Source organism: Ammospiza nelsoni, chromosome 12 (genome assembly GCF_027579445.1).
Source record: "Ammospiza nelsoni isolate bAmmNel1 chromosome 12, bAmmNel1.pri, whole genome shotgun sequence".
Classification (NCBI taxonomy): domain Eukaryota; kingdom Metazoa; phylum Chordata; class Aves; order Passeriformes; family Passerellidae; genus Ammospiza; species Ammospiza nelsoni.
Window position 1 is genome coordinate 7,548,811 of NC_080644.1, and position 138,507 is coordinate 7,687,317.

The 138,507-nt window shown below is 54.6% G+C and overlaps 5 protein-coding genes across 9 annotated transcripts in view; 3 read left to right on the top strand and 2 right to left on the bottom strand.

The window, feature by feature from the left end:
* The window catches only part of ASXL1 (ASXL transcriptional regulator 1), a 17,842-nt gene extending 11,685 nt beyond the window's left edge, over nt 1-6,157 (top strand). For both annotated transcript variants that reach the window (XM_059480879.1, XM_059480880.1), the window contains exons 11-12: nt 43-658; nt 1,381-6,157. In XM_059480879.1, the coding sequence (XP_059336862.1) occupies nt 43-658; nt 1,381-4,248 (3,484 nt within the window). In that variant the 3' untranslated portion in view covers nt 4,249-6,157. The remainder of the gene's footprint in view (nt 1-42; nt 659-1,380) is intronic.
* Nucleotides 6,158-11,798: 5,641 nt separating this feature from the next.
* Nucleotides 11,799-71,040, bottom strand: NOL4L (nucleolar protein 4 like). The gene is made up of 11 exons (XM_059480714.1): nt 70,732-71,040; nt 53,186-53,341; nt 49,523-49,634; nt 44,989-45,098; nt 28,721-28,862; nt 17,188-17,459; nt 16,611-16,796; nt 16,328-16,519; nt 16,118-16,240; nt 15,656-15,857; nt 11,799-12,870 (listed from the first exon to the last, which is right to left on the bottom strand). Exons 1-11 carry the CDS (start codon nt 71,038-71,040, stop codon nt 12,671-12,673), a joined length of 2,004 nt encoding a protein of 667 aa, XP_059336697.1. The 3' UTR covers nt 11,799-12,670.
* A 20,938-nt stretch (nt 71,041-91,978) lies between these two features.
* On the bottom strand, nt 91,979-97,543 carry COMMD7 (COMM domain containing 7). 2 transcript variants are annotated; one of them, XM_059480809.1, is made up of 9 exons: nt 97,431-97,543; nt 96,155-96,208; nt 95,967-96,069; nt 94,375-94,431; nt 94,257-94,294; nt 93,609-93,699; nt 93,436-93,485; nt 92,900-92,948; nt 91,979-92,395 (listed from the first exon to the last, which is right to left on the bottom strand). In XM_059480809.1, exons 1-9 carry the CDS (start codon nt 97,512-97,514, stop codon nt 92,319-92,321), a joined length of 603 nt encoding a protein of 200 aa, XP_059336792.1. In that variant the 5' UTR covers nt 97,515-97,543; the 3' UTR covers nt 91,979-92,318. The 2 variants fall into 2 exon arrangements, with proteins under 2 accessions (XP_059336792.1, XP_059336793.1); XM_059480810.1 differs by lacking the exon at nt 92,900-92,948.
* Nucleotides 97,544-105,514: 7,971 nt separating this feature from the next.
* Nucleotides 105,515-121,229, top strand: DNMT3B (DNA methyltransferase 3 beta). Its single transcript, XM_059480840.1, has 19 exons — nt 105,515-105,619; nt 109,138-109,264; nt 109,905-110,008; nt 111,051-111,134; nt 111,593-111,781; nt 112,866-113,024; nt 113,803-113,910; nt 114,542-114,688; nt 115,045-115,171; nt 115,561-115,605; nt 116,090-116,169; nt 116,406-116,518; nt 116,889-117,072; nt 117,313-117,397; nt 117,942-118,087; nt 118,234-118,324; nt 118,901-119,049; nt 119,680-119,765; nt 120,870-121,229. Exons 1-19 carry the CDS (start codon nt 105,515-105,517, stop codon nt 121,009-121,011), a joined length of 2,271 nt encoding a protein of 756 aa, XP_059336823.1. The 3' UTR covers nt 121,012-121,229.
* A 3,050-nt stretch (nt 121,230-124,279) lies between these two features.
* Nucleotides 124,280-132,664, top strand: MAPRE1 (microtubule associated protein RP/EB family member 1). 3 transcript variants are annotated; one of them, XM_059480509.1, is made up of 7 exons: nt 124,280-124,368; nt 124,995-125,118; nt 127,707-127,852; nt 129,117-129,321; nt 129,685-129,794; nt 130,477-130,629; nt 131,008-132,664. In XM_059480509.1, the coding sequence occupies exons 2-7, from the start codon at nt 124,998-125,000 to the stop codon at nt 131,062-131,064; spliced, it is 792 nt and encodes a 263-aa protein (XP_059336492.1). In that variant the 5' UTR covers nt 124,280-124,368; nt 124,995-124,997; the 3' UTR covers nt 131,065-132,664. The 3 variants fall into 3 exon arrangements, with proteins under 3 accessions (XP_059336492.1, XP_059336493.1, XP_059336494.1); XM_059480510.1 differs by lacking the exon at nt 124,280-124,368 and adding an exon at nt 124,490-124,511; XM_059480511.1 differs by lacking the exon at nt 124,280-124,368 and having other exon boundaries at nt 129,117-129,306.
* Nucleotides 132,665-138,507: the final 5,843 nt, after the last annotated feature.

Sequence of the window (138,507 nt, forward strand, 5' to 3'; positions counted from 1 at the left end):
GTGAGCTTTAGCTTTGAGCTGGCTTTTGTATTTGCATTATAGGTTGGGCCTGACCCAGGAAGAATCCCAGGCGCAGAATTCAGTGCAGGAGGACGCTGAGAACAGGACAGAGCTGTCTGTTAAAGGAGAAGCGAGGCTGCCGCGCGGGCCGGCCACGCGCCAGAGGGACGGGCGCTTCCGGAAACGCTCCCGGGCCGACCTGCGCTGCCGGGCCAGGAGGAGCCTGTACAGACTGAGGGAGCCTGAGCACACGGAGACTCCCAAAGAGCCTGCTCCCGTGGGGCCAGATCCCTCACTTCATAAAGAGCCAAAGCCTGAGACAGACCTGAAGAAAGATGATCTGACCAGCTCCTCAGCTGCAGGATTGAAGGCAGAGTGTACTGAACTGCACCTCTCTCCAGAGACTTCCAAATCAAACAGCAAATCTGAAGATCCATCATTGGCAGCTACCAGCAGAATTCCCAGTTTGCCCCAGGAGAACTCTGCTCAGGAGTCCAAGGAGCAGAAGAGGAAAAGCTTTGATGAGGCTGCCTCTGCGTCCTTCCCCGAAAAGAAGCCCCGGCTTGAAGATCGTCAGTCCTTTCGTAACACAATTGAAAGTGTTCACCCAGAAAAGCCACAGCCTACTAAAGAGGAGCCCAAAGTCCCACCCATCCGGGTAAGAGCGAGCTTTAGAGCTGCTGTATCTCAGGGCTGCCGTGCTCAGTAGTATCAAAACATTATTAAAATGTCAAGTGTTGCCATCTTAAGGGAAGGAGTCGAAGGGTTTCATTGGTAGAGCTGGTGAAGTGCCTCTGACTGCCAGGGTTTGCTGTCGTATTTAGACAGGCAAAGAATGGAAAATCATCCCAAGGTCTTTGCACAAGAGCGCAGGGTAACCTTGACTTACTCCCTTCATTTGCATTTCTGTGGCTACAGAAACACTGCCTGAAATGAGCTGACTGACTGCAAAAGACCTTGAAATTGTGTTCTTTATCCTGTCTAGTTTCTGAGTTCTTTTCCTTTGCATTTGGACAGAATCTCAGTGTTCCTCCTGACTTTTTCCATGTTGACCAGGATACCCATTTTGGTAGGTTCAGGGCAGTCATCCTGGTGTAGAGAAGACCAGTTTGATCTCTGAAGACGTGAATATAAATAACTTATTTCATATTTGCCTGCAGCCTCTGGTAAAACAATATTAGTGTGAGCTGAGCTTTACAGATCAAAGAGCAGAGGTTGTGGGATCGTGCTGCTTCTCTGCCCAAATTAATTTCAAGTTGAGATTTTTGTTGAATTTTTGTGCTAAGAATTGTGATGAGCAGTTGCCATCACAGTGAAATGAAACACATTTCACTGGAGACGGGCAGTGTTAGAACTTACCACATTTTCCTTTTCTTTCAGATTCAACTTTCACGTATTAAACCACCCTGGGTGGTTAAAGGTCAGCCCACTTACCAGATCTGCCCCCGGATCATCCCCAGCACGGAGCCCTCCGGCCGGGGCCGCCCCGGGGCCCGCACCCTCGCAGACATTAAGGCCCGTGCTCTGCAAGCCCGAGCCCAGCGCGAGGCCGCCACCGCCGCCATCGGAGGAGGGGGTGGCCCTGGTGGGGGGAGAGGCTCCGAGGAAGGAGGCGGTGGAGGAGAATCCAGCGGCCGTTCCCAGCACAGGAGATCCAAGAGAGCTCATGGAAAACGTGCGTCAGATCTACAGCGAGCACAACTACAGCTGTCTGTTCATCTGAGCGAAGGGAAGGCTGACTCCAAAAGGGCTGCTCAGGAAGCCAGCGTGAATTCCTGCCTCTCTGCCACACAAGATCACTCTTCCTCAAAAAGCGAAAGGAGCAGCGTTCCAGGCTGTGCCACAGGGTCAGGGGACACTCAGCCTGGTGATGGGTCACCCAGGACACCGTTCTGTGGTTCTCTGACTGTATCATCCTTGGACAGTGCAACTCCTGAGAGGCAGGAGGAGAGTCCTGAGCAGTTCCTCCATGGCCCAAGGACCGAGCTCCCATCTTGTGCTGCATCACAGGAGAGCACAAAGCTGGGATGTGTGGTTCCTGTGGTGACCAGTGGGTCGTGTTCTGGGGGGCAGGGAGCTGGGGTCAGTGCCACGGGACACAGGGCTGTGGTGGAACTTGGAGATGTTGGTGCTCCCACCGTACAGCTGGATTGTCCTTCTGATGTAAAGCAAAATTCCTCCAGTTGTCCTTTTCCACCAGAATTGTCATCGGGTGTCTCAGAACGCCATGATCCAGAGAAGGTGTCTGGTTTTAGATATAACAACTGCCACACATTTCTGGAAAAAGGTGTTGCTGATAATACCTCCAAAACAGTGACTGTTGGAGTGAAGAAAGCGATCCCTGCAGTGTGTGACACTGCAGAGCTGCAGGCAGGGAAAGGCAGTGATGGCAAACTGAGTAATGAGGAACAAAAGGCAGAGGCTCTGCTGCAGCCCTCTGTGCATGGTGACATTATTTCTCAGAATAGGATAGATACCTCTGAAAAACTCCTGCAGCCAAGGGAGAGGTGCCCCAGAACCGAACCAGAAAATACACATCAGCCCCTGGAAGAGACTCAGGAGTTGAAGAGAAGTGGAGATGAAGAAATACAGAGTACACACAGTGAAACAACAGACACTGCTTCTGACTGGGAAGGGGACATGGCTGATGAGAATGTGGAGGTGGAGATGTGTTTCAGAAGTGTCAGCTGTAGGGAGGTGGCTGGGAAAGGCTCTTCCTGTCACAGCAGCAGTGAGAAACGCAATGGGATTAGGTCAAAATTGTCTGTGGAGACAGAGAGTCCAGCCTGTTCTGGGGACTTGGTGGCACCCCCACCTCAGAGATGGGGACCCCAGAAAACCGAGCGTCCGGCCAGCTCTGCTCGGCCTGTGTCCTCCATCGAGACCAACAACCCTTTGGTGATGCAGCTGCTGAAGGGGAAGCTTCCACTGGAAGAAGTTCTGCCAGTGTCTCACGTCAACATCAAGCTGGAAATTGCACAACCAGTGCTGCAGAAGCAGTCAGAAAGCCTCTCCCTGCAGCTGGACAGAGGCAATGGTCACTATTTTGGCAAAGACTCTTCTCCAGGTGTAGGAATAAAGATGAGTGCCCAAAGCAGGAGCGATGATGTTCGCTCAGTGAGATCTTCCAAAGATCCCCAGGAAAAAACCTGTGGATCAGGAGCAGCATTACCTGGTGTAGAGGATCAGGCTGTCCCAGAAAAACATTCCAAAGTTGGTGTGACTTTAAGCTGCCAAGACCAACTGGCAAATGTGGCAAGTACCTCTCTGAAGTCTGAAGATGGGGACCCTCGGGAAAGAACATTTTCTTCCTGTAGCTTTGAGGAGCAGAAGGAGTTGCCCAAGGTCCACCGGATGCCACAGCACAATCCGTTACCAAGTGTCACAGCAGGTAAAAGCCCAGAGAAGCTGAATGCCTCTACAGGGCCTCAGTTTTTGTCTCCAGGTGTAACTTCTCTTGGACCAAATCAGACAGGAGGTGCATTGGTCAATAAAAATTACAGTGGGGTTCAAGGCAAAAAGCTCTTTGGTTCTGGTTTTCCTTCCAGCCCCAGCGTGAGGCTGCATCACTCCAGGGCTTTGGAACACAGTTCAGCCATGGAAACCTTGTCCCCTGGCAAACAGATTGCCTTGGACAAGGGCTGTGCACTGGGAGAAGGAATCCCAGCTGCCAGGGAGGAGTGGACTTCAAAGCAGCACAGCAGCACCGCGGGAGGGATCAGAAGTGAGAAGGTGCTGGTGTGTGGCAGCCCAGCCAAGAGCAATGCAGAGAACCAGGGGGATGTGGCCCAGCAGCCCACGGAACTGGCTGAGCACACACAGAAAGAGCCACTTGTCATGGACTGGCCCTTCTTTAAGTTTTCAAGGGATCCAGGAAAAGGACAGTGTCACCCTTTGGAGCCTTCATCCATCCCCTCTCAGCTCAATATCAAGCAGGCTTTTTATGGGAAGCTTTCAAAGCTGCAGCTTAATTCCACCAGCTTTAATTATTCATCCAACACTCCGGCTTTCCCCCGAGGCCTTGCTGGGAGTGTGGTGCAGCTCACCCACAAAGCGAACTTTGCTGCGAGCCGGAACACGGCCCTGGCTGTGCAGATGTTTGCTGACAGCAGCAGTGTTGATGAGATCTCGTTCCAGTGCTCGTGCAGCCTCAAAGCCATGATCATGTGCAAAGGCTGCGGCGCCTTCTGCCACGACGACTGTATAGGACCCTCTAAGCTCTGTGTATTGTGCCTTGTGGTGAGATAATAAATTATGGCCGTGGGACAGGTTGTATATTCAGTGTGTGTATTTTGATAACGACTGATCCTAACGCCTGTACACAAAGTACACAAAGTACTCTCTGTTCATAGTAGAAACGCTGTTACACTTTGTTTTGGTGAGGAACGTTGAGCTGCCTTCCCACGGAGGTCCACGGTGCAGAGCTCATTCCTGCTGATGGGGACACCCTGCTCTGGGTGGGCTGTGCCCCATGGGAGCGATCCTGCTGCTTCCTGCTGTCATGGAAATTCCAGCTGTGCTCTGAGGCTGACGCCGGGGGGGAGAGGCCGATCGCTGTGGCAATCCCTGGACCTTGTGTGGAGGAAATCCTTACATCCAAAGGAACTGGAAGATGGTGTTTGCTATTTCAGGGCTGCACAAGGTGAGGCCCTACAGTCTTCCACTCTCCCCTTCTGCCATCTCCATTCCCGGTTTGTGTGGGAAGTGCTGCTGTGCAGTGAGTGTAAGCAGAAGAGCTGCCCTGCAGGGATGGTCCTGTGCAGTCTTTGGATGCTCCAGCAGGATGTGGTGCCCAGGGATGTGCTCTGCAGGTGGTTGTGGAGCCGTGTACAGCCCACCATGTGCCACATGGAACCCACGTGGAGGATGCAAGAAGAGGAAAAAAAATTTTGGGGCGAGTGCCAAGCAAATGCCTTCTGCTGGTCTGCAGGAAGCTGCGTGGCCAGGGAACTGTTCCTGGCTGAACTGGCCCAGCGGCTGTGCCTGCCTCCTTTGGCCAACTTCCACAATCTGCTGTGGAACACTGGAGGTTCTCTGGAGCTCAGTGATAGGGTCAGTGAGCTCTGCACTGCAGCTTTGTGGTGAGGACCTGAAACCCCACAGCAGCTGAGCACCTGCGAGCATCGAGCTGTGCATCTGTGTGACCATCACCTAACAATTAAAGCAGTGTTCTTTCCTCTTTTTTTATTTTCCTTTTTTTTATATATTTTCATTATTGGATGTATAAAGTGAGTTATTTGGCTCCTGTAAGTATCCTCTCTGCATCTGTTTGATCATATATTTATATGTTGTACACAGTACTGGCCAACTCTGTAAATGGATGTAATGTACATAGAGCATAAAGGGGTCTTTTTTTTTTTTTCCTTGGATTTCCAGGCTCTACAGCAGTATTGCATTAAAGTGGTATTAGTTATTGTCAGAGCCACCGTATTGTCAGTATTCCGTCTTGCCTGACATGAGGCTCACCACGCTGGGGTCTTGGTTCCCACAGCCTCCCCTGCAGCCTGGGTGGACTGTGCTGTGCAGGCTCAAGGATGACCAGGTGGGATTTGCTGAGCCGAGCTCAACTCCCCCATTGCTCATTTATGCTCTTGCCAGTTGTTGCTGCACCTGAGCTCCCAGGGCATGGCTGTACCTGCGCTGCAAGGAGGTGAATGAACATCCACGTGCATCCAGAGAGGGAGAGCAAAACTGCAATTCTCCTCCTCTCTGGAGCAATTCCTAATCAACAGTTAATTGCTTCAGCGAGGGGGAGAAGCCGCTGGCTTATTCAAGCGGGCAGTAGCAAGAATTTTAGGGAGTTTATTTTCAGTTTTTTCTTCTCGTCCCTTTTCCAGCTCCATCCTACCTCCCTTCACCATGCACTTTCTTTCAGCCGTGCAAGTTCCTCTTTCAGCCACAATCGCGAGGGGTGGAACAAGTTCAGTCCCTGAGATGGTTTTATCCTCAATGCATCCACCAGCCTCATGCCACGAGAAGGAGAGCCCGGTGCCCTGGCCTGGGCAGGGCTGCAGTGCCCTGGGGGCGAGCAGAGGTGTGGAACCTGCTTACCAAAGATGGGGAGCGGAGCAGGGGGCTGGCTCTGCCTCCTGGGGGCCACTGCAGTGTTCAGCTCGGACTGGTCTGGGGGGCAGAGCCCTCGGGGGGGCCTGCTCGTGTCTGTCCCTTGTGCTATTGGAAAAATAAACACTGTAAAATCTGCTTGTGTGGTTTCAGTCCTTTTCCTGAAATCCTCCTCCATTCTAAGGCAATGTGGCTTTTCCTTTCCCCTCTTTTAAGTGCAGCTGTTCCAGAGCTCTGCTCAAGTCACGGAGGGGAGGGGCTGTGTTGCTGCTTGGCTTTGTTAAATCTGGTTTTATGCACTTAGAGAGCACTGAAGATGGTGCAGCTCCTGCAGAGATGCTGTGTAGCTCTTGGGGAATGGACACCCTGGAGGCTCTGAGAGCCACGGGGGGCTGTGGGACACTGCAGGGCCCCCCACAGTCACAGGGGCTCCCTGCCCTGCTGGGGTGATGCCTGTGGGCAGCAGCACTGAGGCTTTTCCCCGTGTCAGGGCAGGTCCTGCTGATACTGCAGTCACTGTTGGATAAATGGATCTAAAAATGTTTCTCAAGAGCATAAATGTGATACCAATTACAGTTTATTGAAACTACTTGGAAACTCACTTTATGGCCAAGTCCTTTCTCTTTTTGGGGCAGTAAGGAAATAACGTGAATTATGATGTTTGGGTTCTGCAGGGTAAGCAGGGATCTCTTGCCTGGGGCTGTGGGAGTGCTGAGATCCTGTGGTGACACAATCCCTAACTCCCTGGCATTCCACAGCCATTGCAGAACTGCAGCCATGGCCTCACACACGAGCTGGGGCTGGAGCAGCAGATGGTCCAGCACCAGCATTTGGGGTGAAAAAAGACTTCTGTGGTTTTTGGTCATTCATTGATGTTCTGACTCTGGCAGGCTGTCTGCACACAGAATACCTGGATAATTTAAATAAGCTAAATACAGAGAATGCAGAAAATGAGTAGAGTTGTTACTTAGCCAAGCTTGGCTAAGCCAACTTAGCCAAGTTTGAAACTCAGTATTTAGTCCTTCCCTGTTTTACTGGGAAGGGGGGTGATGGCAGCAGGATTAGCTACCTCTGGAATAGGGGAGCATGGGGGTTTCAAGAGCAAAACCCATTAACGTCAGAATTTCACAGAGCAATACACTTTTTTCCTTTTTTCTCTCTCTGTGATATTTGTGTGCCAAGTAACAGATTTTCCTCTCTTGGCCCGGCTGCTGTTTGGCTCTGGCTCTGCCGTGCTTGGTGGGGACATCCTGGATCAGTCTGGCCAGGGGGCTGTGGAACCCTCAGCAGGTGATGCCAACTGGTTTGCAGCTGGTGTGGCCTGGCACTGTTTATCCCTGTGCCCAGCCCTCTCCCCTGCTCCCTTGGAAAGCTGGAAGCAAAGCTCAGCCAGAGACTCAGTCACAGACCCGATGGTGTGAGGGACACAGGGCCACTGGTGCTGTGCTGCCAGACATTAATGAATTCTGTGGGTGCTCCGTTTGGGATGTGCTGTCCCAGGTGATCCTTTACAAGCACAAACACTCAGGTGGGTCCTCCTGGCCTCGCTTCATAGCAAATCCCAGGAAGGGGCAGCCCACCCCTCTGCCCAGCCAGCATCCCCACACCCCTGGGCAGCTGCATTTCCATGGAAGCTGCAAACCCCTTGGACCCTCTGGGTGTCCTGATGATCAAACCGGGAGATGGTATCTATACAGCGCTTGAAGAGGAACATTTATGGATGCAAAGGTTTATTATACTTAGTGAATAAAGCTGATAACGAAAAATCAGTATTTTCCATGAGGGAGAACTTTGCACAAACTTCAATGAAAACTTTTTTTTTTTCTTTTTCCTTTTTTTTTCTCACAAAAACCAGACACTTCACAAAATTAATTTTGTCAAAATATAAGTTAAGCATAAAACTGGTGCCTTGCCCCCTTTGCGAGTGCTGCCACTGCTCTCTCTGGTACCCACGCTGTCTGTTACGGAATGGAAAGCACAGCTTATGTCAACAGGAATGAGAGATGGTTTGGTTTGGTTTTTTTCTCTTCCTTTAAACACCTAAATTTAGATCCCGCTCTGGTGACTGATGGCACCAACCTCTCTCACAGGGCCTGGGGCGAGGGGCAGCGCTGGGGCCAGCAGCACCCAGGACAGTGGAGGAGAAAGCCCTTTTTGTTATACAGTGTTTATTAAGTAGATTCAGTCTTATATATGATATACAGATTCAAAAGAAAAAAAAAAAAAGGATTCCACATACTTATGAAATCAGTGCATTTAGCAAGTAATACCATGGAGATAACAGCTCGATTAACAGCTCATTGGTCTTTGTTAAGTGAGGGGACAGGGAGTTGGCCTGTGCTAATCATTCCACAAACAGAACAGAATTAAGTTGCATCACATATATAATAGACACACATTCTAAGAATTAAAATATTAAGCCACATTTACTGGAAAAATCCACAGTATATAACACAAATAACTCTTATCAAGCTCGTTGAGGAGGAAGTGCTCATCTGCTTAAGAGCCACATGAAGTTGCATAGGTGCCTATCTGCAAAAATATCATTTCCAAAGGAATCAATTGATTAAGCAATAAAGTGTCACCTTAGAAGCTGGATTAAGTGCCATACACTTTCTGTCTGAGCCCTCGGGGAAGCAGCAGCTTCCCAAAGAGCCTCTTCTGCCTCGCTGGGAGCCTCCCGTGGGACCGCGCTCCCACCTCCACCCCAAGCCAGCAGTGGCTTGGGTGAGCTCACCCCTTCCCTAAAGTATTCCCAATTCTGCTCAGGAGTGTTTCCCCCTGCTCCCCCACATCAGCTGGACCCTACGGGCAGCACTGTCTGCTGAGGAGGAGGATGAGGAGGCAGCAGCACTGCCCAGATCTGGTGCTTCAGAGCCCCGGATCAGCTCCCAATTGGAATTGCAGCCAATCCATAAAACTACTGGGGGGAAATAAAATACAGCAGCTTGTGCAAAACCCAAAATTGCTTAAAGGGCATGGGGGTTGGGTGGGGTGTCCCTGGGGTGGGCGCATGGCGTGGGTGGGTGAGGCTGTGGCTGGGTTAAGCAGATGAACTGGGTGAGGGGCAGCTTCCTCTTCAACAGCAGGTCTGGCAGAACACACGGGGTCGGGAGTTCTGTACATGTAAACAGTACACTTTCACTGAGTCCAAAATTAGGAGCAAAAATACAAAGGTTCACATTGGTCTTAGGTAGATACAGGCGAAGAACTGAGCTGTGCAGCTCCGAAACAACCGAACAAAAGTTTCTAAAGCACCACTAAATTATATAAAAATCAGACCATGGACGGATTGTAGTTGGTGTCTGGTGAAATACTATGCTACCTTGTAAAAAGTTTTACAAAAAATTACAAATCAAAAGTATATTAACCCTCTGAGTTCAAAGCAGCATTTTTTTTTTTTTTCATGAACTGGTACTAAATCCGACGGCCGCTTCGGCAGAGAAGTGGCCCTTGGGATCGGGGAGGTACAAGTTACATCTGCTCACAACCCCGGGAACGCTCTCCCATGGAGAAACAGCGTCATGGGAACCGCACATCCAGGGCAGGGTGGGTGTGTTGAAATAAAATTAAAAAAAAAAAAAAAAAAATCTATTTTTTTCGACCAGTGATCAGCTTTTCTTAACCAAACCCAAGACCATTCAGACCATTTGCTAACCCAGCATTCTCCTTCCACCTCTCAGATATCTGGAAAGCCGGTGTATTCTGCTCCTGCTTGTTCCTTCTTGATGAGAACCTGGACTAGCAATTCCTGACCCCGTCCTGCCCAGTGAGAGCGCAGGAATGTGGCTGTGAACAGTCCTGGAGCACAGGGAGAGCCATGGTGGAGCACGGAGCAGCTGCAGAGCATGGAGATGTCTGTGGAGCTCATGCCAAAGGAACCAGAATGCTGTGGCTCACCAAAAAAAAATTAAAAAAAAAAAAAGAAGAGAAAAAAAAAAGAAGGGGAAAGAAAAATAAAAAGATCCCTGACAGAAATTCTGAGTCAATCCCGTTTGTTTTAAAACTTGTCCCAGATGTGGCTGTCACCAGGGCTTTGGGAATCTGAGTCTGTACCATTCAGCTGCAGGTATGAATCAGGTGCTGGGACAGGGTGGTGTTGGGCACCCTCCTCACGACGCGGCCTCGGTGTCCTCTACAGCAGTTTGACCACGAGTGAGAGCTCCTGAACTTCCACATGTGCCGAGACAGGTTCAGAGGTGATCAGGAATGACTTGGATAAATAAAACTTAACCCAACTGTGGCTGTTGGTGGTCTGTCCATGTGCCCCCGGGTTACCTCTGTTTCAGTACAAACTGATGGCAAACTTATGGCTAAAGGTTCCTCTGCCTCTGCTGAGGAGGGAGGCACCGGCGTGGCTGGGGGACCACGGAGAGGGAGAATCCCGGGACAGCGATTGTCTCTGCCTCTCCTGCCTGAACGGTAAGACTTTCACAAATGGCTGCAGTTACAGATTTTGTCAAAGGTTTGTTACTTCATGGTATTCACACAAAAATAAATATTTACATAAATTCCAAGTATGGGAGGATGCAGTGGACAAACCAAGCAGGCTTCTGAAGTGCTGGGGAAAGTGTTGAGTCTGAGCCCTGGCTGGGGGCTGGCATGCCCGGGGCACCCTCTCCACGCTCGGCAGGAGGAGATGGGGGTGGCCACGATGCTCCAGGTTCCAGCATCGGGTCAGGTCTAAGAGCCACCATCACCTCGTCTCTGCACTGATCCCTCAGCTGCACCCCGCGGCGAGGGGCTGGGTCCCTTTTCTCCAAATGCTACGGAAAGTTTAAGGTTTGGGGAAAACAGTCAATGCAATGTTGATCCCTTCTGCTGTGGGACCAGGCACACCTGGCCTCAGGAGCCAGCAGCTTTTTCTGTTCTGAGACTAAGAGCAGGGTAAAGTTTTGTTTTTCTTCCAGTGTGTGGATCATCATAGGGTACAGAGGGTACAGGGGAACTGCCCAGGCCCACTCCTGGCCGGACCAGCGGCTGCTCAAGCCTGTGCCACCAGCATTGAGCCCTGGAGCTGCAGCCCCCGGCCACTGGCTCCAAGTGGCCAAAAACTAAGATAAAAACTGACTCCAAACCAAGAAAGTTCCTACCTACAAAACAGCTTTACACTTATCAGATTTCTATCTCATGGTGTGGACTTCAGCCAGGTTGGGGGGGCTGCGGGGGACAGGGAGCAGCGGGACCCTCGCTGGTCTCTGCACAGCTCCAGAGCACGTTGCAAGGCTGGGCTGGGCTCAGCACCCCTGGCCGGAGCGAGGTCCCTGGGTTAGCAGCACTGGCAGTAGGTATTGCACTGAGCAAAACGAAGTGCATCGTCGTGGGGGGGTGGAAACAGGGCAGAATGGTCATTGGACTACGGTTCTTCCACACTTTGGGAACCGTGGGCTTGTTCCAGGACTGTGAGCAGGGAGGGGGAAGGATCCTGGGCCCCGGAGAGGACTTTGTCAGTTCTGCTGCTCAATGCTGCCCAGAAGCGGGCGGTCACCACTCCAGCTGAGCTCTGGGCTGAGCCCTGGGGCTGCCCAGCCTCACACCCGCGGCACCGGGCGGTTCGGCCCCCGCGCTCCCCGGGGCTGGCTGCAGACGGAGCGGAGCACGGCCGGGCGCAGCAGGACCCAGCCGGAGGTTCCAGCCTCCTCGGCACGATCCCCATGTCTGCAGCACCCACTGACCCCCAGCACCGGCGCTGCCAGTCCTGGAAGAAGCCCACAATGGAGTGTGAGGTAGAGTACGGATGGTGACCGCAAGACAGTGTTTCTCAGGTATCTCCTTCCTTTCTTCCTTCCTTCTCTTATCTGCAGTGAGTTTAATGAGTGTGAGATGTCCTTCCAGCCGGAGGTCTGCTGAGCTTGCCGAGTCTCTGCGGGAGGTTCAGACCCCACTGCTGCTACGGGACCTCTTAGAACAAAGGCCTAAGCAGGACGCTTGCGCTGCTGTTCAGCTCCCACCTACGCTCACTGGAGGCTGAGCAGCCTCGATGTCAAGGGCTGGATGGCAAACTTGCTCCCTGTGGGACAAGGGTTCACCAGAGAAACAGGCAGAGCTGCCTGGAAATTAGTAGTGTAGTGATATGGAATGTGTTATTTCACAGGAATAAATTCCTTCTGATCAGACAGACAAAAAACTGGCAATCTGTACAAACTCAAAAGAATCCATTTTCAGAAAAATAAATTACTAAGGGGAGAGGAGGGTCCATTTCTCAATAAATATGTGATTCAGCTCACCTAAGACTTGGAAATTATCCAGGGATGGGAATCTAACATTTGGGTCCACAAAGGTTATTCTAAATACATCTGCAGCCCCAAACCTCCCCAGGCTCCCTTCTGCCCTTCAAAGTCCCACATCCTTCCAAGCTGCAGGGTTGGCTTCTGGTCGGCCGGAGGCACGGCTGTTGGTACGGTTCCAAAACGTGTCCTTGTGCCTGAAGTCCCAGGTGCTTGGAGTGTAAAAGAAAACAGGTCTTTAGGATCCCACCTTCTAAAACTACGTGTGCCCACCACGTGGCGGGAGGACGATGCTGGTCCTGAGCAGGACACCGCCGGGAGCCTCTCTCTAGCAGGTACAAATTGTCTCGTCGACCGAGGAGCGATGAGGACACGGGGAGTCAGTTCTGCTGTAAAATGAGGTTTTCCAGTTCGTCTGCAGAGCGGAGCAGGAACGCCGCCGACTCCCGGTAGCCGGCGATGAGCTGCCGCACGGCGCTGATCTCCGTGGGGCTGAGCTGCGCCGCCTGCATGCCCCGGCTGGTGCTGTTGGACGGGGCTGTGCTGGAGGCCCCACCTTTCATGCTGAGATCCGTCGGACCTGCCAAGGAAAAGGGAGAGGGAGGCTCAGGCACAGCAACACTCCCCATGCTCATCCTGCTGTGATTCCAGACCTCTGCAGCACTTGGAAGGTTCCCACAGTGCCTGGATAACGTGAGGAGCTCCTGATCCCTCTCAGACACCAGAGCAGCCACTCACTGCCTCTGCAACAGGAACACAGGTCCAGAGGAGCCCACAGAGATAATAAAAAGGTTGGAGCATCTCTGCTAGAGGGACAGGCTGAGGGAATTAGGGTTGTTCTGCCTCTACAGAGACCTCAGAGCTCCTTTCAGTACCTAAAGGGGCTCCAAGAGAGCTGGGGAGAGACTTTGGACCAGGGCATGGAATGACAGAACAAGGGGCAATGGTTTCACCCTCACAGAGGGAAGGCTTAGATGGGATACTGGGAAGAAATTATTCTCTGTGAGATTGGTGAGTTTCTGGCACAGGTTGCCCAGAGAAGCTGTGGCTGCCCCATCCCTGGAAATGTTCAAGGCCAGGTTGGACAGGGCTTGGAGCAATCTGCTCTAGTGGAAAGTGTCCCTGCCTGTGGCAGGGGGTTGGAGTGAAGTCAACTTCAAGGCTTCTTCCAAACCAAACAATTCTGCAATTCTATAAAGAGGCCTCAGAGCCAATATGACAAAAATCCCGTCCTGCAGCCTGGCTCACAGCTCTGTGAAGAGAGGGTCTGCTGGGAGGTAAGCCAGCTCATGTTGGCACCTGCACCATCAAAATCACCTTCCAGGTTCTGGTTTTCCCTCTGCATATGGGCAGTAATATCCCACATGGGTTGTGCTTCCCTGGTTTATCTTGATGAGTGACCCAGAAAGAAAGGCAGGAGAAAAAGTGGACTTAGCTTCATGTTGGACTAAGAGAAGCAAAACAAAGAGCAAGAAACACACAACCAATTGGAAATGAGGAAAGAAGTGCCAAGAGATGTACTAGAGATGTGATAGTAGTCAGAAAGAGGAGGCTGCTGAGGCTGCAGCCTGGAGGGAAGGAGACACTGAACTGATCCCTGGGCTGAAGTGCTGCAGGCTGATGGAGCAGTTGGTGATGCTGGAGAAAGACTTTGGGATGGCTGAGCCCCTGCTGGGTGGCCTGACAGCCATGGGACACCAGGGACACGGAGCAAGGACTGGGTGTTGCTGCTGTTTGCAAACCAGGATGGGAGAATTCAGCTGCCCTGAGTGCAGCTGGGTGGCACTGGTGATGGTGGCAGGGAGGGAAGCTCATTGCCCCAGGCAGAATGGAAAGCATTCAAGGAAAGCAATGCTGGAGCTGCGGGAGGAGCAGCACCAGCAGAAGTGTTCCATGCCAAGAGAGCCAGAGCTTCAAAGTGGGGGAGGAGGAGGAGAAGGAGGAGGAGGAGAAGGAGGAGGCTCTCATGCGAAAGCAATTTCACTGGGCAGAAAAGGCAGCAGTAAACTGAGCCTGAGCTTGTTTCCCAGCTCACCAAGGGGGAAGGAGCTGGGAGCAGGGATGCGGGCTTGAGCAAGAATTGCCTGAGGTGGGGGATGGAGGGTGAAGACACTTCTGGGCAGCAAAGCCCTGCGGGGCCTCTGCTCAGAGGGAGGAGAAGATGCAGCTCCTTGCAGAGCGCTCTTCCCTCTCAAGGACTGGGCAAGAGCTTGGGAAAAAGACAACTGCAAATCAGAGGTTTAAAAATCCTCTAGAAAGAAAGAAGGCGAGGTGCTGCTGGGTGCTGCACCCAGGGGCTGTGTGCTCCTCCTGGGGCTGCTCAGGGACCGTCCTGCACGTTCACTGTCTCACATGGAGGAGCCCAAGGAGGGTGCCTGGCAGTGGGGACCGGGTGGCTGTGCTGCTCTGGGGAGGAACCATTGCTGTGAGGATTAGGTCTCAGCAGCTGGAGGCCGGGACAGGATCTTTATTCAGGGTTAAGAAGCATTAGGAAGGGATGATAAGAGTTAATCCCAGACAGGCATCTCTCAGGCCTCCGGAAATCACATCCTTCCAAATCCTGGCTCCCGTCGGGGTGGGCTGGGGCTGGAGACCAGAGTGCACCAGGACAGGCAGTGGCAACCCAGGGATTGCAGGAGGACTGGGCAAGGACTGGCAAGGGATCCAGCCCCTCCTGCCAGCACTGCTGCAGGACAGAGCCAGAGGGAGCACTTGGCCTCATCCCACACCTCCTGCTCCAGGTGTGGGCGAGTCACCAGGTACCTCAGAGCCTTCCTGTGTACCCTGCTCCAGGATACTCTGCTCTGTTCACCTGTTCCTAATCTCAAGCTCTGCCTACTCTCCCCTTCCACCTTACTGCCCTGCAGCATCAGCCCTGTTTTCTCAGCTGCCACCAGGCAGTCCCAGCCCCTCAGAGCCCTCCTGAGCTGTGGCTGTGCCCCCCACCCTGTCCCCATCCCCGAGAGCAGAACTGCTCATACCAGCAGGAGATCAGGGCAGCGATATGCGCCCGCCCCTGTTAATAATTAACAGAGAATCTGGTATGAATTCTCCTTTTTTTTTTTTTTAAGTGACACTCCTTCCCTCCACCAGTGCAACCCAAACCGTCCTTCCAAGTGCAGTTCAACAATTAACCACCTGCTGATGATGTGAGCAGAGCCACCAGACAGAAGGGACAAGAGGAGATTTTGGAGCAGCTCTGTGCAGCGGTGGGAGAGGTGCTGCCAGGACTGGGAGCTCTGTGGGAGCAGCTCCTGCTTCTCCTCCAGTAACCAGCTCAACCCCACAGTGGGGATGCCAGGAGCCCCCGGTGCACTGGGGTGATTCCAGGGTGGGCTCCCCGTGCCCCTGGCACAGCCACTCACCATTACTGTGGTTGCCCGTCTGGAGGGATGCGGGGGGCTGCAGGCTGCCCCCCAGGGACCCGTAGCCACGGTAGCTGTAGTTCAGGCTTCCATTGATGTAGACTGGGTCTTGGGAGTAAGATGAAGCTGGCAGTGAGTAGGAGGAGTGGGTGATGGCTGTGGAGTCTCTGGAGTGCTGCTTGTCTAGGGCGATCGGTTCGTCCTGCACAGGGGAAACACAGACCTGCTCCAGCGAGGAGCCTGGCTGTCCTCTGTGGCCAGCAGGATGGACAGTGCAGGGATGCCTGGTGTCCTGCAGCTGCAGTGTGCCCAATCCAAACCAGCATTCCCATCCCCACTGGCCTCAGGACACACCACAGGGCTCTGCTCTGCAGCCCCTCAGACTTTCAGAAAGACTTCTGACCCCACCATGGGACACTGCCAGCTCTGTTTCCCGCCCACCCCCAGCTGCCAGCACTGTACCTGCGAGGTCTGGTAGATCTCCAGCCGCATCCTCTTGGCTGCTTTCCGCGTTTCGCTCTCACAGGCGGCGGCCAGGATGTTCTCTGCCATGGCTGAGGTCAGGTGGGGCGGCGTGGGCCTGGTCTGCAGGGACACAAGCAGAGGGGCTGCTCAGGGATGTGCTGCTCTGGGCACTGGGACTGAGGGCAGGGCACTGGGGTGGCCACTCACCATCTCCATCCCGTTCTTCTTCATGCGGCGGCAGGACTTGAGGTAGGTGCGGATGCGCTTGCGCGCCCGCTCCTGGAACTCGGGGAACTGCCGGCTGCAGGACTCGATGATGGCCTGGATCTTTTCCTTGGGCTGCTTGGAGATGGGAACCATCCTGTCCAGGTTCTCATCCACAAAAAGGCGCACGAACATCTGCAAATAGAGAAGAGACGAATGGTGGGAATGGTAGGAACCCTGAGACGGAAGGCAGGTGGGCTCACCCTCCCTGTGGAGCTCTCCTTACATTGAAGGCCTTTAGCCTCTCTGGGTCCATCCCCTCTGAGTCATTGATCTTATCATTGTCTTCATGGTCATCATGGTCATCGTCATCTTCATCAGCTGTGGGGGCCCTGCCGACAGTCAGGTCCTCGGGGCAGCCGCTCACCTCTGTCTTGATGGAGTCATAGCTGCCAGAGCTGTACGGCGGGGACTGAGAGGAGACAGGGGTTACCACCAGCAGCTCTCACCCCATGCACCTGCCCTTTCTCCTTGTCTCACTATGTCTGACCCCTCCCCTGCAACCCAGGGAGATGAACCCATGGCCAGGTGTGTCACCTCTGCCTGCTTTGGGTAGGGGGGAGCATGGTGGCCTCAGCCAGCCTGTGATAACTTGGTGGCCCCATGACAGCTCTGGCTGGTGGGGCCATGGCTCTGCCTGATCCTGTGGCAAACATTGCCTGATCCAGCATGAATGGGCTCTTTGTCACATGGTGGCTGTGACACAGCTGGTCGGGGTGAGGTGAGCCCACTGCAGTGCCCAGCCCTGGGGCAGATGGGCTGTGGGGCTGTCCCTGGCTCTCCCAGAGCATCCCAGGCCGTACCTCTGCTGTGGTCTTCACCCCGTACTTGACCCTGCTGCGCAACCCGTCGGCACTGCAGCTGTCAGACTGGTAGGAGGGGGTGATGTGGGCAGGGGTGAGCTTGTCACAGAGGTTGATGGGCTGGTCCTCAGCAGAGGCAGTGAAGTCCATGGGGGCTGCGGTGCCATTGCCGTTCATTTCGGGGAAGGCGCTGTCGCCCTGCGTGCTGCTGGAGGTGGAGGGGTTCAGGGTGGAGGAGCCATTCCCGCTGCAGCTCTCTGACGAGGAGTCATCTGCAAGGAACAATGTGTGTCACCCCCTTGGCACCCTACGTCCTGGGCTCACTTGGTGGCTGAGTTGCCACTGGGAGTTAGGCTGGCACTGCTGCACTTTGGGCCCTGGGATGCAGCAGGTGCTGGTGTCCATTCCTGCAAGGTCATTGTCATTCCCTCATCTCTCAAAGCACACCAGGTATTGCCGTGCCCCATGCCCGAGCCACCCATCCCTCTGCAGGTGACAGTCCCAACGCCTCCGCCCTCGTCCATGGTGCCTAGGCTTGAATAAGAACTTTGGAATTTGGTCCTTTTCAGTTTCTGTTTGCATTGCAGGGAGGAGAAAGGGGCACTGCCTCTCCCTGCCAGGTCCCCTGCCATCCTCCTGGCCCAGTTTGGGGCTGGGTGCAATGGGAAGTGACAAGTTCCAGCACTGGTGGTTAAGGAACATGCAGCTCTGCAGAGTGCTGGGCCATGGGGATGACACACAAGGACAGGCTCACTTGGGTGGGAAAACCCTGAATCCATGCTGCCTGGAAGCAGCATTAGGAGCTCTGCTCACAGCTGGCACCACCCAGCAAGGCTCCTCCTTGGCATGCTGCTGCAGGGAGGGGACAGGGGCTGCATGATGTCCTTCCTGTCTCACTCAAAGCCTAAGTGACCTACACCCTACACTCCTGTTCCCAGTTTCCACATGCCCTAAAGCCATCCCCACAGCACATGCAAGGCCTTTTCCCCACCACACAAACAGGTCAGGGCCCTGGCAATGGCAGTGCCACACACACCCAGTGCACAGATCTTGCCTGCATTCATTCACACCCCAGGCCCTGACACCATGCCCCTGCCTGTGCCTGCTCCCACCGTGGCGTCTCCCCAAGAACAGCCCAGCAGTGGCAGAGAGCCCAGCACTGCCTGCACCCACCCTGCCTGCACCTGGCCAGGGAGCCCAGCCCTGGGGCCAGGCACGACATTTCAAACTGCTCAGCCTGTTCCCTTCCCTCCCCCTCGCCGCACTAAATCCTTTATTTCATTAGGTGCCTCTGCGAGAGGGAAAGGGCGAAGCACGTGGGAGCCGCTTCCTGCGCCAGCGTGCGCCGGGCGGTGAACAAAGAAGCTGTCGGCAGCGAGGAGCAGATGGCCGTCCCCAGTCCCCACGCCCGGCCCGGCCACCCTGGGACAATGGGCCAGGGCTCTGGGGCGGCCGCAGCCCCGGCCGATGGCTGCTGGCACATGGGCACCAGGTCCAAAGGTGTGCGGGAGCAGGGCGGCGGGATGGTGCCCAGCTGCTGCCATCCACCCTCCTCCTCCTCCTCCCCCGGCCAGCACCTGCGGGAAACTTTCCTGCCAGGCTGGGCGAGTGCTGAGGTGACCCTGCGGTGGCCCGGGACTTTGTATCCCTTAAAATAAACACACTTGAGGACACTGGGGCATCCCAGCCGACTGTGGGGCCAGCCAGGGCTGCCGCCGCGTGTCCCCAGTCACCCCGGCAGCGCTCCCTGCCCGGCCTCGCGCCTGTGCCAAGGCGGCTCCTGGCCCCATGAGCCCCTAAATTAAAAGGGGCCTACTGGAGCTCCCCGCTCAGCAGAGCTCCCTCCCCCTCCTTTCCCTTGTGCTGATCCACTTATTCGTCTGAGCGATGACCAGAGCTGACCTAATCCAGGGGTGGTGTTTGTGTGCTGAGTGCTCCGGGCTGGTGGCAGGCGTCACCCGCCCCACCACGGGGCTGGGTCCTGGCAAAAGCCCTGGGTGCCAGCTCTCTGTGCCAGGGAGTGCGGGGCTCCAGAGGGGCTCAGCAGGAAGCACTTATCCAGGCCCACCCTCCAAGCCTGCTCTCCAAAACCAGCTTGATTCTCCTGTCAAAGTGTATGCAATGGTGGGGCTGCATCCCAGACCACGTCCACAGGTTGCTGCAGCATCTGGAGGGGCAGGATGTTGGGGGCACTGCCACCTCTGCCCCCCACACCCCTCTTGGCCCAGGGCACTGGTCTGGTGCTGAGCCCCCCAAGGTTTTGGTGTCCCTTGGCACGGGTGCAGGAGCAGTGCTGGCTTGGCTGTGGCCCCAGCAGGAGCGGGCAGGTGGCTGGGGGCACAGAGGCCTCCCTGCCCAGGATGGCGGCTGTCCCTCCCCCAGCACTGCTCTCTGCGCCAGGGGAGATGGGGCTCCCAGAGGGAGGCTCCAGTCTCATCCAGCGATGCCTCTCGGAAGGATTAAGGAGAATTATTCCCAAGCACGGAGGCACGAGCTGTAGGCCAGGCCCCGCCATCGGCCCGGGCACAGCCACAGCAACAGCGCTGGGCCAATCGGCGCCATGGCCAGGATGATGGTGGGGACCTCCTCCCTCAGCTCCCCTGGCATGGCTGCCTGCACCAACAGGACTGGGGGCCCACCATGGCACAAAATCCCTGCCAGGCAAGGGCACCAAGAGAGGCGTTTGCCTCTCTGGTCACCTGGGAGAACAATGTGCAGGTGCCCTGAGCATCCCCAAACCTGTCCTGGGCATCCCCAACCTCCTGTGGGCACCCCTGCAGGGATGAAAGCATCCTCAGCATGCTATGAGCAACTCCAGACATCCCCAGTCTGCCTTAACTACTCCCCACTCCCCCTGGGCATCCCACTCTGCCCTTGCCCATCCACCTCCAGCCTCCTCACAGCCCCCAAGTCTGGCCCCCCATTCCTGCAGGCAGGGACAGTCCTGCAGTGGCTGCTGACACCAGACAGGATCCTGGGGGTGACACCTGGACCGCCCTGATTCCTACACGTCTCAGGTTTTCTTTTGTGTCACACAAAACACACACAGCAGCAGCTGCATGTCAGGTTTCCACCCGATGCTGCTGCATTTACGAACCCTGGGTTTGCTACAGGCAAAAGACATTGCAAACAAAGAGGAAGACGTCTCTAGGAACCTGCCAGGTGGGATAAGGAAATGAAATGGGAATCTTGTATCAGTAGCCAGCACCTACTAAAAGAACAATTTAGTTTATATGAGGATGGATGTATGTAAATAAAGAGGTTTTTTAACCCACGAGCTACAGATATTTTCTTATTTCTGTATTTTTACATGTTATGCTCTAACAGAAGTTCCATACACAAAGTGGTGGGTTAATCTCACTATTGTGAGCAGAGAAATGGCCACAAATTCAAACTGGTGATTGCTTGGGTCCAAGTGAGAATGGCCTCAACCAGCTTAAAAATGCAGATGAGCTCAGGAGGGAACTGCAGTCTCCTTGTTGGGGTGGATGGGCCAGGGATGGGGATGAGGATGGGGATGGGGATGAAGCTGCTCCCTGGGCAGCTTCACTGTGTTATCTCCAGCCCACAGCCATTCCTGAGAGGAGCTGGGGAGCAAGACCTGTGGGAGAGGGAGCAGGAGCATTCCCACCCTGGGTGCTGGGACCATTTAGGCTCCTGCCTTGCTTTGGCAGCTGTGTCAGGACTCTGAGCAGTGGTGGGGCTGTGTTGACCACACTCCATTTCAGCAAAACCCACCAAGCTCCTGAGCTTGAAGAGGTTTTCCTCATCTCCCAGCAGTGCCCAAAGCACATGTCAGGAGCCGCGCTCCAGCAGCAGCAGGCGAGCAAGGCCAGGCTGTGCAGCCATGAATATATTCATTATCAACCAGCACGAGCCTGGTGAGCTCCCTGCTCACGGCTGGAGCTTGGCTGCACGAGGAGCCCCTCTAATGAGGATAATTGGGAGCCCCCCTGCTCCACCCCCGTGCCCTAATTGAAGCAGATGGAACTGCAAAAACAATGTCACTTCTAACCGGTTTGATCTTTCGGTTGGAAAACGGGACTATTTCGTTCTCCTGCTTAATCCCCTCGAGCTGGGGCTCCTTGGGCTGCACGGAGGTGGAGCAGCCCCTGGCACTGTGCAGGAGAGGTGAGGCTGGAGAGCCCAACAGAGGCAGCTGGCCCTGAGGTCCATGGAGTGCTGCCCTCTTTGGCCCCTCTGCAGAGAGCACGACAAGACACGTGGTGAGGCTGGTGAGGTGGCTGTGGGGGAGCAGCCTGGTGCCTCTGCTGCAGCCCCGGCATCTCCCCGGCATCAGCCCAGGAGAGCAAGAAGCAAAATGGCTTCTTGGGCCGCGGTGCTGGGGGAGGAGGGGATCAGTCACTTATTAAATGAATTAATCAGGGCTCAGCGTTTTCATTTTGAAGAGGCTGCTGGATTATCCTTGATTTCTGTGGCGCTGGATTTGAGGAGATCAGGAGGGGAAGGGGCGATTTCCAACACCTGCTCCCCGGGAGATTTTATGGCGGGGAAGTGGTTGGGTTTAACGTCTCTGCCGGCGCAGGCCACCGCACCACTCTCCAGAGCAGAGTTAAAGATGAATGGGGCAAATTGTTCCTCCTCCTGTCACATCTCCAGAGCGGAGACAAAACCTCTTTTGACTCAGGAAACAATGAGCTTATGTAAGAGCCAGCGGCCCACGGAAACCTCGCCGCAGCCCCGCACCATGCACTGGGCCGGGGTCCACCCGGCTCTGCCCACATCCCGCTGCCATGGGACCCCTGGCCGGCCTTGGAGCGGCCCTCCCTTGGCTGCTGCCCACCTGCCTGGGCGGTTGTGGGTGTCACAGCCATGCCAGGTCCCACCAGTGACCCTTGTGGAAAGCCACCACACCTCATGGGCCGTCATGGATCCACCAGCCATTGCCCTGCCTGCTATGGTTCCACGGGTGATGGCAGTGGTTCTGCCACACCTGAGTCTTCCTGTGGCTCGTGGGTGGGTCTGTCCCATTTCCAGCCTGCCGTGGCACCGGAAAAGGATGGAGCTGCACACCCAGCCTGGGAGTGGCCGTCAGGAGGGCACAGAGCATCCCACTGCCGCCCGCCTGGAACAACAGCCAGGAAGATGAAAAGTGCCATAAATTATTCACTCACAAAAGAGACAAGAAGGGAGAAGAAGGGGAGGAGGAAAGCCTGTGAGGAAGGGATACTTAATACAAATTAGAGACCGAGTGGGAATGGGGGCCCTGTGGGGGGGCCAGTGCTGGGTGTTAGAGCCACACTCATTAGGGACAAGGGAGCACCACTGCAGGGATCCTGCACCCAGGACTGGGTGGTGAGTGGCAGGAGAGGCCCTGGCCCCGCACTGCTCACACAGTCAGAGCACGAAGCCCATTTTCTCCAGGTCCTGCCCAGTGTTTGCCTCCAAGATGCATAAGAAAGAAAAAAAGCAACGTGGCTGCGGGCCGCAGTGCACTGGGGCTGGCCAGGTTCCAGTTAAGACGCTCTATTTCCTGTCTTCCTTTGCTAAGGCAAACCTCGTTATGTACCAGACAAAGTGTCCACCCTCCACGCTCCCTCCCTGGGTCCCTGCCTCGACCAGAGCCCTTGACGAGCCAGACATCTGGCAGGGCTGGACACAATGCCTGTCTGCAGGGAGAGCTGGGCCGGACAAGGCAGCGCTGTGCAGCCGCCTCCCTGTCCCCTGCCATGAAAGGTGCCCCCCGGTGCCGTCTCCCCCCGGCTCCACTGCCCGGCCCGAGGGAGCAGCTCCCTCCGGCACCGGGACCTCACCGCGCCAGCCCCGTGCTGGACGTTTTCCCAAGCACCAAAGCTCATCAGCTCCCGCCGCACAGAGCAGCCTTGTCACAAACGCTCTCTGTCCCTCGGTTTTCCCTTCTCCTCCCAAACACTGCTCCTTCCCTCCCACTGCTGCTCCTCCAGCCACCTTGCAGCTCAAGGAATGCTTGAGCAAGGAGCTGGCCCTTGCTCACACTGAGGAAGGAGGTGGCACAGACCAAGCCTCTCCTTGTGGCACCGCTGCTGGCAGCCACCCGGATCCTGCTGCAGGGAGGGGACATGCCGTGGCCCCATGCTGCCTGGGCACTGCCTCTCCCCACGCCAAACAAACGAGTTTGGTGGGTTTGGGCTGGATTCGTGCCAAGCTGGTGCCTCCAACACAGACCTACCACTAGAAGAGAGACCCTGCTGTGCTCCCCCAATCATTTAGGGACTGTCCTTTAGCACTGTGGGGCTCACTCTGCTGTTTCCACTCACCCCTCTGGTTGGGGGTACTCAGTTTGGGAAGGAAGGGAGGAGCACAGGTGGTGCTGGCTGTCCATAGCCTGGTGATCCTCTCTGCTCCAGATTAAGGAACAGACCCCCAAAACCCTGCTCCATGCACCAGCAGGACTGACTGGGCAGTGCCTGCAGCAGCCATGAGAGAGCTGGAGCTGAGCTCAGTGTGCCAGGCTGGGAAAGCCACCACAGCCTCACAGCATCCCTGCTGCACTTCCCAGCCTGGCAGCAGGCAAGGACAACTTTCAAAGGACACCAAAAGGAGGGTGTTTATCACAGGCCAGGGCCTTAGCTCAGGGGGAGCTGATGCAGCCCTGGAAGAGGTGACGGGAATGGAGTCACCAGCCCAGACCGCTCAGGCGAGGCAGGTACACCTTTGTTGACTCCTGCTGTGGAGCCAGCACGGCATGGGGACACCCTGGAGAAAGAGGAAATGTATCCCTAATGAAAATGAGATAAGGCTGTGTCCAGCTGTAGTAAGGCCCAGCTGCTGGTGCTAGTCTTGTTCAGAGCTAAGGCTTTAGAGGGCCAAAATTCAACACTGGCACAAGAAGCCCTGGAAAGAGTAAGGATTTTGCAACTTGGGCTAAGCAAGTGTCTTGGGGCCCACAGGCCATCTCCTGCACTAGCCAGCCATCAGACACCTGCCCATGGTCTGCTGGGCTCCCCTGTGGCTTACAAAGGGTGTTTGTATTCACCTGGAGCAGGGCTAGGCTGGCTGGGAGCTGTGTGACACCCAGTGCTGCAGCAGTGACCCTGTGAGGGCACAGTGAGGTGGGCACCACTGCCCCACAGTTGGGTGCCAGCTGTCAGAAGTGCAGCTGTGGAGTTGGACATCACTTGGGGATGGAGCCTGGCTTTTGATCAACACTTGGCAACAGGCTGCTCCTCCTCAGAAAGCTCTACTAGATTGGTGGTTCTGGTGATGTGCAGCACATCGTGGGCATCTCATCAAGTGCCAGCAGTGTCACCCAGAGCTGTGGGACATGTGCCATACCAGCAGAGAGACTGCTGTGCTGGCACGTCTCTGCCATCCCTGACATCCCAGGGCAAGGTGTCCTGGGGAATGACAAGCCTTGCCAGCCCCTGGGACAGAATCTGGAAATAATGCTTGCCCACATGTCCTTGAGGTCCCTCCTTGCAGCACTCCTGAGGAATGTCCCCAACACTCAGAAGCCTCCCCAGCCAGCTGCCTCAAGGGATGCCCCCAAGAAGCGTGTGCCTTCACAGTTAAGTAGGTTAAGAAAGTCCTTTCTCCAAGGTCTGGATTAGCCACTGCTGCTCCGGGCAGAACAGACTCAGCGGGGATGCTGCCAGTCAAGCGAGGACGGCACGTGGGGATCTCAGCACAAGGGGATCAGTCCAACATGGTGCCATGAAGCAACCCCATGTCCCCTACACAGACTAAGCACACCATACACCCAGGAGGTTTCTCTGCTCTTCAAAAGAGGCTGGGGAGCAGCAAGCCCTGCCTGTGGGCTGAGCGCTGCTCCTGGGCAGTGGAGCAGGATGTACAGGGACAAGGCAAGGTGGATCCTGTCAGTGGGCAAGACAGAGGCTCTTCTATATGAATTCAAGCACTTTGCCATGTCACACACTGAGGTTTGGGGTCTGACTCCTGCTTTACTTTCAAGGACATTTCACTTTGGCAGAGTCCCAGGAGGCGTGGGGTAGAATATCCAGCACCCCCGTGGTGGGATACCCCACTCAACCCCTAACACCAGACTGAAATGAGAGGTTTCTAGTGCAGCGCTCACCTGTGGAAGCAGAGACGCTCTGAAGATGGACAGAGTCCAGCTCAAACTGCCACGGCAACACAGCACCAGGGCCTGGGACCTGCTGGGAACTCAGCATGGGATGGGGAGACTCAGCATGCTCATCTGGGATGGGCATGGGATGCCTTCAGGACTGGAGATGGGCTCAGACAGCAGGATGGAGCAGCATTCAGGTCCCTTTGCTCCCAGCGTGCGCTGGCCCCCGCAGATGTGTCCCTGCAGGATGTCCAGCACAATAGCTCCGCTCCAGCAGCAGAGTTTGTGTGGATGTTGCTGTTGCTTTGGGCAGCCCTCGGCTTCCTGCGGGCACGTACACTGTGAGCAACATCCGACTGGGAAGGGATGTAGCTGGAGCTTCATGTTTTCCGTGCTGGGGCCCGCAGGATGAGTAACAAAGGAAAATGGAAGGAGCGAGTGTGTGCTCAGTGTCCCTGCTCAGGTCCTAAATCCCACCGTGTGCCCACTGACCCAGCAGGGACCCCAGCTCCCCTGACAGTGCCTGCTCTGTCCATGACCCTCCCAAGCCTTTAGGTGTATTTTGCTCTCCCTGCAGTTCCAGGGCTGACACCAGCTGTAGCATGGCTGTACTTGGCCAAGGGCTCTGGGCACTCAGGACAAAGAAAGTGTTGGCTTTTATCCCAGCTGCTTTTTAGGCCTCTGATGATTTAGCAGGTACCTGTTTATCAAAGCATGGGATGACAATTCCCTGCTCTCCCACCTCTCTGGATTTCAAACAGCTCTACTCTATGCCACAGAAGAGCACTTGCCACTCCCAGGCCTTGAAAAGACCTGGAGCTGGTGCTTTGGTCCTTTAAACAGGACTTTTTTAACAAGCGTGTCAGACGATACTGCTCTCCTACTAGGCAACTCTTCATTAAAACTTTATACTTTAGCAAGCCTTTCACTGCAGACACACTCCAAGCATCACACCCGTCAAACAGCAGCAGGCAGGACCAATTTAGTAACTCAGAAGGTTTTCCTGAAGGCGGAGAGTATCCAGTCCTGAACAAGCTCCCAGCTGAAGGACGTGGTGTGCAACCAGATCCCTCTGCAGCTCCAGGATGGCCAGAGCTGAGCCCAGCTTGGCTGCAGGGGATGTGTGGGGATCACTTTAGCACTGACTGGAGCTCTGCAGGACTCCTCAGGGCACAGGGGACAACCGAGCACAAGATATGTGGGCAAACTTCCAGCTTGGGAGAACTTGGGCTGCCCCAGTGCAGGCACTCTGTGCTGGCAGCCTAGCCAGCTGGGCTCCAAGGAGGCTCCACAGCTTATGTGGGCTGGTTACTCACACTTTTTGCACAGCCTTAGCAAGCTCGTGTGAACCCGGAAAACACATTTGTTTCCAAAAAAAAAAGAGCTCTCATAGGTTGAGAGAAGAGGAAACTGAAGAGTGGTCAAGACTTTGATTGTGCACGTTCCCTTCCCCACAGCAGCAATCTGCTTTTCCTCTCACAACATGCTCCTCTGCTCCATGCTCCTCTCCTTTCACCACCCACTGACCTCCTGGGTCACTCCATTGTCCTCCTTCCCTCCCCACTCTTGGGTGTGCTCCATTCCTGGGTGGGAGCACTGGTTTGGCAGAGGGACTGACATGAGGCAGCATCAGTCTGAATTTAGAGCTCTGATTCAGATCATGGACATTCCCATAGGCACAAAACCTCAGTCCACAAAATGCTTCTGAAGTGTGACAGCCTGGTGAAAATTGCAGTTCCTGGGGTTTTTTTGTATGGGTCTCATTTGTCACCCTGGGTTTGGCTTGCTTATTTTTTTGACACCATCACTTCTGATCCACCAAAGTCTACCCAGTTCAGTTGATGCTGACACCAGGGACACTTGCATTCCTATGGGACTATTTCCGCATTATTTCTCATCACTGAACCTTACAAAAGAAATTAAAGGAGCCAAGAAGAGCCCCAAAGAGGACACCTGCTTCTGAAGGAAAACCACAGGGCATGAAAAATTGGAAGCAATTCCTAAGAGGGCGCAGAGAGAGAGAGGATTTCGATTTAGTGAGAACATCTTGATTTGCCTAAATACGTGAGTCCCTTATTAAATTACTGTCCTGTTGAATAATAGTGTTCAGCAAAGGGATCAAAACTGTGTCATTCTAGATTGTAAATGAGACTTGGGAATTCAGTGGTGAGGGCTAAGTCACAAGCCTGAAATGTCCCAGAGGGAGAATGGCAAAGTTCAGGGGGTACAGAGAGACCTGGTCAGGCCTCAGGGATCAGAGGCTGGGCTTGCTGGGGTGGAGGCTGCAGCCTAGTCCTGAAGAGCCAAAAGCTTCTATGGGAGCAACTGTGTCACCAGCAAAACACTCTTCCTCCTGTCAAGACACAGGCCCCTGGGGCCCTGGGCAAGCAGAAGTGCCCATCCCAGCACTGGATGCAGTGCTGGGCAGTCAGGTTTCACATCCTCACCAAGGCTGCCTGGCTCTGGGGCTGGGGCTGGCTAGGGAAAACCAGCAGTTTCCCAAAACTGCAGATTTGCAATGGAAACTGAAGTGCCACAACCCACTGGACTGAAGAGAGCACTGGCCTTGCTGTGCCTAGGACTGAAGAGAGCAGTGTCCCTGTTGTCCCTTCTGTGTCTGCCATCCCTGCCACTGGCCACACCACCAGCTAAAAGCCACCCCAGGGAGACCTGCCAGCACAAAAGCCTTTTCTTCTTTTAGGAGTGGTTTTCCAGTCCCCTTTCTTAAAGCAGGACCAACCCAGCTCAGTTGTTCCTCAGATTCCTCTGCTCCTCCCAGCAGCAGCCAGGCTGCGACAATGAGGGATTCAACCTCCTGGGCAAAAGCCAGTAACAGTCCAACCACCAAATCCTCCCAAGCATCACAGTGATGAACTCTGACCTGAACTCGTACTTCTACCACTTATTTACTTGCTCTTGTATTTTAAGCGTGCATGTTTCACAGACGCAACACACTACCTCTCTTCACAAAACCCACGCGTGCTGTTTTCAGCCCTTCCAGCCACCCGCCCCGAGGGAGGAGACACCCACGTTCAGTTCACCCCGCTCAGCATCGCTGTGGCTGCTGCAGATTATTCACAATTTCTTGCCTGGGGGATGCAAGACCTGTCAAAGGTGCAGTTTTCCAAACACTGAAACCTGTGACTGTGCTGCAAAGCCTTGGCATCCTCCCTGTGTTCAGAACTAACAGCGCTCTCCTCATCACCTGGGAAGAGGATGTGGGGAACAAAGTCCTCCCCTTAGAAGGGGATTTAGTGACCTTTTCCTGGAGGAGCTGGGAGACAGCTCCAGGCAGAAGGACCATCAGCTACGAGCTGGACAGGGCCCTGGCTGAGCAGGAACCCAGAGGCTAAATTGGAAGGACTGGAAGCCAGCTCTGAGCTGATATGAAATCCATCCCACAGGTGGGGACACCTGATCAGAAAGGACTGGTTAATGTTTAATCAGTCACAAAAACATCCTGTGGCAGAGGCCGGAGCTCTTCCCGCCCGCCGGGGGACTCACCGTCCTCGTGGCCGTGCAGGTTCTGCGGGCTGCGCATGCTCTCGTCCTGGCTGGGGCTCAGGCTGGAGTTCAGGTGCTGGTCAGCTGAGATCCATGTGGAGTCGTTCATATCAAAGTCCTCGCTGCTCACCGACGTCTCATCCTGGAGGCAAGCAGGAAAGGGTTAACTCATGGAGCTATTTCCTTTCCTCCTTTCTCTGGCTTTAACATCTCCTCACTACACTCCTTCCCAAAAACAATTGGGTGGGCAGCTCCCCGCCCTGAGGAGCCCTGCTGGCCCCTTGGGCTTCCCAAGGCCGCAGCAGGCAGCCCTGCCCTGTGCAGGGCGAGGTGGTGGCTACCCCAGCGGGGACCAGGGCTCTGCTTCCTGCCTGAAGACTTGCCTGAGCAATGGCACTGTCTCTAATTGAGGACAATTAGAAAGAGCTCACATCCTGTAGGAGCGGATGGCTGAGCCCTGGAGTTTACCCTTTAATCTCCATCCACCCCAGTGTGCTCCTGGCGAGGCGGCGGCGTGGGGGGAGCTGAGGACAGGCAAGAAATGGCTCCATAAAACAACCTGGACTTTTCTGAGATCAAATCATCTGCTACACGAGGAATCACCAGAGCACTGGCAGCAGCAGGAGCAGCCTCTGGGGCATATCTGCACACAGGTATGGATCCCCTAAGATCTGCACTGCCTGATGTTGCAGAGGAGGCTCCTCCAGACTTCTCCAGAGAGATATTGCCTCTACCCTGATCAAAAATGACAGCACACACCTTGGGAACGGGCTAGGGGAGTGAGGTCCCCAGTGAGACAAGGACACCCCAGCTCAGGCCAGGGACCCCAGCCAGCTGCCTGTTCCCTGACAATGGCATAGATGACATTCCTCTCTCCCACTTCTGCAGCTCAAAGGACATTTTCTCTCTCCCTCTCTCCCTTCTCACTAACCTTTACAGTACTTCGAGACACAGCCCTTGGATCGCTTCCAGTGCCGGAAAGGTCAGCCACAGGATTTCAAAACCATCATCATAAAGGCAGCACTGAGATCCTGAATGAGAGGAGGGGCGGTGGGACCTCCCCAGGCTGAACTCTCCCAATGCAAAACTTGGGAGGAAGCAGATACGTGCTCCTGTATGGACACGGTCCTGCTGGTGATCCCTTTATCTGCCTTCCTCTCCCTGCTCCCCTCCCAAAGCCAGGGGCACACACAGCCCTGGGGTGCAGGGGAACACCAAAAATGTTTCCAGAACCACTTTCAACTCTGCTTTCCTTTGATTGAAACATTTCAAAGGCTTGTAAACCTCTCTGCTCTTGTTTTTTTTACCCTCCCCCTGGTCCTGAGATAAAATACAATCCCCGCTCCCTTTCCGTGTAAGCAGTAATTGGCAGCACCCCTCCAACCTACGCCTGCTCCTCATAAAAACGGCCCTGTCTGGCTGCCGCTGGCTGATAGTTTTTATTGTGAACAAACAAATGTCTTTAAAGACAGGTTTGTGCTTTTCCTCCCAGCTCCTTGTCCCTGCAGACACATCTGCTGGCTCAGGGCTCGTGCTGGCCCCAGCCCGCTCCCTCCGTGTGCCTCCCGGGGAGTTTCCTGGAATTTACGGCTTGTGAAACCCTGCACGCACCAAGGGACGGACTGATGGACACACGGACAGGGCTCAGCAGTCCCCCACAGGGACACCCTGACCCCAGACCCACCAGGTGTCCCTGAACAGCCCCCCTGTGCCCAGGTGGAGCTGAGCAGGAGAGCAGAAGGGAGGGACAGCCACATAGTCCCTGGCTGAGCACAGCTCCACTGCCACACCAGCCACAAAGCAATCCTGCCTCTCCAGAAACTCCATCTTGTACGTACAGGAACAGAACTGCAAAGGTCCCCCTGTTGCAAACTATAAATAGTGTCTTTATTGTAAGCATTTGCAGGGAAGCAGCCACCCTAATATCTGGCCTTCTTCACAAGGCTTACTCAAGATTACTGTCAGGCTTAAGAGACAAATGCAAATGCCAAGGTCCTTGCTGCCCACAGTCCCTCACCTGTCCGGTGAGGAGGAGGAGGAGCCCAGGGAGTGACCCACGATGTTTTAGGTTGTTCAGGCTCAGGTGCAGAGGACATTGAGCCTCAGCACCCAAACCACAACCCAGGAGGCATCACCTTCTCCATGCACTCACACATGAAGGAGAAGCAGTGACACAAAGGATGCCTCACATGCACATGCAATAGAAAGTGCTTTATAAATGTGTACAATTCTCTTGAGGTGCAATAACATTTGCCTATTATTAGAAATGCTTGGGCTATCAAACCAGAAACTGATAAGCTATAAATGACTCAAGTTAAATAAGGCTGTCACACGTCCACCAGTCCAGGATTCAGCCACCAGCAGAAAGTCACCCCCTGCTTTCCAGCCAGAGCTTTCTGCTTTCCAGCACTAATATCCTTGGCCAAAATGCCAAGAGGATGAACTTCCCAGCATCTCAGAGCTCCCACTGCACAGCCCACCCCAACAGAATGCAAAGCCAAACATGCAGGTGGCAGCAGGAGAACCCTTCCTGGCAATGGGAACTGTGGAGAGAGCATCCACAGCCTGCTGAGTCTGGGCAACCACCCTGCTCTGCCCACACCACAGTGCTCCAGGAACTCCTCACACCTTTGTGCCTCTTTAGTAAAGAAAGAGAAAAGCCCCAGCCTCAAGAGTGGCTCTGGCCGTCCCCATCACTCCCGCTCTGGCATCCTGCACTTGCCCTTGGTTGCATTCCTCACTGCTTGTAGGGACACCAGAGGCCACCAGCAAACTCCTGCCTCAGCACACCCCTCAGAGACCAAAGGCTGAACACCGTGACCTCCAAGTGCTGCCCATGAACTGCTGGCACTGCCTCCTCATACCAGGGACAATCCCAGGGACAGGAGGCCCCAGCAGCACCGTCTGCCCAGCCACAGCCAGGAGCAGGGACAGCAGCACAGCACAGCACAAATCCAGCCTCAAAGCACAGGACACCAGGGCCAGATCAAAATTTCTGGCTGGGTGGGAGCTCTGAATCTCCCTGGATGCCAGTAACCTGGCTGAAGGCTGAGCCTTGCAGGGGGCTCCCCATCCAGCCAAACAAGGAAGCGTTTCTCAACAGCAGCAACAGCCACGACTCGGAGCAATACGGTAAATGTAATCTACCCTTCCACCCTCTTTTGGCTTGCAAGTCAGGCAGCTCATTCTTTTTCCTCTCTGGGTTCTCAGGAGAATTCCCTCTGCTAATTTCTTCTTTCCTGTAAACAAACTTCAAATGAAACTTTCATTAGAAAACAGAATGCAATCCATTACTAGTGCCTGTCTCAGGACCTGCTGCCTTTTCCCCAGTTCCACACCACTCGTGGCAGAGATGGAAGTGCCAGTGGCGCCCCAAGCACCCAGCCCAGAGCCAAACCCTGAACCCCAGCACTGCTGCTGCCGCCCTCCTCCTTCCTGCCTTTCCCAGCTCTCCGGAGAGATCTCCTCACCCCGCAGTAAAGTCCCATCGCTTTGTTTCCAATGTTCAAGGGACTGAGCGATCAAGGGTCAGGCAGCAGAGCTCCTCTCTGCAAGGGGAAGTCAGATCCTGCTGCTGCACTCACAGGGCACACCCAAACATTGGAGCAGGGCTCCCGGCACCACTCAGGGTTTGGAAAACAAAATCCTTGCTTCTCTCCTTATCTACAGTCCAACATTCACAGCTGCTCTACAGACATTCACAGCCAATATTTTCTACCCAGCAGAAGCAGACACTCACATGCGCAGGGCTCACACTCCACATTTCTGTCCCACTTTCCATTCACGATCTTCAAGCACTGTGCCCGCAAGTGTCCGCTGAGCTTCCCAACTTTGCTGCGAGTTAGAAAACTCCTCCTCGTATTTTAAAACTGGAAATCCCGGGTACCGACAGCCACCCCAGCTGGTCCAAGAACACAACGAGTCGCTGGCAAATCCAGAAACCCAATCAAGCCCCCCCGGACTGCAAGGCTGTAATTGCTAGACAGTGTTTCTCCACCAAAGCTCTTCCTCTTGGAGAGCAACCTCCCACAGCACGGGCTGGAGCAGGGCAGGGGGGGAAGCTACTCTTATAACCTCGTAAATATATGCAAGACTATCGGTAACCTGCTTATTTTACAGCCAGGCTCAGTTTCTCGGGGACTGCCTTCCAATCTCTCTCCAGTCATTTACATGCTGTGCCTCACGTTTAATATGCCAAGCTCCGAGTCTCAGGACGGTTTATTTTCTCTCTTTAAGTCCTTTTATTTTAAAGCATGTCCTTTCACGCCACAGCCTACTATCCCGATGGGATTTCCTTCCGCGGAGCAGGAACCGAGGCTGTGTGCCGTGCAACCTCCCCAGCACACAGCCGCGCTCAGCTTCCCACCACAACCAGCCGTGTTTTTAGAATCAACAAAAGGCAACGCGTGACTGCCAGCCCCCGGAGCTGCTCCACGGCCACGCCGGGGCCGTGCACGACCTGCCCGGCACGGGCACCCCCGGACCTGCCAAACCTGGCCAGGACAGAGCTCCCCGTGCCCTGACCCCCGGCAGCGGCGCGCACGGACGAGCTCTCAGCTCTCAGGAAGGCAGCCTCATCTCCGTCTCAGCCACTGTTTAAACCCAGCCCTCTGAGCATGCCAAGAAGGTATTGAACCAGATTTGACCCTAACTTAACCAGTTCCGCGCAGAGAAAGGCTTACTAATGGAAGATAAAACACTCCGGGTCAAAGATTGGTACTGCAGCCGCAAACACTGTGGTGGACATCGCCTCAAAGAGCCGAGCAGCCCCGCAGCACACGGGTGTACGCGGGCTGTGGCGGCGGTGAGCTGTGACTGCGCTGCCTACTCGTGTGTACAATTCCCACACCAAAGAGAACATCCCCGGCGCTCTTTGTCAGGTCACTTACGTCCTTATTTACCGCGATTGCCGCCGATTTCTACGGGACCCGGCAAAACCCGAGTAATTTCCTAGTTCCCGAAAATGGGCAAAACAGTTGATTTTAACGGCAAACGGCAAATGGAAGAGGAAGGGAAGCTCATCCCCTTCGCCCCCTCCCCCTTCTCTAAGAGCTCCTCTGGGAACCCCCCGAGCATTCCCACAGCCCCGAGGCGCGGGGAGCTGCCGGGGCGGGGGGCGGCCCCGCAGCCCCCTTCCCGGAGCCGCTGCCCCGTTCCTGCTGTTCAGCGGGGAGGTGCTGAACGCGGGGCAGGGGGCACCGGGCTGCACGACTCCCACCGCCACCACCCCGGAGCCCCGCACCTGCCTCCCCCGCACCTGAACTTGCTTACAGGCGTTTGCTTTTCCATGCGAGGTGGGGACGGTGACTGATACCGCGCGGTGTGAAAGGGCACTTTGCTCTTCCCCCAGCACCGGGAAGCGAGTGTCGGGGAGGGGGGGGGACGGACCCGGTTTTGGAGGCGGTGGCCAAGAGGAGCAGCGCTGTGGGCTGAGCGGCCGGGGGTCCCCCTGTCCCCACCCTCCCCGACGGCCACGGGACCCCGGTGGGACGCGGTTCCCACGCATGTGTCCCCGCGGCAGCGAGGTGCGAGGCGCCGGGCGAGAGTGCCCGTCCTACCCCCTCCCGCAGGTAAATAGATACACCCGCGATGGAGCCCTGCCCGCGCGTGTGCGGGGCTCAGCGTGCAGCGAGGATTGACACGTAAGTAGGGCTTTACCTCCAGGGAGGCGGCTATTTCCAGCACAATCCCCTCTCGGGGTCGGGGCTGCTGGTGATGGCGGCGCGGGGCCGGTGCCCGGGGGATGGCCGGGGCCGGTGCCCGGGGATGGCCGGGGACGGAGCGCTCCCGCCGCCGCCTCCTCCCACTTTCTTCGGCGCTTTTGTGCTCTTCCGGGCGCGGGGGAGCCGCGCCGGGCGCGGGGAAGGACGCGCCGCCCTCCCCCCCCCGCCGCCGGGCAGCCGGGCGGGCGACCCGCAACTTCCCGGGGCCGCGGGGCGGCCGCTCCCCCCGGAGTTGGGGCCGGGCCCCGCGGCCACCGCCCCCCCCCCCGCCCCGCCCCGCCCCGCCCGCCGGTGGCCCCCCCCTCCTCCCCGGCCCCGCAGCGCCGCGGCCGCGTGGAGCCCCCGCGCATCTCCCCCCGCCCGCCGCCCCGGGGCCGGGAGCGGAGCCCCCCGCGGGCGGGCGCCTACCTGGAGCGGAGCCCGGGGCCTGCCGGCCTGCGCCAGCCCGGCGGCGCGGCGGGGAGCGCGGGGCGGAGGGACGGAGGGACGGAGGGAGGGGGCCCGGGCTGGCGGCGCTCCGGAGAGGCTGACAGCCAGCTGCTGCCCGGGGAGAGGGGCCGGCGCTGCGGAGCGCGTCACTCCCGGCTCCCGGGGGGGGGCCGGGGAGGCGGAGGGGGGCGAGCGGGGCCCGGCCGCGGGCGGAGGGGGCGGGGGCGGCGGGGGAAGGGGAGCGGGGCCGCGGGGGGCGGGCGCACCGGGCCGGGCGCGGCGGGGGGCGCGGAGCCGCGCCTGGAAGAGCACATTGTGGAGGGCCGGGAGGGCCCTTCCCCGGGAGGAGACAATGTCCAGGGCCGGGCGCCTGCTGGAGAGCGCGAGAACGCGCGGCCGGGGCACGGCACGGATCGGTTCGGATCGGCCGCAAGGGCCGCTACCCGCCCGGGCATCCTCCGCTCCGCACGGCCCGGGGGGCTGCAGCCGATCCGGGGACCCTCCGCTCGGCACAGCACCGGGGGCTGCCGCCCGTCACGGCCCGGCCCGGGGACCCTGTGCCCGCCCGGCTCGGTGCGGCCCCGGGAGCTCCGTTCCTGGGTCCGGCCGTGCGCGGGTGTGAGTGCGGGGCCCCTGCAGCCAGCCCCGGGCGCGGTGGGTCCCGCAGCCCCTTCCCCGCGCGGTGGGTGCCGCGGTGCCGAATCCTTTTGTTCCCGAGGATTCTCCCTCGCTCCGCGGGAGCAGAAGGACCCCGCGCTGCCGGCAGCACCATCAGCCACCGCCGCAGCCTCCGAAGGCTGGAGCAGGGCTGTTGGGAAGCCAGCGGCTTGCCCAGCACAGCTCTGGGCAGGGCACCGGCTGCCAGATCCTCGGCAGGATGGGGATGCTGCGCCCCAGCTCTGGCAGGGCAGGGCTGGGGGTCCCGGTATCCCCCAGGCTGGGAAGCCGCTCCCAGGCTGGGCTTCGAGGGCAGTGGGTCAATGAGCTCTGTCTTAGTTTGAGATCACCATAATGGGATGGTGATCCCCACCACAGTGATGGGCAACAGCTCTGCAGCATCCCCCTCCCCAGCCCACCTCATGTTTCACTGTTTAATGGCTACAAAGGAAATGGTTTATGAAATAAACCAAGTGTAGCAGTTCAGTGTCGAGCCTGCAATAGGCTGGTACTAGAAATGGTGCCAGAGCCAGGATGGGAACTGCCAGGTTTGGGTTAGTGGGGATGTCTAATTGTGATGTTATCTGTTCCAGCGTTAACCACCTCACTGCCAGGGAAGAGGCAAGGGAAGAGGGTGGCTTAGGAGGATCTGAGGCCAGAGGTGAAAATGGGCATCACTCACTACTACATTTCCATCTCCTCCAGGCTGGTCAGGAGCCAGAGGCTGAAATGCAAGCACGGGAGCCCTGGGGGCCTTCTGCAGGAGGCGGATGGCTGGGAGGCCAGCAGGCTGTGAGCCCCCAGCCACAGGGACTTCTCAACACTCCCTTCCAGCTCCATGGCTGCTGCTCCTCCCTGAAGCTAAAATAAAATCCTGACCATTTAAGGTGAACAGGAGCCTTGCCGAGGACCTCAGCGGAGCGGGCTTTAACCCCTTCCCGTTGCTGGGCTTTGTTTACTCCTTGCACTTCCTTTGGCTTCAAGCTAGACCAGCTTAAAGCCATTTGAGAGAGCACATCCCCTGGGACCAGAGTGCCTGTCCCTCCATTTGGTGAGCTTGCAGAGGACACAAACTGGCCAGGATGCGAGTTTGAAGCGCAGTCACTATTCCGTGCTGCCTCACCATGTGGACACTCTTATTTTATACTAAGTGCCTTTGTGTGGGTTAGCTTAATCCACTTTGGAAATGGATTAACCTAAATTTCACATCGGCAAACTTAGTGTGGAGCAGCCGGGTCCACACAGGGAGTGAGGGAGGAAGAGCCATTCAGCAGGAGCTGCTGGGCAGGAGCTGTTCCCTGTGCAGGAGAGGGGTCCTGACCCCAAGGGGGGTCACCGCTGTTACAAGTGGGGTCATGAGCCCGACAGAAATGCAATTGTTTGTGCCAGCACACGGGGTCACGAGGCTGGCAGAAGTGGGGCTCACCAGCGGAAGAGGGGCTGCCTGCAGAAACAGCCAGGGAGGCTCTGGGAAACAGCCCTCCAAGCGCCTTTCCAGCGGGTACTTTTCGGATTCAAATTGTCTGGGGGGAAATAACTGGCAATTAGATATAGAATTGGTAATAATAATTTATCGACTTGTCAGGAACAGGGGTAAGTGCCTTACGAGATTACACATTAAAAAAAACGCACACCGTAACAAACCAGTGCTGCTGTTACTATATCATATATATAATATACATCAAATATATTATTTATAAGTCACTTCCTTCCCTCTCTCTTTACAATGTGTTCATTACCTCTGGTACCTGCCAGCCCCCTCACATGGACACAGATCTGCCCATGCAGAGAGCCTGGGGCTCCCTGGGTCCTGCTGGATTCCCCCATGGCCAGAGCCATGTCCCAGCTGTGACAGCACCACACCACAGAGCCTGCCCGAGCACCAGGCAGTGATGCTTCCAAGGGCATCGCTAACAATGACCTGACCTCATCTGTTTTCATTTCCTAAGGCAAGGCTCCACAAGAATGCCAGGACTGCTGTCAAACCCAGGAATACACGACATTTAAGGCGCTGCAGGAGCTTAATTGAATGGTTGTGGTGCTATGGATTGTGGGCACAGGGATCTAGTGGTGGGAGCAGGGACTGCAGGCTCTGGCCATCACGCCAGAGGAGTCACTGACTCATGGACGACCTTGTGCGAGTCACTTGATGTTCTTGTGCCTCTGAAAAGTAGGTTAAATAACAAACGGGACCTCCTGCACTGGGTCCTCCGTGACCATCAAATCCTGCTGAGGAATAAGCAGTGAAATGAGATTCTCTCGGGGGCAAGGCCAGGAGGGAAACGGGCAGGAGGGACTGAGGGAGGGCATGGCATGAAGGGCAGACACAGCTTTTATCCACACTGTGCCTTATCTGCCATCCAGAGCAGAGTCAGGGTAAAAATGGAGGGTAAAAATTTGGGACACTTCATTATACAGCAGGTTCCTTGTGGGCTAAGCGCTGTATTCCCATTTCATCCTGATCACTCCTTCCTTAGAAGCAGCAGTGGTTAACATCTGGCATGGGCATGAATAAAAGGGGTTTTCTCCTCCCAGGAGCCAAGACCAAGAGAAGGAAAGGAAATACAGCTCCGTACTTCACAGGGCACACCAGTCACTGCCAAATACAGGAGCAGGAAAGGAGTTGTTTCTGTGGATAGAATTTTCTTATTCTGGAGTACAGGGAATGGGTGTTTGATGGGACAGGTCCCTGACAGTCAAATATCCCCTAACATTCCTTTCCACTGTCCAAATCCACAGCTCTAGCAGCAATGCCTGCACTGCTCCATACAGTGAGGACAGCCCTCACAGCTTATCTCTTGCTTCCCCAAATCAGAATCGAGTAACCACACACAGAACCCCCACTAAACCCATTTTTGGCCATTCTCAAGCATTCCACAAAATTCAGAATCCATCCTTGTGAGTAAAACTGACTCCTCAGCTCCTTCTGAGCACACACAACTCCTGGTGTGGGTCTGAGGGGTGTGTGCAAGCAGACAGGGTGCAAACCTGCCCGTGCAGGTTGAACAGCAGCAGAAACAAAAGCAAGCACACAATTCAAGGTTAAAAAGCTGAACCACACAGCTTCATGTTCCATAATAACGGAAATCATTAATAACAGTTTGCACTCTCAAAGTAGTTGCCATCCAAGCTCTTGAAGAGCTTTATTAGTGAGCAAGACCTCAGAAGTCTCTCTAAGGTATTATCCCCTTTTTAAAGGGAGAAGGCAATTAAGAAACGGCCATTTGTGTGACTTGATCAAAGTCAGCGTACAGCACGTGAGCACCTGAGCTTTGAGATGATGCAGAGCAGCCCACCATGCACAGCTTTCCACAGGAACAGGACAGATCCAACTGGATCCATGAGACTACTCCATGGATGTTGCAATTGTGTTTTCCTCACTCTGAGGCTGACATCTTTACTTTTCCCCCTGGAAATATTTCCCAGCCCCACTTTACAGGTCCTGAACCAAAACCTTGTTGCCAGTTCTACTGGGAACAGCTGCCTTTGATGCCGGTTAACACACAAGGGAATGGGCAGCAGCTCTCCTTACCGAACAGGGAATGTACTGGGAAGAAATGAGGAATTAAAGAGAGGTAGAGTGGCTTCTGGCCCTGCTTATTCTGTGTTCCCAGACACAAGTTCCTGCAGCTTGGCTGTAGCAGGCTTCTACAGGTAACAGGTAACAGGCACCAGGAAAGGTGTGTTTGGTGGAGAGTGATCAGTCCCAATTTCCCATGGCTGGATCTGCATGACAACCACAGCCCCACCAAAAGCCAGAGAAACTTCTAAACATCCCCCAGCCACTTCTCCAGGACCTTAGCTGAGCTGCACAACACCACAGGGAAGTGAAGAGACAGTGGGGAAGGGACTGGTCCATGAGAACGGACTGGAGCTGTCACACGGAGCAAGAAAATACACCCGAGTACCTCAGGAGGGTGAATTGTCCCCAGCACCACTAGAAACAGGCAATGCCACCTCCTTTATTATAGAAAACACCGTTATTAGCCCCAAAACAACCAAGAGTCAGAGCCTTGGCATCACTCCTCACTGGAAGACAAGAGCTGCGGTGGCAGGACCGACCCCAGCCAGCCCACGTCGGTCTCACACTGTTTGCTCACAGCACACGTCACTCTGAACAAACACAGAGCTCACCTGGAGCACTGGGAAAAGTACTGACACCTCCACACAGTGGGAAATAAAAGCTGCCGAGTTTTTACTAGCTGGGAATGCCAGAGTTAATTCCCAGTAAAAAAAAAACCGGGTTGCCCTTCACTGAAAGCCGCCCATTCACACCAGGGTGAAACCAGGCTAAATGCATCGGTCATCTGATCTACTGCATCTCATGAGCCTTCAGGCCAAGGATGAAAGTTTTGCTAAAGCATTTTTGCCAGTAAAGAACACTGGTGTGACAGCTGGACCTGGCTTTGCCCGGACTAACTCTGTGGTTAAGAGCAGATCCGAAGTTTCCCAGGCAAAGGCGGCTCCCGGCGGCAGAAGCTCTGTCCCCACTAGAGGGCTGCGCAGCCGAGCAGCGAGGAAATCTGTTCTTAACTCGGTGTCTCTCTGTGCCTGCGGCCAGTGCTCCCTTCTGTGCCTAAGGGTGTGTTTAAGGAACTTCTCTAGTGCTCAAAAATGACTTATAAATTAGCAGCAGGAAACAAATATCCCAAACCATGACAAAACTTCTTGAATGAGAACTATCTAGAGCTCAAGTCAAGTTGATCTAGAGGTATTTATTCCCCCAGAGATGTTTAACACCCTCTCTAATGGATTGGGAAGTACCTTATCATCCTCATGTGATGCAAACGCATCATCCCACTTCCTGTCAAGTACTGCCTGCTTCTGCCTTCCTCACCTCTGTGAACACACACAGCTTTTCTTCAGGATGCCTTCATGAAACACTCAGCTAAATCCAGGTCCCAGGGCTTGTCCAGCAGCTGCCATCTCTACCAAATTTGCTCCTGGTCTCTGGACTATGTGGAATGAGATGTCTGCAATTCTCACTACTGAACTTCCAGGCTGAAAATAAAAACGCAGTGTGCCTTCCTGTATGTGCCTCCCCTCCCTGCCTTCTGCACCCCCAGGACTGGCTGGAGATGGCTCCAAAGCAGAAGGAAGGGAGTGAGCTGCCAAGGGAAGATGCATCTTTGCTGCTCTCAGAGCCTCTGAGACACTGAAGTGAGCAAGCACAGTAATGGGCAGGGAAAAAGGAGGAGGAATTCACATTGCCAACCAGCCTCTGGTCATGAGGCTCTGTGAGCTCTCAAATCCTGCAGAGGCTTGATCCTCACCAGCACCAGACAAGACCAATTCCATGCACATGGGTGGGATTTAAGCCCCTGCACCCCCTTCCAGGATTATCCAGTTGTCTGAGCTAAAACATTGCTTGAAATGGTGCTGTGAAAACCACCTCACATCCATGCACTGTCACACACTCCAGGCTTACAGGGAAATTACTGGATGGATGGGATGTGTGATGGTGCAGGACAAGGCTCTGTCCCTCTCAAACACTTATAAGTCAGTGCAGCAAAGCCATAGCAACAAGGAAAACACTCTTCTTATTTCCCATCCAAGAGCAGCTCCTGCCATTCACTGATTGCGTGACCTTCTGCCAGCAGCCACTGAAGCAATCTTTGAAAACGTTTCTGTATCATTTAAACCTGGTTACTTGGCCCTGGACTGTTCCTGCCAAGGTAGCAGCAACAACTCTGGAGCAGAGAGAGAGAGCCTGGCATTTCAGAGCTGAGATTTGTCCTCTTAAAATCTTTCTATTCCTTCTGTCACCAGTGGAAACCCTGCCCAACAGCAGCATAAAAAATAAATCCAAGGCTGAGGTTGAGTAACACAGAAAAGATTGTCTGAAAAATGACTGCAGTAGAATAACCAATCATTTAAAAATGCTAATATTTAGCATTTGAAAATGAGGTGGAAGGATCTTTACAGATAAATATCAAATATCTTCTATTCATTCCTTTTTGCTGCTAGATTGGAACGGTCAGGAGTTCAGAGATGCTTTAATGCCTTGGTAGATACCATGAAATGGGGTTAGTTCAGCACCCTGGAAAGGGTAAGAGGCCTGGTTTTTCACACATGTGAGAACTGGTAAAAAAATGGGGACAAAGGAAGGTTCCCACCCCAGAAGAACCTGAATGTCCTACTGAACCCAGTATAAGCAACAAGGGTCTCTGCTGTTTTCCACTATCCCAGAACAGATATTCTGACTCCAAAAAGTATATACAAATATATTCTGTGGGAATTCTTCCTTTTGTGAGCAACCACATAAAGAGCTTCTCTTCTGACAGTTTCTTGTCCCTAAGCAGGGATAAAATGCTTTCCTTAAGGTTCTGGCTGTGTTTCTTTCTGGAGACACTGATGCCCTAATAGTGACGTGCTTAGCAGCACTAATAGATTACACTTACACGCACTATTTTTTTTTTTCCCCTGAATAATGAAGTTAAAAGGCCACTTTGGCATAATTTCACTCATTGTTACCCTAAGTGAAGTGAGTTTCTCCTGGTGTTGCTGCATACAAATAATTGCTTTTGGCCAAAGCCAAGGGAAACACGAGTCCATTGCTTAATTTGTTTCTATTAACACCATCAAATGTTAGTGAGAGGGAGGCAGCAAAGTGGCAGCACTCAGCCAGAGCAGCCTGGATGTGCTGGTAGATAAAACCCTTGCAGGGGATATCTGCATAGGGCAAATTTTAAAAGCAGGTTGTATTTTCTGCCTGTTTTGCATTTGCATAAAAGTCAGAATTATTTCTACTGTCTTTAGAGGGCTCTTTTCAGTTGGCAAACACCTGGAACTCCAAAAGCTGCAACACCTGAACTGTGCAACCCTAACCCTAACCCTGTGTCACACAGCCTCTGTTCCATGGACCATGCTCCACACAGACTGCCAGGTTCCTCCAGGAAAAAAAGGATGGCACTGTTTTCTTTCCAGTGCAATGTATGAATAAATAGAATAAAATTGGCAGGGGAATTCTTGTGGAGGGAACTGACCCCTGTTATTTGCATTATTACACATATTATCTTCAGCTAGTCTCAGCATTAGCAGCTCCAGGTCCAGCCACAGCTGTCTCAGGAGTGTGGCACTTGATTTCATTCAAGTCACACCAGGGGAAGTTTAGGTTGAATCAGGAAAAATTTCTTCACCAAAGGGGTTGTCCAGCCCTGGAACAGGCTGCCCACCATCCCTGGAGGGATTTAAGCCATGTCAATGTGGAACTTGGGGACATGGTTTAATGGTGGGCTTGGCAGTGCTGGCGGAATGGTTGGATTCAATGATCCTGAAGATCTTTTCAACCTAAATAATTGCATTGATTCCCCAGGGGAAGCCAGGGAATGTCCCATGTCAGAAGGGACTGCACTCAAATGCTGCTGGATTTTCCCCAACCATCTGAATCCTCTCCAGACTTTTGTCATGATGGAAAATTTCAACACTTCAGAAGTCTGAGCAATAGGAATGATCCTTTTTTACTTAGCTCTCAGGAATCAGTTTCAGTAACACAGTGAACAGCAATTTTTACTTCTTCCAAACAGGTTTTTCCCTCGGCTGCTACAGCTTGAAAAGCTTCGAAAGCTGCGCTGCAGTGTAACGACAGGAGCACAGGAGAAGGAAAACTTTAGAGGCAGGGAATAACATCAAACCATTTGATTTATGATCTAAACCAACAACTGCTGGTTGCCTCAGCTGGTCCCTTTTTGTTCCTGCATGACACACGCTTCTATTCCAATCTCTGCAAGCTTCAGGAGTATTCATGTTAGCAGCACATTATATCGATCCAGTGACAGTTCCAGTGCAAACTGCTGCACCAAAATTCAGGGTATGAACTCTAAATTACCAACCAAAGTTTTCAAAACAAGCATCCTTAAGCAGGCAGCTCAAAAACTCAAGATCCACTACTGAAGCCTCCCAGCTTCTGAGTGGTTTGCTATCCTGGGAGCAAGATCAAACTGCAAGGTCAGTTTGCTGCCTGTATAAACTGGGTACAGGAGTTTAATGAAGCTTTGTAGCACACTTCCCTTAAGCACTGTCAGAGCCAAGAGGAACTGGTTGAAAATGCATAAATGGCTACAAGTCAAACCATTCAGTCCTCTGTATGTAGTAAACTTAACTTGAAGCAACCATCCTAAATGCTGGAAAGCACAGCCAGCATTCATGGCCCTGAGTCCCTGGCCTTGGTGAAGAACAGGACTGCAGGATCTGCCACACCAAGACCCAGCAAACAGTGCACAGCCCAAAGGTGATTGGAACATGCTGGCCTATTTATCCAGAAGTGATCCCAAAGTAGCAATCAGATGGCACAAAGAGGCACATCCACCCACTCCATGTGCACAGCCCAGTTCAGCCCAGTCCAGTTCAGCCCAGCCCAGCTGCCCCCCAAATTGTCCACAGCTCTACTGCCTGACCCATCATAAGCACAAAACCTGGCACATCAGCCTTTCACCTTTCACAACCTAAAACAAATCCTGAAACTCACTCAAGTGTCAAACAAGTGCGAAGGAAAAGCTCCAAGACACAGAAGTGCTTCCCACCAGATGCCATTTTGTCCTCCAGCAAGAAGGTTTCACAACAGAAGTGATAGAGCAGCTCGGTATCCCTGCAGCAAACCCACACTTGGCACTTCACACCCTGGCAGTGATGCTCTAACCCACATCCCTTTAGGAAGCTGCTGGATGAAAGCCCCCATCGGGTGCTCAGGCTCCCAGCAATGTTTTCCACCACAGCACCATGCAAATGCTGTCACATCTTGCCACTGGCAGCAATGTGTGAAATCAGGTTCAGGTTTCAGAGTGCTGGAAAGAAAATCCAGCACTGGCTTCCAGTGCAGATTGTGGGGAGCAAGTAAAACATACTTTTCTTTTTATAGACTGTTTCCATGGTGCACAGAGGTTCCCATAGCTAATTCTGCAGCTGCAGAACTTCAGAAAATTGCACAGCCTGGGTATAATCCTGTGGCAGGGTGCCCCATACATCCCCAAAGCAAAATCCAGTGGCTTAACACTGTCACCAAACAAGAGAACCGTGTCCCAGTTTGATGTGGGAGCAGAGCGGCTGCAGCTGAAGCCCTCAAGTTGCTGAGCAGTTTAGGAGAGCCCCAGAGCAACCAAAGCCAGGTCTGGGCTTCAGACCCCATCTGCTAAAGCTCCCAGACATCAGTGGGAGATAAACAAATTACTACTTGCCATATTTATTTTTAAAACAATTTCTTAGAAGAACCGTATGTCTAAAGAACAAGCAGACTGTTACAAGCAATAACTTAATCAACCCCATCTCTGCCTCTCTCCACTGGCACAACTCTGAAGCAGTTCAGCTTCCAGGAGATGCAGGATACACTGCCTCCCAACGTGCTGCGCTTAGTCAGAGCCTCACAAGCTCAGACAAACCAGGCATTCCCAAAAACATCCTCCTGGAATCCAAGTGCCCCTCCCCATTCCCCATTCAGCCCCTCGGCACGGGCAGATCGCTCACCTGCTCCTGGGAATTCATCACCCGCAGCTTCATCTGCTTCAGGTAGGTGGAGGTGAGGGGCATGTTGTAGTCAATGATCCCAGAAACCAAGGAGGAAGGTGGCTCGCTCTCTGAAGAACAGAGGAAAAGCTTTATTTAGATGAGGGACCTGCAGGTATGTTCTTGTAACTCAGGGGTATTCAGGAGAACTTCAAATCCCAGGCAAGAGCCACCCGCTGAGAGAAGGTTCCTCTAAGAACGTGACCCCACCAAGAACATAATTACAGAACAGATGTTGTCTTGGGAAAAAAAAATAAATAAGATTAAAAAGCATTGCTGTCACCTGTGAAAAAAACTACACATAGTGTGTAATTTTTCAGTGTCTCTCAAACCTGAGGAAGAAATTGAGTCTTGCTGAAGCCTCAGAAGTGCTTCCAAGCACATGGGATTTATGCAGGGGGTGATGAACAAGGATCTATTTGCAGCTTGCTTCAGCATTGCAAAATCTTGCCAATTTTGCTGGGATTCCCTCAGGTAGGAGTTAACATTAAGGCAATGTATTAAGTATCTCTATCTGGTGATGAAGATTATTTTTAACATCCTCATTAAAGCACAAACTTAATTTTAGAGATCTTTAATTTAAATTGTTCCTGTTGATTCCTCTGGCTGCATCACATTGAGCTCTAGAGATGGCTCCAGGTTTGGATGCTCCTGCAAATCACTCTGTCTGCCCAGGCTGAGTCCCCAAAGCAAATTCTCAGTGATTTCTCTGAATTCTCAAAGATCTTTCTGCTCTGCCACCACCACTACAGATCCTGCAGGACACAGAACATGTAGGCTGCTGGAATGATCTGTTCCAACTCTGAATTTTCAGGCTCACACAGTGGGTTTGTCCAGGAGGAAAGCTGCCATTGTCCACAGGGATGGCTGATGGCTACAAGCAAGATCTCTTTGCCCTCAGCTCAGGCAGATGCAAGTCTGGAGAATTAATCCAGCCTTCCAGCACATGCTGAAGGGATGTGTGGTACCCCCTGGACAGGGAGCTTAAGCAGCAAGAAGGATTCTCAGGAGCTGAAGGTGAACTTATGCTGGGAGGTTTCCATTCCTGCTTCTGAATCTCCCTGGCTGGCTTGCATTTTCTGGGGTCACTGGTTTCACAGGCATGTATGACAGAGCCCTTTGAAAAAAAGCCATCACAAAATGTTTTACAGCACCTCAGAAAAGCCATCAACCCAATCCTAATGGGCCTGCTTCTCAGAAATGCTGAGTGTAAAAAATTCCTGTTGGAACTCAGCAGAGCTGAAGATGCTCCACACCTCTGGAAACACCACATCTATCATGCCTGATTAGGAAATTACCTGACCCCAAAACTGCCTGTAATTGACTTAAACATCACAAAGGTCTTTGCAAATCTTCTCTGTCAAGACATTGACTGGGTCCCTGGAAATACAATACTTTTTTCTCAGGTTCATCTGGTCCATTCCTGGGCAGATGGAGCATTCCTGCCTGTGGGTGAAGGGAAGGGTGGCCAGTGCCACTCAAGCCATCAAGTTGCCCAAATATGAAGGTCCAAAGCTTTTAGGAACCTTGTAAACTGATTCCTCCATCTTTTCTCATGGCTGCATATCAGCAGCCTCTGTCACAGTTTGACCTACAGATTAGGAGCACTTACATGTCTCTATAACACCCAAAAGAAACCTTTATTGTGCTGTGATGAAAAGATGCTAAAATCCCAGTGCAAGGGGAGCTTTTTACAGGAACTAAACCTGCCACCTTCCCCAGCTGGCTGAGTTCCTAAGTTTGGGAAAGCATTTGCTCAGAGTATCACAGATAGAGCTGCTCTCTGCTGAGGCACAGGGACGGTGAGGTGAGTGTTTGGGATCTCTGAGGATGACAAGTTGCTCTCTGCTGAGGCACAGGCACGGTGAGGTGAGTGTTTGGGATCTTTGAGGATGATAAGTTGCTCTCCTGCCATTCCCCACTCCACTGCTCAGTGCTGCAGAGATGAATGAAGCTGAACAGGAGCAGCTCAGCAACTTCAGATGGGGAGGAAGGGGGAGGTAAGTGATCTTTCAGTGCTTAGATTCTGCCTGAAACCATTCTGATGTAAATTTGGAAAAATCCCATTAGAGGCCACAAATTTAATGTGAATTTGTGCAACTGCACCACAGAAGGGCTTGAGCCCAAGAAATCAAACCCTTTTTTTTTTTTTCTTTTTCCCAAGTTATCTGGGAAAGAAAGAAAACCTTTGTTTTAAAAGGCCTGGGGGGCTCCACGGGAACAATCTTCACATCCTATGTCACAAGAGGAAGCTCCTGGAATCCTTTAGCTCATTTTGCAGTTATCTCTATCACATGCCCCACATGTTGGACACACAGATGGAACAAGGAGAAATGGTTTTGATCCTAGCTCCACATTTTTATCACTCCACCAGAATTACTCCTAATTTAATAACACTGTAAAGAGATCCCAGTGAAGTCCAGTGACGTTCAAACTTTCCCACAAGCAAGACAATTTGCTTTTTATGAATGATGTGGGTGCCCTGCAGGGTTTGATGGCAGATATGTTTAATTAGGGATTTTTGTGATCACAAATTAAATGTGTTCAGATTTCTTTCACAGACAAGAGAAATAGAAAGAGATGGGAATTACTCAAATTTTGTCATCTTACTGAGTTAAACTTTACCTGTATGTTCCTCTATGTGTGTATGCACGTGCATACATCTTAGTAATTCTTCTATGACCCCACTGAGTTTTTTTAGATGATTTGCTCCTGATAAATTCCTGAATACGTGTTAGTGAAATCAGACACCCTTCCCCAGTAAAAGTAACCTTATCTAATCTACTCAATGCATTTTCACATGTACTTAGTCACTATTTAGGTGCTATTCAGACAGAGAAGCACTTCTGTCCTTTCATTCATGGTGAGTAAGACTTTTTACCTGTGGGATCCTTTGTACTCCTGATTGATTTATTTTTAAGAGAACTGCTAAGGGCCGAAGCTTTATGAAAATAACCACTAACTGACATTCATTTATAAATTTGTTCAGGACAGATGGATGTCAGCCTTGATCATGGTTCCCACAGCTAGGACCACACTGGGGGGGATATCCAGAACACACTGTGGGGGATATCCAGAACCAGGGGTTCCCTGAGCTGCCTCTGAACTGGGATGGGTGTGTGCTGCTGGGAGAAGCACAGGAGATGCAGGATGCGGGGTGGGTGGAAGCCCCTGAAGGAAAACCAGGTTGGACAGGGTTTTGAGCAACCTGATCTAATGGAAAGTGTCCCTGCGGTGGGCAAGGGGGTGGAATGAGATGGACTTTAAGGTTCCTTCCAAACCCAACCAGTCTGTGACTCTGTGAAGGAACCTCACCCATGAGGAATGCAGTGCAATCTGTGTGAAGGTCAGGTTTGCTCCCAGCAAGGCCAAAATTTTCTGGATGTAATTGAAAAGAGGGATCAGGCCCTTAGCTGGCAGAGTGGGAAGTACTGTGGTAATGGAGCTTCAACTAACAGAATTCACATGGAGCTATTTGGGAGAGGTTTTGAGAGTTTTTTAAAAATATAATGAGTACAAAGCATTTCAGTCACTACCTTTGGATAGATGGCACATAATCCACTTACACAAAACCTCTGGGAAGTCCATAGCTCTGCTCCTAGCAGTAAACAGTTGGCAATCAATAGTTAATACAAGAAATTCTCAATTGTTGGCCCTTTTGTTCCTTAAATTCTGCTTCCCTTCCTGATAAGAGCTGCCAAATGAGCCACTTTGCCTTGCCGCTTTTGAAAGTGACCAACTCCCTGCAGTTTGCTTAGGTTTTTTTTGAGTAGCAATTTTAATGGCTGAAATCAACATCACTTTGAACTTGCTTTGCTCTTGATCATGAAAACAAGTTTGTAACTCAGAAAACAACCACACAAACATTTAACCAGCTACTCTGCAAGAGACCCTGGTCCCATCTCCTTCCCACTCCTGCTCTCTCTTGCACCTAAGAAGCTGCAGATTGGATCTGTCCACAAAAGAACCATAACGAGTCAACCACCTCAGTGGCCACACTAATTGTGTGTGTACAGGGGCACAATGTAACTGTGATTTCCAAAACACTTGCCATTATCTAACCCAGGATCCCGTGCTTATCTATTAATTAAGTGTAAATTGCTTCTTTATCAGAAGCTTCAGCTATTCAGACATATTCTGTGTCTTTCAATACAAAATTATCGGTTCCAGGGAAAAACTTTAGGTTATTTTTATAATCATTGAGGTTTCCACCCTCACATGATCATGGGTTGATTGCAGCCATATCTGTGGTATGTTTTGGGCAGCGCTGGGGAAGCTCAGAAAGAAAGCCAGGCTGCTTCTGCTCCCTAAGCTGAAAGAAGCAGGTTTAAGCAATTCCTTCAGCTTGGCTATAAGATGTAACATATCCCAGGTTAGGAAAAGCCTTAGGTTACGATGTATCTCACGGACAGGACAGTGTCTGGCAGCTGTTGGTGGCACTGTGCTGGTGCAAAATGCAGAGTCAGCTCTGCTGGCAGAAGCCACTCGCCCTTACCTTTGGGCTCCAGGCCGTTGGAGTTGAAATGCATCCTCTTCTGGCACTCAGTGCAACTCATGAGGAACCTGGTCACAGCCTCTCTCGGGAGGAAAGCATAGGTCTCTGCAATCTGGGGAAACAACAGACAGCTGTAGGTTCTTGGGAGATGGACAATGGGGTGGAGAGCACGGGGACCGTAGCTACACGTTGTCCCCTCCAGCCCTAAATCCCTCCCTTCAGGACAGCTGTTGGTGGGGAACACTTTGGGAGGGTAACTGATGTGCCACTGAGGCACCAAAGCACAAATGAACAGACCTTTGGTATCCCTGCATACCCAAACCTTCACAGAAACTCCTTCCCCTTCCCCCTTGGAGTCTGGGAAGAGCAAAGCTATGAACATGTAAGAATCAAATGTGAAAGTAAGGCCTCATCAGCTCTGTTTGCATTGTTAATTACCATCACACCAGTAACCTGAAGAATCCATTAATCTTTTGTAAGGGCAGGTCACTTTTTCCCACAATGACAATCAATTACTGTTAATAATACTTTGCACTTCTGTGACATATTTTATCTAGGGAATTGAAAACATTTTTCCAAACAGTAATGAATTAAGTCTCCTGAACCTTTGTGGGGTATGTATTTTACAGATGAGGAAAAGCAAAGGATAAATATTTAAAACTTGAATGCTTGAAGTTAAACACTAGATCCAGACCTAAGCACCCACAGAAGGTGTCTGGCAATCCCTGTTATTGCAATTAATTCCTGCCAACAGTAATTTTATGATATTTCTAAGGATCAAGACTAGGTTATTTGGAGAAGGAACAAGTCAATTTTAATGTAGATTTCTTTAAGGCCATAAAAGACCATCAAATCTTGGAGTCTGACCTGTGCAGCACAAGTCACTTCACCCAGGTTCTCCTGCAGCCCAGTGGCCTGTGGTTTGCCTAGAACATCATCCAGGAAGACATCTGGTCTTAATTGGAAGGCATTAAAAGGTGGAGAGCCCACCTCTCACTTTGGGCTGGCTCCTATGGTTAATCACCCATCCTGTTTGGTCTAAGTGACTTGTCCCAGCACGGCAGTTCCCAAACCAGGGGCCGTGACCCCCACAGGGGTCACAGCACTTACAAGTGGGGTCATAAAGCAGACAGAAATTCAATTGTTTGTGCCAGTCCTCGGGGCTGGGAGCCCTGCAGAAGTGGGGCTCAGGACGGGAAGTGGGGCTGCAATCAGACACCTCGTGGGTGACGGGGCTGAGCTGGGAGGACGGCCCAGGATGTCCTGATCCCCCTCGTGAGGTCACACCGTCCTCCTGCCTGACATAGTTAACAATTCCTAAACTCTAAAAGTCCACATTAAATACAAAAATACCTAAATTCCGCGCATTTTTGCGCCCTGAGGGGGTGCTGTTCTAGCAGCAGAGCAGCGGGGCAGGGGCTGTGCTGGATCCTGGCTCAGGCAGCGCCGTGCCCGGCTCTGGCTCTGCCGTGGGAGCCGCATCCCTCTCCACTGCGCGGCAGCAGAGCCCGGGCTTTCACACGCACTGAATGCCAGATGGGTGGAAAGTTCAGGCGGGGACCTTGTCCCAGCGCTCAAATGGAGGCTGCAGTGCCGGGTCCTCATGGGATTCTCCTCCTATTTAGCTGCAGCCCCAGCGAGCTCTGTTGTGGCCAGGCGGATGCCAGCTCAGCCTTTGCCTCTGTGTGATATTTATCGATGCACAAGCACAAGGGATTCCCGCAGAAACGCTGAAATGAGGGGCCTGGAAATTGCTGGTGGCAGCCATGGTGGGGTGTCACAGGCAGGGAACTGTCCCCGCCTGCTGCCTGCCGGGCTCAGCCATGTCCCTGCCTCTTTTGCTCCAGCAAGCCCACAGTCTCTGCTGCAAATGTTCAGCTAATTTTAGTGATACAGTTGTTATTTCTCAGCTGATTTGATGCTCTGCAGAGCAGACAGCTTCCTTGATGAGTTATCTCCCTTCCAAACTCCCTTTCTGATTGCCTCCCTCCGGAGGTCATGGACAAGGGCAAACTCTCCAGTGTCTCTAATCAGAAGTGGTGGGGAAAGGGAGCAGGGAGAAGGAGGCAGGGGACCCTGGAGCCTCCCAGCTGGCCACCCAGCAGCGTCCCTTTGTGCACCGTGCCAGGCGTGGCGTGTGCTCTGCACCATTTCACCTTCCAGCTCGGGCTACAAAGGCGCTCCGGGGAGCAAGGGCAGCAGCGAGGGCAGGAGCCAGGCTGGGCAGCCCAGCCAGCAGATCCTGCCAGGTCAGGAGGGGATACACGCTGCTAATGTGATGATCTCAGCTCAAGAGGGAGATGAGGGGTGGAGCGTGAAGCTCTCTCTGACTGCTGTGAGCAGGCCTGGGAAAACAGACGGATCCAGCCTGCTCCCCTGGGGCTGTGCAGGGCACAGATTAGTCCTCCAGAGAGATGAATTGAAGGAATTAGGGAAGGGTCGGAGTCGTCTGCTGGGGAAATGAGCAGAAAGTTTTTGAATTGTGGTCATGCTGGAGGGGCTGCCCCCCCTGGACCATAGAAAGGTCATCACTTGCCCCCAAGCCAGGGAGGGTCAGTGCGTGCCCCAGCCCCCAGCTCTGCTGCAGGGGCAGGACTGAAGTGCTCAGGGCAGGGAGAGATGCTGTGAGCTCTGTGTGCAGAGCCGTGCTCCCCAGGGACTCCATCACATGTGGGAGGCTGCAGGGCACTGAGCTGCCTCACCAGCACTGCCAGCATCACAGTGTGGATGGAGCAGGGACACAGGCAGGCAGGACAGGCTCCAACCCTGTGCTGACTCTGGCAGCACAGAGCTGTACAGAACCTCAGGCATCATCACTGAGGCGAGGGCAGCCTGCAAAGACCTCTCTGAGACATTGTATACACCAGAGAGATGAGCTGCCAACAAACCACTCCTGTCTCTAAGCGACCTGGTCCTTAGGGCTGTGGGATTCAAGGGAGTAGCTTGGTCTTGGACAGTAAATTCAGCTCTTCTTGTAAAAGGAGAGCCCAAACGTTTGCATCGAAGGGCTGTGCAGAGTCAGGAGAAACAGCAAGCTCCCTGGAAAAGCACACTTCAAGCTAAATTATTCCTGACCTAACTAGAGTGGTGTTTCAGGGTGGATAGAGCTGGTTCTTGGCATCCATAGAACCAAGGAACCAAGACAAGACTTAGCTTGGTGCCTGACTCCATTTTGTAACTGAGGAAACCCAGGAGGGGCAGGAGAGGAGGGAAAGGCCACGGCCATGCCCCAGTCCCCCTGTCTGGCTGCTCCTGACCTTCAAGGCCCACAGGAGACATTTCCCTCTGGCTGAGGGAGACAGGGAGGCAGATGACCCAGAGCAATCACAGGACTGGACAAACATTCTCTCATCCATCACTAATACCGAGGATTTCTCCTCCTTCTCCCTTCAGACACGCACAGTGCCTTTGTATGATTGCCCTGCTCTCTCCTCTCCCAGCAGCCGCGCTGTGCTGCCGCTGCAGCCCGGATTCCCCGAGCACAGCTGCTCTGCCTTTAAACCCCTCCTTCCTCACGCCTCCCCGCACAGCCACGCTGGGCTCTGCCTCTCCTCTGCCGGCCGCCAGCGGCTCTGCTCCTACCTGCCCTGCCATCCCCGTTCCCCAGGGACTCTCCCTCCGCTCCGGTGCCCGCCCTGCCCGGGGCACGGGGGGGACTCTCACCGCTCGGTAGGTTTTCTTCTGCCCGGCATGTTTGGGTGCTTTGCCCGGCTCCGACGAGCTTTCCACATGCATCGAGTAGATGATGTCAAAGAAATCTTCCACCACAGCCACGCGTTTCAGAGAGATGCCCTCGGGCTCCGACAGTCCATCTGCCCCCTACAACAGTGCAGGCAAGTTGAGTTAGTGTCAGCGATGGGTGACAGGGGTGACGAGATCGGCCCGGGGCTAATGTGGTTGGAGGGGGCAGAGTGGCTGTGCTCCCGCCTCGGGCTGCCTTGGGCACGGGGGATGTGGGGGATAAATTAAACATCGCTTCAGGGAGGATCCTGCTGTAGACAGGGCAGTGGCGGCTGCTGCTGTTGCGCTGCTAAAGCTGGCAATGAAATTGGGCCAGGAGTAAAAAACAAGGGAAGAGTCCAGAGTGGAGTCACAACTGATCAAGAGATTCAATTTCCGTAATGTGGGATGGTTTTGCTAGGCGGGGAACAGGCGGGGGAAGCTCTTTGGACCTGCACATGGTGCTAAACCACCCTGGGAAGCCCTGAGATGTGAGGTGCTCTTGCTGGCTGCAGTCCCCGTGGACATGGATCAGCCAGCAGGACAAGGTTTCACTGTGATGCCAGGATACAGCCCCTAAAGGAAGGAGCCAGCATCCCCTCCTTCCCTGCACTGACCTTTCCAAGGCTCCCTCCCTCTCACAGACGCAGAGCAGCTGAGCGCTGGCAGCAGCAGCACAGCTCTTTGTGTGTTCGGATGTGCTGGAGAGCAGGAGGCAGTAATTCTGCCACACGACAGTGGTGACAGACTGATGGGAGTGGGAAGTGTGGGGAGCAGTGCTCCTCCGAGCTGACTGGCACCAACGGTGTCAGCTCACACTGGCAGGGCTTGCCGTGGGAAGGGGAGGCAGCCTCTGGGACCCGGCAGCTGCCATCGGCACTTGGCACAAAGCACCAGGGCAGGAAGGGCTCCTGGAAGGTGGTCAGTGGCTACTGAAATGGCAGGGGGGTCTGAGAAAGGGCCAGCCTTTGGGAGGTCACTTAGCTTGCTCCTGGAAAAAATGCTATTTTTGCATAGACAAAAAAAAAATTGAAAATATTATATCTATCTATGTATGTATATATATGTATGTATATGTATATATATATCACATCCCTTTAAGGGCTGCTTTCCAAAAGGAATGCATGGATGTTGTCCAGTGGGTACCCACCAGGCAGCTAAGCAGCAACCTGCACATCTAAATTACCTGCAAACTACCTTTTTCACGTGCATTCACACATCCCTGAGGGCAGGCAGGAGCTGGCAGGGAGCTGTGGGCAGGGTCTGGCAGGGGTCTGCATGCAAAGGGAACAGCCAGTCTCCTAACCTGAATTTGTGCTGTCCTTGCTCGGGCTCTGTGTATCTTACACAGCCTATAGATTGAATAAATGCTGTTCTTTAAGCCACCAGTGAAGGGCCTCTCAAAGATCAATCACTGAGTGGGCCCACCTTCTGCTGGAGCTACCCAACATCTCAGAGGAGCAGTCATTTAATGTACAGCGCTGCCTATTAGAGTTGGCTCCTCACCCCAATTTCGGAACAGAGACTGCCTGTCCTGGGCACGGGCTGCAGTGGGACGGAGGCTGAGCTCACCCGGGACACGGGCACGAGGATTTTCCAACACAAACCACCTCTCCCCTCCCCGGGGAGCCCCGAGCCGGGGCTGAAGGTGGCTGTAACAAAGAGAATATTGAGAGCGAACACAAGGGGCAGGGTGGCAGGGCTGCGTGGTGGGGGTCGGGAAACTTCGCCCCAGGGAGTGTCTTTGAGGAATATAGATCTAATTTCTTCTGTCACCGTTCAGAGAGTTTCAGTTTAATCGAGGGCATGGGTATTCCCCTGCCAAGGAGGAGCGGGCATTAGGAGGCTTCCTACTGACCAATAATCCTCAGAGCAGGGTTGAAATGAGGATAATTACAGAAACAGGACAAAGGAAAATGCAGCAGGGGAAAAGCACAGTCAGATCTAACAAGCAGAGCCCTCAAAATTAAGGCTGTAACCAACCCTGTATGCAAATCATTGTTTCCAACCAGCTAATATCCTCCTCCCTGCACGGCCAGCAGGTCCCTGTTTCCTCCCCGGTTTCAGGAGGAATGCAGTGAAGGTAACCTCAGGGTCTGGGCATTGCCACAGACTCCCTGCACACCCAGCAGCGCTCTCCTCTCCACCCCAGCTGGAGCCGGAGCTGCCTCCTCAGCATCCCACTCCCTGCAGGGATCCTCCATCCCCTCCTCAGCCTTGTGACTGCTCTCCCCGTGATGATTATTTAGCTTTGGGAAGCAGGTGAGATGCAAGCAGTATCAAAGCCACTAGGTATAAGAAGCCGTATCAAGTCAGTGCCTCCAGGATTAGGGAGGTTTATATCTGGCAATATATCCAAATGTTGACCTAGGATTTAAGAGGACACGTGTGCTGTAAAGTACCTCTCCGAGGGGCCCACGCCCCTCGGGTTCCTCCTTCCACACCCAGCATTGCTCACCAGTATTCAAGGCATGAGTCAGAGCCCATAATATCTCAGAAAGGCTTAAAACCCCTCAGGTTTAAATAGCAATAAAAATTCAGGGAAGCAGAATGGGAAGAAGGGATGATTTTACCCTGTCCTGGTGTTGGGGCTTTATTAGAAGTCACCTGCCCCCACAAGGAGTAAAAGATTTCAGGAGCAAAGCTCAGCCGTGACAGAGGTGCTTGGAAGCGGGTGGCATTTCAGGCACTGAGGAGTCCCTCTACCACCTTCCAGCCATCCTCCTTTTCCCTATATTTGCCCAGCACGGCTCTGTCTCTCCCCCTTCCCAGTCTCTCCTTCTCTGTGTACTGTGCCCCACTGTTCTCACCCCCCTTTCCTCTCATCCTCCCCACCTTCCCAGAGCTGTGAGCACTCTCAGCTCCTCTCCTCCATCAGATCTTTCTCTTCCCCAGTGTCCTTTGTCTATTTCCACATCTCTGAGCACCGGTACCCCGGGGACCCTCTGCCCTAGGACCGCTCCCCTGGGCCTCGCTGCCCCTGCAGCTCCTGTGTCCCTGCTCCATCCCGCCGAGCCCGGCCCCTCCAGCACCGGCGGATCAGCGCCGGGAGCCGCCTCTGCGGCCCGAGGTCGCCTCCGTGCCCGGCCCCGGGCGGCGACAGCCATTTCAGGCAGCAGCGCTGTCCCGGCTGCGCCGCGGGCCGGGCAGCGCTCCCAGGGCCCGACCATGGCGCTGCCAGCGCCCAGCCCGGCACCTTTGTTCTCGGCAGCCGCCCCGGGCACGCTCGGCCCCCGCCCGGCCCGGGACGGGGGCGGTGCGGCGGGAGGGGACGGGCAGCGCCCGGGCAGCCCCGAGCGGCGGCGCGGGGTGACATCTGCCGCGGCGGGAGGGAGGGAGGGAGGGAGGCAGGGCCCGGCGAGCCCCCCCGCCCGGGCCGGGCTGGGGCCCGCCGGCAGGTAGCGGGTAACCACGGCAACCGGCGGTAATCCGCTCCCCCGGGCCCGCCGCGCCGCCCCGCGCCCGCTGCCCCCGCGCCCCGCCCGGCGCGGACCGGCCCGTGGCAGGCACCGGCGGCGGCGGGGCCACTGCGGCCGGGCCCGCACCTCGCTGAGCCCGGGACGGGCGGGCAGGGACAGGGGCAGCGGCAGGGACAAGGGAGGATTCCTGCCATCCCCGGCACCGCCATCCCGCCGGAGCTCCGCTCACTTCTCGAGCCCCACTGCAGCCCTGCCCCGCTCCCACAGCCCCGCCACACCCCCGCAGGGACCTGCCCCGGCTCCCGCAGCCCTGTCAGGCTCCCACACAGACCTGCCCTGGCTCCCGCAGCCCTGTCAGGCTCCCACATGGAGCTGCCACGGCTCCCTCAAGGACCTGTCATGGCTCCCAAAGCCCTCCCATGCTCCCACATGGATCTGCCTTGTTCCCACATGGATCTGCTGTGGCTCCCACACAGCCCTGCCATGGCTCTCACAGTCCTGCCATGCTCCCACAGCTCTGCCATCGCTCCTACACAGCCCTGCCATGGCTCCCACAGCTCTGCCATGGCTCCCACATCCCTGCCACGCTCCCACACAGCCCTGCCATCGTTCCTACACAGCCCGGTCCTGCCTTGGATCCTGGCAGCAGCACCCCCACATCTCCATGGCCAGCCTCCTCCACCCACCCAGCTCCCTGTGCTCCCAGCAACCTGCTGTGTCTCCAGCAGCCCCTGTGGCCATTCCTCAGCAGCCCAGCCTGGGTGTGAAAACTGCCATAATGGGAGATTTTCACAGCCAAACTGCAGCACTGACGAGCTAGCCCTGTTTTCTGTGGGGCAGCAGATCCTCAGCCAGCAGCTGCCACCTGATCCAGTCCGTGCTGCCTGCAGTGACCTCCACCCCAGGCCCCAGCGACCTGCCACCACCCCAGCGAAACCAGACCCAACCCAGGCAGCTCCAGGGAGGCCAAGGGATGACAGCAGCCTTCATGCACAGGACTTCTCAACCCTGCAAGCCCTTCCCCAACTTGGACTTGGGTTTGGGAGAATCTGGGAGCATTTAACCAGAGGTCTCCAAAGCCTGCATGCTCCCAGCTCCTCTTCAGGCTGACTCTGATAGACACTGCCAGAAGAACTGGAAACTGCCCGTTCTGGGCTCAGCAGCATGCAGGGGCTTGGCTGTGCCCTTGCACTGGCTGGCAGGGCAATATCTGCCTTCCCCAGTGGGACTGGCAGTTCTCCTGGGTCCAGGAAGCTTCACAGCTCTGCAGGGAAGCATCCCTTCTCCAAGGGGGTTATGCTGCAGGGCCATCAGGCTGGGACTGCTGGGGCAGGAGTGGGATGGGAGGGAGTGCCGACTGCTTCCCCATCTGCTGTGCTCAACGGCAGATAAAACACTGCCCTGGCCCTCGCACCAAGGCCGATACCAGCCCAATTCAGCTTCCTGTGAGTCAAAAGCAGCTTCCTGCCAGCAGAGCCCTGCCTGATAATGGCTGTGTTCTGCACTCTGCCCGGGAGCAGACCCTCTGCCCTCGCCTCTCCTTGCACTTCCCACATGAAAGCGTTCCCTTCTGTATCTCCCAACCACAGCATCTCCCCGCCCCAGCACGTTAAACTAATTTCCTGCTGCTGCCTGGAAGGGCCACTGTCACCCTCATCCCTGGGACAGCCCAGCTGGATGTTTGGGGCCAGCCATATCGAGCTGTCCCTCAAGGTCACCTCCCTTGTACACAGACAGGCCACGGCTGGAGCTCTGCCTGTGCTCCAGCTGCTCTGCCTGTGGGACACAGCCACTGTCCCCAGCCAGGTCAGGGTCAGAGCTCTCCTGTCCCCTGCTGGAGTCACCCCACGGCATGACCGTGGGTTCCCCAGCTGACACCAGCAGCAGTGCCATTCCTGTGGCACTCACCCATCCCTCACCCTTTCTTCCAGCCCGGGGTGGCTCCTGCTGCTGCACAAAGGAGGATCCCTTTTTTGAGATGAGCAAAGGTGGGGTTTGGGTTTTATCTGAGCACTCTGCTGCTTTTTCCTCTTTGAAGCATCTTTCTAGTTTTTTACAAGTTGTATTTTGTTCTAAGGGAATTTTTGGTCTTCTGACAAAAATGCTCAGCTGCACCATGGAGTGGACGTGCACAGGACAAAGCAATTGGGACCTATTGGGATCAGAAACCGTGACATACAGGATGGGATGTAATCCTGCCATGATGCCAGAGACTTTTATCAATCTCTCCAGAGATCATAGAAACATGGAATGGTTTGGATTAGAAGGGACCTTAAACCCATCCAATCCCTCTGCCATGGTCAGGGACACCTTCCACTGGACCCATCCAACCTGGCCTTGAAGACTTCCAGGGATGGGGCAGCCACAGCTTCTCTGGGCAGCCTCACAACCCTGACAGGGAAGAATTTCCTCTGAACACCAGGATTTCTCAAGTCCATCTCCCTGGGCAGCCCATGGCCCCCCAGTGACCACCTGTGCTGGCACTGTGGACACCACCAGCCCACAGCCCACGGCCCACAGCCCACCTCTGCAACTGCTCCTCCTGCACAGGCTTCAGCACCAAAACAGACGGTTTATTTCAATATGGACTCTTACAACTTTTGATCAAGAAACTGTTCTTGGTACTTCTCATCTCTGGGAAGTCAGCCCTTGATTGGCTTCTATATTTAGACTTCTCCAGGGCTTTAGGAAGTTCACTCCTCATGGTATTTAGGTGTAGGATGAAAGCAGCTTTTGCGGGGGATATGTTAAACCACAGCAGGCTCCCTCTGCTAATGCTGTGAGGAGAAAGAGGAGCTAGATTCCTCGAACTTCCCTCTTCCCCTTGCCCCTCATGCCAGGGGCACAGAGCATGCCTTAGAAATAGGCACCAGGAAGACACTGGGCTGAAAACAGTATCAGCTGTACTGCTCATAATAAAAGAACCCACAAGAAGATGATGGGAAATGCTCTGACTGACAGATTTTGCTCTTTTTTTTCTCCTGGAAATATTTTGCTAGGGAATTTTTCTGATCATCTCTGGTTTAAAAATGGGAGAAAAGCAGTTGCTAAAATGCTGATGGTGCTTCCCTGTGCTGAGCATTTTGTGTTGTGCCTTGTTGCACCAAGCAAACACGAAGCCCCATCCTGCACTTAGAGCTCCAGCTCCACTCACTGCAGTGAAAACAGCCCCAGCCCTCCTGAGCAGCTGAGCATCCCTCTGGCCCAAGAGAGCTCACTTCTCCTGGGGAAACTGAGGCACAGCAAAAAATAATTTTCCCGATACTCTCTGCTGACTCAGGCCAAGACTGGGGGCATTCACATTGTTTCTCTAGCCAGAACTGTACACAATACTTTTTTTTTTTTTCTCACAAAGTAAATACTTCCTCATGAGGGGAGCCGGGTGCTTTATTTTTAGCTGGCAAACACAGCTGAGGTGTGTGTCTTTCACGGGGCACAGGAGCAGAGCTAGCTGCTCTTTCAGCAGCTGAGCCATGGGGATGGGTCCAGGCCTTTGCTCTGACCTCAGCTTATTCCTCTCCTGGCTCCCAGGCCTGGGAATAAAAACAGAGCAGCCTGGGAGGGGCGAGCCTGGAAATGGCAGCCCTGCCTCCAGCTGTGGAGAGGGCCCAGGTGCAGGGTGCCAAGGGGAGGTTGGTGTGCTCAGGGTCTGGTGGGCGGCTGGGGATGGGGCTGCCATCCATCCCAGGGCTGCCTGAAGGACAGAGGAGAAGCCCAGCAGGAAGAGATTCTTGCTCAGATGCCTGCTTAGAGACTCCTTGGATGCCTGCTCTGCCCGGGAGGCAGAGGACATTTTGCACGGCGCAAGAGAGAGCAGAGCTGCCTCTGCCAGCACCAGGCTGTGTGCCGGCAGGGAGGCTGCAGGAGCAGCTGCATCTGGCAGGCAGTGCAGGCACAGGGCTCCCCAAGAAATGTGACCCTGGCAGTAAGCACAGGGGCTCCCCAATAAATGTGACCCTGGCAGTAAGCACAGGGCTCCCCAATAAATGTGACCCTGGCAGTAAGCACAGGGGCTCCCCAATAAATGTGACCCTGGCAGTAAGCACAGGGCTCCCCAATAAATGTGACCCTGCACCTGCTGGACACGAGCAAGGGGGAGCTGGCTCTTTCAGGGATAAGACAATACTGAGTGCTGTGGGGCAGCCCAAGCACTGCTTCACTTGGGTTTGGTGAGAAAGGTTCCCGCAGCCTCATGAGTGGAGCACCTGACTGACCTTCCTGGGAAAGTGCTCCCTGGGGCTGTGGATTTCCCACTCCCTGTCAGCTGGTGAGCATCACCCTCCTCTCTGATGTGTGAGGGACCTGGGTGGGAGAAGTGGCACACTGTGGGTGCCAACAGGGAGGAGATCACGAGCACTATTATCTGGGGATTATTATAATATTGCAGTGTTTCTTAATATTTTGAAATAGGCAGGATTTGCACAGAGGAACTGTGGATGCTCTGTCCCTGAAGTGCTCAAGGTCAGGTTGGACGGGGCTTGGAGCAACCTGGGCTAGTGGAAGGTGTCCCTGCCCATGGCAGGAGGTTGAAATGAGATGATCTTTAGGGTCCATTTCCACCCAAACCCTTCTAGGATTCTATGATTCTAAAATGTGAGATTGGTGGCTTTTTTAAAAATATATTTGCAAAGGTGAGCAGTGATTTCTTATTGTTATTTGGATCTTGGTTTTGGTGATTTGGGGGATAATGCTATTGGAATGGAAAAAAAGGGGGAGGGGAAATGGTGAACTGCATTAACAATCAGAAGATTTTTTATAATCCATAGCATCCTGAAAAAAATTATAAAATTAGGAATATAAGGAATATTGACAATATGAAGCTGTAACACAAACTCAGAACATGTCTAGAGGTGGCTCTTCCTTGAAGTAACTTATCACTGTGAGCAATCTCCCCAGCACCAAGGACTAATCTAATAAAAATCACAAGCAAAGCAAAATCCTTTGAGTCAGAGGGGGGCCAAGGCACTGTAACAAGTGACAAGATGACCTGTCACAGCAAGGTGACCCCTCTGTGCCTAGGAATAGACCCAGCAGTGTCAGAGCAGCCAGGTGACATCATCACACCTACAGTGAGAACGTGGTGATGTCAAAATGAAACTGAGGAGGAGGAGATACGGAGCAGCAGCAGTTCAGCTAGTCAGTGGTAAGAAAAATTATGTAAAATCAGTTACAAATGATGCTACCAGTGAATCAAGGTCAGGCAGGGCTGAGAGGCTGAGCCCTGGATGTGTGGCATCCCGGTGCCAGCTCCCTGTGCCCTGGCAGCTCCCAGTATGTGGGCCACAGTCAGAGACTCCCACAGGAACAATGTGATGTGCCTCCAGGGAAATGCTGACAGCTCAGCGGATGTTGGAGGGGGGGTAAAAGGCCTGCAAGCCCTGCCCTTCCAAACCAGCCTCCTCTCCAGGTCAGGGCACAGCAGGGATTGAGCTGCACCACACCACAGTGGCTTCAGCACAGCCTGGCCCCGACGCCAGAGCCTGGAAACACCGGCTGCCACAGCCAAGCACCACGACTGCTCCCCCTGAGCCCAGGCTGGGTTCATGAAATGGGGACATGGTGGAACCATAAGGGTCATGCTGGATTCCATCATGCCCTTTCCCAACATGGGAACCCAGGAAAACAGATGTCCACTGCCCTTAGTGAGAGCAGGCACTTGGATTTATCCTGGGCTCACAGTCAGGGCAGGGGCCACAGGGGACAGACACAGATGGAACTCTGTTCTCCCCTTGCATTTAGGTAAACCCTCTCTGTATTCTGATTCATGTCCATCATAACCACTCCAGGTGAACTCCAACCCTTCCAAAAGCCAAACTCAAGACTTGTAGATAAGCCCAGGAATGATTCCCCACTAACTATCCTGGGATGACCAAGTGGAATTTTTTTTTGAGTTCCTAACTGAGACTACATGTGGGGGATGCAGAAGTCAAGCCTGGTCTTAAACCCTCTGTCGTGGTAATCCATCCACAGAGATCCCTCTCCCAGGTGTGACACTTCATCCCATCACATCTGGTCTCAGTGCCACAGCTCTGCAGGCTGGACACATGAGGAATACAGAGTGGCCTCACATCTGGCTCTCCTTGGTCTTTTGTGAGTCTGTGTCTCCAAACAGGGATGCTTTGGGGAGGAAAAGAAAGGAGGGGCAAAGCAAGCAGGGCAGGGAAGGCAGACAATTAATACAACCTGCCCTCTATGTGAGGAATAAATTGGCAGCTGACAGGTTATAATCTGTGCAAGCAGGATCTTCACAGGAGAGGTGAAGGCTCCATTGGGGGCCAATTGGATGGCTAATTAGGAGGACAAAGCAGAGGATTCGTGAAAATGTTTATGAAACAGTGCTTGGCAAGGGAGCCCCTGAGAAACGCACAGCAGAGAGGAGCTGCTTTGGGCTGGGAGAGGAAACACGAGGGTGAAACAGCAGAACGAGCACTGAGAGGGAAAACAGCCATGCAAATGTCTGCGAGAGGACGGGGATTCCCAGGTGCCCTGCGGAGGAGTTCAGGGGAGGGCCCGAGGACGCCTCATTTTTCTAGAAGCACACGGGCTGTGTCCCCCGTGCGGCTCCTCCCGGTGCCGTCCCCACCCCGGTGCGGTGCGGAGCGGGCTCGGGGTGCCGCAGCCAATCGGCGCCGCTAGCCGGGGAGAGAAGGGCACGGGGAAAGCAATTAAACCCGAGCTTTGATTGGGCTCACAGACGCCTGCTTGTGCTGCAAATGCCTGAGCTTCTTTAAGCGCCTCGGCGGTGGCTGGAGCCGGCCTGATCCCCCATCCCCTCCTCGGCGCGTCGCTGCTGCGGCAGCGGGAGCGTGACTGATGCTCTCTGTCCCACACACGGCTCCGAGAGCTCAGAGGTAGGAACCAGTTGCTAAGAGACAGGACTGTACTTTCCAGCCCACATCCAGACCTTTGTCACCAGCTCAAGGGCTTTCTGCCGGATCCAAACGCCGGGCGCAGGTGAGCGGGAGACGCCAGGCCTCCTCCCGGCCTCCTCCCAGCCCCGGGAGCCACACCACCAGCGTTCCAACTGAGGATGGAAACGACAAACCCAAAAGCATCCCCAAGGGAGCGGCTTCCCTGGGCTGGCTGCTTGTCCCAGTGCTGTGGGACTGCAAACTGGAACACCCTGCGGCACCTGGAGCCAGTGTGGGTGGGACCTGCAGCACCGACACCCAGGAGGTTTTGGATGTCACCACACTGGATGAGTGAATGACTCGGTATTTGCTTTGAGATCCCTCCTTCAAATGCAAGTCACGAGAGGAGTCCCAAACTTTAGTCTCATTTTTCTGGGGGGGGGGTTCCTGGTGAATTTGGATTCTTAGCCCCAAGACTCCGATAAGAGCAACCCACTACCAACTGGAAAGACTGAGTGACCCCATCTTTTCCAGAGCACTCCCTCCCACCTGGTGAGGAGCAAATCCATCAGAGCCTTTGCCTGTCTGTTGGAAGGGAAATACATCCTCTGGGGCTGCCAAGCCAAAGAAGAGCAAGGACAGAGAGAAACCACTCACACAGCATTGTCTTCCTGGCTGTCACTCCGTGAAGGGCCCTGCACTGTGCCAGGAAGACACAACCAGGCTCCACTCCCCTTCCAGAGGCTGCTGCCTTAACCTCAGACATGGACACTGTTACCCAAACCTCTGCTCTGCTCTCTGCTCTCACACACAGCACTGACTCTCTGCAGTTATTTCTCCTCAAATAAATTGCTATTCTTTGGCACCAGCCATAAAAGTGGAAGTCAGTAGCTTTCCAGCAAAGGCAATGATTTTGGCCAACAGGTACCTGCCCTTGCTACAATCAGCTAATTAAACCAGACACTGAAGCTCTGGGGTGGTTTTGGCCCATTCTCAATGTGATTCTTTAGAGGTGGGCACAGTTGATATGAGATCAGGGAAAGATAATTAATGATTTGCACTAAAGAAAGAGACATTAATATGCATCCCTCTGTCATGGCAATGCCAGAGCATCCATGCTGGCCAGGCAGGGTGGATGGACACTCCACCAATGCTCCTCCACACCCCTGGGCTTTCCCTGCCATTTGCTTGTCCACAGTGTAAGTTCACAGACTGCTCATATCAAGCCTAACATAATGATAAAACTAAAACTGAACAAGCTGTATCAGAAGGACATTATTGCTGAGAATGGTCCTGAGAAAGTTCCCACTGAAAGGACTGTGGCTGCCTCCTTGGGCTCTGCTGCAGACTTTAGTCACTGGCTGAATTCCCCCTTCTGCCTGTGGTCAGAGCAAGCCCCTCTGAGCAAGGCCCACGAGGGGAGCTGAGAACAGCCATGTACTGTCCTCACACCAGTCCTCTCTGCTCCTCACTAACAAGGCCCTGAGTGCTCAGACCCTCTTCCTGTGCAAAGGTGGGACATAACCTGGAGTGTGGGAACAACAGCCCCTTGTCAGATCTGGGGTTCTTTCCATTTCAGCCTCATTGACCAAGGCCTGGCAGAGCTGTGCTTTGGTTGTTTGCTTTTGCACCTTCTTCAGAGTGACACCCTTTGAGAATTACAAATATGAAAACAATTGTAGGTGAAAGAGATTACTTTCAGATAAATGTTATCTGAAAAACACTTCTCTCGGATCAGCAATGCCATGCCTGTTTCTGGAATCATGGAGGATGTGCAGTGTAAATGGCAGATTGTTTTTTGGGTTTTTTTTTTTTTTTTCAGAAACTGTTTGGTCAGACATGTATTGGGAACTGGAACCTTTGCTGGTGGAGCTCCAGGTCTCACAAGTGCTGGTGACCACAGACAGCACCCAAGGATGAGGGTGGCTGGGATGGTGGGATCTCTGGGACTGGGACACTGTACTAATGACTACTGTGGGACTGTGTTTAATCAGGCTTGTAGGCTTGGCAGGAATAAAGCAAGGACTGAAGGAGATGCTGGTTTCCCCCCTATCATTAGAAGTGGCTTCAGCAGGCTGTCCTGAAAGGATGGGAGTGAGCAGGGAGTGGGCTTTGCTGTCAGATCTGCTCCCAGCAGTGAGGAACTTCATTTTGCCGGTCTGTGTAACTGCAGATCATCAGAGCTCTTTAAATTCACCCTGCAAAGGCTTTAGCTACTGCCTGGTGAGGCTAAGCCAGCTCTTGGGCCCAAGGGATTGGGTGTCACTGCCCTCTCTGACTCTTACCACGAGCAGCTTCAGACGTGAAATCTGTGACTGATGCTGTGCAAATTTGGAGCCGAATCTGGAGGGGATGCTAATGTGGGAGATTTTCTTTAGATGGGGCTGAATGGGACCATGCACCCAGGCCAGAATTGTTCCAGTCTTCTAAGGGCACATTTAAACGTCAACCTGCCATCGGTTCCACTCCTTGGAAAAGCTGGTCCTGCCCCGTGTGCTCAGGGTGGGATCTCTCCACAGGTGAGAGCTCTGCATGCTCTAAGTAAGGCTGGTGCAATGGGAGTAATAGACAATTTCTCAGATAATACCCTCAGGCCCATCTGCCTTGTCTAAGGCTCTTCTGAATGGTCTTGATTTATTTTTTTTATCACTTGAAGTCCCCAGAAAGTCTGAGTGGTTATTCACGCCGTGAAAACCTTCTGTTGACTGATGTTCTTAGAGGTTATAGATGTGCAGCTTTTTGGGGCACTGAATATGGGCATTGAAGGGTACTTGTATCAGGAAAAATGTAGCCTCTATTAGCTGTTGGAGCAGCATCTTTCTGACATGCCTGGCTCCTCAGCTCCGGCATTCTGCCACTGTGCTGTGCTGTCCCACGGCCTGGCACCGCAGCTTCCACAGCACAACGCTCCCTGTCTCTGGAGCTAAAATGAATTTAAGGGTAGGCTGTGCTGTGAGATTTATCTGCTGTCCCGTGGGATAGTTTTCCTGCTGTCCACTAAAGCCTCCATCCATTTTTGCATTTTGGACTCATCAATTGTATTTCCAGTGCTCCCCCCACCCCAGCATCGCTCCTCGGGTGAGTTTCACCAGGCACGACCGTGAAATAATTTTGAACATCTGGCTCCAGGGGAGCTGGCACAGGTGAGCTGTACCTGTACAACAGCAGCAACCCAGTGGAGCAATGCCCTCCTCCTGTCAGCGATGCCTACAGAGCCCCAGAGCCTCATGTCAGCGCTGCGGGGGACGGGGAGAGAGCAGCAGAGCAGAATGAAACGTGGGCAGTGCTGCAGAGCCCGCCTGGTCCCCACGGCCCCGCACAGCCCCCGAAGGGCCGGGCTGGCTCCAGGCTTGCCCTGCTCCTCCCGCAGCCCCCCAGCCTGCAGCACGGCCTGCCAGCGCCGCCGGAGTTGTGACAGGCTCCCAGCACACACGGCCAAGTGCAGCATCGATCTAGAGAGCAGCAAACGCCCGCCCCAGCCCAAGTCTGAGGAGAAGCCTCCCCTGCACACCCGCTGCTCCGGCCACAGCCATCTGCTCCGCCGGTTGTCACCGAGGGCTGGCCATTTCCCTGCACCCTGGCTCCATCTCGCTCCACGTTTGTCTGGGAAAGACTGTCTAAATGATGCTAAATGCTTAGGACAAGAGGGAGATGAGATTATAATGAACTGCATCTTAGCACCTTGTCATGGACAAATTCTCCCACAGTTCTTAGCAAAGATGGGGAGAAGGATGAGTGCTGCCCATCCAGTGCCAGGATCCGATCCAGCCCATGGATAATGAAGGGGTTCACACCTTAGAGTGTGTCAGCCATAGGAAAAAAGGGCAGATCTGAGCACTTTGGGCTGTATCCATTGTCTGTGCTGCAGCAGCACACAAAGATACCCTCCTCTTCAGTACAGCCTAAATGTATTTTTTTCCAATACCCTGACCTAAAGGATGCAGAGTCCAGCCCACGTGTGAATAGGGCTGTCAGGCAACAATGTCCTACACCGCCAAACTGCCTGTGTTTATCTGCGTAGGGCTTTTTAAATTGTATGTGTTAAACGTCCAGCATCTTTGGGACGTTCATCTGGGAAAAAGAAATGTGAACAGTCTCTGTGCCAGACATCCGTCCGCACTGCTGTTCCTATTCCCAGTGCATTCTTTGAGAAGACCACCATCTGCTCTGACCACCACCTAAGGCAGATGCCCCCTTCTCAGTGCACAGTCCCTGCTCTCAAGCCACCCAAATCTGATTAGGCCTGTTCTGATGAGAGGCCTGGAGGAGGGCAAGGGAAAGTTACTCAGGAGAGAAAATAATAACCACATGTTAATTAATTTTTCACTACGGATGCGCAGAAAATACACAAACCGGCTCAGGGTGCACAAGCCAAAAGGAACAGCTCAGCTGGCTAGCTGGGGGGGGGGGGGGGGGGGGCGGGTTGTGATTATTTTTGGGGTTTGGGATTGTCATTATTATTATTTTCCAGAGGAGGAGTGGCCCCAGCCCTGTCAGGGAAAGGAAATCTTATCCCCACTGCTGCCCTCTACACGCTCTTTTCCACCTCTTTTCCAGCTTTCCCTCCTGGTCCCTTGGATTTCCTGTGGTGTCCTGCAGTGAGAGCAGAGCGAGGTGCACCCCCTGGCACCCCCTCAGTGCACCCGGGGTGGGGCTCTGCCTGTCCCTGCAGCTGGGGACATCCCCAGAACGGTGCTGGCCCGGCAGATGTGCCTGGGGAAGGGCGAGCGGACAGGACGAGCAGGATCAGATTGCTGAGGAGCACAGCCAGGGGAGAGCAACAAAAACACCGCTCCAGAAGTATTTGGGAAAAGCAGCTGAACAGACATTAAACCAGAATCCAGGCGTAGCTGTCCTCATATCAGCGTCATGAATTATTTGACTGTGTGCCTGAGAGCAAGGAAATACACCCCAAACCCAGCCCAAACCACCAAGGATGCGGAGAGCACTGAATTAAAAGGAGCTGAAGAAAATCCCTGACAAGTTATCTCTAAATTTGAGAGCCACTTCAGGCAAAACCAAACTCTCAACTGCACTCATCTGAAACGGTCCATGGGATTCCTGGTCGAGGGGGGCCAGGGAGGCTGGGACCAAAGAAGCAGGAGGCAACAACTTCCACAGACCCCACTCTGGAAGGTTTTGGGGACTGTGGTGATTGGTCTCCCTTTGCAGTGGCTCTGCAAAGCACTCCAAGTCCAAATATCTGGCTGGCATCTAGGCACTGGGAAATAAGCTGCATTGCCCCTTGGAAAATTCGGTTGTCCCCTAGGGTATATGTGCCTGTGTGTGCTGGTTTAGGGGAGCCTGGGTGTAACGCCTGTCTGTAGCCTGCAGGGACTCTGCCAGGGAAGATGCGGGGGCCTAGGCATGCTCCTCGCTGAAACTTCATCTGTGCAGAGGCCCTTTGGGAATATCCGGGCTTGTGCCGGCCTGGTGGAGCCGCTGACCCTCGGGACTCCCTCCCGGACAAAGGGGAGGGGGCATCTAGCGAGCAGCGGGGTCGAGGGAGTGTGGCTCGGCCTCTCTGGGGTACCATGACTCTGCAGCATTTGGAAGATCTGGGATAGAGTCGCTGACTGCATGGAGAGGACCCGGGAGGGAGTGCAGGATCTTTGGAAGGGGGTACAGCTCCTAATCCGCCCTCCCTCGGGGGCTCCTGGCACAAGGGGAGCGACAGAGGAGGGCTGCTAAGAGGTCTCAAAAAAAAAAAATTGCCAAGAATTTTTTTGGGGCATTGCATGGGGGAGGGTGGCCGAAAGGGGAGAAAGAAAGGAGCCTCAGAGCACCACGAAGGGAGAGGGAGAAATAATGACCCTTCCCCCTCCCCCCAATAATCAGGCGGACCAGATGGGAGGTAAATAGTGCGTTTAGAAGCATTTGCCACAGATGGGCTGCCCTCAATGGAAGCATCCTCCAGCCACATCAATGCTGGAGTCTGTGTGCACAGAAAACACTGCACCCTTCAGAGCAGCGGCAGCAGCAGCAGCAGCGGGAGAGGCGGGGAGGGACAGGGGGAAAAAAATCCCTGCCAGAGCCCTCCGGTGCCCGCGGTCCCGGCGGGGCGGAGAGGGGCGCGGGGAACGGCGGGGGGCGCGGGGCCGGGACCGGGGCAGCCCCGCCGGGCGCTCCCTGCGCGGGGCCGGGGCCGCCAAAGTTGCGCGTTTCCCCCCGCGCCGGGGAGCGGGACACGCTCGGGACGGGAACAATGGGGCGGCGGGGCAGCCCCGGGCGGCGGCGGGAGGAGGGAGGGAGGCGGCGGCCGGTGCCCCGCTCCCCGGCCCGGCCGGGCGCCGAACAATGAGGCTCCGGCGGGGGAGTTCCCGGGACAGCGGCCCGCGGGCGGGCGGGCGGGGGGAGCTGCCCTAATCCGGGCTCTGCCGCTGCCCGCACCCCCCGGGGCACCGGCTGCGGCGGCCGCGCCGGGCGGGCAGCGCCGCGGGACGCCGGGGCCGGGCTCAGCGCGGCGGCCGGGCTCGCCCCGCTCCGCTCGGCTCGGCGAGACTCGCCCCGCTCCGCTCCGCTCCTCTCCGCTCCGCTCGGCGCGGCAGCGGGGCGGGCAGGGCGCGGCGGCGGCGCGGGGGGCGGGGGGTGCCTGCGCCCCCTCCCCGCCGCCCGCTGCCCTTGACTGCAGCCCTGTCCCCGGCCGTGGGGCGGATGGGAAATGCCGGGCGAACGTGATCGGACAGGGCGGGGGGGCGGCGGGGCCCGCACCGGGCGGCGGCGCGGCCCCCCCGCGGGGGCAGGTGCACGGCGGCGGGCGCGGGGCACCGCCGCCCCCCCACCTCCCCCGCGCCGGCAGCGCCCGGGGAAGGCGGCAGCACCGGATGGGACGGGGACGGGGATGGGGATCGGGGGGGCCAGCGGAAGGTGCGAGGCTCCGGGCGGGTGCCTCTCCCCATCCGCATCCCGGGCGGGTCGGGGCGGCGGGGGCGCGGCGGCGCTGCCCCGGGAGCGGCGGGGGCTGCGGGAGCGGCCGGGCCCCGCGTCGCGCCCCGCATGGGGCATGCGCGCTCCCGGCGGCCGGCGGGGCTGGGCCGCCCGGTGCTGACGGGACAGGGCCAGCGCGGCGGTGGAGGGGACCGGGGCCCCGGGGGTGCCCGCCCCCACCCCGGGCAATTCCCCCCCCCCTCCCCGCCCGCACCCCCGGGGAGGACACACAGACACGGACAGGCAGGCAGACAGACAGACACAGAGCCCCCGGCGCACGGAGCGCACTAACCGTTCCCGTTTTCACCGGCACATATACCACCACTTGACCCATCTTCGTCGCCTCCCTGGTGCCGTTTCCCAGGCGGAAGCCCTTGGACCGGACCCAGAACTGGAACTTGCCTTTCTCCCCCCCGCCGGAGCCGCCGCCGGAGCCGGTTCCCCCCTGCAGCACCTCGGCGATGCGCTGGTACTTGCTCCGGGTCACCGTCTTGGTTTTGGCCGAGTCCCCGTAGGTGCGCAGGCACCAGTCCCGGAACTGCCGCCCCAGCTCGCTGTCCCCGGGGCGGCTCCCCCGCAGCAGTAACGGCGGCTTCGGCATCGCCCGACCGGCGGCGGCGGCGGTAACGGCGGCGGTAGCAGCAGCAGCGGCGGCGCCCGGCCCCGCGCCCTGTCCCGGAGCGGGCGGAGGGGCAGCGGCGCTCCCGGGACGGGCTGCGGGGGCGACGGGCGGGATGGAGCGGGGAGCAAGAGGCGCAGGAGGGGTGGCGGCCGCTGTAACGGGGAGAAGGGGGGGAGCACCGGGGCTCGGACAGCGACCGGAGGGAGGTACCGGCGGCGCCAGCAGCAGCAGCAGCCGCTCCTGTCACAGGATCACAGGCGGCTCCGGCTCGTCCCCCTCCCTCCCTCCCTCCGCCCGCCCGCCCGCCCGCCCGTCCCTGCCTCCTCCGCCCCCCTCCGGCCGCCTCCTCCTCTCAGCGGGATCCCACCTGTTAGAGCGGCCTCGCCGCCACCGACGGGTCGTTCCCCCCCCCACTCCCACCCCCGGTCCCGGGGCAGCTGCTCCCCCCCGCCCCGGCTCCGGTGGGATGCGCTCCCCTGGCTGGGCCGCCTCTTCCCCCCCCGCTTCCCCGCTCCCCGGCCATACGGCCCCGCACGGGATAGCGGAGCGGGGGGGCGAGTGGCCGGGGCGGGGTACGGGGTGTCGGTGGGCGCGGGTCCCGGTGCCGGTCCCAGACAAAGGGCCGGCGGGGCGCGGGCGCACGTGTGCGGCGGGACGGGCCGGCGGGGGCGGAGGCGGGCACCTGCCGAGCCGCCGCAGAGCCGGGGAGGAGCCGCGGGGGCAGCGGGAGCGGCGGTGGGAAGGTGAAGGGGGGGGGGGGGGGTCCGCCACCCGCCGCGAGGACCGGGATCGCCCCGCAGCGCCCTCGGTTGACCGGAGCGGCTGCGGCTTGTCCCGCCGGACCGGGAGAGCCGCACCCCGCCCCGAGCCCGGCCCCGGGGCAGCCGCGGTCCTGCCGGCCCCTGGAGCGGGAGACAAAGGCCGGACCCCGGCCCCGGTGCCTCGCTCCGCTCCCCCGCCCTCCGCATCCGCCGCGCGCCCCGCAGCCGCGGCTGTCCCGCGGCGGGACCGAGCGCCGCCGCTGCGGGGCGGGCGGGGGGGTCGGGACACGGTCCCGGTGCTCCGGCCCCGAGGGGGCGGAGGCGAGGGCGGCCACGGCGGGCCCCGGGGGGGTTACATGGGGCGGCCCGTCCCGGCCGGCGGCTGCGGCTCGGGCTCTGCCCGGCGCTCGCACGCATGTGCCGAGATGCTGGCGGTGCCACACGTGTGCTCGCGCTCTGTCCAGCGGTGTCACATGTGTGCTCCGTGCCCACCCGGCAGCGCCACGCGTGTGCTCCTGGTCTGCCCATCAATGGCACACATATGCTGCCGGTCCGTTCGCTGGTCCCACGCACGGGCTGTTTGTCCGTCAGTGCCATACGTGTGCTCCTGGTCTGTCCATCAGTGCCACATGCATGTTCCATGCCCACTCAGCAGTGTCACACGTGTGCTCTTCTTCTGTCTGTTGGTGTCATATGTGTTCCCTGTCTGTCCATCAATGCCACATACGTGCTCCTGGTCTGTCCATTAGTGCCACATCCGTGCTCCATGCTCACCCAACAGTGCCACGTTTCTGCTTCTGGTCTGTCTGTTGGTGCCACCACACCAGTTCCTTGTCTGTCCATCACTGCCACACATGTGGTCCCAAGTCTGTCCTTCAGTGCCACACGTGTGTTCCCTCTGTCCATCTGTCCCATAGCTGTGCTCCCTGTCCATCAGTGACCTGCATGCTCCCAGTCTGTCCATCACTGCCATACCTGTGTTTTCTGTCTGTCCATCAATGCCATACATGTGGTCCCACAAGTCTGCCCATTGGTGCCACACATGTGCTCCATGCCCACCTGGCAGTGCCATTCATGTGCTCCTGCTTTGTCCACCAGAGCCACATGTGCTCCATGCCCACCCAGTAGTGCCGCACATGTGCTCCATGCCCACCTGGCAGTGCCACACGTGTGCTCCATGCCCACCTGGCAGTGCCACACACTGGCTCCATCCCAAGTCAGGGGCACAGTAGGGGTACATGCCTGGGCTGCCTGCATGGTCAGCAGTTGTAGGGCTGGCATGAGGATGTAGAAGCAGGGGCAGGGAGACTGTTGGAACCTGGAAGGGGAATTTGATGTGTCAGGGGGTTCTCTGAGGCCAGTGCTGGAGGTGCTGGGTGTGGCATTGGAGCAGCCAGGGCACAGCCAGCAGCAGTGCCATGTGCCAAGGCTGGAGATAGGAGAAGATGAGAGCACTTGATGGCTGAAGAGCAATTTTCTTCACTGTCCCTTACCCTGTGCCAGTCACATGGTGCCCATACAAAAGATGTTGAGGTGAGAATGGAATGGTGCAGGAGTTGAGCCATGAGTTGGCCATGGTGAAACAGGAGATGTCCATGACACTGGAGCATTGGCATTGCTTGTTGCAATGTGCCACAGTAGATCATGTTGACTGTCCCTATCCCACTGAAGGTGTGGACAACTCTCAAAAAACTCTCATTGCCACTGTCCAGTTTGCTCTGGGCCCAACTTGATGCCATTGGAGAGGGATTTGGGCAGCCCAGAGGGTCTTCCCTGTTGTGGATTTTCACCCCCAGGCACGTTGTGCAGGATGCCTACAGGAACTCACTGGTGCTGCAGTATTTCTGATGACCACTGCAAACAAGGATGGACATCCTCTGGAGCCTCAGCAGCCATGGAAGTGTGGCTTTTTCCAGAGGTGGCTGTGGGGAGCAGTGAGTGGATGGAAATGGAAGAGAAGAAAAGGATGTTTGCAGAATTTGTGTTCAGTGGACAACTTCCTTGCAATGAACCTGTGGATAAAGTCAGGCTCAGCTCTCAGCTTGCTCCAGCCCCCAGTGTATTTGGGCATACACTTGTTCCAAACAAAGCAGTGACTGGCTGAGCTGTTGTTCAGAGCTGGCTGGCACAGGGGAACCTATGGGTGATGCCATGAGAACTTGAATCAGCATTGTGAAGGATGTGGGGACCATTGGATGGTCAGGAGTGCCAGGGTAAATCCCATTTGTGGAGTCCAACCACTTTGGAGGAAATGTTGACCAAGGAAGAGAGTAAACGAACATTTTGCTTCTGCTGAGGAGTTGGTCCACCCAGAAGGGATGCTGCATTTTTCACCATGACCAAACTTTCTCACTGAGGTCACCACTGAATTCCCCACCTTGCAGTTGAGCTGCTGAGGTGCAAAGGGAATGTCCTCTTGCAGCACCACAGGGGCAGAAGTCTCGTCCTACCTCAGCCCAACCTTTGGAAGGTTGGGGTCACTTACAAAGCAGTGCAGAGGGTCCCTCTCTGGTGAGCATGGACATGAGTTTCCCCAGTTTGTGGATGCACAGCCAGTCACACCAAGAACTGATATCCTTGAGTGAGGATTCTGGGCATACCATTCCCACCTGGCCTGAAGGATCAGATCAGTGTTTTAGATCAAATCCAGCATGGATTCAAAGAGGGTTTAACTTGCACTGCATGAGCAGTCTCATGACACTCCAGATTAGAATGCATGATGTTGAGACACTCTTGTCCTTAAAGGTAGGGGAAGAAGAAAGTGGAATTGTTTGGTGGCATTGGAGCTTCAGCTGTTGGTTCAGGCTGGCAGGTACTGGGTGTGTTCAGCACAGGGTCTCTGCTGATGGCTTTTTTATAGACAAATGTGGTGACTCCAGGTCCATTGCTATTTATACTGCATTAAAAAAAATAGTTGGATTTGGGTTTTATCTAAGCACTCTCCTGCTCTTTCCTCTTTTAGGTGCCTTTCTAATTTCTTACAAGTTGTGTTTTGTTCTAAAGAAATTTTTGGTCTTCTCTCAGCTGGACCAGTAATTGGACATTCACAGGGCAAAGCAGTTGGGACTTACTGAGGTCAGCACAACATACAAGATGGGAAGAAATCCTGCCATGCTGCCAGAGATGTCCCATGAAATATTCCAGTGATCATAGAAACATGGAATGGTTTGGGTTGGAAGGGACCTTAAAGACCATCTTGTACTTCCACTAGACCAGGTTGCTCCAAGCCCTGTCCAGCCTGGCCTTGGACACCTGGTCTTGCTGGTCAGCATCTGGACTCGTGCTCGAGTAGAGCCAAAACTAGAACTATTTACTGGCTGTCCCTGAGAGCTGCTGGGAGGATCAGAGCCAGGCAGAGGGGAGGGCACGACAGCACCCAACCCATCCTTAGACATCATGGAGTGCCAAACCACACAGAGGGAACTCAGGTGTTAATAACCATCCCTTCTGCTGGCATCCAGGAGTGCTTCCTTGGGGAGGGACAGAGAATATTGAGGTACTTATGGCATCACCACAGATGATGTTTGGCTCTGGTAACTTTACATTCACAGCTGGACGGCCAGTGGTACCTGAGTGTCTCAGCTGTCTCTACAGTCAGTGTGAGACCATGGGCACCCACAGAAAACATTCATCCCCATCCTCTGAGCACTCCCCGTGGAGTGAGATGGATTGCTCACTGGAACTGCCTTTCCTCCCATCAAACACAAAGGGAGATGTCTCTGTCTGCATCTGAGATGCTCACCTGCCCAAGGCTGGGTGGGAGATCTGTGATCCACCAAGGGGACACCTGTGATCCACCAGCAGGATGGAAAAGGGAAATGATCCCAAGTTGTCTTGGGAGACTCATTTCAAGGGAGGCACAGAAAAGTATCAGGGCTCTGGCAACACTTTGGACTGCCACCTGGTTCTGGGGAGCCACACTGGGAGAATTTAGTCTGAAACTAGTGCAGGGAGAGTTTGCTGGATTGTTCAGGAGAGAGGAGAGTGTCTTACAGAGATGACTCAGCTTCCTGATCTCTGAGAAATGGATGCTGAGAGAAGACACATTTGTGGAAAACCAGAGATAGACACCAGGGAGGGACATGGGCTAAGCCCTGGCACCACCTTAGGGCAAGATGAGTAAGAATGAACAGACCATGAACATCCCTGTGTCTGAAACAGGGAGATGCTGACCAAGCATTGGAGCCATCAGGATCCACAGGAGTGACCTCAGAGCCTGGTGGCTGCAAAAAAGAGCTTGGTCAAGTTCTGGGTGACATGGCCCAGTGTGGCTGCCTCTCACAGCGGGCACTGGGCACTGCCAGGGGTCCCATCGGGGTCTCTGTGCCCAAAGTGAGAAATCTGATTCAATTCTTCTGTAGCTTTTGCTAACTCTGAGCCTAAACAATGAGGTTTCCCCAAGTAGAATTATTCTTGACTTTAATCAAAACCCAATTTAGATCCAGGTCAGATAATAAGTCAAAGCAGCTCAGGGAAGTCAGCAAGGAGCGTGGATTCCTTCTGGAGCCTCTTGGATTTCTGTCTGTATCACAGCACCAAACATCATTTGGTCAGACCTTCTGCTTGGGAGAGGCCTGGGACTGAGAAACAGAGCAGCCAGAGTCACAGTTTGGGAGGGGATTTGTGGAAATAATGGACTTTTTTCCCACCTTCTTATTGAGCCTCCAGCGTGCCTTCAGCGGGCTGGGAATCCAAGCACGTGGCCACTGGATGGATGTGCTTGGGGGAAGAGCCACAGAGGGAGTGGGGTAGCCTGGCGCCGTGGGGAAGAACTGAAATACCCAGCAGCTGCCAGAGCTGTGTGGGAGCCTGGGCAGGAACAGCCAGGGAGCTGCAGAGCAGGGCTGAGCTCCATTCCCAGAGCTGCGTGGGGAAGGCTGATGGCACCTGCCCACATCCTCTGTGACTGCACATGATGCCACGTCTCCCTCGGTTTCAAGACCAGCAAATTCACCCTTCCCTGCTTTTTCTCTTCAGGAGAAAAAAGGGGAGGAAAAAAAACCCAAGCAGGAGACCACAGATTTGCAGGCTGGGCTGTGCTAAGGCGGCACAAGCTGTCAGCAGGCACTGGGAGCAGCCAGGAGCAGCCAGGAGGAGCTGGGGTGCCCTCAGCAAGCTGGAGATCTCATTGTCTGCATGGCAGAGGACAAGGGGGAAGGAATTTGAACCAAAAATAGTCTTACAGTTTAAGAAGTAAGAGTGTTCCTGTGACCTCTCACAGCTGTGTTGGGTTAGCAGTTGGACTCGATGATCTTAGAGGTCTTTTCTGTCCTTTGCAGCTCTGTGGTTCTCTGATTCTGCGCTGGGGGGGGTTTGTCATCCTCCACCAGCCCAGAGCAGGGTCCTGTCCATTTTTTCAGGTGTGACCTGTTACTCCAGGCACATCTGCTCAGGCTGTCCTACCCAGCCCCTTCTCCCTCCTTTGAAATCCTCACCATGGGTGCACTCCAGCAGCATCTGCAGCTGCAAACATCTGGATGGGGCTTTCCAATGAGCCTGCTCTGAAATCAGGGCATTGCTCAGCTTTCTGAGGAATCCCTGCTGCTTCTGCAGGACCCCTGGGCACAGCTGGCACAGGAGGGGAACGCTGGGGTGGGCAGCTCTGATCCTTCCAGAGAACCCCCTGGGGTCTGGCCTTTACCTTACAACAGTTAAATGCCAATGCTGGAAGGAATTCCTGGCAGGTGGAGAAGACACCTTGTGCCTGGGGAGTGCTGGAAAAGCTGGGTTTACATTTTTGGTGTGTTGGAGGACACTGTGGTGGTATTTCTGGGTGAGATTTAATGGACTCAGGCTGAACCCTGGGAGCTGGTACAGCAGCAGGACAATGAAATGCCAGCTATTCCTCAGTCTGGCTGCATCCCACCCCTGAATGCTTCAAAGGCTTTGACCCAGCTGTTAACTCAGAAGTGGACACTGGTCCATGTGGCTCATCCATCCCTCCTGCCTAGCTGGGTGCCCAGCAGGGCACTGTGTGGCTATTGATGGCAGAGCTGCTGTGGCTGTCCCTGAGCAAGCTCCGGGTGCCATCCATCTCCCTTCAAAGGCTGGATACCAGCAGAGCTGAAAAGCCTCACCTGCAGCTGCATCACCCCCAGGAGATGATGAGCTTCAGCCAGGCTACCTCCATGTGGGACAGGAGACAGCAGAGCCCTCCCAGAGCCATTCCCCATCCCATGGGATGCTGCTGATTCTCATCCAACTTTCTGTGTCAGGCAGCACTGGGGCAATTTCTCCTGGATTAATTTGGGGACTGTGTGATTGGGTTTTTGCCTAATTTCCTCAGGGATGTCCCAGGTGTGGGATGGTCCCAGGATCAAGTGGATTCTGTGCCATCCTAGGGCTGAATGGGTTAATTTTAGTGCTTCCCTCCCCAGCTCGCTGCGGACTCTGGCTGGGACAGAACATCTGTCTGTTGCTATGGCTGCAGTACACTTGAAGGGGATGACTGGATAATTATTGCAAACATCCATCGTGCCTGGTGTGCTCCCGGACCCTCCCTGCCCCAGCCAGGGCAGCGGCCGCTGCTCGGGCCCAACTTCCCTCGCAGGGACCCTGCCGAGGAGCGGTGAGTTGGCATCACCTTTTCATTTGCATAATTAATGTGGCCGAGGCTGCAGGGCTCCTGGGAAATCCGACGCAGAGCAGCAGAGATGAAATGGCACGGAGGGCTCCAGCCTTCCCCAGGCTCGTTAGAGCTCGGCTCTGCGCTGCCGCCCCACTTTGGAGCTACCGGGGAGTGGTTCTTCCATCGCCGCTCATTTTCCACCCACTTGGAGCCGAACAGATTGCTCTGGGCTCATCCTGCCGTGCCTCCTCCAGGCACAGGATCCCACCTGGCTGCTGCTGCTGAGCAGGACCCTGCCAGCTCGGCACAAACCGGGCTGCAGACCCCTGGGGTTGTCACACCACCAGGGGAGTAGCAAGGTGCTGGGTCACCGTGTGTGCCCAGGGCTCTCCCTGGTTCTCCCCTAGGCTGCTGCTGCTCTGGCACTGCTGCCTGTGTTCCCTGCCTGCACACCCTGCCTCTGTTCCCTGCTTGAGCTCCCTGCCTGGGCCTCCCTCCTGCTCTCCCTGCCTGTGCAGTGCTGCCTGCAGCTCAGTGACCTGCTGGGTTCAGCTGTGCCCACCCTGCAGCAGCTGGGCACTGCCCTGTGTGTGGCTGTGGTGCCAGAGCTGCAGCTCCAGCCTCCAGCAGAGCCTGCTGCCAGGTGTTCCCTGGTGATCCAGGCAGGATCCCTGGCCTCTGGTGGAGCTCATTGCCACTCAGTACCTGTGATCCACCTGGGATCCCTGGCCTGGCCTTGCATGTGCTGGAACATGGCATGGCCCAGCACCACTGCTCCCAATAACTCCTTCCCCTGCTCCTAGGAGTCAAATACCCGGGTCCCTTTTGTTCCTGGGGTTGCTGCTGTTCTTCTGCCTGCTGGCATTTAACCCTGCCCGAGATCTCACACCCGGGGTGCTCAAAAATCCAGATCTTGCCCTGTGGATTGTTCCTGTTTCAGCAAGTCCCACCTCTGAATTAACAGAGCAAAAGATAATGCAGAAGTTTCCCTTCTGAGCAGCCTCTGCTGTTCTGTTTAACTGGGAACTTCAATGCAACCATTGTACATTTTTTTTCTGTTTATCAACACGTGGTGGGTAAGAAGCCCAAGTGGAGCTGGGACCAGGATGAGGGCAGACCTCCACAGGCACTGGTCAGCAAACTGCACCACAGCTGGGACCCTCTGCCATGCTCACTTTCCCTCTGCAGGGATCCAGGTAGGCTGTCCAGGACAAGGCAGCCTCTTGCTTTTCTCATTACCTCTAATATTGTCAATAAATAATATTATTTTCACACAGTGCTTTGGATCTGCAGAGCAGCTGTCAAGCACTCATTGGTGTGGAGCATTCCCAGAGGATCCATAGTTAAGGTAGAGAAGATGGAGCCAGGTCATGGGAGCATGGATAGGTGGGGATGGAGCCAGGTTGGGAGACAGACATTCCATCAGGCAGTGCTGCCTCTTTAAAGTAGGAAGGAGGGTGGCACAGAGATGGAGAGATCTGAGGGCTACTCCTGGGTCCTGTCTGATCCTTATCATCCCAACATTTTTGTGTATGATTCAACAAAGTCCTTTGCTTGCACAACTTACTTGATTCTCATCTCTGTGACTCAGGTGCAAATGATCTGCTCACATTTGCAGTGAGAGAATTGAGCCCTGTGGCTACAAAACCTCAAACACAAAAGAGAACCTGACTTTGGTTCAACCTGGAGGACAGGACCAGGTGCTTCACTTTCAGAGGCCCTCGCAGAGGGAATGGGGAGAATGAGGGTGGCAGCAGGATAGGTGCCACATGAGCTCTGTGACCCAGCTCCCAGGCACAGACAAGGCTGGCATCTGCTTGCCACACATGCAGAAGGTCTGTTAGAGTGTGAAGGGCTCCTGGAGTCCCCCTCTTCCCCCAGGAGCTCATCATATCCTGCCCCGAGGAAGCTCTGGGATCTGCTCTCCTGAGTCTGGCCTTGTGCAGCCAGGGCGGGCTGGGTTTTCAGAGGGAGGTGCTCTGCTCCACAGAGCAGGCTGCAGGGAATTGCAGGCACTCAGCACCTCTGAAAGCCCTGCCATAGGGTGCCCAAATCTCCTGGGAGGTGCCTCCCTGCTGGGTGCCTGTGCTTGGAGGTGACTCGCCCGAAAACACACCGGGTATCCAGGAGCTGCAGGGCTGTGGGAGGATCCAGGCAGGAGGGTTGCTGTAACAGGCAGAGAGATGGTGCCACTTTCTTCTTGCAGTGGGGTCTCTGTGGCAGCCTGGAGCAGGTGGGAGGCTTCTCCTCCGGCCCCTGTGGGGACAAGCTGTCTGTGGTCCCCACTCCTGTTGGTAATTCTGGGGGAGAGGTAGCAGAGTGCCCTGTGGCAGGGTTCAGGGCATTATCTCCTGACAGCAGTGTCAGCCCAGCAGTGACACCTGTGTCCCCTGGCCAGCCCTTAGAGGAAAAAGTGCTCGCGGGGACAGCTTTGGTTTCTGTGCTCCCCCAGGACTGCAGGCAAAGCTGAAATGCAGAGCTGAGCCTGGCAGCGGGGCAGTGGCTGCAGGGGGAAGGAGGAGGACTGGGCACAGGGCTCCCCCAAGGACAGCCCTGCCTTGGAGCTGGCGATGGGGACTGGTGTGGGGATGGAGCCTTGCCACCTCCCCTACCTCCTGGGCTTGGCCCCATTTCCAACGTGTCTTGGCACCATATGGCGCTTGCTTTATTTGTTCTGCTGCGACTTGGGAAGGAGGGCAGTGTTTCATTGTCTGGCAGAGGAGGTGGGACGCAGGCACAGGAATATGCCCGTGTCCCGTGGGATCGCTGCCTGAGCCAGGCGCTCCACATCTCGTCCGAGCTGCAGGTCCGTGTCCTCATCCTTCCAAGCAGAGGGGTTTCCCCGGAGAGTCGCTGCCGGAGATTCACCCACCCACGTGGCGTCGGAGCTGAAGCGGCAGCACCGCGTGTGCGGGCGCGTCCCGGTGCGGAGCACGACCGACCCGCCACGGGACGCTGCCTGTAGGAGGAAAACGTGGCAGCGCTGCTCCTGACTCATTGCACAGGCAGCAATCCTGCGACAGCGATGCCGGGCTTGCCCAGCACCAAAAAGTGACAGCATGCTCCACCCACCCCGGCTGCGGGAGCAGGAGCCTTCTCCGCATGCCCGCGGACTGGAGGAGCCGCTATCCCGGGCACATCTCCCCGTCCCGCTCGGTGACACCCCATCCCGCTCGGTGAAATCCCATCCCGCTGCCTCGCCCGCCGCCCCCGCGCTCCCCCGGCTCTGCCTCTCCCTCCCCTCGCCTGCCCAGGGCTCGGCTCGCCCCACGGAGCTCTGGGATGGGGAGGAAGGGGAGAAAGGCTGCTCAGAGGCTGAGGCCCAGCCCTCCCAGATTTGCATATTTTTTACTGGCTCCCAAACAACACATTTCTCCGGGGAAGCGAATGCGTCGCCTGCGGTCCCCGAGGGTGCTGTGTGCTGGGACAGCAGCCGCTCTGCGTGGAGGGGCCGCGGTCCCAGCACCCACCGCGATCTGCTCCACACGCCCGCACTCCTCTGCTGCCGCAGGAAAAGCATTTTCCTTGGTGGTTTCAAAATTCACGGGCTTTAATGCTGCTGCCCTGGGACTCGGTCCGGTCCCTCTTGGCTCACAGGAGTCCCGGAGGCGGCCGGGCTGCAGCCGCCTGCGCAAATCTGCTCATTTCTATTTTGTCACTAGAATTTCCAGCATGTCCCTCCTCTCGTGTATAATTTAGTCGCATGAAAAGGAACCGCGCGAGGAGGAGAAGAGGATGGGGAAACTTGCAAAGTCAGCCATGGAGAGGGAATCTGTGTCAGGAAGCATCACAAAGGGAGCCGGGGGATTGGCTCCGGTCGCTTCCAGCGGCTGTGTGTGTGCCAGCCCCTCAGGAATCGCCCGGCGGCTCCTTCCCTCCCTGCGTCCCTCTCGCCTTCGCTGCGCTGCGGCCGGGCTGGGACAGCCCATCGCGGTTGCCATGGCTGCGGTGTGCGGAGGGGGGGCTCGCCCGGGTGCCCCCGCCCGAGCATCCCGCGCCCTCCTCCCCGCCGGCCCCGGCGGATGCGCGCCCGCCCCGCCACGGCCAAAGCCGCACCGTGGATTTGACACCCGTGGGATTAGACAGGGCTGTGCCCGCGGGAGGAGGAGAAGTAGGAGAGGAGGAGGAGGAGGAGGGAGCAGGGCAGCTCCGGGCTGGGCGGCCGCCAGCCGCCCCGGGGAGGGCCGGGAGGGCAGCGGGCAGGTAGGGCGGGCAGGGCGGGCGGTGCGGGGGGAGCCGGGGCCGCTCCCCGGGGAGCGGGGGGGCCCCGGGGCGCAGCTGATCCCCGGCCGCAGCTGATCCCGCCGCCCCCCGCCAGCTGCCGCAGCGTGGGCGCAGCCGCGGTCCCGCGTGTCCCCGCCGGCACCGCGCACCCCGGCCCGGCCGAGCGTGGAGCTCCCGCGGCGGGGGGAGCGCAGAGCCCGCGGCGGGGAGCGGCCACTCCCGGGGTCCCTGCGCTCTGCGGGACCGGCGGGCGGCGGCGGGAGGAACCGCTCGGTCCTGCCCGCGGCCGGGGCCGAGGAGGAGGAGGAGGGAGCGGGGGCTGCTCCGTCCCCGCAGCCCGGACCGCTCAGCAGGGAGCGGCCGGAGCGGCTCCTGCCCGAGAAAGGGGGGCCGCGGGCAGCAGGGGGGAGGCCCGCGCTGCGGGCAGCTGCCTCCAATCCCGCCAGCTGCGGCCCCGGGAATGGCCCTGCCCGGCTGTGCCCTCCCCGAGCTCTCCTTGGGGCGGCGGCTGCAGCTCGGACACCGGCCCTGCAGCGAGGAGGCTCGGGGAGCGGCCGTGGGACCGACATCTCCCGAGCCGGGACGCCGGGAGCGAGGGCGGCAGCAGCACAGCGGGCTCGGGACCACGATCCCGGTGTGGGTTCATCGAGTCCTCGGTGGGAGCCATCCCCCCGCACGCCCACGGCTGCGGGGGACGGGCAGTGCTGTGCCCCAGCTGGGCTGCACCGGGCCGCGGAGCGCTCCCAGCCGCGGGGACCCTGCGCAAGCGCCCGGGGATGAGCGAGCAGCGGTTCCGCCGGGGGCGGGCAGCTGCCGTTCGCCCGGGGCGCGCTGGGTCGCTGTGCTGTGTGGGGTCGGGGCGCAGCGAGCCCCGGCAGTCCCGCAGTGCAGGAGAGGGTGTCGTGGCCCCCGCGGTGCCAGCAGGCTCCCGGTGCTCCCCGCTGGGCAGGCAGGATGCAGGCAGGGTGCCTCCGTGCTCCCGATTACCATCTTGTTTGGAGCCCAGGCAGCGGCTGTAATCTGATGCTCTCAAAGTTGGTGTTTACAAGGGACATGGCAGCCATCAGAGGCTCTTCTTATTCTCCTGGTGAAAGCATATTCCTGTCTCTGCCGCGTGTGGCTGCTCCGTGTGCCAAGCACTGCCCGGGTCACTCTGAGCATCCTGCAGAAACACCTTAGAGGGTCAGAGCCCCCAGAGCTGCTGTAGTGCCCAGCCCGTGGGGTCGGGGCCCCCGCGCTGGGGGCTTTGGTGGGACGGTGGGTTGGTTCAGAGCCTGCTCTGGGTGCCTGCGATGGCCGTGTGCCGTCAGGAGCCCACCTGCTGGACAGGGGGTGCTGGGGGGAGGGCGAGCTGGCTGCCCGCGGGACTCATCAGCTCCCTGATGACAAATCCTTTCACTCTCGAGCAAGCAGAGCGGGACAGAGCTCAGCCCGAGGCTTCCCAATGCCACTCCAACCCCGCAGCTACCGCGTCCTTGCTGGGAGCCCACAGGGCACCCATCTCCCCAGCTGGCGGTGGTCTGGCGAGATGCCCCCCACCTGAGCCCTGGCACCCCCCCAAGCTGCCCCCACAACCCGAGCACCCGCAGCCCCACCCGGCAGGGCTCATCTCCAGAGCCAGGAAACGCCGCTGGCATCTGTGCCCTCATCTTTTCCCCGGGGCTGCAAATCGCATCGGTCGCGGCACTCGGAGCCCGGTTCCAGTGCGGGTGCTCCAGCAGGGTCCGGGAGTTTTGGCACGGGTCCCACAGCACAGCGTGACACGGGACTGTGCCTGACGAACAGATGGCACCAGTGCAGCCACAGCCAGGTTTGGTGGCAGAGGAGAACCTGCTGCCCTGTATCCAGGCTGCCTCGGGAGTGGGGACCTGAGCCCCGGCTCTGGGGAGGGCCCCGGGGATGCTGTTTGTATAATGCTGGCTCCAAGGGAGGCTCTGCTCCAGGCAGGTCTGGGGGAGCCGAGCTGGAGCAGCAGCAATTAAAGCTCCACGAGCCCTTTGTGCTGCGCCGTGTCTGGGCAGCACTGCCTGTCACAGGGCAGCAGAGTCCCTGCTTGGGGGTTTTGTGTCCCCAGTCCGTGGGGGTCCTACTGGGAGGAGAACACAGGTCAAAGCCAAACCAGCTGCAATGGGAGAAGTGCTGATGGGAGCTTGTGGGTGGGCGTGGGGACTACAGATACCTGGCCAAGGCAGGAGGTTATAAGGCAGGCAGGAAACCAGGGCACGTCATGGCAGGGAACAGCCTTGGGAGGGGATGAGGCTGGAGCTGGAGCACACTGAGCTTGGAGGCCACAGTGAGTGAGCTGTGGTTATTCACGGCGCCATTATTACAGCCACCCATTTCCAACACCCTCAGCGAGGCGGGAGCACAATGTGCTCCAAGGAAATGTGATTGTGGGTCCTGCCCCTTGGCCCGGTGCTCGCTGCACTGTGCAGATGGAGCTGGCAGCGCCTCGGCTCTGCTGCCTGGAGGGAGAGCGAGCGAGATGGCGGAGGGGAGGCAGGACTCGTCCTCACGGGCACAGAGAGAGCTCTGCGGGAGGGGGACAGAGCTGGCGCCATGGGGGACAGAGACAGCGACAGGGAGGGGAGAGGCGAGGCAGCCCCGGGCTGGCCACTCTCCCTCATGATCCCTGCCCCAGGCAGGAGTGATTTCTCCTTCTTCCTGGAGTGGAAGGAGCGATGGGCACGTCACCTGCACGGGCTGGATGTGTCACCTGCCAGCTGCTATGGCTGACAGTGCTGTGCTTGCATCTCTGTGTCCCACAGCTGTCCATGGCTGGCCTGGCTTTCCCCTCCGATCTCTCTGCTCCTGGCTCAGAGGTTGGTTTCTAGGCAGAGCCTTAAAAACCACATGCATACAAGTACTAAAAAAAGCATAATTTTATTCAATAACTGCATTGTGTGCTCAGAATTCGCTATATGTGAGATGGAGCAAGTAGAAAAACTGGTGGAAAGGTGGGTGCTCCCCCTCTCCTTCACCTGCTCTGCTCTGTCGAGCTGCTCCACGCCCGCAGCCCAGGGAGGGGGGCTCTGGCTCCCCCCCAAGTCCCACCCCATGCAGCTGGGCCAGCACGCTGGGCTCTGCCTCTGCCTGAGACCGGCTTTTTCTGCACCCAGGGGGGCTCCAGAGAGCCCAGCATTCCCTGCTCCTGCTGCCTCCCTGGAACCTGGCCCTGCTGAGGCCACCTGCAGTGGGATGGGCACCCTCCGGCATCCCCCGGGGGTGTGTGGGGGGAAGGGGGGGGTGAGCTCACATCGATAAATCCATAAATACAGCTAATTCCTCGGGAGTGGAAGCTGAAAGTCCCAGCCTGCCTGGCTGGGAGCAGGCGCCGTGAGGTGCCCCCCAGAGAGGTGCCGGGTCTCCTCGTTATTGTTATGATTATTCTTAATCTGCTCTTATCACAGCCAGCCCGACTGAGGAACTGCCTGACCCAGCGCAGCGCAGGGCGTGTGCTGTGGGACGGGAGCTCGCTCCAGCACGAACCGCGGGTGACAGAACGGAACAGGGACGCTTGGGTTCAATTTTATTGCTTTTGAATAAGTCCGAGGGCTCCTGCCCCCAGCGCGGGGGGCTCTGCCGGAGGCGGAGGGAGCCGGGGCTCGGGGCTGGGGCTGCTGCAGGGGCAGTCCAGGGGGGCTGGGGTGGGATGACGGGGGTGACACCCGGCTTTGGGATGGGCGAGGAGAAGTGTGGCTGCGGGGCTCCCGGCTGGGAAAGCGCTTGTGGGAACTGCGGGGGAGATGGTGCTGCTGGCAGCGAGAGGCGGGGGGCGAGGTCGGGGGGCTGCCTGCCGGGTGCGGGGAGGGAGGGTCCGTGGGGCCAGGAGGAGGATTGGGGCTGAGGAAGGGATGAGGGAGAGGAATGCGTCGAGGAAAGGGGACGGGGGAGGGAGGGATGGAGGGAGGGATGCTCGGGGATTGAGGATGCAGGGAGATATCCTGGAGGAGGGCGCGCAGGATGCCCCGGGGAGAGAGGGCGGGGGACGGGAGCGATGGATGCAGGAGAGAAGCCCGGAGAATGGAGGGCGCGGGGCGGGGTGTCCGGAGGGTGGGACCGGGTTGATGCGGGGAGCGATGGGGGTGTCCGGAGGGTGGGACCGGGAGCGTGCGGGGAGCGATGGGGGTGTCCGGAGGGTGGGACCGGGTTGATGAGAGGAGCGAAGGGGGTGTCCGGAGGGTGGGACCGGTGGGTGCGGGGAGCGGTGGGGGGAGCGCGGGCCCTGCGCGGTGCTCTGGCGCCCTCTGCTGCCCCGCACCGCGCTCCGCAGCGGGGGCGGGTCGGGGGCGCCCCGCCCGGCGGTGCCGTGAGTTTGTCGGGTCTCAGCAGCGGGGGTGGAAACGGAGGGGCCCTGCCTGGGGATCCCACCCCAATCCCCGCCCCGCAGGGGTTGCTGAGCCGGATGAACAGGGCTGCCCGCGTTGGTGGTCCCTGGGGAGCGCTGCCAGCACCCACCCGTGTCTCAGCCACCCTGCAGATGAGGGGCAGTGGGGTGAGGGTGCAGGGACAGTCCCCAGCCCCGCGGGACGGCGGATCGGGCCACCCGGGTGCTGGCGTGACGCCGAGTTCCAGCAAGGGAAGGGCCCTTGACCTTGCTTGCAGCCTTCACATTCTCCCGCCGGAATGTGAGCCGTGCTGTGTCCCTGTGGGCAGCAGTGGCCTCGGCCACCAAACGCCTCCTGCCTGCACCCTGCTCCTTATCCTCATCCCAGCTGTCGACGTGAAACAAAGCTGAGGATGGGGACTTGATGGGGGTCATGCACCGTCCTTTCTGTGCTGCTGCCATGGACACCGGCTGCAAGGTGTAGCCTCAGGGCTTGGTGCTGCTGTCATGGATATGGGGCTGCTCCGAGACAGGGATGCTGCAGTGCTGGGGCTGGCATGGGATTGGCACGGGAATCCTCCCGTGGTAGTTCACAGCTCCCCATCTGCACTGGGGCTTGTTAAAATCTCGTTTCCAAGCAAAGCTTTTCCCCAGTGCTGTGGGATGTGTCAGTGGCACAAGGGTTAACCCTGCTTTCCCTTTCTGTCGGTGCCTGGTCTGGGATAACCTCGTTAGCGGTGGCAGTGATGCCCCTGGGACAGAGCAGCCCTATAAACCGGGGCTGAGTGCTGGGAAATGGGCTGAGCTGCCTCAGCGGGGGGCTGGTGGGTGCTCCCCCCGCCAAGCACCAGCCCCTGGCTGTTCAGGGTGTCATGGGGAGGAGAAGCTGTAACACGCTCTTGGGGACAGGATGGATTTGTCACCACAGGGCCTGGCATCCTTTGTGAGGCTGTGCCTGCAAGGGAGTAAACGCCATCAGCCCTGGATAGGACACCCCAAAGGCACTGGGTGCTGAGAGGGGCTGGCCAAGCCCTGATCCCACAGCTTGGGGGCTCCTCTCTGTCCCCCAGGACCCAGCTCTTCCTCCTCAGCCACTTGCAGTACAGGATCACACAGGGACCTTGTCACCATGGCTGTGCCAACCACACGGGCCTGGGGATGCCCAGGCACTCACTCCCGTTGGGCTGTTCCTTGGATGGATGGGGAGCACCCACCCCCATCCTGAGGCTGGCACTGGCCTGGGTGCCCGGGCATTGTTCCTGCCCGTGCTGTTGTGCCACAGGCTGGTTTCTGGTGGCCACCTCCCCTTGCTGTGGGAGAAGATGGGATCCGTATGCTGGAGCATTCATTCCCTCTGCTGATCAACAGCCTGCGGTCTGGCTGAGCAACCCCAATTGTTCCCAGAGTGCTTGGACAAAGAACTGCCTAGAGAGATGGCAAGGCTTGGGAGCAGACGACATGCTAGGAATATTTCCAGTGCCTTGGACACCACCAGTCTCTTCCCCCACCTCCTGCAAGAATGGAAGGCAGCAGCTCCATTTTGCAGGCAGAGTGGGACGCCTTCCCCTGTTCCAAGCAGAGGGTGCAGAATCCTGTCCCAGGCAGGCTGAGCACTCATCCCTGGGAGTGTCCTCATCTTCATGGTGCTGTGTCCAGTGCCGCCCTCACCTCTTCTGCTCCTGTGAGGAGACAGCAAGCACCATGGGACCCCAGGGAGCCCCACGCAGCCCCTAAGGGCCCTAAGGGTGAGGTCTGTGGAAACCAGGATGTCCCAAGGGAGCTCTGTCAGTTCCCACATGACCTGCTCAAGGTCAGACAGAACCAGCAGTGAGGAGCCTCAATTCCTTCTTTCCTTCCCTGCCTGCCCATGGGCTCACAGGCACGAGTGGAGCCCCCATCTGCTCTGCTCCCTCAGAGCAGAGGCTTTTGTTCTCAGGGTTTGGAGAATTCCTTCACATAGGAAAGGAGCAGCAGCATTGGCATTTCTAGAAGGGAGAAGATGCTTCATTTGAAAACATCCCAATTCCCTTGGTCATTAGCATCTGACATGGCTGAGAATCACAACAGCATTGAATCCACACTGGGAACTGACAGAGCCAAGAGTGCAGCCCCTGTTCTTTGCTGTGCTGCTGGCACTGGCAGGGATGAGTGGAAGGATGCTGGGAGCACGGGATCCCCACGGCAGCCTGGCTGCTGGGGCCACTCTGCCATCTCCCCTGCCCCCAGAGACACTGCCTGGCAGCCTGGGGCGTGCTGAGGTGGCCCGAGGCAGCAGAGAAACCGCAGTGCTGGAGAGGAGAGGGGCTGCACACGCAGGGAGGTGACCGCGTGTGGCTTCAGCATGGCCGCGCTGCCCCTGCCCCGCTGCAGCCGGGAGGGCCCCGTGTCCCCCACAGCAGGGACGGGGATGGGGGGCTGTGCCACGGCCGCCCCGGAGGAAATGGGCCGGGAAAGGGCTCGGGGAGGCAAACGGCCGAGGGAGTTTGGTTAGCTGCACCCCAGGCTGGTGAGGGGCCCCTGTTTCCCCCGCGCCCGCTGTCCCGCCGAGATTAGCGCTCGGCTGGCTGGGCTTGATGGGCAGGAGGAAGGGGCCGCGCACACGAGCACGGCGGGGCCGCCCGGAAACACGGGCAAAACGGGTAGTGGGCCGCTCCTTCTCTCTGCAAACCGGGCACCGGGCCTCTCCTTCCCTCTGTGAACCGGGCACTGGGCCTCTCCTTCCCTCTGCAAAACGGGTACTGAGCCTCTCCTTCCTTCTGCAAACCGGCCACCGGCCGCTCCTTCCCTCTGCAAACCGGGCACCGGGCCTCTCCTCTTCCCTCTGCCAAATGGGCACCGGGCCACTCCTCTTTCCTCTGCCAAACGGGCACCGGGCCTCTCCTTCCCTCTGCAAACTGGGCACTGGGCCTCTCCTCTTCCCTCTGCAAAATGGGCACTGGGCCTCTCCTTCCCCCTGCAAAACGGGCATCAGGCTGCTCCTTCCCTCTGCAAACCAGGCACCGGGCCTCTCATCTTCCCTCTGCCAAATGGGCGCCGGGCCTCTCCTTCCCTCTGCAAACCGGGCACTGGGCCGCTCCTTCCCCAAAACCGGGCACCGGCCTCTCCTTCCTTCTGCAAACCGGGCACGAGGCCACTCCTTCCCTCCAGGCTCAGCCCTCACTGTGGCTGTGCCAGCTGTGCCTGCTGCCTGCCAGCTCCTGGCACAGGGTCTGGACATTGGCCATCACCCCCTGTACTGGTGGCCAGGCCTGGGCCGTGCTGTGCAGGAGGGCCATGGCTGCCACGGCTCTCCCACATCCATCCTTGCTCCTGGCCAGCAGGAGGGCCATGGCTGCCACAGCTCTCCCAGAGCCGTCCTTGCTCCTGGCCGGCCCCATCGGTAGGGTGACCTGATTCCCTCACAGTTGGTGTCACCCTTGCCAGTGCCACCGGAGCTGGCTCCCCCTCCATCCATTCCCCACAGGGCTGCCAGCTCAGCTCATGCCCAGCCGAGTGCAGGGGACAAAGGGGCACTGGCGGCTCCCCAGGAGTGCTGGTGGCAGCAGCGAGGTCAGGCCGTGGCACAAATGCCGCTGATCGGAGCTGCCCTTGGGGACCGTGGAGCAGCACAGAGGTGACCCCTGCACTCAGGGTCAGCGGGCTCGGCGTGCGTCAGCCCCGAGCGCCTTAATCCCAACCGGGCAGGGGGAGGAGCGCGGGGGGACGGCGGATTCCTGACCCACAACCGAGCCTGGCATCTTCCCCGCAGCACCGTGGCCGCTTCCCAACAGAACCGGACAGGGCTGAGCAGTGCCGCCCTGGCACTGCGAGAGTGAGGAGAAATAATGGGAGCAGGCAGCAGAAAATGTAAGGCAAAAAAATTGCTTTTGTCTCGAGAAAGCGGCAGCCATTTGGACTGCTTCTTCCTCCCTGAAATAGCTTTTCCTGCCACCCAAAAGGAGACTGAATATTGTGTAGTACATTATTTCAGAGGTTTTTGGTTTTGTTTTTTCATTTTTACAGTAAGCATGTGACAAAGATTGAAATGCTTGTGACTGACCTGATATGTGGGAAAATAAATAAATCCATTCCCGGGTTTGCCAACAGGATTCCCCAGTTCCCAAGTACATGGCTCAGCCTGTGCCCACTGTTGTTCCCAGTCACTCCTGCAGCACTGCAGGAAATGCAGTGCAGGGACACTCAGTGCTGGGTTTGCTGCAGCTGGAAACCCACGGGTGAGTTGCAGGGAGCTTTGTGATGCCTTTCTCACAGAAATGATCAGTTTGGGATGGGTTTAACTGGAAACAGCTGCTGCTGCAGGGAGCCCCACAGCAGACTGGCAGGATACCATGGGACAGTGAATTCCTTCAGGTGGAGGCTGGAAACACAGTATCTTACTGGGATATTCCCTGGTAATGTGATTTACTCCCTTCACTGGAACTGCTGAGTGTGCCAGGGACACAGGGATGCTTTGGGATGTGCCCTGTAAGAGAAGCTTCCTTCATCCCTCTGCTATGGGAGAGGCTTCAGCCAGCTCAGGACTGCTCCACAGTCTGGGCACGAGAGGAACCTCAGTGACTGTAACATTGCCCCAGGTGGGTTGCAGCACCCCTCTGCCTCCTGATGAAGAGCTCATCCCTGCCCTCAGACAACTGAAGAGTGGAGCTAATGGCACTTCATGGGGTTTGGACATATGTCCAAACGGGCTGGGTCTGACTGTGCCATGTCACACAGGCTGCAGATTAAAGAGCAGCACATCCAAATGAGATTTATCTCATTACCCCCTGAGATGTCCCAACACCCCCATGCACAGAGGCAGCTGTTTGGTTGTTTAAGATTTAAAATCACCTTCCACTGAGATACTTTCCCATAACAAGGCACAATTGGGAAGAAGCTAATCAACGTTTCTTAATACAAGAGAAGAGAAAGGCTTGAAGGGAGCGCTAAGTGATTCCCCACATTAGATGCTCTCCTTGCTTTCGTCATTCTCTCTGCTTAATCCTTCCAAGTTTCCAAATGATTCTTTGCTTCTGTTTTTCTTTTTCTCACAGAATCAGATTCTTATACAGGAGCAGGATGGGAATGGGTTTATTTCTTTGCTATTTTAGTAAAGGTATCCACATTACTTCTGACCACAGTTTCTCATAATAGTATAGTAAAAAAAAAAAAAAAACACAAGATAAGTGGACTTGTAGGTGCTTTGAAAAAGCTGAAACTTAGCCCAAGTTTCAGGTTCTAAAGGATTGATGGGTCCTGCTGGGCCATGACACCACTGCTCATTGCACAGCTTGTCTTCTCTTATCAGGGTGTGAAGAGTCAGCTGGGAAAGAGCAGATCTGCAGGCCCACGAGGAGGAATTAAACATCCCGGACAGATGTCGGCTCAGCTCTGTGCAGCTTCAGCTGAAGCTTTCCAGGCTGGTTTTGACCCGTTCCATTTCATGCAGAAAACTGTAGAACTGGGGCAAAGTTAACTCTGCAGAGAAAAAAAAAAAAAAAAAAAAAAAAGGAGGCATCAAATCTTAGATTTCAGGTTACATTTCCAATATTGGCAAAGCTGTTCTGGTGCTACCATGGAGCAACTCATGTTCACCTAAGCCGGGCAGGATTAGCCACTGTGATTCCCAGCAGCTGGTTCCTTATGCTAGCCAGGCTGCCAGGGGGGCCAGGCTGGGATCTCCCAACAGCACTCCATGCTTGGGAATAATTTCTTTTCCTCCTCTGCCCTGCTGCTCTGACTGCTCAATGTTTACTGAGGCCCAGATGTGAAGGTGCCCAAAAGTCAGTGTTCCCAAACAGTTCTGGAGTGCCTGTGGGGTAGGAACAGCCACAGTGCTGGAGAGGCTGAGGCAGGAGTAACCACAGTGATGCTTTTGCAGTGACCCCACCCTGATTCTGCCCCCAGACTCCCCCAGCAACACCCTGAGCCCCAAACTGCAGCTTTCCCGTCCTTCCCTCCTGTCCAGAACTGTTAACTCACCAACATACACGTTTTCCAATTGGCTCCCTTTTTTAACCACCAGCTTCAGCTTGGGGAAAGGAAAAAAGCAGAAGTATTTTAGTTCAGAGACCTGTATCTGAGCACCATGAGAGGACAGCAGAGCAGGAGTCTGCTGTGAGTTTGACTGCTGCACAGCACACACATCTTTGTCAGGCTTTTCAAGAACTGTCACTGTAGGAACAGATACCCTGGGCATTGGGAAGATCTCTGGAAGTCCTTGATCCCGCTTTCCCTCCCTCCTAAAGAAGGGAGCTGAAAAAACTGAGCTTTTTGAACAGCTTTTCAGGATGGGCCATGTTCCTGTGATATCTCATGTCTTCAGAGGAGAAACAAACAGCAGCGTGTCTGCTCTCTGCTGGCAGCAGCACATGGAGACTGAAGATGCAGTCACAGAGTTCCTGTGAGACCCACAGAGCCTCCCTCTCCCTCCCTCACTGCCAGTGCTTCCCACATGCCTGGCTGGAGCTTGTTCCTCACTGCCCTACAAGCTGAACTCTGTGATGTGGGAGATTTACCTGTAAGAAGATACTTCCCACTTTTTCCAGCTCGCTGCTCCCAGCAGTCACTGTGAGTCAGAAAGAAGAGAAGGCAGATAATCTGTTAGTTAAGCAGTGAAATAAAACATCATTTAGCCAAGAGCTGCTGCTGGGTTTCCCAACCCCTCCAGTTTATGTTGTAGCTCTATTACCTCCAAACTTCCACTCCATGTCTATCAGCTGGTTAATCATCAGTGTCTGACCCACAGCCAGGCGTGTCAGGGTGGGGGAATTCACCTTCCACTACAAGAATAAAAGACACACCAGCAATTAATTCAGGGAGGTCTCTGTACCTGAAACTTCAACAAGAGTCAGAATGAAGACAGAGCATGGCAGAAGCCCAGAGTAAAGAGAGAACTAATGTGATCAGGAGGGCTTTCAGAGGTGTTTGAGTCCTGCTAGGATTTCCATCTGCCCTGTCACTTCTGTAAATGAAACTGACTGGTTTTGTTTTAGCACTGGTTCGCTGTAACAATATCTGTGCAAGAAGCCATGTGTTCATGTAACTGCATGACCTCAGGGCTCAAAGCATGGGAAGCACAAAAACATCACATGAAAGCCACACAGCAGTGCAGGAACTGTGACACTGATGGGAGAGAGGCCCTGGCAGACCAGAGGTATCCCCAGACAGAGTGCTCCTTATTAGTTCTCTGAGGATCTTCAGTTCAAAATCCCAAGCTGGTTTTGAAGAAAATACCCAACGTGCTGATGTGTCTCAGGAGCACAGTGGGGTTTTATGAGTTCCCACTCACAGAACTGACATTTTGTTAGCTTAGAAACAAGCAAAAATATATGAATACCTGTTCTGCAAAGTAACTGGCCTTCTCTTCACTGAGGCCTGTGGGGGGAAACCATATGAGATTACTATATGTGATAAATATTAATTATCTTTTATTTAGTGGAAATCATGTGACCTACCTAGAGCAATGAAATCTGCTCTGACTTGTTCAGAAGACAGATTCCTCTTCAGGGCACCTGAATAAACACCACAAAGAAGAAAAGAAATCACTTTTTAATGAGTCAAACCAATTTTTATTGAGTCAAACAGAGGCAGGGACAGGACCCAACGATGGAAAGCCTCTGTTTCTGAGCTGTGTTTTGAAGCAAACCACAGCTCCTCGGAGATTGGAAACCCAGTCGTGCCTGCCAGTATCTGTGCAGATGCCCGGTGCTTTAAAAGTCCGGGCTCTGGGAGTGCCTGGGAGAGGGCGAGATCCCATTGCAGGTATCCATGGGAACAGCGACAGCGGTTATGTTTTGAAGCTGCTGCTTTCTCTCCTGTAGCCGCTTTGCTTGTTAAAGGAGAACTGTTAAGGCTGGCGGGCTGCTAATTTGACCTACCTGCTGTGTTTGGGATGATGGGTGTGAACGTGTGCATATAACACTTTCCCCCGCTGCGCCTTCCCCCTTTGTTCTGGGGCCCAGGCAGCGCAGGGACCTTTACAAGGATTCTGCTCTCTGAAGCCAAGAGCAGGAATCTCATAAATTCAAGGAGACTGCCAGCCCCACGTGGCTTTCCGGCTGTGTAGCACACAGGCAAAGTTATCTGCTGTGATCTGTCCTGATCCCTGATATCGTGGCATCCCAGAGCTGAGGAAAAGTTACAACGGGATTGAAGCCAGTGCACACACACAGGAATGACAAGATGGGGGCACCAAGGCCTGAATCAGGATGGGGGAAAATGTAAATTCTGCATTAAATCCCCTCAAGAGGGTTGCAGGAAAGAAAATTATTGTACTCCTGGATAGGAAAAGTTGCTTGAAGCAGTAGGACAAGTTCAAAACAAATTCTGAAAACAGTTGTGCTCAGCATCAGGGCTGTGAAGGAAGCTACAGGGAACCCAGGGCTGAAGGGTAATAGCAAGGGACTATTAATAACAGGAGGGATCAATGGGATGAACGTGCCGTGGACTGTTTGATGCATTATCATGTCAAACGGCAGCCACAACATCACAGTAATCCTATAAAGTGCTGGAGTCTGGGGTATTCCAGTGGAATCCCCCCAAACCTCTTCGTCACTGCTTATGAACCAGAAAGAGCTGGACACGGTGTTTCTCAGTATCTGCAAGGTCAGCTGTCTCCTTCACATGGCCTAGAACTGCAGCACTCCCAGCCCACCCCAAACCTCTATGCACTGTCTTTTTTGTCTCCAATAGCGCTTGGCCTTGGAGGAATTACAGCACTGGGCCACTCGGGTGGAAGTTCCGGCAGAGACTCGGTGCCAACACGACGCTGCCCTGATCTGGCAAAAGGGATTTACAGGTACTGCTTAAACCGAGATGTTGTGCTGCATTTAATGCACAGATATTTAAGGGAGTTTACTTAAGCCCGTGAAATGTGCATGCAGGCAGGGTATAAAGAATACAAAGAGCCACCAAACAGGGGAACTTTTGATTCTTAAGTGCTAAGCACTGTATTAGCTACCATTAACACTTATTGTGCAAACCAAGCCCTGCGGGAATGGCTGGGACAGACTGGCCTCAGGGCAGGATATGCAAATACATCACTTACCGTTGGGTACCAGAAGAATACTTTTGACAATGTTTTTCAGGGGGCCCAAGCTGATTTTATTCATGGTGGCAAAGTCTGAGAGCTGAGTCAGAAATCTTTCTACCTGCTCAAGAGAAAGAGCAGTGACAAAATCTTTTCTCTGTTTCTGACCAGAGCTGCACTCACACATCTCTCCAGTTCTGCCTTACCTCCTTGGGCTCTGTCAGAAAGCGGAAAAGCAATTCAGTCAGCGCTGAGAATTGCTGCGAAGAAACAGGAGAGTGTTAGACTGGGATATCAGCACCTCATCACCCCACCAGCACCACGATGAGGTGGTGATGTACTCTCCTGACCCAGCTCCACCTGCCTCCTCCTGGACATTGGTCCCAGAGCTGGACCTGTGCTGGTGCCCTGTCCTTGGCATTATGTGATCCCTGTAGATGGGATATGCCCAGGATGCTTTTCAGAGCCTCCCAAGGGGTCTGTGCCGCTGGTAGCTGGCACTGCACAGGGCTTTTGTGATTTGTGGCTAATCGCAAGCTGCTGTTCTATCTTGTGCAATCCAAAAACTGCGAGTGGGAAAAGCTGTAGTACCCTTGGGGTAACCAGACTAAATAGGCAAAGGAAGAGAACTGGTTAAGGGTCTAGTTGCTGTTTTCAGTGTTCTGGGTGTGCAGCTGGCAGGCAGGGACGGAGAGGCTGCTGGCATCAGCACCAGCACTGGCTGTGACCTTCTGAGTATGGCCAAAAGCGGCGTTGGCTGCCTGTGGCTGCAGATCCTGCCCTGCCCTTGGTCTCGGCCATGTAACAGAGAAGGCACTGGGCTGTCACCAGGCTGTCACCAGGCTGATATCCTCAGTTCTGGCAAGCTGGGCTGGAAAAGCATCAGCATTTCCACTAACTTCAGTCCAAGCTGCACACCCGGTGTGGGTGACCTGGAGGCAGTACCAATGACCAGGACCATTCAGCATGAGGCAGGAAGTGCAGGGTGGGAATCTGGGGTGGGATCACAACCCGAACACTCTGTGGTCCCACCACAAACCTCAGTGCTTGACAGGACCCCAGTGCCCACCAGGCACGATCTGAGCCCTCTACCAGGAGCTCCACCAGTGTCCCTGCCCACTGCAGGTGGGTGGAACTAGATGGTGTTCAAAGTCCTTTCCCGGTGAAACCATTCTGGGATTCTATGATTCTATAAACATCCTTCCAACAGCTCCGGCGTGCGCGGGGCTCACCGGGCTGGACCGGGGCTGTACCACCGGGCAGCGGGCACGCTGCCCGCCCGGCCCCGGGCACCGGGCCCAGCAGGGACCCGGCCACGTGGGCCTGGAGACCGTGAGCCCGGCACACCCGGGACTGCTCCGGGGCTGCGCTGCCGGCCGGGTGCAGCTCCCGGTGCCGGCTCCAGCTCCCGGTGCCGCCCCGCCGGTTCCGTGTCCGGGTCTGCCCCCGCCGCCCCCCGCGCCCGTCCCGGTTCCGGCGCACCTGGGCGCTGAGCTGGTTGAGGTTGTGCATGTCGGCGCTGACCGCCTCCGGCACCGGCTCCCGGGTGAAGTTGAGCAGCCCCATGGCGGCGGCGGCGGCTCCGCCCGCCCGGCCCCGGCCCGGCCCCGGCCCGGCCCCGGCGCCGCCTCAGCCTGAGCATTGGCGGTCGCACTTTCCGCATCGCGCTCACGGTATCGTGGCCCCCGCAGCGGGACCGGGGGTCGGTGGAGCCGGGGGCTGGAGAGCTGGCTGGCAGCTGAGTACTGTGGAATTTTTTACTGTACAAAAACCTTAAAAAAAAAAAAAAGCTTCAAACCATGGTTTATAAGGTGAATAATGGGGTTTTAATTTTTTTTTTTAATTTTTGCTTTTGTCTTATTTTTCGGTTTTTCCTCCAAAAATTCCACTTGGGAACTGAAACTTCGGTGTGCTTTTCCCTCTCCGACTGCTGTTCCCAGCACTGCTCTCTGCCTGACTCGGGATGATGGGTGGCCCAGGAACGAGCAATCCACATCCCAGGACTGGGCTCCATGGAATGGACAGATGTTGGGCAAGGAAGCAGCAGCCCTGGGATGAGAAATGCCCAGATGTCCATGGGTCAAGATTCCATAGGGATATTTCAGCTCGATTCTCGACATAATCCGTATGCAGGAGGTCTCCTTGACTCAAAGATGTGTTGTAGGAAGGCAGAGGAATTGCCTTCTCATGCCCTTTACACAGTCTTGTTTCTGTTCAATCTGAGGAGGAAGGCCTTGGTCCAAGAATATTGAAACTTGATTTATTCACACAGAGGACAATGGAACTGATTCCATCCTGAAGGACTCTTTTGCCTAAAATTGCTGTTTCACAGCTTCCCTTGAGCAGGAGTAGGAGCTCTCCAGGATTCCGCTATCAGTGTGAACGTGTCTGATCCATTTTATCAGGGAAGGTGTTCCCTGTCTGTCAGGCCAGAGGACAGTGTGTAAAAACCTTTGTGGAAGGTAAAACCTCGACAGTCCACAGGTGTTCTGGTTTATTACTGACACTTGCAACTGCAAATGAGAATATAGGAAATTTCATAGTGCTTTCACTGTGAGACTATCCCAGCAGTGGTTTATAAACAAGGAGATAAGCAGCTAAGTACTACTAATGATGGGGAGTTAAGAGATATTTCCTGGTTGTCTGGATGGAAATAGCTTCCAACTTCCTTTTTTTCCCCCTCTACCTCCCAGACCAGTTGGGAAAGTTTCTGTTTCCTAGATTCAAGGTGCGACTGTGCACCTCCTCGATTTTTGGGGTGAAAAAAATGGATCCTAAATATTTAAGACACCTTTAAACAAGGGACATATATTGGAACAATATATTCTGTATATATTTTGGAACAAAATATATATTCTGCATATATATTGGAACAATGTATTCTGTATTCATTTCTGTGGTGAACATCCGAGTCAGCATGTTTAAACCATGGGAAATCCTTGCATCTAAAAATGAGTTAATTTGAACTAAAAATCCTCGAGGGAATGGGATGCAGGGGGTCGTACAGGATACCAGTATGTGTGAACACAGAATTCCTCTCTAGCTTTAAAATCCTGCATACAGCCCTATACAATTTTCCCCAAGTGTAAATTAGTAGTTGCAGTTAATTATCGCACATTTTCACAGCTGCCACATCTCCCCCTGTACTCTGTGTCCCAAAACCTGAGAGCAGGCAAGAGTCAGCGTTCTGCCTGGTTTGCAGCCGAGGTCAGCCGTGCAGGAGCAGTGTGTGGTGGATCTCTCCTTGCCGTGTCCTCCCGGGGTGATGCTTTCGGAGCTCCTTAAGGGCGCTCTGGGTGCGCGCGTGTGCGAGCACGCCGCAGCTCCCGCAGGACGGTGATGCCAGCGATGTTAAACTATTTCTCAGGCAGAGAACCAAATTCTTGGGGAAAGTTGAGTGACGGGATCCAAGAAGAAGAAGAGTCTCGGCTGACGTACGTGATCACAACATCCTGTTCAAACATCTCCAGGAAATTCTGTGGTGCTTCCCCCTGGGCTGGCATGCGAGCGCCATGAGCTCAGCCATGGCAGGGGCGGCTCTGCGCTGCCAGAACGTACTCGGTTCCCAAACCAAGAAGGATTTACAGGAATAAAAGAGCAGGTTGCAGGGTGATGGCCGTGGTTATGGGGGTGTCTGGCGGGGGATGGTGCTCAGCGTGCGGGCAGAGCCCCAGGGCTGCCGTAGGGGTGCAGGCAGCCATCAGCCCATGGGTGCTCCTGCCAGGCCATTCTCATGCAGAGCGCGTTGTGATGGACTCATCAGAGCTGAGGACAGGCCAAGGGCAGCAGTTTGGAGTTGCAGGTATGTGCCCTTGTTCACCATAAATACCAAAGCAAATGCAGCAGCCAAAGAGCAACGGGGACATACACACACACAGGAAGTCTGAAAAGGGTGCTCTCCAAACGGAGCAGAGGATCCATGTGCCCTACTTGAGATGCATTTTTCAGTTTCATTTCACACGTCAAACCTGAAAAGCTTCCTCAGCACTTGGAGACTGTTACTCCTTATTATGTGTTCCCTAGAGATCACATCCTGGGGTGTCCCCATCCTGTTCTCTGATGCCATTATCTATGCCAAGCTCTCCCAGCCCTTTACAGCTGCTCCCAGGTCAGCCTTGCAGCTGAAGTGGGGAACATTGCCTGCATTTGCCAGCCTGAGAAAGGCCTGGAAAAGGCAAGAGTGTGTGAAGAAGCCAGGGGGGCTCTCACCCAGCTGGTCAGAGCCCATCTACTCTCTGATGTTCTGCCCACCTGCAGTGTCTGCCTTGGGATGGAAGCACTAAGACAACATCTCCAGATATAGTCTGAGGGATGCTGTGACTCCTCCTGGCTGCCCAGCTGAAACTTCTGAGGAGTTAGTTCTGTCCTCCGGGATAAATGAGATCTCTGAGACCAGGATTTCAGTTTCTTCTGCAGTTCAATGCCCCATCACTCTCCTCAGCCTTTGGTCCCGGGCAGAACAATTAGCTGCCAGCTTTTCATGCAGAGGTGGAGCAGGGCTGGGAGTTCCACTGCTGGGCTCTGGCACACTCCTGCCTTGCAGCCACAGGCAAAACACTCCCTCTTTCCCCCAGCTCCTCTGCTCCTGAGCAGGGACCATAATCCCTGACCCGGGCAGGCAAGAGCAGCTCTGGAGCTGGCCTGGAGGGAGGGGGCTCTGCAGGCAGCCACCCCCTGGGAGCAGCGCTCCTCTTGATGAAAGTGGATGTGCTGAGGAGGGTGGTTTGGGGAGGCCTCGTCACTTCAGATTAGGCTGTAGCAGGCGTATCCTGTTTTCGAGGAAAAAGAGGATTTTGTGGCCAGCTTTGTTAGAGAGGCATTGAAGATTTTTCTTTGTGTGCCTCGGCGTTTGAAGTTTGCAGGCGGTAGCTGCAGACTTTCTAGATGTTCTGGTTACACGGATGACACTTATTTTTAACCTTATTTTTATTAGAGGTTTGTATCATGTGGGCCTGGCCAGCCCACAGGAAGGGCTAGAAACTTCTTGTAGGAGGGATAACATTTCCTATCTGTGTGTAAACAGCAATTCCCCCCAGATGGGAAAAGCTAGCCCAGCTGTAAGGCAGGCTGGGGCTGTATTCCCACATGTGGCAGCAGGATGAGGCTCTCCCACAACAGGAACAGACCTTGCTTCCAGCAGCCAGAGCCCTGCTGAGTGGCACAGCTCTCCCCAGACTCAGGAGAGGTGCCAGGAACAGGAGACCTGCTCTGGGGAGCTGTGGTGAGGAGCTGCCGAGAGCTGTGATGGAACAGCACTGGTGGAGCTGGTGGAGAGGCAGGCAGCCAGCACAAGGCTGGGGTGAGGGCTCAGACAATGAAGATACTCGTGGAAGAGGAAGAGACATCCTGTGGGACGTGCTCTGATGGGGTCTTGCAGTGAAGAATGCTGTGCAGTGAGAATGACATTATTGTGGGCTGGGAAAGAGCCTCTGAGCTGGGTGTACACCAACATGGGAGCCCCAAAGCCTGAGCACAGCAGGAGCATTGTTGCCAACCTCGGTGGAAAGAGAAGTTCCTCCTGCTCTGAGCCCCAGCTTGCATCTGTCCAGGCTGATTTAATGGTGCTGGTGCTCCTCCCTGCCTGCAAGAAGACTAAACAAGTGCTCAGCCATTACTGGGATGTGGAACCTGGGACCCACAAGATCCGGAGGTGGCGAGGTTACACTCAGCTGTAGGTAATGGCACATTTATTTATTTGTGGAGGATCTCCAGGAACGCTGCTGTGATACATGGAGTAGGTCCCAACCCAAACCCTTGGGTGCAAAGCAAAAGATGGGAGGTGGTGGCAGCCAGAGCAGAGCTCTGTGCAGGGAGTGGAATTGCCTGGCCAGGGTGACAAAGGAGAATTTTAGGAGGAATTAGAAGAGAGAGATCTGGGTGGACAGAGAGGAGCTGGGCTTGGTGCCATACCCCAGGTGTATTTTAGAGAAGGCACTGCCTGAGCAGCCTTCAGTGAAGGGTTCAGGGTTGGGAGTGAGGAGTTATGTGTGGAAAAGCTGGCATGGTTGCTGGGAAGCCTGTGAAAAATGAGGAGTCACTTCCAATGTGAATGGATGTTGCCAGTCCCAACTGTGTGACAGTGACAGGGAATGTCTCCTTCAGCTGGTGGGTCACTGGCTCCATGAATTTGAGATGCCAGCCAGCCAAAGGAGCACAGCCAGATGAGGGAATGGTTCTGGCTGGAATGACATTTTGCAGAAGCTGAGCAGCCCAGCCTTGCTGCCAATGGGCAGGGATGTGTCCGTGGCACGGAGTGCAGAGGACATGCTGCTTGTGCCCAGGGGTGCTGAGGGACCCCCCAGGTCTCCCTCCCTGCTCACATGAGCCCTGGTCAAGCTGCCTGCTCCTTGCAGGCCTGCAGTGGAGGAGCTTTGCCCACACAGCTGTGTCCCATCATTGGTCTATGCTGGGTGGGAAGCAGTGAAGGAGCTGCTTTGGTACTCTCCTGACAGAGACTGCTGATGCCAGCCCTGGCTGAACAGGAGAGCCTGGAATGTGTGGCAGGAGCCTGGGTATAAAATCTCTGTAAAGGTATCTTGTTTCCCATGAAATGACGTACACATTCTCTTGATTGCTATGAAATAAACTCCCAGCATCTCTCTGTGGTGTGTGTAGCAGAGACAGGAAAAGGATCAGGCTGTGGCTCACTGTCTGCCAGAGCTGCTTTGTCTGGTACCAGACCTTTCCCACAAGCAGTTTGCAGAGCCTTGCTCTCCTGAATTAAATGATAACTGAAGGGCAGAGAGGGAAAGAGGGCGTTTCGGCTGGCGGGAGATTGATGGCAGGTCAGGGAGGCCAACAGCAGCAGGAAGGTTTCCGCAGAAAGGGAGAGGAACCCGTGGATGCTGGAAGGGCTGATTCCACCCTCACAGTGCCCTGGAAACTCTCAGGAGCACAGCTCTCAAAAGCATTTCCCTTTCCTTAATCTGGGAAAACAAATGGGAGTAAAATCTATTTGTTTGTTTTAATCTACTCACCCGAGCTGCGAATAGGCTTTAGGTTTATGTGGTGCATGTTTGTTTGAATGGCGATGTTTAGTATCCCCAGGGGCTTATTCAGAGTGGGTTTCTCAGCTCCTCCTGTTCACTTGCAGAGCATTTTTCACATTTGCTGCCAAATTTTTCATGCTTGTGTTCTGCAGGGATGGAGGTGTGGTTTGGGGGAACCTGCTGTACAGGCCTGGGGCTGGTCCTGCAGATTTCAGACACTTTGGCTAACTAAGATTTCCTCCTGACCTTGAAAGCTCATTTCTATCACACCAGGATAATCATGTTGCTTTTCTTACTGTTATACACTGTTCTGCTGAATCTAGAAGTAATAACAGGCAAGCAGGGAAGATTATGCCCCACGTGGACTCCGGATGCTTTGTCTGGGGCAGGAGAGGCGCGGGCTGTGTCCCTGGCCCCGGGACAGCCCTGCAAGTGCCTTGCCTCTGGACGGGAAAGAACAAACAAAAACTGAATGTGAAACTTGTGAGGCTTTGTCTGCGAGGTTGTGCTGCATGGGGCAGTGTGGATGCTGCTGGAAACCGGTGGGCAGAGCTGGCTCGGTGGGCGAGGGCTCTGCCCGGCCCTGGGGTGCCAAGGGAGTCTCCTCTGCCTCGGGGATTGAGCTGCGTGGGGCTCCGAGGGCCGAGCCCCGGAGAAATGATGAATCCTGGGGGATGCTGGGCAGTGGAGGTGATACCAGGACGCCGGCGGGTACCAGGGGGTGGGTGGGGAGCCCCGGTAGAGTGTGAGACACCGGAGGAACGTGGAGCCTCCGGAGAGGGATGCTGAGCCCCGCGGGGGTGATGCGGAGCACCGGGGAGGGTCTGCGGGGAGCCGGGGCACGGGGAATGTGGGGCGCCAGGCGGTGTCCCAGGCGATGTGGGGCAGCGGATGGGGCACATTGGGGCACCGGGGGGTGCGGAGTCACGGCGGGGAGGATGTGGCGCGCCGAGGGACGAGGGCCCTGGGGGAATGCGGGACCCCGATGGGCTTGGGGGGCCCGGCGGGTGCGGTGGTGCTGCGGGCCCCGCGCTCCCCTCCCCCGCCATGGGGCGGCGAAGGAGGAGGAGGAGGAGGAGGAGGAGGGGCTGCCCAGCACGGGCAGGGTTAAAACGCCATGTAATCGGAGCGCGGGGCTGTCGGGGGCCGGCCGGGGCGCGGGCAGCGGCGAGCGGCGGCGCGGCCCCGCTGGACGGCGCGTCCCGCCGCGGCGCAGGTGAGCGCTGGACCGGGGCACCGGAGCCTGCGAGCCGGAGCCGTGGCACATCCTCGTGGGCGGCTTTGTTGTCCGCGGCCGTGGCGGGGGACAATGAGGCGGGAGGGGAAGGCGGCACCGGGCGCACCGGAGCGCCGGGCGGGAGCGCCCCGGCCGGTCTGGCGGCCCCGGTGCCCGGTAACCGGGGACTCGCGGCTTCGCCCCGCGGGCTGGGACAGGCGGCAGGGGGTGGTGGGCCCGACGGCCACTTGTTGCCGGCACTCGGCTCTGGGGCGTGTTGTAGGGATCACAGCTCCCACAGCTTCGGGCATGGTCCCCTAAGTCCCCCTGGTCCCGCCCACCCCTCCGGTCCCGTTGCAGCTTTGGGAGTTTCCCGCGGAAGCCCCGGGGGCGCGTCCCGACACTGTCACGGCGGGGCCGGTGCGGGACCCCCGCGACCCGCGGGGCCGGGCCGGGCTGAGCCAGGGCTGCGGCGGGAGGGTCCCCTCGCGGTACGGCGAGCGGTGGCTCGGGGGGGCCGGGGTCCCCTGCCCGGCTCCATCGTCCCGGGCAGCGCCGCCTCCAGGCCGGGGGCACCGTGCGGAGCTGCCGGGGGTACCGGGGCACGGTGGCGCTGCTGCCCCGGGCCGAACACCTTTGTTTTCGGTTCTCGGTCGGGTGTCTGACAGCGCATCTTCCCTTTCTATTGGCAGGAAAAGAGGTTCCCGGCGGCGCTTCGGGCGCGAAGCCTCCCCGCGGCCGATCCGGAGGGACGGGGTGGCCGGAGCAGGTATCGACCGGAGGGCTGTGCTGGCATCCGCCTGCTGCCGAGCCCGCGGGGAGCCTCCGGGGAGGGGAGACCAGCGAAGAGGCAGGAATGAACTCTTCGGCGTGGCCCCAGCGTGGGCCACAGGTCCCAGGCAGGCCGGAGAGGGGAGCGCGGGGGGACCCCTGGGCGAGTGGGCGAGAGCTGGTCCTGGGGCGAGTGGTGGTCCTGGGGCGAGTGGTGGTCCTGCAACGACCTCCCTCGGAACGGGAGAGGGCAAGGAGGGGATGGCTGGACAGTGCTGCCCTCAGCAGTACTGGTACTCTCCTTTCCTGCCTCAGTTTCCAAATTTTTAATCAGCTGAGGAGGAGTGAGGCCGGGTATCCCAGCCCCACCTCTGGGGCTGGACGGACGGCCATGGGGACAAGCGAGGTGTCATTGTCATCTTTGGTCCTCTTGTTCAGGAGGAGAATGAAGCGGTGACGACTCCGGACAGAAGCCTGGCCACCTCCGAGCGGGCCTCACCTGTGCACCAGAGCCCCCCGAGCCCCCCGAGCCTCCAGCCCTGCCCGCAGCCCCTGCCCCAGGCCGCGGGGCTCGGCGGGATCCCAGCGGGATGAACATGGTAAAGAGCCCGGAGCCGCTGCCGCAGCGGTTGGCGGGGATGGTGGCTGTCCGGGAGACGTCTCCAGCCTGGTCTGCGCTGGGAGAGGAGGGGCCGGTTCGTGTTTTGTTTCTTTTCTTTAACCCAGCTTTGCTGCGAGGCAGCGGGGAGAGCCGGGGTGGGCGCCGGGGGCTGCGGGGGGAGCGGAGCGGGGCAGGAGGAAACCGGGGGAAATGGAGGGAAGTGCCGGAGCGGGAGAGCAGAGAGGCCAGGCACAGGAAGCGGGCAGGGGGAGCCTGCCCTTCGCCCCCTGCCCTTCCCAACGAGCACATCTGCGAAATCGGCGCCTTTCTTACGGAACTGCCAACCCAGCAACTCCTTTCTTCCCAGGATTAGAGGGAAATGTTCGGTTTGGGGAGACTTTTAAAGGCCATTAGTGTGCACCACAGCCCAGAGCCAGCCCGGCCATTAGGGTCCTTTATTTCTTTTTGTTATTCAAACAGGGCTTGGGCGATGGCTCCATCCCAGCCATGGGTAAAGCTTCCCTCCAGCCTTTTGATATGCATGCCCCTGTCTGGAGGCAAAGTCCGAAACCTCCCCACCTCCTGGGGACATGCACCTGATAACAGGGCGGCCTCTTTTCTCAGCAAGGAAAACTGAAACCAGCCTGGGCCGGGCTGGAGGAGCAGCCCCGGGAGCAGGGGCAGGGGTCCAGTCCAGAGCACGGCCCGGCCAGGTGAGCCCTGCCCACCCTGCCCTCTCTGCCAGGTGAGCCCAGCCATCCTGCCCACTCTGCCTGCTCTGCCCGCCCCAGCGTGGCCAGCAGTCGTGGCCAGGCAGGGACCAGAATTCTCTCTAAGCAGTTAATGCTGTGGCATGGTCTTTAACCAGTTTGGCAAATCTTAAAGAAGCTGGTATTGCAAAATGAGGGCGGGCTGTGGAGTCAGCGGGTTCATTGTCTTCTCGGGTGGGATTTGGCTGCAGGGCACGTCCTGGTCACCAGGCAGTGCCGGGGCTGCTGCTGGTGCCGGGCTCTGGGGGAGCTTTGGGCCATGGAGCTGGAATTGTGCATTATTTGCCTCCTCATGGATTCCCATCTCCACATGGAGTGCATGACTGTGTTTGCAGGGCACTGGACAGTGCAAACACGGCAGGGTTGGTCTCTCTTGAGCCAGCCCATGCGAGGGCAGTGCTCTGTTTCTGATTATTAATGCCCTGAGTGCACATGCTGCTGTGTTTTTGCGAGGGGAGGCGAGGACAAAGAGCCAAGCCTTCCTCAGGAGCAGGAGGGGCTGAGCTCACAAGGATGTGGCTCCTGCAGGGGACCCTGGGTGGTCACTGGGCAGCAGGATGGGCTCCTGTGCCTTCAGCACTTGGTGCAAACAGCAGGAGAAGGGGTGGGAATTGCAGTCGTGCTGCATAGGTTCAGGATTTTGGGAGAGGCACTTTAATGAGCAGTTAATGCCACGGTCTGCTGTTCCCTTTCCCGTCAGAGGATGGTGGTGATGTCCTCAGTCGATCCTGGGCAGTGCAGCTGAGAAGGGCACTGAGCAAGCAGGGAATCAAGCAGGGAGCTGACGTGCCTGAGCTCATGGCAGGGCCTGTGGCCGTGCCATGGACACACAGAGCTGTGACCTGTGGCTCTCTGCTCTGCTAGCAAGCAGTTCCTTCCAAAGGGATAACCCTTTTTTACCCACTTTATAACTGGAATAAAGGCCATGTGGGAGCTCCCTAAGCAAAGCTGAGCTTGGGCCGTCAGGTGTTCAGTCCTGGCAAGACCTGGTCACTGTCACCTCAGCCCTTCACTTCCCCAGTGCTGGGCTGACAGCACTCCCTTGCCTGGTGTGCTGGGCATAAGGCAGTCTGGGGCTGAGGAAGGAAAAGCCATTTTGAAGTGCAAGTTTGAACTTCCTGGACTCAGGTTCCTGACAAAGGAATGAATGCAGAGGTCGTCTGAGAGTCCCAGTGGAGTTTTGTGGGTGCAGATGTTTGGGAGGGCTGGGAGATATCCTTGCCTGCTTCTGTCCTCCCTGAATCTTACCTGCCTCATGCAGCTCCTTCTCCTTGTACTCTGTGGTTCAGATCACCCTCATGCTGGGAGGGCAGCCTCCCTGTAGGGATTCCCAAGGGACATTCACTTTTTGGTGAGTTTTGCTGGTTTTGGTGGCAGCATTGCTGCCAGGCCTGGCTGCTGCTGCTCTGCAGCACTGCGGGCTGGGGAGGGGGAGCAGAGCAGGAGGAGCTGGCCCTGACCTGGCTGTGCTGTGCCGTGGTGGATTCTGCATCCTGGAGCATCCGGGGCCATGTGGGACCATCCGCCTGGGCCGGGGGCAGGCGGCGAGTCTGGGCAGCTCCCAGGAATTGTTTGCTGGGTCTGGAGCAGATGTGCTGCAGCACAGGGATTTCTGCACACAGCTGTGGGGGATTTGCAGTGTCTGGTGCCATTCCTCTCCTCCTCCCTTTGTCCAGGGGGGAGGCAGTGTGTGCACTGAGGTTTCTCACTGTGGAGGTGGGTGCTGGACACCTGCTTTCCTTTGTGTTTGAGCGTTACCAGGTTTTTAACTCTGCCCTCTGCGTCCAAAACATCAAACTCCAACTGGTCTTTGTTTGTCGGAGGTGCTGACAGATGATTTCAAAGCAGAAATCTCAATTGTTAGGGCAGTGGTTGGAGGCAATGCAGAGTGAGAGTGACACAGAAGGGGTGGTGGGCTGGAGCTGGGGTCTCTCTGGGGTCTCTGGGGCTGAGGGGGGTGTTCCTTTGGCTTCCTAACAGGGCTGTAGGTAGGCAAAGCCCTGCAAGCTTCTCAGCTCTTGAGTTACGTGCTGCTGAAATGACTGTGCTGCTGAAATGACTGGAGGGGCAAGTTGCAGCACAGACCCATAGCCCGGCAGTGAGGCAGCAGTTCATGGCATCCGAGTGCCTCTGGGAGGGCTGGGAGCTTCCACTTCAGGAAACAGGAGCCAAGGAGGGCACCCAAGGGAAGGCAGCAGAGCCCCAGCTCTGCAGGGGCATCAGGGCAGGGGCTGCCAGCATGCTCAGCCCCCTGCTCTGCCCCTTCACCCTGGGGCAGGGCAGCTGAGGCCAGGAGCAGGGGCAGGAGGAGTTTTGTCTCTTACAGAGAGAGTTTAATGCAGGCTCCAGGACTTTGCCCCCCATGGCAGGCTGTGCCTGCCTGTCCTGCTGCTGAGGAACAGCCCACCCACCTCTGGGCATGCTGGGCAGCTGGAACACAGGAGGCTGGTGGCCCAGGGGTGGGCTGGCCCCGGGGGTGGGCTGGCCCCTGGTTTCAGGGTGGCCCTGTCTGGAAGTGCAGCTCTCCTCCAGACAGGGTCTGTCAGAGCGGGCTGGGGCAGCTCCGAACCAGCATACAGATGTTGGGGCAAAACCTGGTGTTCCCTAAGGATAAGTGGGCTGCATCTGGGAGCTTTTTTAGATGGAGCTGGTTGACCTTTAGGGCCACCACATTTATGTGCAAGTGCTGTTTATTTCCCAGGACTTTAGTTGCATCTCCAGTCAGACCTCTCTGCTAAGGGTACAAACTTAAAGCTGGCTTAAGGATCTCAACTCTGTCTGCTCTGCCCTCCCCAGGGCTTCCTTGCACAGCTGACTTTCCTTTCCATTCTGGCTTCTACAGGCAACCATAAAAAAGGAGAAGAGCCACGGGCAGGATGAGGCAGACTGTAGGGCAAAGCTGATCCTCATCAATGGGGACAAAGCACCTGGCGTTGTCCTGGAGGCCAATGGGAAGCCCAGCACTCCAGGTGAGGGTCACACACTGAGCCCAGAGTACTCCAGGGTGCACCCGGTTGGGATGTCACAGCCTCTGTCCCAGGCCTTGCTCTGTGCCCAGAGTCCCCCATGACTCCACTGGATTTCTGTGATCCAGGAGCACACCCAGGCCATGCTGTGGTTGTGGGAATGGGTGCCACACTGGGATGCTGCCTCTGCCCCTCAATAGTTTAACCCCCATGGAGTGAGGAAAGCAGGGGAGCCCCTGCAGCCTGAGGGGCTGCATTGATGCTCCTGGGATTCTCCAGTCAGGGTTCCCAAATCCCACCTCTTGGATCACAAGGTCCTGCTTTAAATGACCTGGTGACAAGCCTGGGAGAGCTGGCTTGTGGCCTCCTTGTGCCTCTGAGCTTTCAGGACCCAGGGAGTACATAAGAATGTCCTCATGCTTGGTGCTAGTCCCTCCCAGTTTTAGGGACAGGTGGGTGATCTGGGGCTGTGATGCCACAGTGGGAGCCCTGGGGATGCCACTTGTCTCTGCCCCCAGCCACGTTTCTCTTAGATGAGCTTTTGGTGTCTCCAGTTTGTGATATGGGAGCAGTGAGAGGCTGGTGCATGCAGGGGCAGGTGGGCTTGCAGAGCCTGAGGCTGCTCTGTCTTGGCTCTGCTCAGGTTCCAGGGGCCTGGGGCTGCTGCCCCTGAAGAAGGAGAAGGACAGCAATGGAGACCTCTCCAAGGACGACCTGGCCTGGCCACTGGATCTGCCAGTGCAGAGGGTAAGTGAACACCGAGGGTGCTTTCTGGGGGCTGTGTTTTTGGGTGGTATCTGGTGCCAGGATCTTCATCTCTTTCCCTCTGAGCTTCTCTAGTGCTCAGTGCCAGAGGAGCAGTCCAGTGATGAATGCAATACCCACAGCGTAATGTTTTAATTTTTAAATTCCTGCTTCTCATGATACAGCAGTAGGAGGGGGTGGTGTGGGATGCAGCAATGCCCATTGCATGTTGCAGCAGCCTAATAAAATGTGCTGATATTTTCTTTAAAGTCTTGGCTGTATTGAAACTCTGAAGCACCTCATGGCTCCCACTGTTGGGGTGAGCTGGACCCCAATTTCACCCACCCTCTTTTGTTGATTAGGTTGACAAACCTCCAGGGTCTGGAAGCATTTTTGCCTTCTAGCTTTATTGTTTTGAGTTAGAATTAAACCCCAAGGTTGGAGATCTGCCTGAGATGAGGCAGCTTCCAAAAGAAAGAGCCATAAATCCAGTGGGTGAAAATTGATCTTTCCCACTGTTTAGTTTGGGGGCTCTTCAGTGCAAAATCTCATTTAATTTTGAATCTCTGCTATGCTGGGTGCAGGCAGCAGGTCTGGGCTGGACTGTAACTCTGACCACCAGGGAAAGGCTGCCCTGGGTGCTGCTGTGGGAAGAGCTCCCATGGGAGTGTGAGGGCATCCAGGGTGTGTAATGGGTCCATGCCTGGGATGGGTGCTCTGCCACGGTCTGTGCTTCTCCCAGCATCCCAGTCCTCCCAGCTGTGGCTCCTGCTCTTTGTCATGCTGGGTGCAGTGGGCTGCAGCAGTGGGGCTCCTGAGCCTTGCAGAGATGCTGTGGAGCACAAAGTTGCCCAAAGGGGCTCAGCACAAGGCAGCTCCAGCATCCATCTGTCTCCTCTCACCTTCCCCAGGGCACGGCCTGTGGTGCTCAGCCCCATGAGGCACAGACTGTGGCAGGGTGTTTGGGTAGCAGGTGCAGCCCTGGGGCAGGGCTGGGGGGCAGAGCAGCCTCAGGCAGGTGCCCACCCTGTGCCTCCTGTTGCAGGCAGGGCGGACCCGGCAGGAGACGCGGCTCAAGGACCCAGCCCGCAGCGTGGAGCCTCTCAGGGAGCTGCCAACGCCCGTGCGGGTGAGGGTCTGCCAGGGCCAGGGCTCCCCTGGGGCTCCCCTTGGGCTCCAGGGACCTGCCCTGCTGCTGTGCCCTGGTCAGGTGTCTTCAGAGATGGTGCAGCCTCCCTGTGCCTCAGTTTCCCCTGTGAAGGGGTGTGTTTGTGCTGTATTTTGCCTCTGCTATAAACTTGGTGCATTGAGTGCCCTGGGGTGGATTTGGGACAGCAAAATGGGAGGGGGCAGTGGTGCACCATTTGCTCTGGGTCTGTCAGGTAAAAGCAGAGCAAATGGTGCAGATGCCCCCATTAAAGGCTCTCTATTAATGTTTGCAGTGGTGCCCTCACTCCCTGGCTCCCCCTCTCCGATCCCCACTGCAGGGCTGGGGTGATGTGGGGAATGGTGGTGATGTGGGGCAGGTCTCTGCTCCCCCTGTCCCTCTCCCTGCTGCACTCACACTCCCCTGCCTCTGCCATGCAGAGCTCCAGGCGTCGCTCTGCCGTACCCACGCCCATGACCATCGACCTGACGGAGGAGGACTCGCAGGACTCATCCCAGAGCAGCAGCACACTCTCGGGGAGCAGCTCCCAGGAGGGCCAGAACAGCTCTGCTGACCTGGGGGCCGAGGAGGCAGAGAGCAGAGACATGGGCATGGCACTGGAGTACCAGGTACAGAGGGGCTGAGCTCTGCTCCTGCACCCAGGGTGGTGTGGGGCAAGGATGAACCTCTGTGACTTGTCCCAAAACTAACTTGGACACCTCAGTGCTGTTCCTCCTGTCCACCCTTCCCTGCATGCCTGGTGGTGCCAGGCTGTCTCCATCCATCAGGCTTGGATGCTTTGGGGACCAGCCCTGCCAAGCTGCCACTGGTGCCACACGTGGGCCCCCCGAGACACACATGAGTGTGCTGTGCCCTGCTCAGACAGGCACTTGCATGTGCAGAAAACATTTCTGTCGGGGATGCTGGAGAGAACTGAAGCTGCTGGGGCTGCAGAGCAGGATTTGGTGCCTGCGGGCCGCAGGGCAGGGCCCCAGACTTGCAGGAATTGGGCAATTGCATCTTGCTGCATAATTAAGTACGTAATTGCAGAACAAAGCTGGGAAGGAGGGCTCTGCAGGCAGAGAGGTGACTTTTCTCCGTGTGAGGCTCCTTGCTGTGCACAGCACCCAGTGTGGCCTGTGACTGGTCACACCACAATTCTTGACTCGTTTTTTCCTTCTGTTTTTTTGCTCTGCCACATGTCCTGCTCTCCCCAGCAGGCACAAGAGGAGGGTGGGTGGGTGTCCTCTCCCTGGGGTGCAGCCACACAACACAGGCTGAGCTGTGAGCCCTGTGAAGAGGCTGTTCTGTGCCAAGGAGGGCACACAGGGAACAGCCTTGGTGTGTTTGCAGAGACCCTGGCAGGGCAGGCAGGAGTGGACACGCACGGGGCCGGTGCCAGGTGGGCTGTGCAGGACAGAGCACGCATCACGCCGTGTGCCAGGCACGGGCTCAGCATGGGCTGGCACACACAGGCCTCCCCACCAAGCTTCAGCATGGATCAGGGCTGGGATATGGTGCTGCCAGGGGGGAATGGCTTGGCCTTGTGCTTGAGGGAGGGCTTGCAGTTTTTGGAGATCACTGCACTGAGGTTCTATGTGTGTGACACACATGGTGACACACCAGGGCTGTCCCCTGTGCTCCAGGGCTCTCCTGCATAACTTCCCAGACAAAATGGGGAGTTTTGGCTGATCTGTTGTGTTGTGCTTTCAGGATGGGAAGGAGTTTGGAATTGGGGAGCTTGTCTGGGGGAAGATCAAAGGTTTTTCCTGGTGGCCTGCAATCGTCGTGTCCCACAGAGCCACGGCCAAGCGCCAGGCGGTGTCGGGCATGCGCTGGGTGCAGTGGTTTGGAGACGGGAAGTTCTCTGAGGTAAGAGAGAATTTGGACTCTGTTTTGGCCCAGCCCAAAACACCCTCCCTGCACGTTTCTGCCCCACTCCCGAGGCTAGCAGTGGGGGGTGGATGTGCTCCTGCAGCTGCCCAGGCCTCCCCTCCCAGTGTTAAACATGGCCAGGCCCTGGCAGGTTCTCATGGCTCTGGTGTCTGTAACTAATCACTGGTAGGTTGGTGACAGCATCCAGACATGGGGACATCTGCCTGGCCACTTCACAGCGTTTTGTCCATGCTCCAGAGCTTTCCCTGTCACTCCCTGCCTGGGGAGGGATGTCCCCTCAGAGCCCCTCACAGAATCAGGGCATCCTGAGTTGGAAGGGACCCACAAGGATCTTTGAGTCACACTCCTTCCCTGCACAGGACAGCCATAAAATCCCACTATATGCCTAAGAGTGTCATCCAAACATTCCTTCAGCTCTGTCAGGCTCCTGCCATGACCACTTCCCTGGGGAGTGTGTTCTAGTGCCATGAACCTTTTCCTAATATCCAATGAGGATATTTCCTATATCGAGGGAGGATACCAACCCCTCCCACGCCGCAGGCAGGAGGGAGGAAGTGCTGTGCTGGTGTCACACCAGCAGTGCCGGCAGAGGGTGCAACCCACCCGTCCTTGTCATGCTGCTGCTCTTGGCAGAGCTGCCACCGGGCTCCTCCTGCGGCCACAGTGCTGCAGCTGGGGACTGCACAGTGCTGGGGGGAAATGGCCCAGCAGGGCATTCCCATCTCACAGCTGGGATCTTGGTGCTCTCTCCCAGGTTTCTGCAGACAAACTGGTGGGACTGATGGCCTTCAGGCAGCATTTCAATTCCTCCACGTTCAACAAGCTGGTGTCCTACCGCCGTGCCATTTACCACGCTCTGGAGGTAAACACCAGGGGTGAGGAGGTGCCAGATGAGCCAGCTGGGCTGGGGGGCCAGTGGGATAGGATGCAGCAAAACCCTCCTTTCACTGCTGAGATTGTTTCCAAGTGCAGCTGTGGGGCCAGACTCTGCTTATCCTGAGGGTTTGGGGGTAGCTGCTGCTGCTCCAAGGTCTCACGGCTCCAGAACCCCAGGCCAGACTCCCTGTGAGGGCTTGGACGTGGCAGCATCATGGAATCATGGCAGCAGGGCAGTGCCAGGCTGGCCAGAGGTGTCCCAGGGCAGTGCAGGATGCCCTTTGAAGTGCAGACCCACAGGCACCTCTTCTGCCTTTTCTTCCTGGCACTTGCCATGGAGCAGAATCTGGGAAAGAGCTTTGGCTGGGCTGTCCCTGCTTCTGGCTCCTTTGGGGCTGGTGGAGGACAGATGGGCTCACTGCAGGGATGGAGGCACGGGGCTGTGGCCAAGGGCACGCCCAGAGTGGGAATCCATCAGCTGCCACCATCCCAGGGCCACTAAACCCTGCGTGTGTGTGTGTGTGTGTGTGTGTGTGCTGGGTGGGGAGGAGGCCTGGGGCTGCTCCCCTGACAGAGACCACCCTGTCCCCCTGTCCCCTGCTGCCCATGCTCCTCAGGTGGCCCGGAGCCGGTCGGGGAAGACGTTTACAACAGGCCCCAGGGAGTCTCTGGAGGAGCAGCTGAAGCCCATGATTGACTGGGCAATCACTGGCTTCAAGCCCCTGGGGCTCAAGGGACTGCGGCCACCCAAAGGCTCAGGTGAGGTGGTGGCATCAGCTGCCGGGGGGTGGTGGGGGCTGGCATGGGCAGTGGCCACTGTGGGCTGCCCCTGGCTGAGCCTGCTCACCCTGTGCTGTGGCCATGCCAGTCCAGTCCCAGGGGGATCCTGGGGCTTCTCACTGTGACCCTCAGTGGCACTGCAAAGAGCTGGAGCAATGCACCCTCCAAGCCCCATGGAAATCACACCTGGCAGAGCCTTGTGCTATGTGTGAGGACCCAGGTGGCCAGGAAAGGTCCTGCTGTAGCTGGGGTGAGACCTGGCAGGGCTTGGCAGGAGGTGCCCTGGGCCAGTCCTGAGGCTGGAGGCTTGTCCTTGAGGAGGTTCCTTTTCCTTGCAGAGAATGGGGTGCTGAGGAATGGCACAGAGGAGGTGGTGTCCCTTGAACAGTGTCCCCCCACCAAGAGGCTGAAGACCTACCCCTGCAACAGCAGCAAGGAGCAGCGTGTGGAAGAGGACCAGACCCGAGGTAACCAACACAGAGCTGGGGAGTGGCTTGGCCTGGGCTGTGCACCCCAAGAGCACTGGAAACCATTCTGACTAAGGGCTTGGCTCAGGGAGCCATGAGCCTGGTTTCTGAAGGCAAAAGGTCTGGTGGTGCTGACTTGTGCCTTAGAAGACACCAGCAAACACAACTGCAAGACATGGGCTGGGCCCCACCAGCTTGGAGCATGTGCTGATACTCTGAGCTCCAACATCTCCATCAGTAGAAGGATGGGAGCTTTGCACCAAAATCTCTCAGCAAAGCTGGAGTAGTTCTAATGCAAGAAATAAGGCACATGTAAGCAGAATGCATTTAAACTTTGTAACACAAGGAATGATAATGTCTTTTTTTTCTTTCTTTTCAAATTTATAAAGAGCAAATGGTTTCTGACATTACAAACAACAGCGGGAAGCTGGAAGGTAAACACTGGCCCTGTCTCTCCTTGGAAGAGGTGTGAGGTGCTGGGGGTGCCCAGCAAGGGTTTTGTGGGTCCCTTTTCAACTGCACCATGTAGGAGGGGGGAAAGTGCTGTGAATGCAGGGTGCTCAGGGGGACAGGGTGCTGAGAGTGACAAGATGCTGAGAGGGACGGGGTGCTGAGGGGAACAGGGTGCTGAGGGGAACAGGGTGTTGAGGGGGACAGGGTGTTGAGGGGAAAAGGGTGCTTAGGGGGACAGGGCGTTCAGGGGAATGGGGTGGATGGGGTGCTGAGCAGCTCCTCCATGGGAGCCACAGCCACATCTGGATGTGGCTCCAAGGGCCTGCCCCATTTGGGTGCAGTTCTGAGGGCAGGCTTTATCCAGACACGGCTCCAGCCTCTGCAGCCTGTGGTGGGGTGTAAGGGGGCCCTGCCCTGGGTGCTCCCTGCCCTGGGTGAGCACAGCTCTGTCTCTCTGTCCCACAGATAGCTGTTTGTCTTGTGGGAGGAGGAATCCGGCCACCTTCCACCCACTGTTCAAGGGGGGCCTCTGCCAGACATGCAGGGTAAGTGCTGCTGTGCTGGGGCTGAGCGGGAGCCTGGGAGAGGATGGGGCTGGCCATGCTGTGTCCTCCACACTGAGGGGCTGTCCCTCAGCATGTCCTCACCACCTTGAAACACTGAAACACTGCATCTCCAAAATCTCGGTGTGTACTGGGAATGGAGCAAAGCTGTGTTTTCCACTGTCTGAGCACTGCTCCTGATCCTGTGTCCTTCTCTGCTCCCGATGTCCTTTTGCTAGGATAGATTCCTGGAGTACTTCTACATGTATGATGAAGATGGGTACCAGTCCTACTGCACTGTCTGCTGCGCAGGCAAGGAGCTGCTGCTCTGCAGCAATGCCAGCTGCTGCAGGTGAGCCCCATGTCTGCTCCTGGGCTGAGGGCCTGGCATCATTCCCAGGGAGCTGCAGGAAGCAGGGTCATCCTCCATGAGCCTGGGAAGGGACTGCGCTTCTCCTCAGTTAGCTGCCATGAAACATATTGTGACACAGTCCACCTACCCTTACTGAGCCAGGTATCACCTGAATAAGCCCTGTGGAGGTTGGCAGGAGACTTACCCATGCCTTGGTCACCAGCTTGTGTTAGCAGCTCTAAAAACCAGAGTACTGTCTGGAAAAATATCCTGTAAAATGGTGGGGGCTCTGGTCCATGGCAGGGGAGACTCTGGGGTGACCCAAAGGGGTTGCTGGGGTGACAAGCAGAAGCTGTTGTGGTTTGGGCAGGTGCTTCTGTGTGGAGTGTCTGGACGTGCTGGTGGGGCGAGGGACGTCAGCCAGAGTGAAGGAGCAGGAGCCCTGGAACTGCTACATGTGCCAGCCCCAGCAGAGCCGCGGCGTGCTGCAGCGCCGGCAGGACTGGAACGCTCGCCTGCAGGACTTCTTCACCAGTGACAAGGGACAGGAATATGTAAGGGCTGGGGCAGGGAGCCTGGTGTGCTGGCATGTGGGGAAGAGGGTCACTGAGGGCAGGGTGAGCTACCTGGATTTCCTCTTCCCTCTGCCTCGGTCTTGTTCACCCAGCCTTTCCAAGGGTGCCAGGTTCTTGGTCCTGCAGATGCTTTCCTGAAGGTGGAGGTGCTGCATTCAGAGCCTAATGGGATAATGCAACACTGCCAGGGTTGGGGCTTCATGGCTGTCTCCATTGCAGGCTGCACCCAAAATCTACCCAACAGTTCCTCCAGCGAAGAGGAGACCAATTCGAGTGCTCTCGTTGTTTGATGGGGTGACAACAGGTGAGGCAGTAGGGAAGCACTGCTGGGCAGCTCTTAGCACAGGGCATTGGGGATGAATCATTCCATGGACTCAAACTTGTCTGTAAAAGCATGGTGGGGAGTAGGGGGTGAAAGCAGGGAGATGCCCATCAGAAAAGGGATGAGGGCAGGGTCTCCCTTTCCTGCTGTAGAGGGTTGTAGAGGAAAGGAGGGATGGAGGGGAGGGCATGTGTGGGCACCTCACACGGGTGTTCCTGCTATGCCAAAAGTGTGATCTGGGGTGGCTGGTTCCCTTGAGAAGCCAGAGCTGTGGGGACACCAGTAACCTGTACTCTGAAGTGCCTGAGGGCAACTGGTTTGGCTCAGTTCACTCAGCTCTGGCATTCTCCTTTCTGGGAGCAAACCTGCCTGGAGGAATGGGTCAAATAAAAGTTGACTCACCCTGAAGTTCTGTTTAACTACACCCACCTAGGACATCCAGGAGCAGCCACATCGAGCGGTGCTGACGAGGGAGACTTGGAGGCTAAAGAGAGCAGTGCCACCTCAGACCTCTGTCCGTGGGCAGGGTACACAGTGCTGAAGGACTTGGGCATCCAGGTGGAGAAGTACATTGCCTCAGAGATCTGTGAGAACCCCATGGCTGCGGGCAAAGTGCGGCCTGAGGGCAACATCACCTACGTGCGCGATGTCAGGAACATAACCAAGAGAAATGTGAGCTCTGCTGCTGTGGGAGCCCAAGGGACAGGGCACTGTGGGGACATGAGTCTCACTGGGATGAGTTTGTGCCCTGCCCCATGGGGAAGAGAGACCCATTTCTGTGGCATCCCCTAACAGTCTGGACTGTTTGTTCTCTGTAGATTGAGGAGTGGGGTCCTTTTGACCTAGTCATCGGTGGAAGCCCCTGTGACGACGTCTCGCTTGTCAATCCAACCAGGAAGGCTCTGTTTGGTACGGCTGCTTTGCTCTGCTGGGCTGCATACCTTGGGATGGTCCTTGGCCATGGAGCCACCATATGGGTAGTGGTTCAGCCCCGGGCTGTATTGCTGATGGGCTGTCTCCATACCCATCTTGGGGAGGGCAGCCAGGCCCCTTAGTCCATGCTGGTGCCAACCTGTCACAGACATATTTTATGAAAAATACTTTCCTTAAGATTTTTCCTCCTGAGAAGCTGAGAGGCCTCAAGAACAAAATGTAAACAATGATTATCTGCTGCTATAGAATGCAACAGGTAGATCTGTGATTGGTCTCATGTAGTTGTTTCAAATTAATGGCCAATCACAGTCCAGCTGTCCAGACTGTCTTGATCAGTCACAAGCCTTTGTTATCATTCCTTTTCTATTCTTAGCTAGCCTTCTGATAAAATCCTTTCTTCTGTTCTTTTAGTATAGTTTTAATATAATATATATCATAAAATAATAAATCGAGCCTTCTGAATCACGGAGTCAACATTCTTGTCTCTTCCCTCATCCTAAGACTCCTGTAAACACCATCACACCAACCTGCTGCTGGGCTTTTTCCCCACAGAAGGAACTGGCAGGCTGTTCTTCGAGTTCTACCACCTGCTCAACTACGCCCGTCCCAAGGCAGGCGAGGAGCGACCCTTCTTCTGGATGTTTGAGAACGTGGTGGCCATGAGGATCAACGACAAGAGGGACATTTCCCGGTTTCTGGAGGTAGGGATTGCTGACAGCTGTGGGAAAGGCCTTGGAGCAGGTGACATTTGCTGGGCTGTGCAGGGTGTGCCAGGTGTGAGGGTCTGGCTATGGTTTCCTGTGGCCCTGATGCAGGAAAACCCCCTGCCTGGTGCACATGCCAAGGAATCAAGTTCAGTCTTGGCTCTGGATCCTCCCCTCTGGCTTTCATCAGGTCAAGCCCAAGCACAAGTCCTCTGGGGGAGGGGTTTTGCCAGCATTGCAGAAAGCATCTGTTCCCAGCAATGCCTGTTATTTCTAGGGAGAGGGGGGGTCAGGGAGTGGGAAGGAGTTTTAACTCTGTGGTAGCCAGGATGGGTTGTGGGTCAGCAGGAACCACTGGTGTAAAATCACATTAAAGGCTGATCCTAGTTCATGGGAACCAGCACTGGGCACACTGTGATGGTCAATAGCTGCTGGCATGGCCTGGGAGCTCATGTGGCCACCCAGGTTGTCCTCTGGTGTGAAACAGGGTTTGTGGGAGCTACAACATTTTCAGGACTTGCTGACCACTTTTAAGTCCCTGCAGTGCAGTGGGAAGGGCTGTTCATGCAGGAGAGAATCAAGCTAACATTTCCTCTAACTTTTATTTCCCCTCTTTTTGGCTTGCAGTGTAACCCAGTTATGATTGATGCAATCAAAATATCAGCTGCCCACCGAGCTCGTTACTTCTGGGGCAACCTCCCTGGGATGGACAGGTAACCAGTTTGCTGTCCTTGCATCTCTCACGGTAGTTTTGGTTTATTTTGTAGTGCCCTTTCGAGTTTTTTTGTCTCCCTGGCTCTAAGCCCAGCTCCTGGGAGCAAGGAGCCACAGCTCCGCATGGGGCAGCTTCCCTGCAGTGATGTGCACATGATAATTAATGCACTCACTAATGAGCAAAGATGAGACTGTGGGGGAGAAGTGTAGCAGCATCCCCTGCCCTGGCCTTGAGGGTTTTGGAGGGAGCAGTGCTGGGCTTGCTCAGGATGCTCTGGTGGGTCTGGCTTGGGGTGCACAGGTTGATTGCCTGTGGGGTCAGGCCCAGGCAGATGTGGGGTGCTGTATGGCAGCCCTGTGCCCCAGTCAGTGCCATGCTTGTGGGTTTATGGAGGGAACTGAGTGGCTGCTGTGGCTGTGGTGGGTGGTGTGGGGGAGCTCACACCACAGCCAGCAGCTGCTGTGGCAAAGCATGAGTGCACCCTGCTCCACGCTTCACCCCCTGAATTCACGGCAAAACACAGCAGAAGGACTGGGAGCAGATAAATCCAATTACAAGCAGTCCATCACACCAAATATGTGTGACAGAACCTGAAGGTTTTGCATCATGGATGCTTCTGGCCAGTAAACACAGGACTGGGGTTTAATATTTTTGCTTGCTTATATTTAAATTGCCAGTATTTGTTGGAGTTAACACTGAGCTAAAGGCATTTGTAAGTAAAATAACAATTCCAAGCCTTTGTCATGTGAAATGGCTGTTGGACTTTCATCTGTCTGATTGTAAGGGAAGTGCCCAGCCCATGACTCAGAGATACTCAGTCCTATCTCCATGGAGTAGCCCTGGGGCAATGAATGCAGAGGTGCTACTGAGCAGAGGCAGGCTGGATGCCCAGGCACAGGAGCCCTGCCAGAAAATCCTACAAGGTTCAGGGCACTGGGGATGGTGGAAGCCACAGCCAGAACTGCTCGGGTTGTGTGGGGCTGGAGAGCTGAATCCCTTCCCCACAGGAGACTCCTGGTGCTCACTGTCTTTGGGTGGCCTGGGAGCAGGGCTGCCCAGGGGAAGGGATTCCTGCTCTGCCTCACGTGCCCTCTCTCTGCAGGATCTTTGGCTTCCCCCTGCCCTACACGGATGTCTCCAACATGGGCCGCGGGACTCGCCAGAAGCTGCTGGGGGGCTCGTGGAGCGTCCCTGTCATCCGGCACCTCTTCTCCCCACTCAAGGATTACTTTGCCTGTGAATAGCAAACTGGAGCGCCCCTCGTCTCTCTGGTAACGATGCACAGCACCGCTGCTGTGGTGGGAGAGGGACGGGCACGGCCACCGGGCTGCCAGGGCCTGTCCCTCCCCAGGGACAGCCTGGGAGAGCCGAGGAATGTCTGTAACCAAAGAACCTGGCAGGGCAACTTCTGTAAAGGGACTAACAGTGATTCCTAGTAGGAAATGATGGACACGAAGCTTTAATTAGCCAGCACACGAAGCTCTATGCATCGCTGATGAGATGGGAGTCTCATCCTCCAGAGCATTATTCCTGTTTAGCCTGGAGCTGGGAAGTCTCCACTTGCTGAGCAGCCAGTGTGCGGGCAGCTGCTGGGGAGCTGCAGGCAAACCTGAACTACAGTGAATTGGTGCTTTTCCTAAACAAACAAAACTTCTTGAAGTAACTGCCAAAAACCCCCAAACCGTAGCAGCAGGTGTAAGGGACCCTGCTCAGGTTACATACTGAACACGGAATCAAGAAACCAAATCTTTTTTTGTTTTTATTATTTTTGGTAAAATTTAATTTTGTTGTTTTGATGTCTATTGCTGCTTTAAGGCATTACATAAGAATGTGGAGATTCCTAGACCTGAATGTAGCTGAAACTGAACTGTGAGGTGATAGAATTACTTTTCTAGCTAGAACTAAAGAAATATTGTTTTATATGTTTGGTTGTAGTTTACAAATATTCACTACTTCCTTTTTAAAGCATCTAAAACCTCTCCTTACATTTTAAAATCCTGCTGAATGGTTTGAAAGCTTACAAGTAACTGGAGCAGGGAGGATTTGGGCTCCAGGGTCTGTAAAGGAAAATATTCTTGGAGCATCCATTTCCCAAAAGAATGTGGTATGTCAGCAGGAAGGACAGTGTAATGGTCAATGGCACCCTCAAATCTCAGCATCCCAAATGTCACGTAGGATGTCATGAATCCAGGCAGTGGTGGCAGGGCATTCCATCCAGGGAAAACCCCACCCAACCCTGGTGGAGTGCAGGGTCCAGGAGTGCAGCACTGCTCCTGCCTGTGCCCAGGGAATGGGACAGTGGGGCAGGAAAGCACTGCCACTGCTGGGGGCTCTGGGGCTGCACCTCTCCTCTCCTGTGCTCCCATCCCTGTGCACACAGGTGGGATTGTGTGCCCAGCCCCAGCCTGGCAGCACCCTGGGGGCTCCTGGGGCTGTACTCCCAAACTGGGAGCTCCTGTGGCCACCACTGATTCACTTTTGATTGCCTTCCTCTACTCCCCAGCTTTGCCAGAGTGATTATCATGCATTCCATGAAGTCCTGGGCACACTGAGCCTGTGGACCAGCAGGTGCCCGTGGCCATTTCAGCCAGGTTTCCTGTAGCCACCAGGCTACTGTTCCAGCAGGCATCTCTGGGGATCTGAATTCCAATGCACATTTCAATGCACTGAAACTACTCCCCTCTTGGTCCCTCTGTCCTCCCCTACCTCTGCTGTTCACCTGCCACCTGGCTCTGGAAGAGCCTTCTCAGAATGATTCAGGTTCAAACCATGGGCCAACCCTCCACCCAAGCAATGCCAGGCTGCCCTGCTCTCCTGCAGGGTGCTGTACAGCATCACTGGGAAGAACTTCTCTCCCAGCTCCTTCTACCTCTCTGGCACCCCTGTCCTTGTGGTGGAGGGCGGCAGCCTCCCATTTTCCACCCTTGTGTGCAGTTTTCCATCCCAGCTCTGAGAACCATCTTCTCTTGGTCTCCAATCCTGTGCTGTGCTTGGAAAGCAAGGGAACAGCAAGGGAAACCCAGGTAGTTTAAAGGCTTTTTTTCCCTGTTTTCATCTGGAGGTTACTCTTTAGAGAGAACTCCTTGGGGTTTCATTCTCATGCCTTAGTTAAGAAAACTCTGAGGAAAGCCAAGCAGGCTGGTCCAAGTCACTGCTGGTACCTCCAATGCTTGACAAGTGCTTGGGGACACGGTGCACCCTCTTGCCAGCATCCCCTTGGCTGGGAAGATGGCAGGGTGGGTTCTGTGTGTGCTGGAGGTGTTTGGGAAGCCTTGGCACTGCCAGCGCTGCGCCAGCTGCTTTTGGACTCTTTGCCAATCTGTGATCCTCGTGTCCAGCTGGACCCCAGCCACAACACTAATTCCTCATCCCAGGTCCTTGCAGTCCCCGTTTGGAGCCCAGTATGGGGCATGAGGGCAAACAGCCATCAGTGCAGGGGCTCAGGGTGACAGCCATCCTCTGCTCTGATGGGTGATTCCTCCAGACTGGGCCAACACGTGCCCTCCACTCCATGACATCTTACATACTCCAGATCTCACATCCTTTCCTATCTGATCAAAAGGAAAACAAATAGATGAGGGAAAAAAAGGACTTGGGGAAAGTAAACAAAGATAAAAGAGGAATGAGAATTGTCTTGGCATTAAGCTCTCTTGATGAGAATTGTAGTAGACAAGTCTTCCTTGAAATGTTTTTCCCTGTAAGAGCTGCCTTTTATTTTGAGTTTATAAAATGTTAAGGGAGGGGGATCTCAGAAATTCCTTTTTAATACTTTTTAAAGGGTTTTAACTCTCCCTGGTGCTATTTTTTTAGGTTAAGGATTTCTAATGTTGAACATGCTGCGCGTTTTTCTACAATCTTTTAAAAATGAGAGAAATGTATCATTTTTAACACATTTCACAGTTTTTGTATCCTGGAGTGTGGAAATTCGCAACTCTGCTTTGTCCACATGATTTCGCTGGTTTCCATGTGGGAAAAAAAATGTCGAGAGTTTACCATTTATCATGTCTGATTAAAAACGAGTATTTCTGTATGGCTGGACAGTCTTATTGGGGAAATAAAGGGAGTTCGCAGTGGGAGGAGGGGCACAGCCAGGGATCTGAGCCGCTCCTCTCCTGCTGCCGCTCAGGTGACACCAGTGACACCAAGGTGGCCGGGGCTGGTGTGGCAGCACAGCTGGAGCCGTGTTGGGCTGTGCCGCTGGTTTGGGGTCGGTTTGTGTCGCTGGGTTCGGGGACGGGGCAGTGCCGGGCTCCCGGGTCCGGCCGTCCCGGTGCTCGCGGCCGCAGCGGCTCCGTCGCACCCTCAGGCCCGAGCCCGGCGCGACCCTCAGGCACGCGGGACCCCCGGTGTGGGCGGGGCCAGCGGCTCGGCCAATGGCAGGCGAGCCCTCGGCGCGGAGTGGGCGTGGCATCTCCATAGCAACGCAGCAGCTCGCCCCGCCCCCTGACAACCGTTCCCCCGCCCCGCGTCGGCGCGCGGCGCTCCCCGCGCGGGCCGTGACGTGCGCGTGACGCAGGCGCGCAGCGAGCGCGTGACGCGGTCCCGGTCAGGGCGGGCGGGGCCGGTTTGAACGCGGGGCCGACGGGGCGAGCGCGGCGCAGGTACCGGGCCGGGGCCGCGGCGGGGCCGCCGGGCGGCGGCGGGGAGGGCCCCGGGCTCGGGGAGCGGCCGGGCGGGGCGCCGCCGCCCTGCGGGCACCGGCGCGAGGCCTGCAGGGCCGGGCCGCGCCCCTCGGCGGGCGGAGGTGCGGCGGGGACCGGGGGTGGCGGGGCGGAGGGACCGGCGGGGGGTGCTGAGGAGCGGGAGCGGGGAGAGCGCAGGCCGCGCCCCACCCGCAGCGCGGGCGGCCCTGCCCGGCGGCGGCTGCACCGGCGGCTCCGCTTTGTGCCGGCGGGGCTGGGCGGGGAGCGGCCGCTCGGTATTGATCCCCGGGGAGATCCCGTGGCCGCGGAGGAAGCGCTTCGGCCGTTCCCGGTAGCGCGGGGGAGAGGGATGAGTAACTTGCCGCAGCCGTGGCTCCTTTCAGCGGTTCCCACGTGAGCGCCCCGATGCTGAGTTTTCCTCGGAAATGCCGGAGCCGAGCCCTGGCAGGGCGGTGCGGGAGGGTCCTCCCAGCTGTCGGCAGCCCGCGGTTCACTCGCCGGGGCTCGGGAAGGCTCCGAAGGAAGCGGCTCCACCGCAGCCCGGCGGCGTCTGTGGCGCTCACACCTCTGGTTGTGTCTTTCAGAAAATGGCAGTGAATGTGTATTCTACTTCAGTGACCAGCGATAACTTGAGCCGACATGACATGCTGGCGTGGATCAATGAGTCTCTGCAGCTGACGCTGACCAAGATCGAACAGCTGTGCTCAGGTAAGGGGGTTCACCCCGAGGGCACGTCCACGTGGGATGTGCACCCTGGTTCTGGGGAGGTGCAGCTGCACCCTCTGTGCTGCCCTGCTGCAGCTGTGCTCCTGGCTTAGGTCTTGGTGTGAACAGATTTGTGGTCAGTGTTATGATCCAGTTCTGGTTGGAGTGTTATTGAAGTGGTTGTTAATAATGTCAGTGTAATGAAAAGGCACGTTCTCATGACTCACTACAGCATAGATGCTATAAGCAATGGGTGTTAATGTGACAAAAAGACTGAGGAAGAAGGTGTTTTCCCATGAGGAATTAAGCATTTAGCCTGCATGGATGGAGTAAGTCTTACAAGTGTAACTAACAAAAACAATTGTGACTTGTTCTGGAAGAGTACTGGAGTGTAAGGAGGACAGAGCAGTGACTTGTGGGGTCATGTGCACCTTTAAAACTCCTCTTGGTCCTGGAGCACATCCAGTCTGTGTCAGCCCAGCTTACCTGGGCTTGAACCGAGTTAAGCACAGCTGAATCTCATATGTGCTAGTAGGCAGGAAGGGGAAGTGTCTGTGGTACAGAAATGGAGTCAAGTGTCATCGTAGGGAGGAGTGTGTGGGAGGAGGAGGCTTGTAAGAACAAATAAAAGATAATAGTCTGTGGAATAATAGCTGAAAAAAACCCAAGGCTAAGAATGCAGCTTGGGTACAAGATAATTTGGATAACCACAATAGGCAGTCAGTGAAAAGTGAAGTTTGTCTCATGCAGTGAATTTAAGATAAGGTGTTGCTCCTGGAAGGAGAGATGTGGAACTTGGAGGTGAAATAAAAGGAGGAATTAATTAAAAGTGAGTTTTTGGACTGTCAATACAGGCTGTGGCTGAGTCCATGGAAGAAACAATCCCAAAGATTACAGAGAAGCAAGGGACTCACAACAGGTATTTGACAGGCATTTGTAGTGGTTTTTGTCTAGTGAGATGATGGACAAGAACTGTAAGGGTGAGGGAACTAAAGACCTAAGCCACAGGAGGAGGGGAAGTGATAAGCACTGTCTGCTCTCAGATAGGCAGGTTGAGCCCTGTGGTGTGCAGGGTTGATTTGCATGGGATTGGTGTGAGCCTTGAATGTGTTGAGGTGAGGATAATTAGTACTGGCTCTGCAGAATTCCAGCTCACCTGTTTTTGGGAAAAGCTGTTGATGTGGTATGTCCTGAGTAACATCCCTTTTGTGCATCTGCAGTAATGCTTTGTGCCTTGGCAGGGATGAAGTGGCTTTTGCTGCCATAGTCCTGTAGAAGCTGGAGTTCCCAAGCTTGCTTTGCTGTCTTTGGCAAGGGCAGCAGTGACAGCAGCAGTTTGAGGTTGCATAAAAGCACAAGAGCTGCCCTTTGACTGCTGTGATCCCTCTGTTTTCATCACGCTTATCGCTCCCTCTGCCAATAGTGAGCCAACCCCTGGCTTCTGGCAAGTCCTCTGTGTTTGAGTTGGGATTGGAGCTCTGCAGCAAGTGAACTGAGACACAATGGAGAGCAAACAGCAAGAGCTGGTTTGTTGTTTTTATTTTAATTTGCACCAGTGGATGACATCAGTCTTCTGGGAGCAGGTGAAAGTGGGAGCGCCTGCGAAGTATCTTGATAAGAGAGTGAACAGTTGTAGGATGTGGTTGAGATGAACAGAGTAGTTGAGGTCAATGCTCTCCTATATTTCTTCTTGGCCTTCAGATAGCTCCCAACAGCTTGTTGTGTAACTGTTGGATGGTTTAGGTTAGGGTTTCCTTTACTCCTTGATTCATTGGTGTTGGTGTGCGAATAATGCTCTGAATGTTGTGCTCGTGCTTTTAATGGTTGTCTGTCATCACTGCAGAGTGAGAATCCGCTTTAAAACCACTTTTTTTTTTTTTTTACTGTGTATATCCTATGAATATGGAGGTGGTTGTCCACTCTTTGTGGCTGGACTGAATCTCTCTTTTCCTCTTACTTCAACTAGTGCTGAATTGGAGGACATGAAGGATTTAAATTAATAGGAAGAAACACTTATCTTATTTTGGTTCTTTAATTAAGGCCTGCTTTAAATATAATTCAGGTCATTAGCCTCTTATCTTGGAGAGCACCTTGAGTTGTGTATAGGTTCTGTTTGTAGGAGGTAAAGGTATTACAATTTCAGTAATGGTTAAGTACAATTTTTAGAATAATGCTTTTTCTGATTTACTTCCATTAGTGTTGTTAAGAGGAGATTACATGTCTCTTAAATACATGTAACATCTCAGATCAGTGCTGGTATCCATGAAGAAAAGAAAGTGAAGTTATTAATTAGGTTTTTTTTTTTTTTTTCCTTGGAATTCTGGAGTCAGGTTTGTTCTTATTCATAAGAGTTCAAGTCATGAGCCCAAAAGTTTGGTTCTCCAGCTCCTTTAAGCTTATTTATGGCCATGTTGCACCAAAAAGGAGACTGAAGGTTTCTGTTTTCTTGCCTTTGTTGTCTTTAAAGGGCTTGTGTGACTGAGGAGTGAGTCAGGTCAGTTTGCTGACCTGACTGGAAAGAAACTCACCAAGGTTAGTGAGCTGAGCTGACTTAATTCATCCCAGGATTTGTGTTCTTTTCCTTTTGGCAGGTGCTGCATACTGTCAGTTCATGGACATGCTCTTCCCAGGTTCTGTAGCACTCAAGAAAGTGAAGTTTCAAGCAAAATTGGAGCATGAGTACATTCAAAACTTCAAGGTTCTACAAGCAGGTTTTAAAAGAATGGGTGTTGACAAAGTAAGCTGGGCTATAACTGACTCTCTGCTTTTAATGTTAAATTAGATGGGATGAACTTTCAGATTTAAAACTGAATAAATCTGGGAACAGGGTTTGATTTTGGTTTGTAAATCACAAAACCTTTTGTTTTGGCCTGCCTTGGGGACCTCACATCAGTTAGGACACATTTTGCTTTGCTCCAGCCAAGGTCAGGTTTTCAGTTCTTAATGATGAGATTAATGTTACCCTTTTAATTCTGGGAAACTTCTGTGGCACAAAATAATACTGGAATTTCTATGAGATAAGGTTTGCCTGAGCTTCCTCTTTGGAACATCTTTGTAGGAGGTGTGTTCCTATAACCTTCTGCTGTGATAGTCCTAAGGATTCCAAATTCCTCTTTACAAGTGTATAGAATTACATCATTGTTAAAGTTGGAAAATGTGTCTGAGATCATCAAATCCAACTGTTCCCACAGCATTGCCAAGGCCACCACTAAACCATGTCTCCAGGTGCCACATCTACATGGCTTTTAAGTGCCTCCAGATACTAAAATCTCTGATTTTTAGTAGTGAAAATGAAATTGTTAAAAAGCTTGTTCAGATGGAATGACACTTCTGCTGATGGAGGGGAATTTATTCAGGTAATAGTTACAGACAGTGTGTTTGGTAGGATGCAGAACATCCAGGGTTGAAGCTTTTTCCTTCTTTGAGATGTCTGATTCCGTGGCTGGCAGCTCCAACACAGAGTCAGTCTCTGCTTGGGGACAGTGGCTTGTGCAGTCTGTCCACACAACCCATCTGGACAACCAGCCTGGCTTCCAAGTGCCTTATGAAAAAAAAATTTCTCTACAAACAACACTTCACTATTTTCTGCATTTTTAATAGTCTTTAGTTCTACACCTCATCCCAGAGATGCTGGAGTCTGCTGTGACAGAGATGTTCAGCTCTTGTAGCAGTTCTGGAGTTGGTCAGTTCAGATTCATCAGAGCCAGCTTCATGTGCACAGGAAGAAGTTTTGTCTGTAAACTTGGTCTAACAGAAACTTTGCTGCAGAATTATTTAAACTTATTTGGACCCTCAAAGGCAAAGCATGATTGGTTTTTCATTCCAATAATTACAAAAATCCCGTTATTTGATTTGTTGTCAAGGAGGATTTTCCCTAGACTGGACAAGAATTAAATTTGCATGTCTTTTGAGTGCGTTAACTTTAAAACTTTATTTAAAAACACAGAGAGATTCTTTACCCTTTATGAGTGTGTTTTTTTTTCTTTTTTCCCCCTCTTCAGATAATTCCTGTGGACAAACTAGTGAAAGGAAAATTTCAGGACAACTTTGAATTTGTTCAGTGGTTCAAAAAATTTTTTGATGCAAACTATGACGGGAAGGAGTATGATCCTGTTGCTGCTCGACAAGGCCAAGACACAATAGCACCAAACCTTGTTACTCCAGTTGTGAACAAAACCAGGAAATCTCTCGGTACTGGCAGTGCAGGTAGAGAAAAATAGTTAAAAATGTGATCTAGATCATGAAAAACTCTGGGGAAATGAAGACTGCGTTGTGATTTAAAACAAGTGTATGGGATTCTAGTGTTTTGCATCTTGTTTCAGAGATGCCAGGCTCAAAGACTGAGGGTGCTGTAGTACCCAGGTGTCTGGAGGCTACAGAAAGAACAGTCTTCTGTAAAAGAGAGAATGGCAAGGAATGGTGCCAAGTGTGCCAGAAAGAAAGGACATGTTATATGGAGTTAAGGAAGGAAGATATCTTCAATCCCTTTCATGCCTCAGCATGTTTGGAGGGGGGCTAGTACCTTTATGGAAGGGAGAATTGGAATTAATTGGTGAATTGATCTTGCAGCCCCGCAGAGGCCCATTGTTGCACAGAGGACCCCAGCAGGTCCCAGAGCTGGGCCTGGGATGGGCAAAAAGGGTGGAGGAGATGAAGAATCAGCAGGATTGATCGAGCAGGTGTGTAAGGACAGCCCTGTGACTGACCTCTGCTTGATAGAGTTATGTGCAGGTTTGTTTTTCCAATACCGTGGAATGTCTGGGTCAGGCAGATGGAAGAAAATTATCTGAATCAGCTCATTTAAAATCACTTAATTGGAGCCCTTTGTTATAATGGTCTTGCTCTCCTGATGGAAGCAAAAGCCCTTCTGTAGCACACGAGTGGCCAGACATTTCACCCCTGTGTGGGCTGTGTCACACATAGCAGGGTCTGTAAGTATTCCCACAGCTGTGTTGCAGCTCTCCCAGCATTCCAACAGAGCTATGAGCAGCTGCTCCCTCACTGAAATCCAGAGTGAGTGCAGCACAACTGAACCTGCTGTCAGCAGGGGAGTTGTTGTGAAAGAATGTGTTAGCAGAGAGAGCTGCAGGCAGTCAGTGCTTTACCTTTTTCATGGAATCAGCCTTTAGTCTTTAAAGTGGATTTGTGTGTTGTGGACTGGATGTTTGTTGTGGCAGTGATACTAAAATTTGAGAAATGGCCCTTTTCCTCCTCTCACAGTCCTCCCTCCCCATATCTTGGTTACTGCTGAAGTGCTTTGCATATCAACACCCTTCTGAGAATTTTGGGACACCCTTTTTGCATAGATCCTACTGAATTCTGTCTCTGGTGGATATAATTATTATTGATGCCCTTTGGCAGATCAACGCATTGAAACTTACTGTTGAAGACCTGGAGAAGGAGAGAGACTTCTACTTTGGCAAATTGAGGAACATTGAATTGATCTGCCAGGAGAATGAAGGCGAGAATGATCCAGTGTTGCAGAGGATTGTGGAAATTCTTTATGCCACAGATGTAAGTAATCTCTTATAGACTGGGTTGCACAGTTCTTCCTGCCCTTGTAATTGGAAGCTGGTTGGCTTTCCCTGCCTCCCTCCAGTTCTACCTTATTTTTTTCCCCTGTGAGGTTTATGGCCTAGCTTTTTCTTGTAATAAAGCATCAGATAATTTAATTATAGTCAGACAGCAAACAAAGTAGACCTTTCATGACTAGTATGTAACAAATAGATCAAAGATGAGGAAAATACTTCTGGTAATACATCTTGACATTGTAAACAGTGACTTAAGGGTGTCTTACCTGAAGTAAGAGGGAAAAAAAAAGTACCTAGAGAGTAGCCAGGAACTGGTTTGACATCAGATTTTCATTAAAGCACTTGTTTTCTTCCCCTTCAGGAAGGCTTTGTGATACCTGACGAAGGAGCACCGCAGGAGGAACAAGAAGAGTATTAACAGACCACATACTGTACCAGCAGAGCAGCAACATCAGAATTCTTTGCCCCAGATCATGTGCTTAACTGTAAAATACTCCACTTTATTCTTAGAGGACTCACTGGTTTCTTTTCATAAGCAAAAAAAAAGTACCTCTTCTTAAAGTGCACTTTGCAGAAGTTTCACTTTTACAGTGGGTTTGAGTTAGGAGCTCTTTCTCACGCTGTAGCAGAGCAGTATTCACATCGAGGTGGTATATTTAGGGAGCAAGAGGCTGAATATTTGGAACTTGTTGCAGAATGGTTTGCTGGTAAAACACTGGTTTGTGGGAAGACTCTTTTTGTATCTAAGGCGGTGTGCAGTAGAGAAATTAAAGACTGACTCACAGAAAGATTGAGTTAATGTGAAATTGCAGAACAGAAATTATAATAAATGCCTTAAGAGTATTTAAAATATGCTTCCATATGCCAAATTGAAGTAATGTGATGGGAGATTTTATGTGCTTCATATTGGGGTAGACGTTTGTTTAACTCCATTCACTGCTGTCCGAGAGGCCTTGCATGGCAGTCTCACTGTGTCAGCAAGTGCTCAAAAGGGGCTATTAAAACAAAACTCCATTCCTATGTAAAGCTGCTTACTAAGTGATTAGTTCTCGATGAAATGGGCCTTAACGTTGCCTGTCACAAGATTAGAGGGAGTATGAACAGCTGAGACACATAAATTACCTTGAAGAGTGCTGAAGCCTTTTTCTGTGGCATTGTGGCTTTGCCAAAATGTACTGTGTTTTCTGTAAGAAAAGAAAAACAAAGCAAAGGGCACACAATCTTACTGCCTAAGATGTCCTTCAGAAGTGATTTTTCTTCCTGGCTCTTGTTTTTATTTGTTCTGTTTATTTTCATTTCTGTTGGAATCCCTTCTGTTCTCTCACTTTTCCCTTTCCCATCCCGAGGAATGCTGAACACGCGTAACAGGACTTGCACTGTGCAGCTGGCTTTGAATGAAAGTGAATTGAGCACATGAGGATGATATTTTTCTGTCTGCTTTCTTTTATTTTCCCCTTTGAACCAGGGCATATTAGTAATAACAGTTGCCAGTTCAGTAATCTTCTGGGGTAAAAACTAAAAGATGCTGGCTAACAGAGCTAATGTTATTGCAGAAAATACAGTACTGAGACTAACTTAAATATTAATATTTAAAATACTTTCCTTAACTGTCCTTTTTTTTTCCTATCATGCCCCTCATTACTGTTGTGTTTGGCAAGATCCTGCAAGACTTCTGACCCCCTTTCACTACTGAGATTGATCAGTCCTGTTGTGCTTGTATTCATTTGTTTCTGGTGGTAGCTTGTCCTAAAATGTGTGTAGGAGAGCATTTTATGGTAATTGTGTAGTGCATGAATCTTTGTGAAGTTCAGAGAAAAACCCAAATTCAGTGAATGCCAAAAATGCAAGTATCTAGCCATTGTTTAAAATTGCAGTGGTGCTATTTCTCTTGTGGCCTTTTAGACTTCTGTTGCCCTAAAACTCCATTTTACTGAGAAACCATATTTGACTTGGATTTTTCTTGACAGGGTTTTTCTATTTTAAGCAGTTTCTAAATAAAGTTCTGTATTTCAAGAGTGTCATGTCTGCTGGAGTCTCTCATGCTTTCAGATACGATTAGGCAGAGCTGAAGCCCGTGATAGTTTCATGATGAAGCTTGCAGGACCTGGAATTTCAGCTTCCATTCCCCAGCCCCAGGCATTGCTAACCTCAGTAGCAGCAGTATTGGAACTTTGTTTGGAGTGTGCTGGCACAAATGATTGTTTTGGTTTTTTTTTTTTTTTTCTTTCTGTGTTTTCCCTCCCACAAGTCAATAGGATGTGAGTGTGGTGTTGACTTCATCCTCCTCCTCCTCTTGGTGTGGGAACAGGGATGTGTTACAGGAATGCTGTCACATGACTTTTTGTGTGTTTCATGTGTTTTGAAACTGCTAAAACATTGGTTAAGAGTTACAGACAAACAAGATGTTAATTGTTTCTGTCACCAGGCTCTGTGAGCAGACTGACTGTAAACTGAGTTGATTTGTTTGACTTGAATTGTGTTTCTTAGATGAGCTTAAATGTTCCTGTCACAGCTGTGTGCACAGACCAGCATCTTCAGAGAAGTGCTCATGGAATGGGAAGTGATCCCTGCAGGGCTGTTCCTGTGCTGGGGAGCACCTTCCCTGTCCCTGAGGGCTCTGTGGGTGCCTTACTGAGGAGAACAGGCACTGCTGGCACTGCCTGCTGCTGTGGCACAGCTGGGGCTGGACATACACCCAGGGTTTGATGCACATAAAATCTTCTTTCCCATTACTTCCTTGCTTTGAAGTCGGAAGCATATTTTTTTTTCGACTCTAAATATTCCATTATTCCAGCAACTCAAAGCAAAAGGTGGCAACAGGATGTGGCTGAAGGTGAAGATGATTTTTGGGAGGTCAGAAGTTGTGCACTGGGACCTGGTTGCTTCAAGTCTCTTTCCAAGAGGATTGCATGTGTGGAACTGGGAAGCAACAGGTCATCAGATGGGTTGATTTTGGTCAAAGCAGGTAAATGGCCTTTCCTGCCAAGAGAAGGCTGAGTCAGAATTGCTGCTGGTGTGCCTTGGGAGGCCCATGGATGTGCATTATAAATCTGAATTGCAGTGGAAGTCTGGTCAGCCACCCACTGCTCAGATTTCCAGGTGCTTACATCACTCCTTTGCTACCAAGATGAGTCTTAAATAGAATGGGGACAAACTCATGTAGCCAATTTATGGCTCCGTTGTAACATCTTGGCATAATCTGGTTTTTAATGTCCTTTTTGGGAAACAAATTACAATAGGCTCAACTCAAACCCATAGATTTAACATAGCTACTCTGTTACCCTGGTACAGTATACGCTGTTAAATGCTCACCTGCTGGAATGATTCTGATAGCATCCAACCTTTCCTAGTATCTTAATTCTATCAGTTCTTTGAAAAACAAACAGAATGGAAGAAGCAAAAGCTCATGTCTCCTTTCTGTATCAACATGTCTTACTTGCAGGTGGACTCGTGGATGTTTTTTTTAACTTTTATTATTCATTTTTTAAAAAAATCCTGGTTTGCAATGACAATTCTTACTGTAACTGGTAAAAAGCCTTCAAATAAAGGCCAGAAACTTTCTTGTTGTCATATCATATCACAGTTTCATGTGGCTGCTTGAGCACTCAGTCATCTCATAGGCTGTCTGGCGGAGTGTCCTTTCACAGGAACAGGCTCAGGGGTGGGAGTGAGGGCATCTTGTCAAGGACAAGGCTGGAATCTGCTGCCCACAGGGGAAAAGTATTTTTTGCAAGATGGAGTGTAAACTCAAAGAGCTGTACCATAGATTTCAGGCCAGTGTGATGGTGCACACCCTGTGCCTCTAATCCTGTGCTAGTACAGGAAAAGGGGATAATAATGTGGGCAGGATAATAATAACCTGTTATTGCAGGTTACTGGCAAAGGAGAAGGAGTTTGTGTCAGGACAACTGAGGAATTACTGATCTTCTGATGTGGAGAAAGTGAGGTGAGATGGAGCCATTGGCAATTCACAATAAGCACTTCTGGAATGGCAGGGGGTGTGGAGGGAGGGCAGCCCTGCTCTGGTGATACTCAGAATGCAGAGAGCAAACCCAAAGCATCATCTGCAGGGTGAGACCTGAGCAGCCTCGTGAGTGAGATCTCTTGGGGTCAGGGTTGTCTGGGCCTCTTGGATCCTCACAGAAATTCCATTTGTGGAGTTCATGGGCCTGCAGAGAGTGGAAAGAGGGATATTAAATATGTGACCAGAGAATGTGGTGGGTGTGCATGGGAGGAGAAATCTGAGAACATTGCAGAAGAGGATAAATGGATGAGAACAAAATGGTGCCATGGAGTGGTACAGGGACAACTGCAAAGGTGTCTGGTGTGGGAAAACAGCCCTAGGGAAAGGAGGGAACAGAGCACTGCTGTGTGACTGGAGAGGAGGGATGGGGGCATGAGCACTGGGCAGGACAGAGTGGTCCTGCTGTGCTGCAGGAAGGGAGCTGGGTTTGATTCAGGCAAAGTGCAGCCAGAGAAAGGCAAAACAAATGGGGCTTCTCTTTTGAGTAACACCTGTTAAGCTGATGAATCAGGCTCTCTGGAAGAAAATGGTCTTTTCGAGGCTGTGCAGATGTAAACTGTCAATAAGACAATCTTTATCTTCCATTTAATCTTTTCCTTTTAATAGAGAAGGTAGAAAGTTAAACGAAACCAAAACTTCTAAGGCCAAAAAGGAAGTTTTCAAAAGGCAACCCCAGCTTTGAGGAGGCAAAGGCCACTCTCTGTAAAAATGATTCTTCTCTTTTTCAACACAGCTGGCTGGCTTTGTGAACTGTGGCCTTTAAATACTGTATCTTTAACTTTGATATATATTATTATAGGTATAAATATTTATTTAAACAATATATAAATATTGAAACAGTGTGACAGCATACAATAATATTAAATATTATATATATCTATGTTATATACATTTCTATTATTTACATATAAATATATATGTGTTTATAGATAAAAAATTCTTTTGTCTGACCTGTCAGAGCTGTAGGACACAGGAACTGGTGCAATTTTTGTTTTCAAGTCCAACAGATGTTTTGCAGACATTTTCCTCTTGAAAATATTTCATAAAATGGTTGCCTGTCAATCTTTTCTGACTCTGATTTTGTCCCCAGGGGATGCATAAGGATGAATGGACATTCAGGAGGCATTAAATCTCAGGGGACAGCATGGATATAAATCTTAACACGTCCAAAGCTCTGCAGGTTGATATTTATGGAGTGATGAGCAGATGAGATTAAAATGAGGGATGGTGGAGGTGGCTCCGTTTCCAAGACCTGAATATAAACCTGTGTTTAATCTTGGCTTTTCTCTCAAGACAGGGCGTTCTGGGAGAGTGGGGAGGAAATGGCAGCAGAGGTTTGTGGCAGTGGCTGCCAGGAGGGGGGAAGCCCCTCAGCAGCCGCCCTGGAGCCTCCCCTGTGAGCTGTGGATGCTCAGGGAGCTGGGAGCGCATGGAATGTGCTGCTGCCAGGGTGAGAGGCACCACAGCAAGTGAAACCATCTCCCTCTGGCACTGCTGCACCGTGGGGCACACAGAGCTGCTGGGAGCTGGTTTCCCTCTGTTTCAGGTAAGGCTGAGCTGTGTGAAGCATCCTCAGGCTGGCAGGAGCTGTGCAGGGTTACCTGGGCTGGCAGAGAGGCCTTTCCTCAGAGACAGGGTCAGAAAGAGTGACCTTGGAAAAATCACTGAATTGTTTGGGTTGAAGGAGCCCTCCAGGGTTATTGGGTCCCACTGTCCCCCCCGGCACTGCCAAGGCCACCGTGTCCCCAAGTGCTCCATCCGCACAGCTTTAAAGTTCCTCCAAGGATGGGGACTCCACCATTGCCCTGGGCCACCTGTGTCAGTGCCTGTCCACCCTGCCAGGAAAGAAATGTGCCCTAATATCCAACCTAAGCCTCCCCTGGCACAATTAGAAGCAATTTTCAGCCCATTTACTGTACTGCCTCTGTTCCTCCTTTCTGCAGGATATAGTGATGAGATTCCCTGTGCTGTCAAAATCCAAGTAATCCATTCAGGAATCAAACTGGCTTTTAGTCAAGGAAACTCTCAGGGATCAATGACTGCCTTTCACAGATACCTCTCATGCTCAACAAGAGGAAAATACTATTTCTGAACACTTACAGTAAACAACAAACTGGCTGGGAAACATCTCTGGAAATACTTGAGGAAATTAATTTCCTCTCCTCCTAATTTATGATGTAATTTATGCTTCTTATGAAAAATGTTCCTTTGCTTCCTCCTTCAAACATGTAATATTTAAAGGCAATAGCATTAAGGCTTGAGGCTTCCAGTAGTAAGGCAAGGCAACAGCTGCAACCTGTGATTCCCTTTTGACCAATTAAGGAAAGTTTTTATTAGTGAGCAGTAATCACAATGCAAGTTTAATACTTCAGAGTCACATAGTGATTTGTTCCATGTGCAAAATCACTGCAGATATGTGTGCAAACTGGAAAGCAGCATGTCCAAATAGCCAATATAAAAATAACTGTTTGTCATACCTGTCTAGGTGTGTAATGGCCATGAACTGCACCATTCAGGCTTCTAATAAATGGTTTGGAAACTCTGGGAGTGTGCTGCAGGGCTCTTTTGGGGTTCACTTTTGATTCATCTATTACAGCCTGCCACATCTATGGTCTTTTTTCTCAGTTATGAATTACCTGGTTAAGTCTAGGTGTGAATTTACAATGTTTGTTTTCACAGGTTTGAATGTGTTCTGCAGGCAATGAAAGAAATTATAGATAATATTAACAATAGAGACATTGATGACACTTTCTGAAGGCTGACACTGACTGTGATGCTTCGCAGCCTGGCTAATGACACTGTCCTATGAAATGAAAGATGAAGCTGAAGGAGCAGCAGTTGCAAAAGTAATTTCCTGATGTATTAAAAAAAAGAAAAAAAGAAAAAGAAAAGTAAGAAAAGGAGCACCATTTGTTACCAGTGGTAGGCAGTATTTATTTGTGTTTATTTTCATGGCCATCTTCTGTAGTTCCTCCTGTCAGCAGAACAGAACCTCAGTAATTAATTCTGCTCCCTTTGGTGCTGTGCACATGATGTCACTGTCTGTCCGGCAGGAAGGGTCTGGATTACCCAAATTCAGAAGCAGGGATCCCATTCTGACTCTAGGGTATTTCTGAGACCCAACCCCACATCCAGAGCTGCTGGGATTTGTCTTCCACTTGAACTGATTTTCTTGTGCTGCCAGAAAGTGTGTCTGCTCCTTAAGCATTCATTTCTCCATCAAATAGAAAACATGAGCATCCTCCCTGATGGAATTGGCTTAATAAACCAGTTCCTCATTTAAGAATGTCTCTTGTAAAGTAATGGATTTGGTGATAAATGACTCCTTCAAATGGGTTCTCTTTTGGGTTTAACCAGTCTGGTTAGGCTATTGTATATGAGACCATGAATGTAGAAGATTGTGCCTGTTACAAAGGCAAATCAGGATATAAGTTATGGCAGCTATTCTCCTTCATGGGGTCTGGATTTAGAGGTAAAATGGCCTATTCAGGAAGATTGAAAGAACTGAGGTTAATCCAGCCTGGAGAGAGACTGCACTGGGGCTGGAGGAGGAGACTAAAGGTGTAGGAGCCTCTTGCAAAAACAATCTCTGTCCATGATGAAACGAACTCATGGAATTAAATTCCACATTTAACACTTCTTTTCCCTTTCTAATTCTACAGGTAGGGCAGGACTAGAGCATGAATTTCTAAGGAAAGTGGAAAAGCTTGATAGACATTCAGCAGAAGGATAAAGATTCAGTAGGTGTTGGATTGCATCCCCCCTCTTCTGCAAGGCCCCTCCATTTCCATTCTTTATTCTGTGCTTCAAAAGCCAAACATTTCTGATTCTTTAGGG

Excerpts from the sequence above, each read along its gene's own strand:
- NOL4L (XM_059480714.1), bottom strand. The coding sequence starts at position 71,040 with ATGCCGAAGCCGCCGTTACTGCTGCGGGGGAGCCGCCCCGGGGACAGC. Across the intron at positions 16,797-17,187 it reads GGGTGAAGACCACAGCAGAG|TCCCCGCCGTACAGCTCTGG; the intron begins GTACGGCCTGGG and ends GTCTCCTCTCAG. Across the intron at positions 16,520-16,610 it reads AGAGGCTAAAGGCCTTCAAT|ATGTTCGTGCGCCTTTTTGT; the intron begins GTAAGGAGAGCT and ends CTCTATTTGCAG.
- COMMD7 (XM_059480809.1), bottom strand. The coding sequence starts at position 97,514 with ATGGGGCTGCTCAACTTCACCCGGGAGCCGGTGCCGGAGGCGGTCAGC. Across the intron at positions 94,295-94,374 it reads AGCAGATTTCATTGCTCTAG|GCCTCAGTGAAGAGAAGGCC; the intron begins GTAGGTCACATG and ends TTCCCCCCACAG. Across the intron at positions 93,486-93,608 it reads CATGGAGTGGAAGTTTGGAG|TGACTGCTGGGAGCAGCGAG; the intron begins GTAATAGAGCTA and ends TCTGACTCACAG.
- DNMT3B (XM_059480840.1), top strand. The coding sequence starts at position 105,515 with ATGAACATGGTAAAGAGCCCGGAGCCGCTGCCGCAGCGGTTGGCGGGG. Across the intron at positions 113,025-113,802 it reads GAGACGGGAAGTTCTCTGAG|GTTTCTGCAGACAAACTGGT; the intron begins GTAAGAGAGAAT and ends GCTCTCTCCCAG. Across the intron at positions 119,050-119,679 it reads ACATTTCCCGGTTTCTGGAG|TGTAACCCAGTTATGATTGA; the intron begins GTAGGGATTGCT and ends TTTGGCTTGCAG.
- MAPRE1 (XM_059480509.1), top strand. The coding sequence starts at position 124,998 with ATGGCAGTGAATGTGTATTCTACTTCAGTGACCAGCGATAACTTGAGC. Across the intron at positions 125,119-127,706 it reads GATCGAACAGCTGTGCTCAG|GTGCTGCATACTGTCAGTTC; the intron begins GTAAGGGGGTTC and ends TCCTTTTGGCAG. Across the intron at positions 129,795-130,476 it reads CAGCAGGATTGATCGAGCAG|ATCAACGCATTGAAACTTAC; the intron begins GTGTGTAAGGAC and ends GCCCTTTGGCAG.